The following is a 108192-nucleotide window of genomic DNA, read 5'->3' on the forward strand; positions in this document are numbered from 1 at the left end:
AAAGGATGACCTGAGACCTTTTTTTACAAAGAAAAGATGTTTGTGTGACCCAGTATCTCTCCAGCTTAATCTTTCCTATATGAAACACATCTCTAAACCAATTTTGGGTCTGGGCTTTTATACCTGTTCGTTCATCAGGCATTGCTACCCTGGTATCAGTAGGACTCACTTTCATCCTTCAGTTAACAATATCCTTCCATGTTCCTTTATCAGAAAGACCTGCTCTGGGTATTGGGCCTAAACTAGCAGTCAGAAATCCCTCTTGCAATCCAGGACAACTGGCTCCTATCTGCTCATCTGCCTGCCTGCCTGATTGCCCCTAACCATTCTGCCTGCAGGCCTGATTGCCCCTAACCCTTCTGCCTGCAGGCCTGATTGCCCCTAACTGCTCCTCTACCTGTCTGATTGCCCCTAAGTGCTCTCCCCAGCTGGCCTGATCACCCCTAAGTGCTCTCCCCTGCGAGCCTGATCGACCCCAACAGCTCTCCCATGGCAGCCTGATCGCCCCTAACAGCCTCTGCCTTGGCCCTGACCACCGTGGCTTTGTCTGGAAGGACGTCTGGAAGGATGTCCAGAAGATGTCTGGTCTATCCTTTCTAATTAGCATATTACCCTTTTATTAGTATAGATAATATGTGACAATGTGTTTGTGTAAATGGCATGAGCAAACCCTTTATCAGATGTGTACATAAAGTTAGTGAGTGACTTACAGAGACCATTTATTTTCAATACAGAGTTGCAATGATCCTAATGTATTCAGGCTCCCCCTTCCTACCTTACAGGGTTAATTAAAGACAAAATAGGTAACTTAGGAGGTTTTGGGGAGTCTTGTTTGATAAATAGTAAAATTTCATGTTTGCCTGGAAATATGGCAAGGATATTGACGGGAGCCTAATGGTGTGTATGTATATGGATGATGGGGAGGGAGATAGCATAAAGATGTTCATAGGATCACACAAGTCACATATCTGAAAAAATAGAAACACAGATGAAGTAAATATCAGTCTTGTAAAAGAAATCTCAAAATATGAGGCAAGATCATTCAACTAATTTTCATCACTATAAATTATATGCTAACAACTAAACTAATACCCACAAACACAAAAATGAATCTAAACAGGGAGTTTAAAGCACTGTGACCCTGACATCCACCTGGAAAGTAACAGTATTAAATCATATATATATATATATACACACACAAGCTGATGTGAAAAACACTACTAGAGAGATTTGCATGTTGTTGGGAAATCAAATTATTGGGACATATAAAGGGTTATCCAGCAATTGAGACTTAAATAGCTAAGGGTTGAACTAAAACCTGAGGAAGATGAAGGAAATAAGGTATATGGGAGAGAAAAAGAATATATTAGGTAAAGGAAATGACCCGTTCATTGAAGATGTACCACATTGTCTGAGATGGAAAATGCCAGTGTGGTTAGTGTGAGAAAACTGCTAGGCCTTTGGCATCACATGAGCCTGCAGTTACCTATGGCACTTAGTGAATTATGTAACGTTTAGGAACACTTTGCCAAGAGCAAAAGTAATCACCAGTGTTGGGCTGTGGAGTAATCGATGGATCCAGTAGGGAATTGGGAAGATAAGTAGAATGCACATACAGTTGCCCAGGGGAGAGATGATGATAGTTTTCAGGACAAGAAGATGAAGGACATGGAGAGCAGGTGATGAGTAAGACATAGGATGAGGTAAGAAGAAAGGATTGGAAGTTATGTTAGATTATGGAGAACAAAAGGTTAACATCAGGCCTGGGTTCTTTCTTCCTAGAAAGTTAATATTAGATAATTCTTCTAATAAGTTGTTCTTTTCTTATTCTTATCTGGAAAACTCATGAGGCTATAATAAAGTGGAAGATCAGCTTCCTTACAAGGCCAGATTGTTGATAGCAAAATTAACCTGGTGTAGAAAGTGCATTTAGATTTAGGAGGATTTCATATAGATCTCAAATGCCAGTTAATATGCTTAAATTTCACTTTTCATAAGGGGATTGTGACTTTTATAACCACCGTGTATCTTTATGGCCCATGGATGCTATGCCTATGGGCTTTCACAATCTAATTTGCACTCTGTAGCTCTAGGCTTACATAAACTTTAGTGGTTTCACACACATCTACTAAGTCTGGCTTCTTAAAAGGCTGAGATAACAGAAATAAAGTACCTTCCATAGCACTGTGAAGACCACCACTAATAGCTTCGCTAAGGCAGCCAATGTCAGCATGCCCTACCTCCTGTCCTGTATCCTCAGCTCAGCTAAGAGACCCTGACAGCATATATCTCACAGGTCACAAAGTGGTAATGACCATCCAAATTGGAGATGATGCTGGTGGTCATTCAAAGATGTGTGGACAAAAAGGATCACATGCTAACCTGACTAGCTCAGGAAAGGCCTGTGTGGTAGCCTTGCAAATTCAGAGGCCTAAAGTAACCACAGAGGATGGTCTAAAATTAAAAAAAATTTAACGAAAAAAGCAGTTTTGGTTGGTAGACATGTCCTAGGTTGATATTTTTCCCTGGCAAAGTCAATATTTACTTTAACTGAACCTGTCTATTGTCCTTTTGCATCTATAACAACATAGAGTTGGAATGCCCAGGTAATTTCCTTTTATTCTGGACCCCTCAAAGCACATGTACCACAGTACAGAGACCACAGATGCCCTCATTGTTATTGAGTCAATGGTTACTGTTAACTATCCTACACCTACCTAAGTAAAATTAGAATATTTCTATTATTTTACTTTTTATCAAACCCCAGAGTTCTGTACCCTCCCCTCTTTGCTTTCTTCTGCCTCAGCCTCATTGGTAATCTATTACCAATGGATTCCATATAACATACTTATATCTTCTCTTTTGATTCTAATCCTATATAATAAAAATCCAGCAACAAAACAGCAGAATGAACAGAACAACCGTGGCCCCTCGCCTCTGGCTGGCACCACCCCCAAGTGGCCCCCACACCTTGATCTGGGGCAGGGCCTGTCAGCAAATCACCTGTGGCCCTTTGTCCCACCTGGCCCCAACCCTGATTGGCCCCCATTGGGGAGGGCCGGCTGGACCACCAGTGCATGAATTCATGCACCAGGCCTCTAATCTACACTAATAAAAGAGAAACATGGTAATTAGCGTACGACCGCTACTCTTCCCATTGGCTAATCAGCATATCCTTATGCAAATTAACTGTCAGCCAAGATGGCGGCCGGCAGCCATGCACTGAAGCGAGCAGGGAGGCTTGCTTGCTTCAGTGACTGTGGACTCCAATGTTCCCCGCCTGAGTTGCCGGCCTTTCAGCTGCAACTCTAAGCAACTATGTACTATGTTGCAAATAAGAAGCTAAACAAAACCCCAGAAACCAGCCAGACTGAAAGCCAGCCGGACCGTGACATTGTATCAATGTTTTCAGCAGCCGAGGCCTCAGAGCTAAAGCTGGCCCAGAATAAAAAGAAAAAAGAAAACAAGGAGCGGTTGGGAGCTTCAGTTACTCGCCAGCAGGAAAACAGCCCTCAGCCCCTCACCCAGACTGGCCAGGCACCCCAGTGGGGACCCCACCCTGATCCAGGACACCCTTCAGGGCAAACCAGCCGGCCCCCACCCATGCACCAGGCCTCTATTCTATATAGTAAAAGGGTAATATGCCTCCCGGCACCGGGATCAGCTTGACAGGGGGCAGCGCCCAAACCCCCTGATCAGCCTTGCTCTGTGCCTGATAGGGGGGAGCTCCCCAATCCCCTGATTGCCCTGCGGCTCTGTGTTTGACAGGGTGCAGTGCACCAACCCCCTGATGGCCCTGCTCTGTGTGTGACAGGGTGCGGTGCCCCAACCCCTGCCCCCCCCCCCCCGCCCCACGGGCCCTACTCTGTGTGTGACAGGGTAGAGCCATAACCTCTCCATCGGCCCTGCCCCAAGTGTGACAGTGGCGGCGCCCCAACCCCCTGATTGGCCCTGCTCTGTGTGTGACAGGGTAGAGCCATAACCTCCCCATTGGCCCTGCCCTGAGTGTGACAGGGTGCAGCGCCCCAACCCCCTGATCCACCCTGCTCTGTGTGTGACAGGGGGCGGTGACCCAACTCCCCTATCGGCCCTGCTATGTGAGTGACAGGGGCAGTGCCACAACCCCCTGATTGGCCCTGCTCTGTGAGTGACAGGGGGCAGCCCCCCAACCCCCTGATCCGCCCTGTTCTGTGTGTGACAGGGGGCGGTGCCCCAACTCCCCTATCGGCCCTGCTCTCTGAGTGACAGGGGCAGTGCCATAACCCCCTGATTGGCCCTGCTCTGTGCGTGACAGGGGGTCACTCCGCAACCTCCCCATCGACCCTGCCTTGAGTGTGACAGGGGGCGGTGCCCCAACCCCCCAATCGGCCCTACCCTGAGTGTGACTGAGGGTGGCATCGCAACCTCCCAATCCGCCCTGCTCTGTGCATGACGGGGCGGCGCACCAGCTCCCCATTCGGCCCTGCTCTGAGCCTGACCAGGGGCTGCACTTAGGGATTGGGCCTGCCCTCTGTCACCCGGGAGCAGGCCTAAGCCAGAAGGTGGTTATCTCCCGAGGGGTCCCAGACTGCGAGAGGGCACAGGCCGGGCTGGGGGACCCCCCCTCCCTACCCCCCCGAGTGCACAAATTTTTGTGCATTGGGCCTCTAGTGTATAATATAAGATGCAAAACTGCCATTCTCTGGAGCATTATCTCAATCCATTGAGATTCTGCTCCCAGCCATTGTGGGCAGTTTGGCTTAAATAAATATACAAAACTTCCTCACAGGTTTGAATGTTTCTTAAGTTACCAGAGGGTATCACGGAGTGGAAACACAGTGATGCTCATTCTCCCACCTGGACTCGGTATAGACCTGTGGCTACAGTCTAGGATCAAGAGCTCTCTCAGGATCTTCAAGTAAATGGGACTATGAAGCAATAAAGAAAGAAAAGGTCTCAGTAGATATTCATGTCTTGATGGTTGCCAAAGTTTGGTGGTAAAAAAAGATCTGAGTATCAGTTAATAAATTTTCCCTTTGCTGTGTTCTCTGAAGGGAAAAATTATAAAGGCTGCATGGAGAGGAATTTAGACCCACTAACACTGTCTCCTAGTGCCATGGTCATCATACATGAAGGGAACCTGATAAGGAATGAGGCTGAAGGAGAACAGACGTGTATTCCAGCTGGTGGTCCAGATACTGAAAACAGCCCAGAGGACACATGCAGTTAAGCCCCTGGCTGTAGGAACAGGGATAGACATTGTTTCAGGGTAGCTATCATTTAATATCTATCCCTGGTTTATCATTCCAGCACTTATGATCCAAATTTGGGGTAGGAGCCTCCAATTATTTTGTGTCTCATCCATGATCCAACCCATCCTGAGATCCACCAGGAACCTGTAGAGGAGGGAGGAGCACAGCATGCATTCTGCCTTGGGGCTGCAGGATTTATTTTTATGGTGAGGCTACAGGGAGCTAAGGTCAAAGCAGCTGCTGCCACAGGACACAGAAGAGGAAAGTTCAGAGGAGCTTGAGTCCTCACACATGGAGTCTGACCCAGCACTACCTAAGCAGTGACCAGGGCTGCACAGCAGGCAGGCAGATAGATACGGGAACAGGAGTGGTGTCTGTGCTGGAAGGATATCACACATGTGAAGCCCATCCTTGAGGACTTAGGGGTTTGTGTCCTACATGAGGCTCCCTGCAGACCTGCACCAGAAACCTGAACCCACAGAGTGTCTGCCTTCAAAAACCAACAAGGCTTGTGTCCAGAAGAACCCTAGGGTTGTAGGGTACAGGATATTCCTCTTTTAAAGGGCAGGTGCACAGGACTTAAAGGTCTTTTAGGACTTGCTCCATGACCCACACAAAAGCAGACTTTTGAGAAGTGCACCTAGACCATGTGTGAAGGAGATCCCTTTCCTGGGAAGAAGTGGAAGCCTATTGGACTCACCTGAGTCAGAGACTCAGGAGTTGGAGCAATACTGATACTCCACCCCCTACCTTATGAGACCAGGGCTGCATCTCCCTCTAACACAGTGGTTCTCAACCTTCCTAATGCCGCAATCCTTTAATACAATTCCTCATGTTGTGGTGACCCCCAATTTCATTGTTACAATTTGAACATAATTAAAGCATAGTGATTAATCACAAAAACAATATGAAATTATATATGTGTTTTCCGATGGTCTTAGGGACCCCAGAAAGGGTAGTTTGACCCCCAAAGGGGTTGCGACCCACAGGTTGAGAACTACTGCAAGTCTAACAGGTCAAAGGTCCTGGGTGCACCAGCCCTATCCCCATGCCCCAGTCCCCAATGGCCAAAGCTGACTGGGGAGTGCCAGGACCCCATCCCCTCCCAGGGCTGTCACCCCTGCCTCACCTTTGTTTTTCTAACTGGAGTGGCCTCTGCCAGCCACCACGGCTCTGCCCCGGCCATTGGGCCAGGGCAGCCCTCACAGGGGAGCTCCTTGAACCCCAACATCTAGTGGCAGAGGTGGGAGGTGCTGCATTTTCCTGCCCCAAGGTCTGAAAGAGTTTTGGGTAGACTAGCACCCCCCAGGCACAGCTCAGAGAGCAGAGTGAAACTTACCCCCATTCTTCCAGGGAAAAAAGGTCTATTCACTTGTTCTGGAGTTTCAGCTATTTGAGGATCAGGATTCACTCTCCAAACCAGAGACCTGATGTTCACAAAGGGGATTTAAAGGCTCAGAGTGAAAATGAAAGTTGAATTCTTAGGGGAGGAGCAGGACAGGAGATAATCCATAGACCAATGGGAGGCCTTCATAAGGACCTCAGGGAAATACCAGCCCTTTGTGCCTTAGCTCAGAGGGGCCAGTGACTACTTTCTTAATCCTATCTCAGTTCTGCTCCCTGAAGCTGTTCTCATGGCTCTCACAGTAATTCATCCTCTGGAGAACTAGGCTGACCTGAGCTGTGACTGTCACACACACATCACCCTCCTCTTGTTCCCTTAGGGATGAGGTGACATGAGGAGGGAATGAAATACCTCCTTCACCACAGGGAGGGCCCTCCCTGAAGGCCCACCTGAGGCAGTGATCCTGGCAGCTCTCCCCTGTCCTGTCCCTACCAGCTGTGCTAAGTGACCCTGGCCAACTGTGTCCTGGCCGTCCTGTGAGAGGGAACGGCTGCCCAAATCTGAAGTTACCTCAGGTGGTCAGCCAGGGGGCTATCACAGATGGTAGCACCGTGATGCTGGCTTTCAGAACCTGGATTCAATTAGGACAAGATGTCACTTTTCCTAAATGGACTGCACAGATCAAACTATGTGATAAATCATCTGATGGGCAAAGTTTTCTAATACCATTTAACATATAATCTTTATAGTCTTGACATAATAAACATGAAACAAGAAAGTAATTGTGATGAATAATTTTATGAGTCAGTGTGACTGTCCACTGGTTGCCCAGATTAAACATTATTTCTGATTGTGTCTGTGAGGGTGTTGTTTCCAGATGAGATTAGTATTTGGATCTTTGGTCACAATAAATTAAAATAAAGTTCTAAGCAGAACAAAGAGACAGAGGAAGAAAGAAAGGTGTTCCTTTTGCTTCCTGCCTACCTGCTTGTGTGGGGATATAGGTTTTCTCCTGCCCTTGGACTAGAACTTACTCCATTGACTACCCTGGTTCTCAAGCTGTTGAACTTGGATTAAACTGCATCACCAGCTTTCCTGGGTCTCCAGTTTGTAAAAGGCAGAACCATGAACTAGTCAAACTATAATCACATGAGCCAATTATTGGTAATCAGTCACTTTCACATATATAAAGGATATATCTTTAATATTGGTTCTGTTTCTCAGGAGAACCCTGACTAATAGAGTATGAAACAATTCTAAAGTCATGTGTTAAGTGGCACAGGTGAAATGTGATAATGATAATGGTAGTGACTCTGGTGAACAGTGTAATTTCAAAACATGTGTGCCTAAAAATGGCTGAGGGTAATGATGGGTACAAGGACAATATTATAGAGGTGAAAACACACAAAGTCATCTTGAATTCAGTATGAGAAAATCATATAAGGAGAAGCCAGAGGAGAGACCGGGGGTGGGGTGGTGGGGGGGAATGACTGAGTCAGTCTGGGCGCCGCTGTCTTTAACAAGAGAGGTAGTTAAATAAATGAATGAAGAGGCACCTGTACCTTAACTCACCTTTTTCATTGGTCTTAAGATTTTGTTGTCATGACACTGTTTCTGGTATTTTTTTCAGATTATTAACACCAATCTAGCCTCTCACTATGCTGTATGAAATGTTATAAACATGTCCCTTATGGAAATACTTCCCATCTGCTCCTCCTGCTCTTGATCTCTCAGCTTTGTTCCTCAATAATCTGTAAGAAATATAAAAGTAATAACATAGTTTTAAGGTACAACATAACTAGTAAAATAGAGCATTAATAAAATATAAAGGCTGCATTGAGATGAATTTAGACCGACTGAAACTGCTCACTGGTACCATGTTCATCACACATGAAGGGAACCTGATAAGGAATGAGATTGAAGGAGAACAGAAGTGTATTCCAGCTAGTGGTCCAGATACTGAAAACAGCCCAGAGGCCACATGCAGTTAGCACTGGCTGCAGAGACTGTGGTCCAGATCAGGCTCTGATGAACAGCGCAGTCAGGATAGACATTGTATCAGCGTAGATATCATTTAATATCTACCCCTGTTTTATGTCTCCAGCATGACACAAACCTGGCGTAGGAACCTCCAATCATTTTGCTTCTCATCCCAGATCCAACCCATCCTGAGACCCACCAGGAGCCTGTAGAGGGAGGAGGAGTAGAGCATGCACTGTGTCTTGGGGCTGCGGAATTTATTTTATGGTGGGGCTACAAGGAGCTAAAGTCAAAGCAGCTGCTGCCACAGGACACAGTAGAGGAAAATACAGATGGAGGAGAGAGAGAGAGAGAGAGAGAGAGAGAGAGAGGAAAAGAGGGAGAGAGAGGGAGAAAGAGAATGATCTATCTAATAGATAGTTATCTATTCCATAACTATCTTGGAATCCCTCTCCCACCATAGGTCTTCCAGAAATGGAGAACTGAAGAATTTCTTGCGAGAGAGGGACCAGAGCAGACAACTGGCCAAGTAGCCCAGTGTTTCTATTTCTCTTGGCTGATAAGCAGGTTGGGAAGAGAGGGAAATGAAAATGCCAGACACGTGCTGCAGGAACACTCCTTCCTGTAGCATCTGCCCTGCTGTCTCACTGGAGGGGAGAAGAGGCTTTACTCACTCCAGCTCCCTGGAAAGAGCGAGGCTGGCCAGGAAAGGGAAATATTGACCTACATACCTAACTGCTGAGGAGCCATACACACCCCCTGGCCTGTCTCTATCACTGGAAGTCATAATGTGAACCAACACCTGAAGCATGGAGCTATACCTGGGCAAACAGAGGAAAGGCTTTCTAATGAAAGATAATTACCATGGGAAGAGAAAAGAAGGTCAAATCAACTTTTTAAAAAATATATATTTTATTGCTTTTTTTACAGAAAGGAAGGAACAGGGATAAAGAGTTAGAAATATTGATGAGAGAGAAACATTGATCAGCTGCCTCCTGCACACCTCCTACTGGGTATGTGCCCGCAACCAAGGTACATGCTCTTAACTGTAATCGAACCTGGGACCCTTGAGTCCCAAGGCCGATGTTCTATACACTGAGCCAAACCAGTTATGGTTCCAATCAACTTTTGTCTAGTATATTCACTTAGATTAAAAAAGCTATTCCCGTACTTAAAATAAAGGAGTAAGTAGTTACAAAGAAAGGTAACACTTACTTTTTAAAATATATTTTATTGATTTTTTTACAGAGAGGAAGGGAGAGGGATAGAGTTAGAAACATCAATGAGAGAGAAACATCAATCAGCTGCCTCCTACACACCTCCTACTAGGGATGAGCCCGCCAACAAGATACATGCCCTTGATCTGAATAAAACCTGGGACCTTTCAGTCCGCAGGCCAAAGTTCTATCCACTGAACCAAACCGGTTAGGGCAGTGGTCGGCAAACCATGGCTCGAGAGCCACATCCGCCTCTTTGGCCCCTTGAGTGTGGCTCTTCCACAAAATACCACATGAGGGTGCACACATACACTTCGATTGAAACTTCATGGCCTGTGCGCAGAAGTTGGTGTTAGGCCTAGGTGAGTCTATTTTGAAGAAGTGGTTTGGAAGTGGGGGGTGTCTGTTGGTTGGACGACAGGAGACGCAGTGCAGGCATGCAGTGGGATACCCAGCGCAAGGGAGGTGCGCGGGATTCATGCACCAGTTGTGTGAGCCATCAGTCAGCAGTCTCATTGTGCAGTGGTTAGTGCTAGTCGCGTCTGCAAATTGCGTGCAGGGGACAAAAGTACCTACTCAGAGCATAAAGTTACCTGTATTTTTCCAACCAGCTGCAAATCCTACAGGTATTTTGGTTATCAATTTAAGAATTGTAATTATTTTGTGTTGGTGGCTTTATTAATATAAAATGAAACATTTTTTCAGATGCCCTGTTTGACATGGCTACAAAGAAGAAGCAAAGAAAAACGGAAGACGAAAACCGTGAATTTAAAGTTGAATGGACCGAGACTTTCAAGTTTATTCAAAACTTAAATGGCCTCCACTCTGTCGTATTTGTCAGGAAAAATAGGCGCATAATAAGAATTCAAATTTGGAGAGACACTTTACAACTAAACACGTGTCATTTAGTACTAAATATCCTGTCGGTGATGCAAGGAAGAAAGCAGTTGAGGAACTTCTGAACAGTCAAGAAAAATCAAGTTCTGTATTTAATTACTGGATGCAATCTTCCAACAATGTTAATATTGCAAGTTTTGTGGTTAGTCAAGAGATTGCTAAGAGAGGAAAACCATATAAAGATGGCGAATACATAAAAAGTTGTTTTATAAATGCACCTGAAGAGCTATTTCGGGATTTTAAGAACAAAGCAAATATTCTAAAAAAAATTAAAGAGCTACCATTGTCTGCTAAAACAGTGAAAGATAGAACAGTCAAAATGTCTTCTAATATAACCAACCAGCAAGTCAAAGATCTTAAATTGGTTTCAGCTTCGTCAATAGCAGATGACAAGTCTTGTGACATAAATGATACAGCGCAAGTTTCACTTTTTGTACGATCTATTTCATCTACAGGTCCTAAAGAAGAACTTTTAGGATTATTGCCACTCAAAGGTCAAACATGTGGAGAGGATATAGCAAATGCTGTGATTGAGTGCATTGAAAAACATCATATTCCACTCGATAAAATTGTCTCAGTTTCAACAGATGGGTCAAAAAGTATGACCACGTAAGAAACGGGTTTGTTGCTATTTTGAAAGAAAAAATTAATCACAAGATATTTTCTTACCATTGCATCATTCATCAAGAAGCGCTTTGTGCGCAGACATTTCCAGAAGAAATTTGCAAAGTTATGGAATTGGTTATTAAGATTATCAACTCCATTATAGCTAAAGCTCTTAATCATCGCCAATTTAAAGAATTATTATTATTATTATTTTATTTTTTAAAAAATAAATTTAATGACTTTTTTACAGAGAAGAAGGGAGAGAGATAGAGAGTTAGAAACACCAATGAGAGAGAAACATCGATCAGGTGTCTCTTGCACACTCCCCACTGGGGATGTGCCTGCAACCAAGGTACATGCCCTTGACCAGAATCGAACCAGGGACCCTTGAGTCCGCAGGCAGATGCTCTATCCACTGAGCCAAACCGGTTAGGGATAAAGAATGTTCAGTTGAAATGGAGAGTGAGTACACAGATCTTCTGCTGCATAACAAGGTACATTGGTTATCAAGAGGAAACGTTTTGAAAAGTTCTCCTCCTTATTAACAGAAATGAAAGCATTTCTCCTTGAGAAGGGTGTTCACTATCCAGAACTAACGAATGATCAGTGGATCCAAAAATTTTATTTCATGGTAGATGTTCTGTCTCATCTAAATCAGCTTAATCATAAACTTCAGGGGAAAGGAAACACAGTTTTTTTCTATGTTAGAAGAAGTTATTTCATTCGAAAACAAATTATCTCTTTTTGCTCAAGATTTTGAAAGAGAAACTGTGATTCACTTTCCAAGCCTGTTGAAATGTCACCAATAAAATAATTCTGGTATTGACATTTGCTATTTCAAAACAACACTTTTAAATATGAGGGAAGCTTTTCTCAACAGGTTTCAGGAATTCAGAAACAGCAAAACAACGTTAGTCTTTCTTAAAAAACCTCTCAATGCTACTGTAACAGAATTAAATTTTTCTCCCTTTAATATTGACATGGCAACTTTGAAATGCAATTGCTGGATTTAAAAAACAAAGAACTGTGGAGCTTGAAATTTCAATGTCTTTGTGCTGGTATAGAAATATTGGAGGAAAACAAATGTGAACTTAGTTCACAGCACAAGTGGTCTGCTTTGAAAGACTTGGAGAAGGAAGATATGTTGATTTTTAACACCTGGAATAGTATTCCTGACTCATATAATCAACTGAAAAAACTAGCATTTGCTGTTCTTTCCTTATTCGGGTCTACATATTTATGTGAACAATCATTTTTAATTATGAACCTTATCAAGAGAAAATTGAGAAGTCGTCTTATTGATGTGAACCCGGAATCGTGCCTAAAATTAAAAACAACAACATATAAACCTGACTTATCCTAACTTTCCAAGGAGATGCAAGGCCATTGTTCACATTATTGTTTGTCAGTCATTGTCATGATTTAATTTTATAGATATTGTAAGGCAAATTGTAAGGAAGTTAATTTTATCAATAAATAATATTGTTATTAAGTATGATACCAAGTTTTATTCAACGTACCTATAGTTTAATTAAGACTTAAAACTTTTTTAAAAATATGTTTTATTTATTTTTTACAGAGAGGAAGGGAGAGGGATAGAGAGTCAGAAACATCGATGAGAGAGAAACATTGACCAGCTGCCTCCTGCACATCTCCTACTGGGGATGTGCCCGCAACCAACGTACGTGCCCTTGACCGGAATCGAACCCGGGACCTTTCAGTCCACAGGCTGATGTTCTATCCACTGAGCCAAACCGGTTTTGGTAAGACTTAAAACTTTAAGTAAAGTTTATTAAGTTAATTTTAGGGAACGTTGTGGAGTGAAAGAAGATGTAGTGTTGAGGATTGAGAAGGGTATGTTGAGATGGTTTGGACATTTAGAGAGGATGAACAAAAGGAGATAGACGAAACAAGTATACAAGACAAGTGTGGATGGGAGAGTTGGAAGGGGTCGACCTCAGTGAACGTACCTCAATCAGATTGAGGACATTTCTAGCAAAGGTCAGCTTAGGAGTACCCCAATTAAGTTAATAAAAATGCACCTACCTATATAGTTAAAGTTTAAAAAATTTGGCTCTCAAAAGAAATTTCAATCGTTGTACTGTTGATATTTGGCTCTGTTGACTAAAGAGTTTGCCGACCTCTGGCCTAAGCTATCCATGTGCACTCCACATAGAAACACTGCATGTGTGGAGCCCACCCCTCCCCTTCAATTGTCAGAAAATTTGTAGATCAAATATACCAAAAATAACTCTACTGTATATCTCCCCATTTACCACCAGATCCCAAATCATCCTGTTCTCTTTTATCCACTGAGAATAGAAAGTGGGACAAACACTTGAACAAAAAGTCTGGCTGTTTGTTATGGCATAAGATACATTGAACCTAAAAACCAGTAAATCTGCGTATAATACTTCCTCAAGAGCTAGAAATTTTCTGTTTCAGAAGACTGGACTGGGATCCCACCAATGTCTGCATGAACATTCACTGCTGATTGAACTCCCCTCCTTTTCACTCAGAAAGGGGAAGAAGAACAGACTTGTCTTCTGTCCTGGGGACAGCCCTAGTCTGTCAGCCCACTGGAAAGAGTGAGGCCAAAAGGGAGAAAACAATTGAAAACAAAAGTATGCCTCCCAAGTGTGTGTGTGTGTGTATGTGTGTGTGTGTGTGTGTGTGTGCGTGTGTGTGTGTGTGAGCAGTCTTGACAGTGATGATAAGGGCCTCAACACTGTTGTATCTGACCATTCAGGTCTTGTTTTCCTTGTAACTAGAGACTTCATCCTGAATTGGAAAACTGGGATTACAGTAACTTGAAAGTCTTGGAGTTGATTTGTCGATAATTGAAGAGTATTGCAAGTAAGTAATAGTCCCTGGCATCATAGCAATGGAGTGAAAGGAAGGCAGAGGTCTCACACACACACATACACACACACACACTATAATATCCACCTTACAATCCCTTGTTACATCAGAGATAATCCAAAGTGAGGAATTTAGATATCCCTGTGGCCATGCAGAGATGAGAGCAGATAATAACTGACAAGAGAGCCTATTCAGTTAATTAATTAATTAATTTTAACTTTTACTTCTTTGGGGACAGCTTTGGGAATAAAAATTCCAAAAGACAAGGGGATGGTGGGAATGTCCATTGCAGAAATCTTGCCCCTGCTATGTCTTTGGAGGAGAACTGGCCTTTCTCTTGTTCCTGCAAACTTGAACCTCACCGAAAAAGTATGGCTGAACTGGGTATCAAAACACTGTTAAGAGCCCTAACCGGTTTGGCTCAGTGGATAGAGCTTCGGCCTGCGGACTGAAAGGTCCCAGGTTAGATTCTGGCCAAGGGCATGTACCTTGGTTGCGGGCACATCCCTGGTGGGGGGTGTGCAGGAGGCAGCTGATCAATGTTTCTCTCTCATTGATATTTCTAACTCTCTGTCCCTCTCATTTCCTCTCTATGAAAAATCAATAAAATATATTTTTTAAAAAAAACACTGTTAAGAAATCACACAATTGTTCTTCTTACACTTACATCATTTTGTGAATAATAACTTATTTTATTATAAATTTTTAATGTTGACATTGTCCTTTGGCCTTCACAAGCCTATTGTCCATGCCCATGGGGTACACATATCTGTTCTTTATCCTGTCACCCCCTTACCATCTTTATCCAGTCACCCCCACTAACTGCCCCTCAGATACTGGCCAGAACGTTCCTTGTTTCTGGTTCCATTTTGTTCATCAGATTATTTTGTTCATGAGGTTTCACAATTCTTTCATCAAGTTATTTTTATTTCTTAAATCAAAGCAAGAATAGTAAAGTTGAAAGAAAACTAATATATATTCTTAAAATCATTTATTTCAGTCACAGTGAGAGGCAAATAAAAATGAGTCAACAGTATACTTGATGACTAATTATGTGCTAGTCATGAAAGAAATTATTGAAAATATTCCATGGTTTAATTTTCACAATAATACATCAGGTAAATTTCATATTATTTTAGAAATGTGAAACTGAGTATGTATAATTCAGATTACTTGATCGAGGCTAATATGCAGTAACACCAGACTTATAATAAAATTTTCAGTCACATACACACTCATACACACAGTCTTGTCTATCACTGGCAGAGCTGGAGTACTCTAGACAGGAGCATAGAGATATCTGGGATCTGAAACATGAGACTTCGGAGGCGGTGGTGGCGGGTGGCGGGTGGCGGGTGGCGGTGGGCGATGGGCGGCAGGCAGCAGCAGCAGGAAATAGCAGGAGGTGGTGGTAGGCTGCTGGAGGTGGTGGCAGGAGGATGTGGGAGGCAGCGGGAGGCGGGAGGGAGCCGAGGTGGCAGAGGCGGGAGCAAAGCCCTATTCTTGCAGGAATCTTCCTGCAATGGGCCTCTAGTCCTATATAATAAAAGGGTAATGTGCAACTCAACTGAATGGCAGAACACCCAGTTGCTATGATGCACACTGACCACCAAGGGACAGAAGCTCAAAGCAGGAGCTGCCCCCTGGTGGTCAGTGCACTCCCACACGGAGAGTGCTGCTCAGCCAGAAGCAGGGCTCACAGCTGGAGAGCACAGTGGCAGTGGGAATCTCTCCTGCCTCCACTGCAGGAGGGCGGGAAGGAGTGAGGGGTCCTGGACTGAGAGAGCCCCCGACTGCAAGCAGGATGTCTGACTGCCAGCTTAGCCAGCAGACAGATGTCCCCCCTGGGATCTGACAGAGAGAGGGTGCTGGCTGGGCTGAGGGACCCCTCCCCTCCCCAGTGCAAGAATCTCGTGCACCTGGCCACTAGTTTATGATATTTTGTTATTGCCTGACTGATGTTGCTCAGTGGTTTAACATCGACCCATGCACCAAGAGGTCGCTGGAGCAATTCCCAGTCAGAGCACATTGCCTGGATGCAGGTTCAATCCCCAGTAGGCAACATGCAGGATGCAGCCCTTTGATGTTTCCCTCTCATTAATGTTTCTATCTCTCTCTACCTCTCCCTTCCTCTCTCTCTAAGAAATCAATTAAAACCCCACATTTAATATTTTCTTCTTCACTCCTTGATGAATAACAAACATCATGGGTAAACAGACAGGTCTCTGAGGATTCACTCTGTAGTGAATGACTTCTATTCAAGTCTTCAATAAAAGTTGTTGAAAAGCTTTCCTACATCTTCTCAGTCAAGGGCAGAGGACATGGGATTGTAGAATTTAGTAGAGATGTTACCTCCATACATGTCTTTTATTTTATGAGGCATTAGTCATTTTCCTTGAGATGATAAAACTCAAGATTAGGATTGTCTATGAATCCAAATAAGATTTTGGGCCCTGGCTGGTTTGGCTGAGTGGATGGAGCGTCAGCCTGCGGACTGAGGGGTCCCGGGTTCGATTCCGGTCAAGGGCATGTACCTTGGTTGCGGGCACATCCCCGGTGTGGGACGTGCAGCAGGCAGCTGATCAATGTTTCTCTCTCATCGATGTTTCTAGCTCTCTATCTCTCTCCCTTCCTCTCTGTAGAAAATCAATAAAATATATTTTTTTAAAAAAAGATTTTTGGGAAAATATGACATGAGGCAAATTGTACACCCTATTGATGAATGAAGGGTGTTCAAATTGAAAAAAAAAAAAGAGCATGGAAAAGATGGTGAGAATGTTAAGCTCAACTCATTAGATGCACCCAAGGCAAGAGGCACACCAGAGAAGTGGGTGAAGGTGTAAGAGGTTTAAGAGCCTGGAGAACACAGTGTCATGGGAGCAGTGCATTTCATAGGATTGAAATACGGAAACATTTTCTGAGAAAAGGAACATGAAGAGAATTTATAGATGAGAGACCTATGGTTATTGACATTAAAAAATGAGACAGTGCCAGCATCATAGTCTAGGAAAACTTCAACACGACGGGGAGGAACACTCAGGAACAGGGTTAAGGTCGTGGAGTCAGAGGAGGCAGAATCCACAAAAGCCTTATATTCAGAATGGTTCTGTAGCCCTATAACCCAATAGCCATATTTAGGTTGATATTTAGAGAAAACATGCAGATGTTTTTTACCCTGTATTACAATAACATATTTTCCACCTTGTTTTTCAAAGTCCATCATATTGGAGTCAGGACATTTGTCACCATATACCCCCAAAACCCAGGCATATTTATCTGACACATCCACCTCCCAGTAATGTTTTCCTGATGTGATAGGAGGTGACCCCAGGACACCATAATCCTCATAATAGCCTTTCTGATACAAATAAAGTGTTCTCAAATAAAAAGCAGGCTTCACTTGTCTCCGATCCGCAGAAATGACAATATTTGATTTATCCGTGGGAGGATCCAGGGTCACGTGCACTGTAGAAAAATTATAGGGTTGGTGAGGAATATGATGTATTTGTGACATTGTCAGAGAGGTGTTGAGAATAAAATGAGTGGGGAATGGGGAGAATTTGGTTTGGTTCTTCAAAAGCAGTACACACTGCAGAAATATAATATGTATGTGTGTGGTGGGAGGGAAAATATGGATTTATACATGAGACCTAATAGAAAATGCCAAATACTAAAAGATGAGGACAAGGTGGCTTCATGATATTGTGATTTCTCCTTACCCCAGGAGCGTCGCACATCTGCCAGTTCTGAAATTAGAAAAAATCCATAACATTAAGTATAGGCAAAAGATTCTACATTAACATCTAATTTCTCTCCAAATCAGAGAAAGACTGGGGTCTATGTATAGTAGTACAGGGAAGAATGAGAGGTGAACAAGACAGCTGACTACGCCCCATTGAATACGTCATCAGCATATAATATCTGTCTTCCTTTGTCTCCTCTATCTACACCTAAAACCTGACCTTCAACCCCATAACAAAAATCTCACAGCCACCCATTGCTCTGGCATTCCTCAGCAGTAAAGGCTTCCAGCACCCCTCTCAGGTCAGGAGCTTGAAACACTGTCCTTTGCTTCATGGGGAGAGTTTTTGGCTTCTTCAGAGTGAAGGTCTTAATTCTAGGGATGACAAAATAGATCCACACACCTCTGAATTTTTGTCTCTCCAAAACCACTGATTTTTATCTACTCACCCCAAGGAGTGCTTGAGCCCCCATTCATGGACCCCTCAGAAAGGACAGACTAGACTTCTGACGTTTGCACCAGAAGAAATGTGCTCAATCCACTTTCCCAGTTGACTGCTGTCTGCCCTTGGAAAGGCGCTGACCTCTCAGAATAGTTTATTCCTTTCACAGTGATAAGTATCCTTTCCCTTTCTAACTCCTAAAAATCATATGAAATTATGTGCCATTGTGAATTTCTTTAAAATGTAAAATTTAGTACCGTGAAATAAATTATTATAAGGAAATGTCATGACATGGATGTAGTCTCCCAGCAATATGAAAAGAAAGTGAACATGGCTGTTTATGTCTGAGATATGTCAAGTGTGGGAATATTGCCTGGAGAGGCTGAACACCTTTAAGTTCCACTGCCCTGTAGGGAGGCCTCCAGAACTACATCTGAGATTTCAGTCTTCTGGGAAAAAGGGTAACCCTTGGAAAAGAAGACATTGTAAATATGATACTAATAGTGGTCGGAATTTCATGTACTTGGAAGAGATTAGTGCGGCCAAGTAGGTGTTCAGATTTAGATACAAAGATGATGTCCTTCCATCCTAACTTTAAAATATAGTACAAGATGGATCAATGGTTTTCCCCAAGGTCAAAATATTCCTTGATATTCAAGTCGGCTTTTGGAAAATAAAGAGAACCATATCTTATATTCCCAGAGAAGACATTTAAATATAAAGAAGTTTTCTCAAATTCTGGGTGCCTCTTAGGTAAAGAAGACATGACATTCCCACAGTGAATACATTACCTATGAAATATGGAAATCTGAGTTAGATACAGGCATGAAGAGTGCATGGAATATATGAAGTCAGATGGGCCTGATACTACAACATCTGATGTTTAATTGCTACTAATCCATACTCTGCAACTCCTCCCAAGTAAATTGCCTAAATAAAAGCTGGTTCATTCTCAATAGATGTGGAATACACAAACCATGTGTGAACAGAAATTTAAGATAAAACTACATCTAAATTTGTCTGCCCTGAGCAATATTTTATTCTAACTTTAATGGCTTTAAACTACTTTTTACAGCACAAAAAGACCATCTCTGATCTTCCACACATACCTTTCGATAGTGTCTTTCACATCCTAGGGAGGAAAGAGAAACTATAAGTCATGAAGTAATAAGCTCTTTTCACTAACAAAGCTTCAACACATCTTCCCACTCCCCAACTCCCCACCTGATCTGGTGGGAATAGATATGGTCTTAATGTGAGAGCAAAATAATAGAGACAAGACCCAGGTTAATAATTTTGGAATATTCAAATAGTTGTATGTGTCCCTAAAATATAGAAACAGCTTGACCATTGTGCCAACACAGCTTGAGCTTTCAGTACCTGGAGATGAGACATATTTATGAGAAAAATATGAGGCCCCTGGTATATTCCCATGTCCATAAGACTCCTCATGAGATGATTTCAATATTTCATGGTTTGTTCATTTATTCAACACAAATGTAAAGTGGTGTACTATTTCTTGTCAGGCATTTAGCCATAATTTGTAGAAACAAAGATGAGTAGTGATAGTTTCCTCAAAAATTCACATGGCTTCTGCTTAGTGTACAAGCAAACAAGTGTATTAATGGAGGCATTTCTCAAATGTCTCTTATTTTTCACCCACTATCTATAATTGATCTTATCCACACCCTTAAATTCAAAACACATCTATACTAATAAAAGAGAAACATGGTAATTAGCGTACTAACGCTATCCTTCCCATTGGCTAATCAGCATATCCTTATGCAAATTAACTGTCAGCCAAGATGGCGGCAGGCAGCCATGCACTGAAGCGAACAGGGAGGCTTGCTTGCTCCAGTGAAGGAGGACTCCAACATTCCCCGCCTTTCCCGCCTCTCAGTTGCAACTCTAAGCAACTATGTTGCAAATATAGAAGCTAAACAAAACCCCAGAAACCGGCTTTCAGTCAGCCTGTTTTCAGCCAGCCGAACCGCAACATTGTATCAAATAAAGAAGGTAAAGGCCAGAAACCTGCTTTCAGCAGCGAGGCCTCAGAGCTAAAGCTGGCCCAGAATAGAAAAAAAAAGAAAAGAAAGAAAGGAGCAGTTGGGAGCTTCAGTCACAAGCCAGCCTGAAAACGGCCCTCAGCCCCTCAGCCAGACTGGCCAGGCACCCCAGTGGGGACCCCCACCCTGATCCAGGACACCCTTCAGGGCAAACCAGTCGGCCCCCACCTGTGCACCAGGCCTCTATTCTATATAGTAAAAGGGTAATATGCCTCCCAGCACCAGGATCAGCGGAGCCACGAGGCCTCCCGGCACTGGGATCAGCATGACAGGGTGCAGCACCCAAACCCCCTGATCGCCCTGCGGCTCTGTGTGTGACAGGGGGCAGGGCCACAACCTCCCTATCTGCCCTGCTCTCTTCGTGACAGGGGAAGGCATCCCAACCCCCTGATCAGCCCTGCTCTGTGAGTGACAGGGGGCAGCGCCCCAACCCCCATGGGCCCTGCTCTGTGCATGACAGGGGGTGGCTCCGCAACCTCCCCATCGACCCTGCCTTGAATGTCTCAGGGGGCGGTGCCCCGACCCCCCAATCGGCCCTACCCTGAGTGTGACTGAGGGTGGCATCCCAACCTCCCGATCCGCCCTGCTCTGTGCATGACAGGGGGCGGCGCCCCAACTCCCCAATTGCCCTGTTCTGAGCCTGACCAGGGGCTGCACCTAGGGATTGGGTGTGCCCTCTGCCACCCGGGAGCAGGGCTAAGCCAGCAGGTCGTTATCTCCCGAGGGGTCCCAGACTGAGAGAGGGCACAGGCCGGGCTGGGGGACCCCCCCATCCCCCCCAAGTACACAAATTTTTGTGCACCGGGCCTCTAGTATATTTATAATTTATTTCCAAGTCTTTAATATTACTCAGTTTTGTCTTTTAAATGCAGGTTATTATAATGCTTAGTAAAGAAGCCACAGAAACCAGTAACTTAGGATATTTGCTATGTAACTTACTTTTCAACAAAGAAATTTCCTCCTCTTTTATACACCTTTGTCCATGTTACCAATATCCACTTGGTCAATATTCTAAACACTATAATATTTACTGCATTTTAGGCACTAACAAGACAGCTCATTCCATATTCTTAACTAAGTTCAGTCATCTAATCATATTTATCATCACAGGTTTCTCCCTCTCCCTTTCTTTCTTTCTAAAATCAATAAACACATATTTTTTTTTTAAAAAATCACCACAAGGCTGTTAGAAGGGGCAAAATGAAACTGGCTGGTACCACACGCACAGGTGTAGATTATGAAATGGGACCCCAACTCAGCTTGAGGGGCAGTCCCACACACTGATGTGCCAACGGCAATCAAGGCTCAACTACAAGAAAATACCCACAACCCAAACATTAGACACCCCTAGAGAGCCTGGTTCAGATGAACACAGAAACTGCACCACTGGGCCCCAAGGGAAGCCTGCTACATAAGGCCACTCTGCCAAGGTTGGGAGATGTGGCAGATATACCAAACACATAGAGATAAACATAGGAAGGCAGCCGAATGGGGAGACAAAGAAACATGTCCCAGATGAAAGATCAGGACAAAATTTCCGAAAAATAACTAAACAAAATGGAGGCAAGCAATCTACCAAATGCAGAATTCTAAACACTGGTTATAAGGATGCTCAATGTAATTAGGGAAAGAATAGATTACCTGACTAAGAACTTCAACAAACAGACAGGAAACATAAATAGGAGATACAAAGCATAAAAAACACCCTGTGAGAAATGAAAAATACCAAGAAAAAGAATCTCAAAAGTGGCATGGGAAAAGCAGTTAGTTATCTATAAGGGGGCTCCCTAAGAATCCCAACTAATTGCTCAACTGAAACTTTGCAGGCCAGAAGGAAGTGGCATGATATATTCAAAGTGATGGGAAGCAAAGACCGACAACCTATATTATTCTACCCAGCAAGGCTATTATTTAGAATTGAAGGCGACATAAAGAGCTCCTAGATAAGAAAAAGCTCAAGGAGATAATCACCACCAAATCAGTATTATAAGGAAGGTTAAAGAGACTTAAGAAAAGGAGAAAATAAAAAGCAAAAATGTAAATAAGAAAATCATTATGATGTAGAAGACATGACCAACATTGTAAACCAGCTCCACCTGACAACTAAAGACCCTTTCATCCAATCAATATACACTTCACATTCTTTTCAAATAATATTTTAGTCAATAAAGCCAATGTCAATACATCTAAAAGATTGAAATAATAAAATATATGCTTTCTGATTAGAAAGGAATTAAATTTAAGATACACAACAGAAAGAAAAGTGAAACAATCACCACATGTTTATACATTAAACAGCACCATTTCAAATATTTCAAGGGTTCAGATAAAAATAACAAAGAAAATCTGAAAAAATGTTAAATTGACTCATAATAACAAGGACCAGCAGGTGGAGGGCTAAATGCTTGAGGGCTGACCTATGAACCAGGAGGATGAGGTTCAGTTCCCAGTTAGGGCACACACAAGGGTTGCAGGATCCATCTCCAGTAGGGGGCGTGCTAGAGACAGCCAATAAATGATTGCCTCTCATCATTGATGTTTCTATCTCTCTCTCTCCCTCTCCCTTTCTCTCTGAAATCAATAAAAACAAATAAGTAAATAATCCCAAAGTATGGAATACAGCTAAACCAATGCATTTATAACATTAAAAATTATACGAGAAAAGTCAGTGAAGTCAGTGGTCAAAATTCCTACTTTAAGCCTTGGCTGGTGTAGCTCAGTGAGGAGAGTGTTGGCCCCAGGATCAAAGACTCCCACATTCAATTTCTGGTGAAGGGCATGTACCTGTGTTGCAGGTTTGATCCCTGGCCTCCTTTGGGGTGTGTGCCGGAGGCAACCAATGAATCTGTCTCCCTCACATGATGTCTCTCTTTCTCTCTCTCTCTCTCTCTCTCTCTCTCTCTCTCTCTCTCTCTCTCTCCCTCCCTCCCTCCTCCCCTCCCTCACTCCCTTTTACTCTCTCTAGGAAGTGGAAAAAATATCTTAGGGTGAGGATCAACAAAATAAAACAAGAAATTCTCACTTTAAGAAACTGGAAAAAGAACAATGAATTAAATACAATGTACACACACAAACACATACGCACTCTAATATATGAATGTGCACTTACTTACACACAAAGAAAGGAAACTATATAAGTGAGAATAGAGGGAGAAACCAAGATGGTGGCATAGGTAAACACCGGAGTTTGCTGCCTCGAACAACCACTTCAAAAATACAACTAAAAGACGGAACGGACATCAACCAGAACCACAGGAAGGCTGGCTGAGGAGAGACTCTTCAACTAGAAGGAAAAACAACAGCATTACGAGGCTTAGAGGAGGCGCAGTGTGGAAAATTTAAAGGTACGGTGGTGCGGCGGTGCGTGCGCAAAGCGGGCTGGTGGCTGAGGGCATGGTTGTCGTTTTCAATCAGGAGTGAGTCTCAGACTCTGGGCTACAGATCCGGGCGAGTCTCTAGGGACCCAGACTCAAATGGGAGAAGCGGGACTGTCTGGCTACGGTCCCTCCGAGGTTTGCAGCGGTTGTGGGGACAGAGAGGCAGAGCCCCTGGAGACAGACTGAGAGTAGCTATAGCTGCTCCCTCCCCTCGCCCTGTTGAGCCCGCCCCGCCCAGGCCCTACGCAGAGCCATTTGCCAATCGCCTCAGGCAAAGGCTGGACTAGCGCCTCCCCAGAGGACTGAAGTTTTGCACACAGCTGATTCCTACAGCCAGTCGGCCTGGTGGTCAAATCCCTCTAGTGTTAACTACAACAATTAAGGCTTGGCTAGAACAAGACTGCACACAAAGACCACAAGGGGGTGCACCAAGAAAGCATAAAAGATGCGGAGACAAAAAAACATGACAGAAATGGAGGATATGGAGCTAAGAATCGCAATTTTGAGGGCTTGCTATAAACTTGAGCAGAGCCTCACGAAAACTAATGAGACCCTCGATGCTACGATAGAGAAATTAGAAAGTAAGCATACACGGACTGAAATAAAGAATATTATACCCAATAGCAGACCAGAGGAGCACAAGAATCAAACCAAAGATTTGACAAAAAACACCCAACTGGAAAAGCAAAATGAAAAAAGAATCCGAAAGTGTGAAAATAGTGTAAGGAGCCTCTGGGACAGTTTCAAGCGGAATAATATCAGAATTATTGGGGTGCCAGAAGATGAGAGACAGCAAGATATTGAAAACCTATTTGAAGAAATAATGGCAGAAAACTTCCCCCACCTGGTGAAAGAAATGGACTTACAGGTCCAAGAAGCGCAGAGAACCCCAAACAAAACGAATGCAAAGAGGACCACACCAAGACACATCATAATTAAAATGCCAAGAGCAAAAGACAAAGAGAGAATCTTAAAAGCAGCAAGAGAAAGGGACTCAATTACCTACAAGGGAATACCCATACGACTGTCAGCTGATTTCTCAACAGAAACTTTGCAGGCCAGAAGGGAATGGCAAGAAATATTCAAAGTGCTGAATACCAAGAACCTACAACCAAGATTACTTTATCCAGCAAAGCTATCATTCAGAATTGAAGGTCAGATAAAGAGCTTCACAGACAAGGAAAAGCTAAAGGAGTTCATCACCACTAAACCAGTATTATACGAAATACTGAAAGGTATCCTTTAAGAAGAGGAAGAAGAAAAAGGTAAAGATACAAATTGTGAACAACAAACATGCATCTATCAACAAGTGAATCTAAGAATCAAGTGAATAAATAATCTGATGTACAGAATGAACTGGTGATTATAATGAATCAGGGACATAGAAAGGGAATAGACTGACTATTCTTGGGGGGGGAGGGGAATGGGAGATTCGGGAAGAGACTGGACAAAAATCGTGCACCTATGGATGAGGACAGTGGGTGGGGAGTGAGGGCGGAGGGTGGGGCGGGGAACTGGAAGGAGGGGAGTTATTGGGGGGGGGGGGGGGAACAATCTGAACAATAAAAATTTAATAAAAAAAAAAAAAAGAAAAAAAAATAAGTGAGAATAGAAACCTGTGATATAGAAAGGTTAAAAATAAATAAATAAATAAATAATAACTCAGTCAATTTTATTCTTTTTTTTCAATTAAATCTTTATTGTTCAGATTATTACATTTGTTCCTCTTTTTTCCCCCCATAACTCTCCTCCTCCCAGTTCCCACCCCACCCTTCGCCCTCACTCCCCACCCACTGTCCTCATCCATAGGTGCACAATTTTTGTCCAGTCTCTTCCCGCATCTCCCACACCCTTTTCCCCTCCAAGAATAGTCAGTCCATTCCCTTTCTATGTCCCTGATTCTATGATATTCATCAGTTTATTCTGTTCATCAGATTATTTATTCACTTGATTCTTAGATTCACTTGTTGATATATTCGTATTTGTTGTTCATAATTTGTATCTTTACCTTTTTCTTCTTCTTCCTCTTCTTAAAGGATACCTTTCAGTATTTCATATAATACTGGTTTGGTGGTGATGAACTCCTTTAGCTTTTCCTTATCTGTGAAGCTCTTTATCTGACCTTCAATTCTGAATGATAGCTTTGCTGGATAAAGTAATCTTGGTTGTAGGTTCTTGGTATTCATCACTTTGAATATTTCTTGCCACTCCCTTCTGGCCTGCAAAGTTTCTGTTGAGAAATCAGCTGACAGTCGTATGGGTATTCCCTTGTAGGTAACTGAGTTTCTTTCGCTTGCTGCTTTTAAAATTCTCTCTTTGTCTTTTGCTCTTGGCATTTTAATTATGATGTGTCTTGGTATGGTCCTCTTTGGATTCCTTTTGTTTGGGGTTTTCTGAGCTTCCTGGACTTGGAAGTCTATTTCTTTCACCAGGTAGGGGAAGTTTTCTGTCATTATTTCTTCAAATAGGTTTTCAATATCTTGCTGTCTCTCATCTTCTGGCACCCCTATAATTCTGATGTCGGTACGCTTGAAGTTGTCCCAGAGGCTCCTTACACTATCTTCGTATTTTCGGATTCTTTTTTCATTTTGCTTTTCCGGTTGGGTGTTTTTTGCTTCTTTGCATTTCAAATCTTTGACTTGATTCTTGCGCTCCTCTGGTCTGCTGTTGGGAGTCTGTATAATATTCTTTATTTCAGTCAGTGTATGCTTAGTTTCTAGTTGGTCCTTTATCACACCATCGAGGGTCTCATTAGATTTCTTTTACATCTCATCCAGTTTATCGCCAGACTCTAGAAACCTCTTGAGAGACCTCAAAATGTGGTTTTGAATTCTATATCCAGCAGCCTGCTTTCCTCCGGTTCTGTCCTTTGTGGCCTGTTTCTTTGTCTCGGCATTTTTTTTATGCTTCGCTGTGTCGATAGAGTGGCTTTCTGTGTTAAGTGTCCCAATTACCTGAGGTAGACACTCTTGGTGCACCCCCTTGTGGTCTTTGTACACAGTCTTTTTGTAGTTAAGCCTTGATTGTTGTAGGTAATTACTACTTGACCTCCAGGCCAATTGGCTGTGCGAATCAGCTGTGTCTGCAGTGGGAGAACTACTGTCCCCTAGGGAGGTGCTAATCTAGCCTTTGCCTGAGGCTATCCAGCAAATGCCTCTGTGCAGGGCTTGGGCAGGGCGGGTCCTAGGGGATCTACAGGGCGGGTGGAGCGAGCAGTTATGGCTGCTCTCGGTCCGTCCCCAGGGGCTGTGCCTCTCAGAGTCCCAGCAACCACTGCAAACCTCGAAGAGAAATCTGCCTTCGAGTTCCGACCGAAGCCAGACAGTCCCGCTTCTCCTGTTTGAGTCTGGGTCCCTAGAGACTCGCCCGGATCTGGAGCTCAGAGTCTGAGGCTCCCTCCGGATTGAAACAGACAACCGTGCCCTCAGCCACCAGCCCGCACCACGAGTACCTCCGCATCTTAGTATTTCACTTCCGCACTGCGCCTCCTCTGATTATCGTTATGCTTTCCTCTTTCCTCCTAGTTGTAGAACTTCCACTCAGCCAGACTTCCTGTGGTTCTGGATGATGACCGTTCCGTCTTTTAGTTGTATTTTTGAAGTGGTTGTTCGAGGCAGCAAGCTCCATCGTTAACCTATGCCGCCATCTTGGTTTCTCCAAATTTATTCTTAAAAAATATCAATGAGCCCTGGCTTGTATGGCTCACTAGACAGAGTGTTGCCCTGCAGACTGAAGGGTCCTGGTTTCAATTCCAGTTAAGGGTACATGCCCCAGTTGCAGGCTCGATCTCCAGTAGGGGGCATGCAGGAGGCAGCCGATCAATGATTCTCTCTTATCATTGATGTTTCTATCTCTCTCTCTTTCTGCCTTTCTCTCTAAAATCAATAAATATTTATTAAAAAGCAAACAAACAAACCAAAAAATGTCAATGACCTTGACAAATGATAACTAACTTGACCAAAATAATCACAAAATCAGGAATAAAAGGAGCCATTAGTGTTAGTATTGTAGAAATGAAAAATATTCTAAGAAATAATGACTAATTTCATGCTTATGAATCTGACAAATTAAAATGGACAAATTTCTACAATGATGTACATTACCAAGAACTGACTCAAAAAACATAAAAAATCTGAGAAAACCTAATACAAGTAAAAAAAAATATTTTAAATTTTTCCATTAACATAAAGGCCCAGAGTGAAATGGTTTCACTGGTGAATCTACTGAATAATTAAAAAATAATGCCAATCCTTCACAATTGATTATTCAGAAAGTCCAGAAGGAACAGAAAAATTTCGACTTATTCTAAAACCAAAAACAACAACTCTTGGATCATGGAGAGATACCTGAATAAAGTTCTAGGCTAGATCACAGATACAGGGGCCTACAGAGTACAAGGAATCTTCTCTTCACAGTCAATTTCATACTTTAATTGATACATTAATAAGAACCAGATTTTTCCTTGTTCATGAATTCAACAATTTCAATAACCTCTGAAACAGATGCAAGGAAGGGTCATTGCAAGACCAATGGAACCTCAGTGTCAACCCCACAAACAACATAGGCACACAGCAGAGAAGAAAACTTAGTCTTAATTTTCCTTAAGTTCAGATGCTGGGGCTTATTTCTAAGTCTTACCTGCAGCATCTCTACTGTTGACCCCTGCAACCGATGCTCCAGATCTGAGATGAGATCCCTCAACAACTGCCCTTGCTGGGCCAGCTCACTCTCAGCCTGAGCCAGGTCATCGAGATTCTCTGCCACCTCCTTCTCCAGCCTTTGCAGTTCCTTTTGCTCCTCCCTGGCCAGGATACCTCTCAGTTGTTTAAAACAATCTTGAACACTTTTCAGCTCATTTTCTATTTGATCCTTTAGGAATGAGAAAGAAAGACAGGGGCTCAGGCTATCAGGCAGACTGGGAACCAGAAAAGAAATATTTGATTTAGATGTTCTCAGAGGGAAGAGAGATGGAAGGAGAGGAGCAATTCTTGGGGATGCAGATTTTTCCCATTATTTCATCTTCATCACATTCCAAATTAATGCCATCATGTCTACATTATTGAGGCCAATCCTGAACCAAAATAGGACACTGGGTGTGGCTCAGCTCTCACAGAGCTGCCCAGGACTGTCATGCCTCCATGCATTACTCCTCACCCCACCCCACCCTCAGCCTAAGTTGAGCTCCTGGGACAGAGCCATGAACCATTGGCAATTGTCTTCCCTGGAAGAGTTAAAGGCACACACACACACACACACACACACACACACACACACAGATAAATGAATGTAAAATTCACTACCATCCTAACCAGGTAATAACTAACCTACAAATATCTGCATTATTTTTGTGACATGCTTATTTCCAGCCCTATGCCTACCAGGGAAAGGATAGAGAATGGCTGATCAATGACTCTGGAAATATCAACTGTCAGAAAACAAGAAGGAAGGTGATCCTTGTGACTAAATCCCAAAGTCCTGCCCAGATTATTGGTTAATTACCAGAAAGAGTCTCCTCCTACCTTCTTGGAAGTTCTCTCTTCTTCAAGGTCATCATTCAATTTTTTAGCTTCCTGCTGCTCTGCCCTCAGCCTGTCCAGAGCTGCCTGGAGCTTTTCCTATGGGAGAGGAATCACTTCAGGGTCAAGCTATGGGCTCTCTCCTCATCAGAAGAGAGGTTCAATGGGAATAAATCAGGTTTATCTCTAAAGAAACTGTAAAATGAGCATTAGAATCTGTGATTTGATGGAAACGTGAAGTGGTTATGTGTTCTTTAAGACTCAGATGATAGAAGTCACCATTACCATGTAAAGAGAAGACTGGTTCTCTTTGCCTAGAAGAAAACACTTGATCCTGTAGTAAGGAAAGAACCTAGGTTTCCATCCACCCAGCTGCCCAGTTAACCCTCGTGTCTAAAGGGATGATGACAGCTTTGCTTGTGCACTAAACCTCTACCTATTAGCACAAGGTCTGAAAATACCTACTCTCCTTTACAGTCTGCTCACAATTTGTAATTGTGTGGGATGTATAGAAATGTCCTTCAGGCCTTGGAAGGTGAACATAGGAAGAAAAGTGATCACAGGCCTCAGGATTGTGGTGGCAAGATAATTACAGTCAAATACAAAAGTTGAGGTTTCCCATCAAGTGCTATTTTCTGCCCTGTCTTTCTTCCACCCTGGTCTCTTACCTTGTACTCCTGGGCAATCTCCTCCATGAGGAAGGTGTGGTGACCACGGTGCTCTTGGGACCGCTCGCAAAGCCAGCAAATGATCTTCCCATGCTCCTGGCAGAAGAGCAGGAGTTTCTCTCCATGGCGCACACAGAGATCTCTCTTTTGCTCCTCCTGTGGGCTCAACTTGACCTCCCTAAGCGCCTCCACAATGTTGGCTACATGTCGATTGGGACGCATGTTCTCAGGCTGGTAACTGATCCTGCACACAGGGCAGCTGCTCTCTCCTTGGCAGATCATGGACTCCCTGTTGTTTGCAGTGATGCAGGCTTGGCAAAATGTGTGCCCACAGTCCAGGCTCATGGGTTCTGTTAGCAGCTCCAGGCAGATGGGGCATGTTACCTCCTCCTTTATGTTCATCAGGATTCCTGAAGCCATCGTAGCTGCTCCCCTGCTCCTATCTGTTCTGATCTGAGGCTTCTGTTGCTCACTGACCTCTGCCTTATTGGAAAGATTAAAAGGGGTAGAGTAAGAATGGTAGGAATAAATGTTGCTAATTGTGTAGAAATGAAGGATGGGCAAGAACAGATATAAAAGGATAAAAAAGAAAGGTAGAGACACAAGGCAAGGAGCATGGATACCTGGTAAAAAAGGCTATTTATAACAATATTAGAGGTCCGGTGGACAAAATTCGTACCCGGAGGGTGGGGTGGGGGGAGGCGGTTCCCCAACCTGGCCTTCACCCTTTCGCAATGTGGGACCCCTCTCACAATCTGGGACTGCTAGCTCCTAACTGCTCGGGCTTGCCTGCCTGATCACCCCTAACCTCTCTGCCTGCCTGGCTCATTGCCCCTAGACATTCACCTGCCCGCCTGACCACCCCTAACCACCCTGCCTGCCTGACTGATGCCTCTAACTGCTCACCTGCCTGCCTGATCACCCCTAACCACTCTACCTGCCTGTCTGAGTAACCCTAACTGCTTGCCTGCCTGGCTTATCGCCCCTAACCGCCTCTGCCTCAGTCCCTGCTGCTGCAGCTTCATCTGAAAAGATGTCCAGAAGGACGTAACTACCTCCATATTACGCTTTTATTATTATAGATAACTTATTTTATTTTTTTTGTTAATCCTCACTCGAGAATATTTTTGCCATTGATTTTTATATTTTTTGTGTGTGCACCCCCTTTTCCCCCAGGCGTGCCCCTGCACTCCTGGCCCTGTGCACCCTCTGGGAAGCTGGCGTGCAACTCCGTCTCTGATTTTTAGACAGAGTAGAAGTGAGGGAGGGGATGAGAGAGAAAGAGAGAGAGAGAGAGATGAATGTGAGAGAGACACAACAATTGTTTGTCTGATACAGGTACCCATATCTGGGTGGTGATCAAACCTGCAACCATGTAAGTGTCCTTGACCTTTCCATGCACCAGCCAACATTGTAACCACTGAGAAATTCCAGCCAGGCACATAAGAATTTTAAATACTTTTATTTACTCTGACATAACAAATTTCATTTTTATCAGTGCAATGGTTGCTATTGCCCTTTACCTTTACTAAACCAAAGGACGACCTGAGGCCTTTTTACAAAGAAAATATGTTTGTGTGACCCAGCATCTCTCCTGCTTAATCTTTCCTATGACAAACACATCCTCAAACAACATTTGGGTCTCGGCTTTTATACCTGCTCTTCTCTCATCAGACAATGCTGCCCTGGTATCAGTAGGACTCACTATCATCCTTCAGCTAACAATCTTCTTCCATGTTCCTAAATCAGAAAGACCTGCTCTGACTTGCTTATTTATAGTGTAACTACTGACATCATTTGCTGTATGTTTGAAAAAATTTCTCTCATTATTATGACACTAGAGGCCAAGTTCATGAAATTTGTGCATGGGTAGGGTCTCTAGGCCAGGCTGGCAATCAGGGCCAATCGGAGCCTTCCTGCTGCTGGCTGCCAGGCAGGGCCTTCCTTTGTTCCATGCGGCCCCCTGGTGGTCAGCGCACGTCATAGCGAACAATCGAACTCCTGGTGTCCCAGTTTAACTCCTGAGGGGACACTTTGCACATTAGGCTTTAATATATATACACTAGTAGCCCAGTGCATGAAATTCCTGCACATTAAAAGGGAATTAATTAGTGGAAATATTTTTATATTGCTATTTTCCCTTTCTCTATAATAGAAGTGTGAGAGATGAAAGGAAATTAGTAAAATGTATATGAAAATAATATATAAATTTATTAATAAATAAACAGTAACAAAAGGATATAACAACAATAGAGGCATTATATAAAAACTACAAAAACGTTATGAAAACAACAAAAACATGATATGTAAACAACAAAAACATGATATGAAAACAACAAAAACATGATATAAAAACAACAGTGATGCAAACAATGACTGATAAAGTGATTAAACTTATTCTAATATCTCCCTGTACACCACATTAAGAGTGAAAACACTTTCAGAGTGCTTGACTAATTTCCCTTATGCTGAAGTATTTAGAACTTTAACACCACATGCTCTTCCAACTCTAGAGAAAGCAACATATAGCTGACCATGTGCAAAAACGGATTCAGGTAGGAATATGCCTACTGTGTCTAGAGTTTTTCCTTGTGATTTATTAATAGCCATCACAAATGCTGGTATCACGGGACACAGTCGTTGAATCAATTAAAATGGGAGGCCAGTGTCAGATGGGGACAAATTAATTCTTGGAATCAGAACAACCTCTCCCTCTGCAGATCCTGTTAATACTTCAGCTTTGATAATGTTAGGTAGTAATCTTTTGATAATAAATCTGGTACCATTACAAAGACCCCATTTACTATTGAGATTTCTCAATAGCATTATGATTGCACTCACTTTCAATTTTAATTTATGACACGGCATTCCCGAAGGAGTAATACTATTAAGAAATTTGATGGGAAAATTATCCTTTTCAGCATCATCTGTGGAATCAATGGAATCATCACTCAAATATGTGTGAAAATCTCCATTGAGTATATCCAAAATTTCTTCATTTAATTTTTGAACATGCTCATTTTTTGGACAAAATATTGCACGTTTAGATATATTATTAATATTATCTATAGATATAGTATTTCCAAATAGTAGGTTTGGAAATAGTAGCTTCAATAATATGTACATTACAAATCATTTCACAGGAGATGTCAATAATATCCATTCCTAAATGAAAACTGCTGTCAAGTTTGCCATCTCCAAGTTTTACTAACCATCCACTATAAGCAGAATCCTCTGATGTCATATTTGTTGTAAGAGACAACTTTCTGAAACATCCCCAAACACTGCAGTACTTTAAATTCGTTTGTATTATGGCCGATCCCATAGCATGCGGCACAATACTGAGATATTGTCGAAAATCCCCTCCAAGAAGAACTTTCCCACCAAATACAACATACAAATTTCTCTTAGTAATCTGTCTATGGCGTTTATAGCATGACTGGATGCCATGGTGCATTCATCAATAATGGGAGGTTGGGCTTTTTTAATAGTTTTAGCAACTTCAATGTTTATATTGAGTCTAGAAATTTAAGTTTCATTTAGTGGAATGGGTAATTTATATTGTGAATGAAAGGTGCTTCCACTGAGAAGTAAATTTGCAGCAATTCCTGTAGACGCTGTGGGTAAAACTTTACTACCACGACCTCTAATATAATATATTAAAACTTTATGAAGATATGCCTCCACACTCTGAGGGCCGGTTCCTGCCTCAAACTTCATCCTCCTGGGAAACAACTTGGGGAGGGCAAAGCTCTGGCTAAGAGGACCCAGGACTCAGTGTGTCCATGCTCCGAGGGCAAGTTCCTGCCTGAAACCTCGCCGCCCTCACAGGAAACAGCTTGGGGAGGGTGCAGCCGTTTCCAACACAACCCCTGCAGGACTGACTTCCTCCCGGTTGGTTGAGCCTCGGTCGTGATGTTACACCCAGGGTTTTTATATAAATAGATAATATGTGACAATGTGTTTGTGTAAATGGCAAGAGCAAACCCTTTGTCAGATGTGTACATAAAGTTAGTAAGTGACTTACAAAGGCCATTTATTTTCAATACAGAGTTGCAATGATCCTAATGTATTCAGGGTCCCCCTTCCTACCTTACATGGTTCATCAAAGATGAAATAGGTAACTTAGGAGGTTCTGGGGAGTTTTGTTGGATAAATACTAAAATTTCACATTTGCCTGGAAATATGCCAAGGACATTGACAGGAGCCTAATGGTGTGTATGCATATTGATGATGGGGAGGGAGATAGCATAAAGATACTCATAGGATCACCCAAGTCACATATCTGAAAAAATAGAAACATGGATGAAGTAAATATCAGTCTTGCAAAAGAAATCTCAAAATATTAGGCAAGATCATTCAACTAATTTTTCATCACTATGAATTACATGCTAACAACTAAACTAATACCCACAAACACCGAAATGAGTTTAAACAGACAGTTTAAACCTCTGTGACCCTGACATCGACCGGGAAAGTAACAGTAAATTAAGTCATTCATATATATATATATATATATATATATATATATATATATATATATACAAGCTGATGTGAAAAACACTACTAGAGAGATGTGCATGTTGTTGGGAAATCAAATTATTGGGACATCTAAAGGGTTGTCCAAAAATTCAAACTTAAATACCTAAGGGTTGAACTGAAACCTGAGGAAGATGAAGAAAATAAGGCATATGGGAGAGAAAAAACAATTTATTAGGTAAAGGAAATGACCTGTTCATTGAAGATGCACCACATTGTCTGAGATGGAAAATGCCAGTGTGGCTCGTGTGAGAAAACTGCTAGGCCTTTGGCATCACATGAGCCTGCAGTGACCTATGGCACTTAGTGAATTAGGTAACGTTTAGGAACACTTTGCCAAGAGCAAAAGTAATCACCAGTGTTGGGCTGTGGAGTAATCGATGGATCCAGTGGGGAATTGGGAAGATGAGTAGGATGCGCTTACAGTTGCCCAGGGGAGAGATGATGATAGCTTTCAGGACAAGAAGATGAAGGACATGGAGAGCAGGTGATGAGTGAGATATAGGATGAGGTAAGAGGAAAGGATTGGAAGTTAGATTAGATTATAGAGAACAAAAGGTTAACATCAGGCCTGGGTTCTTTCTTCCTATAACGGTAATATTGGATAAGACTTCTAATAAGTTTTTTTGTTTTTCTTCTCTGGAAAACTCATGAGGCCATAATAAAGTGGAAGATCAGCTTCCTTACTAGGCAGAATTGTTGATAGCAAAATTAGCCTGATGTGGAAAGTGCATTTGGATTTAGGAGGATTTCATATAGACCTCAAATGCCAGTTAATATGCTTAGATTTCATTTTTCATAAGGGGATCGTGACTTTTATAAGCCACCTGTGTATCTTTATAGCCCTTGGATGCTATGCCTCCGGGCTTTCACAAGGTAATTTGTACTCTAGCTCTAGGCTTACATAAACTTTCGTGGTTTCACACACATCTCCTAAGTCTGTTTTCTTAAAAGGGTGAAATAACAGAAATAAAGTACCTTCCATAGCACTGTGAAGAACGCCACTAATAGCTTCCCTAAGGCAGCCAATGTCAGCATGCCCTGCCTCCTGTCCTATATCTCCAGCTCAGCAAAGTGACCCTGACAGCTTATATCTCACAGGTCACAACATGGTAATGACCATCCAAATTGGAGATGATGCTGATGGTCATTCAAAGAGGTGTGGACAAAAAGGACCACATGCTAACCTGACGAGCTCAGTGTGGTAATCTTGCAAATTCAGAGACCTAAAGTAACCACAAAGAATGGTCTGAAATTAAAAGTTTTTAAACTAAAAGAGCAGTTTAGGTGGGTAGTCATGTCCTAGGCTGGTATTTTCTGTGATAAAGTCAATATTAACTTTAACTGAGCCTTCTAGTGTCCTTTTGCATCTATGATAACATATCAAAGGTCCTCAAACTTTTTAAACAGGGGGCCAGTTCACTGTCTCTCAGACATTCCACACATGTGCACTGCGGGCCCGGGACGAGTCGGCTGCTAAGAAGGACAGGCAGCGAGGGAAAAACACCCGGCGGGCCGGAGAAATGATTTCGGCGGGCCGCATGTGGCCCGTGGGCCGTAGTTTGAGGACCTCTGCAACATATAGTTAGAATGTCCAGTTAATTTTCCTTTTTTTTTTTCTGGACCCCTCAAAGCACATGCACCACTGTATGGAGACCATAAATACCCTCATTGTTATTGAGCTAATTGTTGACTATTAATTATCCTACACCCACCTAAGTAAAAGAAGAATGTGTCTATCATTTTACTTTTTATCCAATCCCAGAGGTTCCATACCCTCCTCTCTTTGCTTTCTTCTGCCTCAGCCTCCCCAATCTATCACCAATGGATTTCATGTAACACACTTATATCTTCTCTTTTGATTCTAATGTATAATACAAGGTGCAAAACTGCCATTCTCTGGAGCATTATGTCAATCCATTGAGAATCTGCTTCCAGCCATTGTGGACAGATTGGCTTAAATAAACACACAAAACTTCCTCATAGGTTTGAATGTTCCTTAAGTTACCAGAGGGTATCACGGAGTGGAAACACAGTGATGCTCATTCTCCCACCTGGACTCGGTAAGGCCCGTGGCTACAGTCGGGGATCAGGAGCTCTCTCAGGAACTTCAGGTAAATGGGACTAGGAAGCAAAAATGAAAGAAAAGGTCTCAGTAGATATTCACGTCTTGATGGTTGCCAAAGTTTGATGGTAAAAGAAAGATCTGAAGCATCAGTTAATAAATTTTCCCTTTGCTCTGCTCTCTGAAGGGAAAAATTATAAAGGCTGCATAGAGAGGAATTTAGATCCACTAACACTGTCTCCTAGTGCCACGGTCATCATACATGAAGGGAACCTGATGAGGAATGAGGCTGAAGGTTTACAGACGTGTATTCCAGCTGGTGGTCCAGATACTGAAAACAGTCCAGAGGTCACATGCATGCAGGATCAGGGATAGACATTGTTTCAGGGTAGATATCACTTAATATCTATCCCTGGTTTATGATTCCAGCATTTATGATCCAAACTTGAGGTAGGAACCTCCAATTATTTTGCATCTCATCCATGAGCCAACCAATCCTGAGACCTACCAGGAGCCAGGAGAGGAGGGAGGAGCAGAGCATGCATTCTGCTTGGGGCTGCAGAATTTATTTTTATGGTGGGGCTACAAGGAGCTAAGGTCAAAGCAGCTGCTGCCACAGGACACAGAAGAGGAAAGTGCAGAGGAGCTTGAATTCTCACACATGGAGTCTGACCCAGCACTACCTAAGCAGTGACCAGGGCTGCACAGCAGGCAGGCAGATAGATATGGGAACAGGAGTGGTGTCTGTGCTGGAAGGATATCACATATGTGAAGCCCATCCTTGAGGACTTAGGGCTTTGTGCCCCACATGAGGCTCTCTGGGCACCTGCACCAGAAACCTGAACCCACAGAGTGTCTGCCTTCAAAAGGAATAAGGCTTGTGCCCAGAAGAACCCTAGGGGTGTAGGGTACAGGAAATTCCTCTTTGAAAGGGCAGGTGCACGGGACTTAAAAGTCTTATAGGACTTGCTCCATGACCCGCACAAAAGTAGGTTTGAGAGGTGCCTAGACCAAGTGCAAAGGAAATCCTTCTCCTGCAGGAGGAGTGGAAGCCTGTTGGACTCTCACCTGAGGCTGAGATCTGGGGAATGGAGGCGACATTGGTGCTCCACCCACTTCCTTATGAGATCAGGCTGCAAGTCTCTCTAACCAGTCAGTGCTCCTCGGTGTGCCCGCCCCATTGCTCTGCTGCAGCCCCGCCCACAGAGCTGACTGCGGAAAGCTAGGCTCCAACCCCCTCCCAGGGGCATCACCCTTGCCCCACCTTCAGGAAGCTACTGGATTGGCCTCTGACAGACACCAAGGCCCCGCCCCAGCTATTTGGCCCCAGGCTCTGGTGTGGGGTTGGGAGGGGATTCGTTTTTCGAGCCCAGAGGTCTGCAATAATGAAAGACATGGTTGTTGGAAGACTAGCAACTCCCCTCCCCCCAGTCCCCGCCCCAGACAAGGCACAGAGACCAGAGCAAAACTCACCCCCATTTTTCCAGGGAAAAAGGCCTACTCACTTGTGGAGTTTCAGCGTGAGGGGCAAACGCGTTGATAATTCACTCTCCAAACCAGCTGCAGGAGGAGCACAGTGAAAATGAAAGTTAAATTCTCAGGGGAGGGGCAGGAAAGGGAAAAAATCTATGGACCAATGAGCTGCTTTCACAAGGACCTCAGGGAAATACCAGCCCTTTGTGCCTTAGCTCAGAGGGGCCAGTGACTACATTCTTAATCCTATCTCAGTTCTGCTCCCTGAAGCTGTTCTCATGGCTCTCACAGTAATTCATCCTCTGGAGAACTAGGCTGACCTGAGCTGTGACTGTCACACACATCACCCTCATCTTGTTCCCTTAGGGATGAGGTATCATGAGGAGGGAATGAAATACCTCCTTTACCACAGGGAGGACCCTCCCTGAAGGCCCACCTGAGGCAGTGATCCTGGCAGCTCTCCCCTGTCCTGTCCCTACCAGCTAAGCCAAGTGACCCTGGCCAACTTGTGTCCTGGACGTCCTGTGAGAGGGAACAAATCTGAAGTTACCTCAGGTGGTCAGCCAGGGGGGCTATCACAGATGGTAGCACCGTGATGCTGGCTTTCAGAACCTGGATTCAATAAGGACAGGATGACGCGATCAAACTACATGAAGTGTCATTTTGGGGCAATGTTTTCTAATACCATTTAACATATAATCTTTATAGTCTTAACATAATAGAAATGAAACAGGATGATGATTTTCTCTCTCGCCGTAAGTTAAGGAAAAAAAGGGTGGTGAGAAGGGAAACGGAGAGAAGGAGCTTTTGTGGACTCTAAAAGAGTTATCACTTACAGTAGTAAGGAAAAGAAAGAGAATAAAAGTCCTCAGGAGTTGGCTGCACAGCTGCGGAAAAGTGAAAGTAAAATGGCACTAGCTGTTAATCAGGCGTTAGGTCTGAGCCTCCACCCCCCTCCTGAGGACACAAAGAGCTGCTAATGCTCAATACCCTCAAGGGTTACATATATTATTAATTATAATATTATTATATATAATTATATATTATTAATTTTTATATATTAATTAATATATAATCAATTTATGCAGGTTATAAATTAATTCCATATAACTGGAATGCAATAGCTAAGGCAGTATTAGCCCCAGGTCAATATCTGCAATTTAAGTCCTGGTGGTGGGAAGAAGCCAGGAGAGTGGCGATGATTAATGCCCAACAAAATCCACCTAGATCTAATTTTGACCAGTTAACAGGAACTGGGACACATATTAGCTTACAGCAACAGGTACTGTTAGAGGATGCTATTATTACACAGATTAGAGCTTGTTGCTTAAAGGCTTAGTCAAAAATGGAGTAGGCTGGCACCCTGGCCCAATCATTTTCTAAAGTTATACAAATAATACTAATATAATAATAATAATAATCTTATTAAAATCTTATATAAATAATTAATAATAATAATAATTTTCTTGCTGATGCATTAAAAACTGCAATTCCCATCCTGTTAAATGCTATGGATGTGGGAAAGTGGGACATATGAAAAAGGATTGTCTGAAGGTAAGGGTCCCACAAGGGAAAGCTAAACATGCTCCTGGAGTTATTAATACAGATTATAAAGGAGAAATATTAGTTATAATATCTGCTAGTATTAAGGCTGGAGAAAAAATGGCACAGTTATTATTACTTCCCTATAAACAAATAGGGCATACAGCACCAGTTAAGCGAACTGGGGGATTTAGTAGCACAGGAAAAAAAGGTTTTTTAGCATACAGTCTTAGGAGGCCAAAGACCTCAATTTTTACAGTAATGTTCCCGGAGGGAATAAAAATTATCAGCCTGGTGGATTCTGGGGCTGATGTAACTGTAATTTCTACTGTACATTAGCCTCAATTTGTCTGGTGCACAAGGTGAATGCAACCTTTACAGGTTGTAAACCTCACTGAAATTTTACAAAGCTCTAATGAGATATCCATTGGCAATTATCAGATGATTGGCAGAGAGCCTTTAGTAATTTTATGGGAAAAATTCATAATATTTATCCTATAGACAAAAGAACTCAGTTTTTAAAAAGGACTCAATGGATTTTGCCAAAAATAATTTCTGGCTGTCCTCACTACCCAAGTAAAAGGGCTGAACTATACTTATTGGGCCTACATCCCAAATCCTCCATTAATGAGAGGGGTATCTTGGACAGATGTGACTGTACCTATATATACAAATGACTCTAATTGGATGCCTGGACTTTTTGAAGATCGTGGGCCTATAAAACCAGAAGAAGAAGGAATAAGAATGAACAACTATTCGACAGGAGTTGCCGGAATGCCTATGTGTCTGGGACTGGGAAAATTCTTGTTTTAATTGTACCTTATTAACTTGTATAAATAACTCTATACCTTTTAATCACAGTAGAGAGAGCTTGTATCTATTGCAAGCCAGAACAGGAGTATAGTTACCTGTACAGATAGATCGATGATGGCAGGAAAGTTCTCTAGCTGGAGCTCTCCAAGCCATTGTAAAAGGAATATTGAAGAAGTCAAAAAGGTTTATTGGCATGCTAATCACTATAATTCTTGGATTAATTGCAATAACAGCAACTGCTGCAGAGGGCAATAATAACTTTTTAATACAGAGCAAACATAACCCAAATTCAATGTCAATGACATACATTTACTGTAGAAAAATGAGAAATATTAGACTAGGAAACTATGCAGAAATATTTATTTTACAATCAACTAAAATTTAAAGAAAGTTACAATTCTTTCATCAATTTACTTTATTTCTTAAACAAATTAGAATGATAATGGTGAGAGTAAACTAAACTAATATGTGTTCTTAAAATAATTTATTGCAGTCACAGTAAGAGGACAGCATACTTGATTACTAATTATGTACTAGCAATGATAGAGGTTATTAAAAACATTTTATTGTTTAATTTCTACAATAATACCTCAAGTAAGAGATATATGTATGTATGTATGTATATGTGTATATATATATATATATATATATACACACACACACACACACACACACACACACACTGAATGGCCAGATTATTATGACCACCTGACATTTGTAGGCAAATTAGCCGTACACAGCATCGTATGTGATATGGAAGCCGAAAACCTGTTTGAACAACTTTGCTGTCTGCAGTTACCAAGATAAAAAGTCTCCAATTCGCACAGGAACACAAGGATTGGACAGTCAAGCATTGGAAAAGAGTCATGTGGTCCGATGAATCACGTTTCCAGTTGCATCATGCAGATGGCAGAGTGAGAATTTGGCAGAAACAGCATGAAAGCACGCACCCCACATGCATGAGTACAACCTGTCAAGCTGGTGCAGACAGTGTTATGGTTTGGGGCATGTTTTCCTGGCATGATTTGGGCCCTTTAATTTGTGTGGAACAACGTCTGAATAGCACAACATACCTAAGTATCATTGCTGATCAAGTTCATCCTATCATGTTGATGGTATATCCCAACAAGACAATGCGCCATGCCATGGTGCTTGTATTGTGCAGGAGTGGTTTCAAAGGGAGACTTTACCTTGCTTAGGTGGCTCCTAAGATCACAATCACAAGATCTCAATCCAATTGAGCATTTGTGGGACGAAGTTAAAAGAGCCATCAGGCAGCTGGTTCCACAATCATCAAATCTCACAGAACTGGACAGTGCTATTCATCAGGCATGGTGTCAGATTCCTCGCCTCACCTTTCAACATCTCGTGGAGTCAATACCAAGAAGAATTGCCACAATATTAAAGGCAAAAGGTGGCCCAACAAAGTACTGATGTGGTGGTCATAATAATCTGGCCACTCAGTATATATCTCCCACGTTCAAAGGCTGTTAAATCGCATTGTTTACCCATATCTTCAGAAAAAAATCACTTCTGCTGTTGTGGTAAACAACTTGCTTCCCTATTTATAATGGTCTGGCCCTCTAGTAACTTCAGGGCGAAATTATAGCTAATTTGCCTGCAAACATCAGGTGGTCATAATAATCTGGCCACTCAGTCTATATATTTACAAATGTGAAATAGAATGTTCTAGAATTTAGTTTATTTGATCAGGACTAATATGTAGTGACAGCAGAATTATAATAAAATGCTCAATGTCACACACACACACACACACACACACACACATACACACACACAGAGACTTATCTATCACTGGCAGAGCTGGAGTAGTCCAGACAGCAGCACAGAGGTATCTGAGATCTGAATCATGAGACTTCAGTAAAAACCACCCGAGTTCCCCTTAACGCAAAAACCTGTTTAATGAGACACTGACACCATTTATATTTCTCAGTAATTAGTGGGGAAAATGTTTATTCAGTTGAGACACTTACACATTATACACTTAATGACATTTTTCTTCTCACAATGATTCTAACTATGGTGGGTTTTATTACCAGGACCATTTAAAGAAAATAAAATCATGCATTCAAGTATTTTAATGGTTCATTGTGCATATTTGGAGAGACTGGACTTGAACTCAGACACTCTGGACACAAAGCTTCCACTCTTGGTACATATTATTTATAATATTTTCTCCTTCACTCCTTAATGAATAATGAACATCACGGTGTAAACTGACACACTCCTGAGGACTCATTCTGAAGTGAATGACTCTTATACAGGATTTACAATAATGTACAAAAGTTGTTAGAAAACTTTCCATCATCTTCTGTCAGAAGCAGAGGACATGAGATTTTAGAAAAATTGGTAAAGATGTTACATACATGCATGTAATTTTTTAATGAGCCATTAGTCATTTTTCTTAGAATTGTAAAAATGATGAATTATCATTATTTATTAATGCAAATAAGATATTGGGATTGGGAGGTAGGGGAGGCCAGGGGATTGTCAAGGGTGTGGGGGAGGAGGAGACATATGTAATATACTTTGTAATACTTTAAGCAATAAAAAAAAGATATTGGGATAAATATAACATGAGGCAAATTGTATACCCTACTGATGAAGGAAGGGTATTCAAATCAGAAGAAAAAAAGCAGCAAAAATTAGATGGTGACAGTGATGCAGAAACACTCCGTTTGTTAGATGCATTCAAGGAAAGAGACTCTAGTCTACACCGAAGTGGGTGAGGGTATGTGAGGTTTAAGAGCTTGGAGAACACAGTTTCAGAGAGTCAGAACATTTCATAGTATTGAAATATGGATAAATTTCCTGATTAAAGCAACATGAAGAGAATTTATAGATAAGAAATCCATGGTTTGTGATATTCAAAAATGAGATAGTGCAAGCCTTGTAGTCTACGAAAACTCCAATACGATGGGGAGGAACGGTCAGGAACAGGGTTAAGGACGAGCGTTTGGAGAAGGCAGAATTCACAAAAGCCTTATATTTGGAGTAATTCTTTAACCCTATAACCCAGTACCCATTTTTAGGTTGATACTGAGAGCAATCAGGCTGATTTTTAACTTGTTTTCCAATATCCATCCAAGTGGAGACAGGATATTTCCCCACACATACCCCCAAAATCCAGGCATGTTTCTGTGACACATCTACCTCCCAGTAATGCTTCCCTGATGTGATAGATGGTAATCCCAGGACACCATAATCTTCATAATCTTCTTTCTCAGGTGGACAATGTGTTCTCTGAAAACAGTCACTGAAGTCACTTCTCACTTCTCTCTCATACGCAGAAATAGCACTATTTGAATTAGCCCTCCGATGATCCAGGGTCACATTTGCTGTAAAAAATTACAGTGCTGGGTGAGCAAAACAATGTGCTATTACTTGTGACATTGCAAGAGAGATCTTCAGAATAAAATGAGTAGGAACTGGGAAAAACTTATTTTGGTTTTTAAGGAGCAGTATAACATTGAAGAAATATAATATGCATGTGTGTTGGAAGGAACACATGGATCTTCACAACCTCTCACACCCTAACCCACTTCTGTGTAGAGCCTTTTTCTTTGGGTGCATCTAACAAACTGAGTGTATCTGCACCACTGTCACCATCTTATCTTTGCTGCCTTTTGTTTTTTTCTGATTTGAACACCCTTCCTTAATCAGTAGGAATATTTGCCTTGTGTTACATTTATCCTAATATCTTATTTGCATTAGTAAAGAGACCTAATAGAAATGCAATATTCTAAAAGATGAGGACAGGGTAGCTTCATGATACTGTGATTTCTACTTACCCCAGTAGCGGCGCACCTCTGTCAGTTCTGAAAGTAGAAAGAATACATAATATAAAATATAAGCAAAAGAGTCTACATTAAAATCTATTTTCTCTCCAAATCAGGGGAAAGACTGGTGCCTATGTAAGGTAGTACATGGAAGAATGAGAGGTGAACAAGGCAGTTGACCACTCCCCAGTGAATATGCCCATATAGTCAGCACATAACATCCATTTTCCTTTGTCTCCTCTACCAAGACCTAGAAACTGAACTCTTCTTCCTCTTTAACCACCATCATAACAAGAATCCACAGCCACCCATTGCTCTAGCATTCCTCACCATTAAACACTTGCAGCATTCCTCTCAGATCAGGAACTTGGAACACTCTCCTTTGTTCCTTGGAAAGAGTTTCTAGCTTCTTCAGAGTGAAGGTCTTACTCCTAGGGACGACAAAACAAGATCTCCACACCTCTGAAATTTTTGTCTCTCCCAAACCACTGATTTTTATCCATTCACCCTATTGAATACTTTTCAGCCCCCTTTCATGGACCACTGAGGAACTAGAGGGTAGGCTTCTGAGCTTAGAGCCAGAAAAATTGTGCTTGGTCCACTTTCCCTGGTGCCTTTTGTTTGATCTTGGGAAGGAGTATACCTCTCAGAAGCATAGTTTATTCTTTTCAACATGAATATCTTCTCCCTCTCTAACTTCTAAAAATCAAATGAAATTATATACAATAGTAGACTTCTTTAAAATGCAAAATTTGGTACCTTGAAATGAATTAATGTAAAGAAAATCCATGACATTGATGTAGAGTCTCAGCATTATGACAAGAAAGGAAGGTTGCAGAACCTAGCTCTGGGTGGTTTGAGACATACTGTGTGAAAATACTGTCTGGAGAGGAACAAGACCTTTAAATGTTACTCCCCAGTAGGGAGGCATCAGGAACAATATCTGAGATTTCAGTTGCTCTGGGAAAAAAATGTAACACTTGGAAAAGACATTATTGACACTGTACTTACAGTGGTCTGAATTTCATGTGCTTGGAAGAGATTGATGTTGTTAAGTAGATGTTCAAATTTAGACATAGCAGTAGCCATTTTTCCCAGTGGTTAGAGCATCTGCCGGAAGACTGAAGGGTCGCAGGTTCTATTCCTATCAAGGGCATGTGACTGGGTTGTAGGTTTGAACTTCCAGTTGGGGCATGTGTGGGAGGCAACCAGTCGATGTGTCTCTCTCATATTGATCTCTCTCTCTCTCTTTCTCTCTCTCTCTCCCTCACTACCACCCTCCCTACATTCCAATCACTATCTGATGGTCAATGGGCAAAAAGTAGTATTTTTGGGTGAGGATTAAAAAATTTTTAGACACAAAGATGGTGCCCTTCCAATGAGGTCAAAAGTATATAAGCAAGAGCCCTAGCTGGTTTGGCTCAGTGGATAGAGCATCAGCCTGTGGATTGAAGGGTCCCAGATCTAATTCCAGTCAAAAGCACATGCCTGGGTTGCAGGCTTAATCCCAAGTAAGGGGGATGACAGAGGCAGCCGATCAATGATTCTCTCCCATCATTGATGTTTCTCTCCCTCTCCCTTCCTCTCTGAAATAAATTTTTTTAAAAAGTTCGTGAGAAAGATGGATCAATTGTTTTTGCCAGGGTCAAAATATTCCTTGATATTTATGTTTGTTTTTGAAAATACAGAGAAACTATTTTGATTTCAGTATTTTATAACTATTGAGAATGAACCAGATTTTATGGTAGGATATTTAGGTGGGGAGAAGTTGCCGAGTTTGGATTAGAGGCAGGTAAACATAAGATGTTGCAATATCAGGCTCATGTGAACACATTAATTTTGTTCAATCAGCATGTCTGTATCTAACTCAGATTTCTGCAGTACATAGGTGAGGATTTATTGTTGAAATGTCATGTTTTCTTCAGCTTCTAAGCAGCTAGAATTTGTGACAACTCAGTTACATTTAAATTTCTGCTCTGGGAATAGAAGATACCAGGTCCTTTTATGTTGGGGAAGGTCAAATGAGGGGAAAAAAGAGAGAGAGAGATTGTCAAGGGTGGGGGAGAGGGGGAAGGACACATATGTAATACCCTTTGTAATACTTTAAGCAATAAAAAAAAGGAGAGAGACATATGTACTACTATTTGAAATACTTTAAACAATAAAAAAATTTAAAAAATACTTAATCCATATGTGAACAGAAATTCAAGCTAAAACTACAACCAGCTTGTTCTGCCCTGAGCAATATTTTATCCTAATTAACTACCAGATAACTTTAATGGCTTTAAACCTCTTTTTACAGGACAAAACATTCATTGTTCATCTTCCACACATACCTTTCCAGGATGCCATTCACATCCTAGGGACAAAAGAGAAAACATGAGTCAAAAAGTAGTAAGTCCTCCTCACTTACAAAGCTTCATCACATCCCTAGGTCTCCCCTGATCAGTGGGAATAGAGATGGTCCTAAAGTGAGAACAAAATAGTAAAGACCCAGGTCTATCATTTCAGAAGACTCATGAACAGTTGTCAGTTTTCCTAAAATATTGACCGTTGTGGCAGCACACCTTTAGCTTCCAGTATATGGAGATGAGACATATTTAGAGAAAAGCATGAGGCCCCTCATATTTTCCCATGTTTATAAGACTCCTTATGAGATGATTTGAATAATTCATGGTTTGCTCATTTATTCAACACAAATGTAAAGTGATTAACTATTACTTGTCAAGTTTTATGCCTTGATTGGAAGAATCAAAGATGAGTAGTTACAGTATTCCTCAAAAATTCACATGGCTTCCACTGAATGTACAAGCAAACAAATGTATTAATGTAGGCATTTCTCAAATCTCCCTTCTTGTTTCACCCACTATCCACTGTTGATCTTATCTACACCCTTAAATTCGACACACACTTATGTATAATTTTTTCCCAAAGTCTTTATTTTTACTCAGATTTGTCTCTTAAATGCAGGTTACTATAATGTCTAGTAAAGCAGCCAGAGGAACCAGTAACTTAGGCTCTTTACTATGTAACTTACTTTTCAGCAAACAAATTACTACCTCTTTTCTAGACCTTTGTCCATGTTAACAACATCTACTTGGTCACTGTTCTAAATACTACAATATTTACTGCGTTTCAGTCTCAAACACGACAGTTTAGTCCATATTATTAATTTTTTTGTCATCTGAACTTGTTTATCATCACAGATTTATTCCTTTAAACAGATATGCACAAATATATTTGGTATCACCTATCTGAGACTAACTTTTTTCATGACACTCAAAACTAGGCCAACCAGAGGATCAACATACACCAAAATAAATAAATAAATAAAATGCTTTGTTCTCTCTATTAGGGTCTTGTTGTTGTACATGACAAAAAGAAATTAAAAATAGGTACAATAGAGAAGATGAAAAGGAATTTGGGGGACAGTTGCAATTTAATCAAGCTTCATTTTGAAGCTCAAATATTGTAATCATGACCTGGTTTATGTCATTCTCTAAACTCTATTTACCTCTTTATTGAGTTTATCCTCAGTTCTTGAAGAAAAAAAAATTATTTCCTCATATAAATTTCACCTAAAAGTATATCTTCCCAGTTATATCAAATAATTATAAGACCGGCATGGCATGGGCCTGCATTGGATTAAGTCCCCATATTAAAAGTATCATTGCACTGTGGCTGAAGTAATATAAAGCAATGTTGGAGGCAAGTATCCATATTTTACTGGAATTAATTTAGTATTAATATGCAATAGATCTTGATAAAATAGGATTCATATTGTAATGAGAAGAATAACCACCACAAAAGTAAAAAAGTTTAAAATAAATTTTATACTAGAAATATTTGGTTAACTCAAAAGAAGCTATTCAATGAGAAAGAGAACAATGAAAATTGTAGGTGGCATATAAAAGCTAATAGCATAATATAAGTTAAATAGAGCTACACTGATAATTGCATTAAATGTCATTGCCTTAATTCACCATTTGAAAGACAGAGATCGCTGGTCTAGCTAAAAAGCAACTTATAGTATTGCTGCCTACAGGAGACATATTTTGGATTCAAAGATACAAATTTGGCAAAAGTAAAAAGAGAATCTTGGACAAAATGGTGGACTAGGTAAATAATGTGTTTGTTTCCTCCAAAACTCATATCAAAATTATAATTAAATTATAGAATAACCACCTTTGAGAACCACATGATGACAAGATGAACAGATTGCTATAACTAAAAATTTGAAGAAGCCACCTTGAGGCTGGTAGGAAGGGTGGAGATGAAATTGGCTGGTACCATACCCATGTGTGGAGGTTAAGAATTGGGACAGCCATTCAGCCTGAGAAGCAATTCCACTCACCAATGTGCAACAGCAATCAAGACTCAACTACAATAAGAGAGCACACACAACCCAATAGCACTTTTTTTCAGATGAATATGAAAACTGTACCACTGGTTCCCAAAGGACACCTACCATATAAGGCCATTCTGCCAAGGCTGGAGATGTAACACATATACCAAATACATAGGAATAAACATGGAAAGGCATCAAAAAAGATGAGACAAAGAAACATGTCCCAAATGAAAGATCAGGACAAAATTTCTGAAAACAACTAAACAAAATGGAGGTAAGCAATCTATCAAATGCAGAATTCTAAACCAAATTCAGGTTATAAGGATGCTCAATGAACTTAAGAAAAGAATAGATTATTTCACTGATAACTTCAACAAAGAGTCGGGAAACTTGAAAAAGAAGACAGCCAGCATATAAAGACCCAGTGAGAAATGAATAGAGAGAGAATCTTAAAAGCAGCAGGAGAAAAGCAGTCAGTTACCTATAAAGGGGCTCCTGTAAGACTATCAGTTTATTTCTCAACCAATCAGCTGATAGACTTATGCAGGCCAGAAGAGGGTGACATGAAATATTCAAAGTGATGAAAAGCAATGACCTACAAACTATATTACTCTACCCAGCAAGGCTATCATTTAGATTTAAGGAACCATAATGAGCTTCTCAGATAAGAAAAAAGCTGAAGTTCAACAACAACAAACCAGTATTACAAGAAATGTTAGAGACTCAAGAAAAGGAAAAATATATAAATAAGAAAATAATCACAATGTAGAAGACATGACCAACATTATCAACCTGCTCGATTTAATTCTAATGGCATCTATAGACCCTTTTACCAAATCAATACACAATTTTTTTCAAATTCATATAAAAATTTGGACATAAGATATTTTAGTATCAACATATTTAAAAGACTTAAATAATAAATATATGCTTTCTGATTAGAAATGAATTAATTTTAAGATACACAACAGAAGAAAAAGTAAAAATCACCAAGTGTTTGTAAATTAAACAACACAGTTTCAAATATTTCAAGGGTTAAGATGAAAATAACAAAGAAAAGTTAAAAATACATTGAGTTGAATCTAAATAACAAGTAAATAATCCAAAAGTGTGGAATATAGCTAAAACTATGCATTTATATAATTTAAAAATAACAGAAAAGATTGTTGAATCAGTGGTCAAACTTCCCATTTTAGAAAGCTAGAAAAAGAACAATAAATTAAACCAATACACACATGCACACAAACACATACACACACTCATGTGTGAATGTGCATATACATATACATATACAAAGTAAACTATATAAGTAAGAACATAAATCTATGATATTAAAAGGTTAAAAATCAATAAATCAATGAAGTTTATTCTTAAAAAACATGAATAAAATTAAGCAAATATAGCTAAACTGACAAAAAAAATCACTGAAATGAGGAATAAAAGATGGGCCAATACTGTAATACCATAGAAATGGAAGAGATTCTAAGAAATTATAATGACTAAATTCATGTTTGTAAATTTGACAACTTAGAATGGACAAATTTCTGCAAAGATGTATATTATCAAAAACTGATGTGTATTATAAACACACACACACACACACACACACACACACAAATACCGAATAAAATCTCGCACAAGTAAAAAAATACTTATATTTTAAAACTTTCCCCCAAAAAGGCCCAGAGTGAGATGGTTTCACTGGTGCATTTATTGAATAATAAAAGAATAAATAGTACCAATCCTTCTCAATTGCTTATCCAGAAAACAATTGTTTATTCAGAAAAAAGAAAAGAATCTCAACACATTCTATGAAGAAAAAGCAACTCTTGGATAATAAAGAGGTATCAGAAAAAAAGTTCTAGGCTCGGTCACAAATATAGTGCCCTGCAGAAAATAATTGGAGACAATAGATATTTTCTCCACAGTCACTTTTGCACTGTAATTAGTACATTATAAAAGTAAAAATGATATTTTCCCTTGTTATTCATCATTTGATGATTTCCATAACCTGTGAAATAGATGCAAGTAAGGGTTACTACAAGACCAAAGGAACCTCAGCGTCACCACAACAAACAGCACAGCCACACATCAGAGGTAACATAGTCTTTGTTTTCCTCAAATTCAGATGCTGATGATTCTTTCTGAGTCTTACCTGCAGCATCTCTGCTGTTGACCCCTGCAACCGACGCTGCAGATCCCAGGTGAGATCTCTCAACAACTGGCTCTGCTGAATGAGCTCACTGCCACCCTGGGCCAGGTAACTGAGAACATCTCCCTCCTCCTTCTCCAGCTTTTGCAGCTCCTTCTGCTCCTCAGAATCCAGGATACCTCTCAGTTCTTTAAAATAATTCTGGATACTTTCGCTTTCATTCTCTATTAGATCCTTCAGGAATGAAAAAGAAAGAGAGGGACTCAGCTATCAGGAAGAGACTAGAAGCCATAAAAGTATTTGGTTTGGAAGTTCTCAGAGGGAAGGGAGATGGAAGCACGGGAACAATTCTTGAGGAGGCTGATAACTCCTATTATTTCTTCTCATCACATCCAAAAATAATGGCCTCAAATCTGCACTATTGACACAAAATGGGGCACCAAGGTGTGGCTCAGCTTTCACAGAGCTGCCCAGGGCAGTCATTACCCTTGACCCTCACCCCAACCTCTACCTATGTTGAACATCAGGGACATGAGCCATTGGCAACCATTCATGGCTCAAAATAATCAGAGACATGAACACAGAATTCACTAGCCTTCCTCACCAGATAATCTATGACAATAACTAACCTACAAATATCTGTGTTAGTTTGCAACAGGTTCATTTTCTGCCCAAGCCCTACCAAGGAAAGGATGACAATGGCTAATCAATAAATCTGGACATATCAACTGCCAGGGAACAAGAAGATATGGAGCTCCTTGTGACTAGACCCAAGGTCCTGCCCAGAATCTTGTCTAGCTACCTCAGGAAGAGTCTCCTCCTACCTTCCAGGAAGTTGTTTCCTCTTCAAGGTCAGCTCTCAATTTTTCAGCTTCCTGCTGCTTTGCACTCAGACTGTCCAGAGCTTTCTGGAGCTTCTCCTGTGAGAGAGGAATCACATCAGGGTCAAGCTTTGGGCTTTCTTATCATCAGAAGAGAGGACAAATGGGGAAGAAATCAGGTTGATCTCTAAAGAGACTTGAGTTTATAGAAACTGCAAAATGACAATTTGAATCTGTGACTTGAAGGAAATCTGATGTGGTTATGTGTTCTTTAAGACTCAGATGATAGAAGTCACCATTACTATGTCAAGAGAAGATTGATTCTCTTTGCCCTAGAAGAAAAAACTTGATCCTGTGTAAGGAAAGAATTTAGGTCTTGATTCACTCTCCTGTCCAAAGGGACAATGACAGCTTTGCTTGTGCACCAAGCCTCCATCTATTAGCACAATGTATAAAAATGCCTACTTCTGATTTAAAGTCTGCTCATCATTTGTGTGGAATGCACAGAAATGTCTTTCAGGACTTGGAAGGTGAACATAGGAAGAAAAGTGAACACAGGCCTCAGGGTTATGGTGGCAATATAATTATAGTCAAATGCAAAGTTGAGATTTCCCATCAAGTGCTATTTCCTGCCTTGTCTTTCCTCCATCCCAGTCTATTACCTTGTACGCCTGGGCAATCTCCTCCATGAGGAAGGTGTGGTGACCACGGTGCTCTTGGGACCGCTCGCAAAACAAGCAAATGATTTTCCCATCCTCCTGGCAGAAGAGCAGGAGTTTCTCTCCATGGCGCACACAGAGATCTGTCTTTTGCTCCTCCTCTGGGCTCAACTTGACCTCCCTGAGCAACTCCACTATGTTAGCCAAATGCAGACTAGGCCGCAGGTTCTCAGGCTGGTAACTGATCCTGCACACAGGGCAGCTGCTCTCTCCTTGGCCATTCACGGACTCCTTGTTGTTTGCAGTGATGCAGGCTTGGCAGAAGCTGTGCCCACAGTCCAGGCTCATGGGTTCTGTTAGGATCTCCAGGCAGATGGGGCAGGTCATCACCTCCTTTATGTTCACCAGGATTCCTGAAGCCATCGTAGCTGGTCCCTGTTCCCTCCTACCTGTTCTGAACTGAGGCTCCTCGTGTTCACTGAGCTCTGCCTGATTGGAAAGGTTAAAAGGGGGCAGAGTAAGAACAGTGGGAATAAATATTGTTAATTGTATAGAAATCAAAGACAGGAAAAGAACAAATATAGGGACATAAAAGAAGAGGTAGAGAGACAAAGAAAGGATCACAGTGACCTGGCAATTTTAAATACTTCAGTTAATTTAACATGACACATTTCATTTTTTTCTGTGTAATGGTTGTTATTGATCTTTACTTTTACTGAACAAAAGGATGGTCTGAGGTCCTTTATACAAAGAAAAGATGTTTGCGTGACCCAACATCTCTCCTTCTTCTTCTTTCCTTTGCCAAACACATCCTCAATAAGAAACGCACCAAACCACTTTTGGTTCTGGGCTTTTACACCCACTCTTCTCTCAACAGGCAATGCTGCCCCTGGTATCAGTAGGATTCATTCTCATACTTCAGTCAACAATCTCCTTCCATGTTCCTTTATCAGAAAGACCTGCTCTGACTTGCTTATTTACAGTGTAACGATTGCCATCATTTTCTGTGTGTTTAAAAAGATTTCTCTTATTATTTTGACATGATATGTGACACTGTGTGTACCTGGCAAGAGCAAACCCTTTATCAGATCTGTACATAGAGATGGTAAGTGACTTACAAGGATCTTATCTTCAATACACAGAGTTGCAATGAACCTACTATGTTCAAGGTCCCTATCAGGGGTCTGTTCCTACATTATTGAGTTAATCAAAGGTGAAACAAGTAACAGGAATTCTGAGAATTCTTGTGTTGATAAATGGTAACATTTCACATCTTTCTGGAAATTTGCCAATGACATTGATAGGAGCCTCATGGTGTGTATGTATGTTGATGGTAAAGGGAGATAGGAGAAATATACGTTAGAATTATGCAAGTAACATATCTGAAAAATTAGAAATTCAGATGAAATAGATATAAGTCTTTGGAAAGAAATCTCCAAATATTAGGCAAGGTCATTTAACTAATTTTACTTTTTTTGAAAATTACACTTTATTGATTTTTTACAGAGAGGAAGGTAGAGGGATAGAGAGTTAGAAACATCGATGAGAGAGAAACATTGATCAGCTGCCTCCTGCACATCCCCCACCGGGGATGTGCCCGCAACCCAGGTACATGCCCTTGACCGGAATCGAACCTGGGACCTTTCAGTCCGCAGGCCGACTCTCTATCCACTGAGCCAAACCGGTTTCGGCAATTTTTCTTTTTTTAATATAGGTTTTTATTGATTTCAGAGAGGAAGGAAGAGGGAGAGAGAGACAGAAACATCAATGATAAGAGAGAATTATTGATAGGCTTCCTCCAGCAAGTCCCACACTGGGGATCGAACCTGCAATCTGGGCATGTGTCCTGACAGGGAATCGAACCATGACCTCCTGGTTCATAGATCAATACTCAACTACTGAGCAACACTGGCTGGGCTCAACTAATTTTTCATCACTACAAATTACATGCTAATACTAATACCCATAAACACAAAAAAATGATTCTGACCAGAGAGTTCAAACCACTATGACCCTGACATTCACTTGCAAAGTACAGCAAATTATATGCAAGCTGATGTGACAAACAATACTAGAGAAATGTGTGTGTTAGGAAATCAAATAATGAGGACAGGTAAAGAGCTATCCAGAAATTCTAATTTGAAAACATAAAGGTTAAACCGGAAGCTGAATATTATGGAAATATGGTATATGGAGGAGAAAAATAAAGTATTAGGTAAAGGAAATGACCTGTTCATTGAAGACACACCACCTTGTCTGAATTTGAAAATGCCAATGTCGCTGGTGTGAGAAAACTGCTAGGCCTTTGATATCACATGAGCCTGTAGTGATAATGACATATGGCCCTTTGACAATTCACCAATTTTCTAACATTTCAGACACTTTTCCAACAGTAAAAGGAATGATCAGTGCTGGGCTATGGAATATTAGATAGATTCAGTAGAATTGAGAGGATGAGCAGGATATAAGCACAACTTCCAAGGAGACATGATGATAGTTTTCAGGATAAGGAGGTGAGGGAATGGGGAGCAGGGGATAAGAGTGAAACATAGGACTAGGTAAGAAAGAAAGACTGGCAGTTCTATTATATACTTTGTAACAAAAGGGCAACATCAAGCCTGGGCTCTTTCTTCCCATAGAGGTAATATTGTCTAATTCTTCTAAAAATTGGCTTTTTGTTTTTGTTTCTGAAGAATTCATGAGGCTACAATAAAGTGGAGGGTCAGCTGCCTTCAAGGCTACATTGTTGATAGCAAAATTAGACTGATGTGGAAAGTCCATGGTCCTCAAGTGCCAGATAACAAGCTTAGACTCTATTTTCCATAAGTGGATTGTGACATTTTAGCCACCTGTGTCTCTTTTAGTCTCTTTTAGGCCCTTGGACATTGTGCTTACTGGCTTTCACAACATAATTTGCCCTCTATCTCTAGGCTTACATACCTTTGTTGATTTCTCACAAATCCACTAAGTCTGGCTTCTCAAAAGGCTGAGAGATAACAGGAATGAAGTACTTTCTATAGCATTGAGAAGATCATCACTAATAGCTCAGCTAAGGTAGCCAATGTCAGCATGCCCAGTCTCCTGTCCTATATCTCCAGCTCAGCTAAGTGACCCTGGCAGGTAACTATCAGGTCACATAGATGGTCATGACCATTTAAATTAGAAAGGATGCTGGTGGTCTGTTAGGGAAGGTATTATAGAGTGGTGACACAGTGTTGTTCTTTCTCTCACCTGGACTCAATATGGCCCTGTGGCTACAGTTTAGGCTCAGGATTCTCTAAGGAATGCCAAGTAAATAGGACTATGAAGCAATAAAGAAAAAAAGAAAAGATCTCAGTAGATATCCATGTCTTGATGGTTGCCAAAGTTTGAAGGTTAAAGAAAGATCTTCATTATGAGATAAGTTTTCCCTCTGCTCTGTGCTCAGAGGGAAAAGTTATAAAGGCTGCATGGAGATGAATTTAGACCCGCTAACACTGTCTACTAATGCCATGTTCATCACACATGAAGGGAACCTGATAAGGAATGAGGCTGAAGGAGAACAGAAGTGTATTCCAGCTAGTGGGCCAGATACTGAAAACAGCCCAGAGGCCATATGCAGTTAGCCCCTGGCTGCAGAGATGTTGGTACAGATCATTTTATGGCTCCAACATAATCCAAACAAGGTTTAAGAGCCTCCAAATATTTCTCATCCTATCCAAGATCCAACAAATCCTGAGACCCACCAAGAGCCTGTACAGAAGAGAGGAAAAGCATGCATTCTGCCTTGGGGCTGCAGAATTTATTTTTATGGTGAGGCTACAAGGAGCTAAGGTCAAAGCAGCTGCTGCCACAGGACACAGAAGAGGAAAGTGAAGAACTTGAGTCCTCACACAGGGAGTCTGACCCCACCACTACCTAAGCAGTGACTCCTTGGCCCCACAGCAGGCAGGGAGATAGATATGGGAACACGAGTGGTATCTATGCTGGAGGGATATAACAAATGCCCAAGTCCATCCTTGAGGACCGAGGGGTTTGTGGCCCACATCAGACTCCCTAACTCTTACCAGAGACCTGAGCTCAAAAAATGTCTGTCTTCAAAAACCAACAAGGCTTATGCCCAGGAGCACCATAGAGGTATAGGGAACAGGAGATTCCCCTCTTAAAGGGTTCCTAAAGAGGACTTGAAGGACTGGTAGTATTTGCACTAGGACCCACGCAAAAGCAGAGTTTTGAGAATTGCCTAGACCAGTGGTCAGCAAACTCATTAGTCAACAGAGCCAAATATCAACAGTACACGATTAAATTTCTTTTGAGAGCCAAAATTTTTAAACTTAAACTATATAGGTAGGTACATTGTTATTAACTTAATTAGGGTACTCTAAGGCTTAGGAAGAGCCACACTCAAGGGTCTAAAGAGCCGCATGTGGCTTGTGGGCCACTGTTTGCCAACCACAGGTAGACCACGTGTGAAGGAGATCTCTTTCCTGCTGGAGGAGTGGAAGCCTGTTGGACTCGCCTGAGGCAGAGATGTGGGGGTGGGGGTGGCATTAGAGCTCCATCCTCTATCTTGCCATTGCAGGGCTCCATTTCCCTCTAACCTGTCAGTGCTCCTGAGTGTACATGCTGCATCCCCCTGCTGCTGCTGGGGTGCCAGAGCTGACAGGAGAGGGCCCATGCCTCATTCCCCTTGCAGGGCCACCACCCCTGGGTGCTAGAACTCTTGGGGGAGTTCATTAATGTGGTGCAGATTAAAACCCTGATGGAAGGAGGTGGAGTAGAAGATAGAAATCTGAATATAGAGGAGTAGGAAGAGTTGCAATTTTCTGAGATTCCCAAGTATAAGGATGCCAAGAATAGGTAAACCTTTTTAATTATGGTTATTGACCAGGAGAGGTTTCAAGGATGTTGGCTAAACCCCTTATGGGGCTTTCACAATTTATGGAGACACTAGCTGTCTGGTCAATTTGTTTCAAAGAAGTCATTTGGGTGCATTCTATAGAAATTAATAGTTTTATACCACAGGTGAATTCATTTGTTATTGTGATTTTAATAAAAAATTTACTTTCTTCTGTTTTGAGGGACCTGGAATAGCCCCTGAGCATTCAGTTAGTATACACCAGACATGGATCTTGTCTCCAGTATAAAAAAACAGATATATCATCTGTGAGATGAGGGAGGAACAGAGAGTACACATCAAAATCTAAGTAACACAGAGATTGTTATGCCCAGATTTCAAGATCCCCCAAAGGATATTACCAGGGAGTTCCGAGTCCTATGAAAAAGCATAGAGTTTTTATTCAAGCCCAGAGCTTGGTCCCTCTGCCTCCCCTACTGATGCAGCAATAGGGTGTGAGAGAGCCCAGAGTTCCAAGAGAACAAAGAATTTATAGGGCTTGGGGTCAGGGGGTGGGGGCACACTCTGACCACTGATTTGGTCGATTCTGGTTGGTTGAGTGAGGGCCACACTTATGAATGAAGGAATCTGGACAGAAATGAGCTGTTCCTTGTGCCTGGGGACAAAGGACAGGATGCAGTTCTGATCTTAAATTCCATTACTGTTTTAATATCTGGATTCCTTATGATAACATCTGTTGCCACATACAGCTGAAAGAAGAAGTATTTTATGTGAGCTTATTGTACATTTAAGAATAAAGGTTTGTAAAAAGAAAGAAAGAAAGAAAGAAAGAAAGAAAGAAAGCAAGCAAGCTAATTTAACAGAAGAGTAAGAGGACCAGCTTCAAGAAGGTCTGATGCCTGGCAGAGCCCCTAAGAGCCCATCCCTCCCACATGCCTCCTGATAAGTACTCTCACTCCTGCTGGCCTCACCAGGAGCTTGGGCTTTATGAAAAGGGAGAACAGGGCTCCATCTCACAGGCTCCCTGGAGAACAGGTGGGAGGGATTTGCTGTCTGGGAAAGGAGTATTCTGGCTCACCTTGGAAAGGTAGAAAGTCAAGACTACAGAATAGGGAGAAGCTGAGGTAATTCAGCCTGGAGAAATAATGGCCCCTCCAAGAAATAAATAAGACTGCTCTTTTAAACAGCCCTTCTCTAAAGATCACTCTGTCCCCCTGACTCAGTGTTTCTCTTTTCTGCAGTGACACCCACAAGCAGAGCATCTTCAGAATCACAATTTAAGACACCAAACACAGTCAGTCTGCTCCCCAAAGCCTCCTGTCCTTTGTCCCCAGAAATTGCCCCCACTTACTTTCAGGAAATATACAGGAGTCTTAATTCAATGGAGGAGATCAGCTGTAAGTCTGGTCAGTCTTCATTCACCAAGCCAGCGACCAGCTCTCCACAGAGGAGTTCCCCCACAGAATCGAAGTGAGAAATGAAAGTTAAGTTCATAGGGGTAGAAATGAAACAAAGGAAGCAGAACAGAAACTTAAGAACAATAACAATGGGAGGTTACCACATAGGACACTTAGGGAAGTCAATGCTTCAGCATGTTTTCATCCATTTTGCAGATTATTCTAGCAAGAATATTCAAATAAGAAGAATGTAAAATCTAATGTAATGATACACTCTACAGCCTTCCTAAATACTGAGTAATTTCAATTTAATTCTATACCTGCTAGTTAAGCTTATCCTATATTCATGTCCTGAACTACTTACTAGGGATAAAATCATGATCCAGAAGTCTGGGTACCTGCCCTTCATAATGCAGGGTATGATGGGAAGATAACCAGTGATAGAGTTCTGATAGTTTGAGCTGAATGGTAGTATCTGTCCTTAGAATTTTAGGAAAAAATGTTCTTTTTAAATAGCAGCTACTAAGAGCTGGTATTTAGACATTTTTTTAATCTATTAAGAAATTTTTTCCACAACACCATTGAATCTAATCTAGCCCTTCAGTTAACCACCAGTTTTTATTTCTGACCTAGAAACAAAAGCCTTCCAGACATAATGTGGTACAGCTGTGGCAGTGACATGTTACCAGCCATGAAGAAGTGGGAAGAGGATGGAGGTTAACACATGGTGCTCTTCAAGAAGAGTCTTTCTCTGGGAAACACTCACACCTCCATAAGTGTTCATTTTCACCACTTCTTTGGGAAACACTTGGACCTTTTTGCACCACCAATCAAAAGCAAAACTGAAAATATATCCAAATAAAAATAAAATTTAAAGGTACAATGTATGCATTGTATAGCACTATAATAAAAATAGAATGGCAATAAAATAAAAATAAGTATAATTTTTTAAAAGCATAACTGAAACATTTATACTTCCTCTAGATATTTTTGTACCCTATTATCAATCTTTGAAAACATGTTTCAGATGCTGTAGCTGTAAGTTGGTGGAAGCTTCAGACAAGACTGCAGAGCTGGGCAATCTTCACAGGAGACATGAGGGGCATCTGAAATGTTGATGTCTTTTTAATGAAAGCACAGGAATTTTAGTATTGTTTGTAACTATAGTTGAGTAAGGTAACCTTGCCTTAAAACTCTTCTTGATTCACATATGTCTATGAGGCAGGAGCTGCAATTTATATAGGTGTACTTGGTGAGCCATATTGACAGTTCCCATTTCATGGGTATGAATGAATTCATTTCTAACAACACATAAACTCATGATGGTTTGCAAGTGCAATGATAAGTGTGTAAATTTTGCACACAATGCATTCTGAGACCTTGAAATTTTTTTCCTTTTATCATTGTTGCAGATAAGCTGCCAGGTGGCACCAGAGAATTAATCAGCTGGGCTCTCAGAGGATATTCAGAAAAGTAACCTTTAATTGCAGATGCATTAGTGCCATGACTCATGGGAGGCAGTCTCCAAATTCTAAGCGAGGAATATGGATAAAGCTTTCCCTTCATACCCCTTAGTCCCTTTATCCCCCAAATATGGATCAGGCTTCCAGACTTTTCTCAGGCTTTGTAACCCCCCATGAGTTGGGATGGGGGAAGTGAGATTATACTCAGACGCCTGTCTGCATCAGCGCTGCCAATCCCCTAAAGGGGTTGTATATGGTTCATGGTTTATGGACTCTGTAAAATGGTACTATTTCAGGAAACAGGTTCTGCAAGGCAGGACAGGCATCACAAATAAGAATGAGGTTTATCAGCAAGCAAGAGTGTGCATCAGAATGCAGGTTACTGGCACAGATTTAGATAGCTGGCCCTACCCCCCCCCCCCCCCAATGTCTTATTTTCCCCTTCATCATCACATCCTATCTAATAAAAGAGTAATATGCAAATTGGCCATCACTCCAACACACAAGATGGCTGCCCCCATGTGGTCCAAGGTGGCCCCCACAAGATGGCTGGAAAGGGAGGGAAGTTGGGGGCGATCAGGCCTGCAGGGGAGGTCACTTAGGGGTGACCAGGCCTGCAGGGGAGGGCAATTAGGGGCAATTGAGCTGGCAGGGGAGCAGTTAGGCATCAATCAGGCTGGCCGGGGGTGGTTATGGGGTGATCAGGCTGGCAGGCAGAAGCAGTTAGGGGCAATCAGGCAGGCAGGCAGGTAAGCAGTTGGGAGCCAGCAGTCCTGGATTGTGAGAGGGCAGTCGGACATCCCTCAAGAGGTCTCAGATTGGAAAGGGTGCAGGCTAGGCTGAGACACACACACACACACACACACACACACACACACACACACACACACATACACCCATGCAGGAATTTTGTGTCCTGGGCCTCTAATAATAGTATAATTGAGTATTCCTTTTCATCCAGCCTTGCATCCCAAAACAATTAGATTAATGAAGGCAGGAAGGGACCTTCTTTATGTTATTTCTTATTCTGTCAGATTTGTTACAAACTATTGGTATATAGGGAATGATATTTAAATAGAAAGACATACAGTTATATTGCTATGGATATAATTTTAATTACATTGAACATGCTGATGATAATCATGTTTCTGTTTTATTGTTGGTGTTGCTGTCAACATAACTGCTGTGTTCATAAATCAAGCCCATCTGGTGTTGCTCAGTGGTTGAGCATCAACCCAGGAACCAGGAGGTCACCAGTTTGATTCCAGGTAAGGGCCCATGCCTAGGTTGTGGGCTTAATTCCCAGTATAGGGTAAGCAGAATGCAGTGGATCACTGATGTTTCTCTCTCATTGATGCTTCTATCTCTCTATCCCTCTTCTTTCCTTTTTCTCTAAAAATTATTAAAAACATATTTAAAAATCAATAAATCAAATGGATATTGTTAGCATTTATGTGAACTCCTTTGACAAATTTTAACCAACAATTCTTACATTCTATTGTTCGTAAGATGTATTCAGATACCTACCTCAATGTCTGTTTGTTATCTACACCACCACACTCTAACCACATTACTTCCTGTGCCCTGTGCTATTTTCAGTCCAGAAACAGTTAAAAATCATAGATCTGAAGTCAGAGAACTTCTTTCCAACAGGAGATGTGAGGACTAAAGGGAACACAGAGCCCTGAGGAGATTGTATTATTCCCTGGGCCTCAGAACATAATATGCTGGGATGTGGACCACAGCACCATGCTTAGTTCTGGAGATGGACGTTAAGTGATGGGAGAAGGAGCATGGGTCATTCTGGTTTCCTATTGGCCTGGCAAGTTCTGTTTTCCTCACTGGTGTCTCTCCACATTAAATTTAATGTCTCAGAGGAAGTTCCCAGGAGACCAGCGCCACTCGCCCAGCCCTCCCAGCCCCTCTTGGGCTTATGACTTCCTCAAACATTTTCCTGATTAATATTTTTATAATCTCTTCACAGACAAGCTCAAAGACTTTAGGCCCCACTTGTAGCTGTTATCTTCAAATTGTAGATTGGTCCCAGGCTTTATAGCTCTAAGCAGCCCTCCCTCAACCTACTCATAAAATGTATACCATATGTTGTGGTTTGAGTTTTTAAAGAAAGGGATTTCTTGGGAGCTAAAAGGTGAGATCTGATAAATATCCAGCTTTCATACCCCTTATTAACAAAAAGATTTTGTTCTTCTCATTGCAAGCTCGGCACCTCAGAAAACATCTCACACAGGGTCTAAAGTGAACACAGTAGTTCTCTGGGTCTTAGGATGTGGGATCAGATCAGAGATTCAAAGGGAAGCAAGAGAAAATTAAGAATATGGGGTTGTGGGAGGCACACATCCTACCCTGTCCATGTGCACTCCACATAAAAAAACTCCATGTGGAATCCATCTCGGAGAACCAAGATGGCGGCTTAGGTAAACACCAGAGATTGTTGTGGCAAACAACCACTTCAGAAATAGAACTAAAAGACGGAATGGACATCACCCAGAACCACAGGAAGGCTGGCTGAGGAGAGTTTCTTCAACTAAAAGGAAAGAGAACAGTATACCAAGGCTCAGAGGAGGCGCAGTGTGGAAAATACAAAGGTACGGAGGTGTGCGAGGAGCCGGCTGGTGGCTGAGGGTGCGGTTGTCGTTTTCAATCAGGAGGGAGTCTCAGACTCTGAGCTCCAGATCTGGCCGAGTCTCTAGGGACTCAGACTCAACGGGAGAAGCGGGATTGTCTGGCATCAGTCGGAACGTGAGGGCAGCTTTCTCTCCGAGGTTTGCAGCAGTTGCTGGGGTTTTGAGAAGCAGAGCCTCTGGGAACGGGACTGAGAGCAGCCATAACTGCTCCCTCCGCCCGCCCTGTAGATCCCCTGCTACCCGACCCGCCCAAGCCCTGCGCAGAGCCATTTGCCAGATAGCCTCAGGCAAAGGCTAGATTAGCACCTCTCCAGAGGACAGAAGTTTTCCCACTGCAGACACAGCTGATTCTCACAGCCAGTCGGCCTGGTGGTCAAATCCCTCTAGTATTAACTACAACAATCAAGGCTTAACTAGAACAAGACTGTGCACAAAGACCACAAGGGGGTGCACCAAGAAAGCATAAAAAATGCGGAGACAAAAAAACATGACAGAAATGGAGGATATAGAGCTAAAAAACACACTTTTGAGGGCTTTCAATAATTTGCTAGAAACTGCCGATAAACTTGATGAGAGCCTCAAGAAATCTAATGAGACCCTCGATGTTGTGATAAAGAACCAACTAGAAATTAAGCATACACTGACTGAAATAAAGAATATTATACAGACACCCAACAGCAGACCAGAGGAGCGCAAGAATCAAGTCAAAGATTTGAAATGCAAAGAAGCAAAAAACACCCAACCAGAAAAGCAAAATGAAAAAAGAATCCAAAAATACGAAGATAGTGTAAGGAGCCTTTGGGACAGTTTCAAACGCACCAAGATCAGAATTATAGGGGTACCAGATGATGAGAGACAGCAAGATATTGAAAACCTATTTGAAGAAATAATGACAGAAAACTTCCCCTACCTGGTGAAAGAAATAGACTTACATGTCCAAGAAGTGCAGAGAACCCCAACCACAAGGAATACAAAGAGGACCACACCAAGACACATCATAATTAAAATGCCAAGAGCAAAAGACAAAGAGAGAATCTTAAAAGCAGCAAGAGAAAGAGACTCAATTACCTACAAGGGAATACCCATACGACTGTCAGCTGATTTCTCAACAGAAACTTTGCAGGCCAGAAGGGAATGGCAAGAAATATTCAAAGTGATAAATACCAAGAACCTACAACCAAGATTACTTTATCCAGCAAAGCTATCATTCAGAATTGAAGGTCAGATAAAGAGCTTCACAGATAAGAAAAAGCTAAAGGAGTTCATCACCACTAAACCAGTATTATATAAAATGCTGAAAGGTATCCTTTAAGAAGAGGAAGAAGAAGAAAAAGGTAAAGATACAAATTATGAACAACAAACATGCATGTATCAACAAGTGAATCTAAGAATCAAGTGAATAAATAATCTGATGTACAGAATGAACTGGTGATTATAATGAATCAGGGACATAGAAAGGGAATGGACTGACTATTCTTGGGGGGGAAAGGGGTGTGGGAGATGGGGGAAGAGACTGGACAAAAATTGTGCACCTATGGATGAGGATAGTGGGTGGGGAGTGAGGGCGGAGGGTGGGGCGGGAACTGGGAGGAGGGGAGTTATGGGGAGGGGAAGGAACAAATGTAATCTGAACAATAAAGATTTAATAAAAAAAAAAAAACTCCATGTGTGGAGTCCTCCACTCCTCTTCAACTGTCAAGAAGTTTTGTAGATAAAATATAGACCTCACCAAAAATTACTCTACTGTATATCTCTGCATTTACCACCAGACCCCAAATCATCCTGTTCTCTTTTATCCACTGTGAGAATGGAAAGAGGGACAAACACTTGAAAAAAATATCTGGCTGTTTGTTATGGCATAAGATACATTGACCTAAAAACCAGTAAATCTACATATACTACTTAATCATGAGCAAGAAATTGTCTGTATTGCAGAAGACTGGACTGGGATCCCACCAAGGCCTGCATGAACATTCACTGCAGATTCAACTCCCCGCCCTTTGCTGCGGGGAGGGGACAAAGAACAGGCTTGTCTTCAGTCCTGGGGACTGCCCTAGTCTGTCAGCCCACTGGAGAGCGAGGCCAATAAGGAGAAAACAATAAAAAAAAGTGTGCCTGGTCTCTCTCTCTCTCTTTCTTTCTCCTTCTGTGTGTGTGTGTGTGTGTGTGTGTGTGTGTGTGTGTGTGTTCACCAGAGGCAGATCTTAAGCAGTCTTGACAGTCGTGTCAAAAACCTGAAAAATGTGGTATCTAAGCATCCGGTCTTTTTTTCCTTGTAACTAGGGACTTCATTCTGAATCGGAGGACCAGAATTCCAATAACTGAAAATTCCCGGAGTTGATTTGTCAATAATTGAGAAGTATTGCTAGTAAGGCATAGCCCTAGGCATCATAGCAACGGAGAGTAAGGAAGGCAGAGGCCAAAGGGAAAATTTAGATCAATTTACACACACACACACACACACACACACACTGTAATATCCACCTTGCAATCCCTTGTTACATCAAAGATAATCCAGGGTGAGGAATTTAGATATCCCTGTGGCCATGCAGAGATGAGAGCAGATAATAATTGACAAGAGAGCCCTTTTAATTGATTAGTTAATTCATTAATGTATTTATTTTAACTTTTACTTCTTTGAGAACAGATTTGGGAATAAAAATTCCAAAGACAAGAGCATGGTGTGAATATTCATTGCCTAAATCATGCACCTGCTATCTCTTTGGAGAACTGGCTTTTCTCTTGTTCCTGAAAATTTGAACCTCACTGCAAAAGTAAGGCTGAACTGGGCAACAAAACACTGTTAAGAAATCCCACAATTGCACTTAAATCATTTCTGTGAATCATAACTTTTTTTATCAAAAATTTTAATGTTGACATTGTTGCAGATAGACATCCCCCTGTAACCTCCTTTTTCCCACATTAATCTCCCCCCACATCCCGTCCCTTGGTCTTCACAAGTCTATTGTCCATGTCCATGGGGTATGCATATGTGTTCTTTAGCTAACACCCTTACCTTCTTTATCCAGTCACCCCTCACCCACCTCTCCTCAGATACTGCCCAGTCTGTTCCTTGTTTCTGGTTCCATTTTGTTCATCGATTATCTTGTTCATTAGATTTCACAATTCTTTCATCAAGTGATTTTTATTTCTTAAATCAAAGCAAGAATAGTAAAGTTGAAAGAAAACTAATATGTATTCTTAAAATCATTTATTTCAGTCACAGTGAGGGGTAAACAAAAATGGATCAACAGTATACTTGATGACTAATTATGTGCTAGCCATGAAAGAAATTACTGAAAATATTCTATGGTTTAATTTTCACAATAATACATCAGGTAAATTTCATATTATTTTATAAATGTGAAACTGAATTATGTACAATTTAGACTATTTGATCAAGGCTAATATGCAGTAACACCAGACTTATAATAAAATTTTCACTCATACACACAGTCTTGTCTAACACTGGCAGAGCTGGAGTATTCTAGACAGCAGCACAGATATATCTGGGATCTGAAACATGAAACTTTGGTAAAAACTGCCCTTGTGCCCTTGAAAGCAAAACTTGTTTCATGACACACTGACAGTTTAGATTTCTCAGTAATTAGTGGAGAAAATATTTGTTCAGTTGAGACACTTACATGTTATATACTTAATGATATTTTTCTTCTCACAGTGATACTATGGTATGGTTTTATTACCAGGATTTTTTAAAGAAAACAAATCGGCATTCAGGTATTTTATTCAAAATTTACTGTGCATATTTGGAGAAATTGGACGTGAACTCAGAAATGAGGACACAGAACTTACACTCTTAGTACATATTATTTAAGATATTTTCTTATTGCCTGGCTGATGTTGCTCAGTGGTTGAGCATCAACCAAGAAGTCGCTGGTGCAATTCCCAGACAGGGCACATTTCCTGGACTCAAGGTCAACCCTCAGAAGGCAACATGCAGGAGACAGCCCTTTAATGTTTTTCTCTCATCAACGTTTCTATCTCTCTCTACCTCTCCCTTCCTTTCTCTCTAAGAAATCAATTTAAAAATCCATATTTAATATTTTCTTCTTCACTCCTTGATGAATAACAAACATCATGGGTAAATAGAGAGACCTCTGAGAATTCATTCTGTAGTGAATGACTTCTATTCAAGTCTTCAATAAAAGTTGTGGAAAAACTTTCCTTCATCTTCTCAGTCAGTGGAAGAGGACATGAGATTGTAGAACTTGGTAGAGATGTTACCTCCATACATGCCTTTTTGTTATGAGGCATTAGTCATTTTCCTTGAGATGATAAAACTTATGAATTAGGATTCTCTATGAATGCAAATAATATTTTGGGAAAACTATGGAACGAGGCAAATTGTACACCCTATTGATTAATGAAGGGTGTTCGAGTGGGGAAAAAAAAAAGCCCGGAAAATGTAGTAAGAACTATGCAGGTGAGCTCAGCTCATTAGATGCACCCATGGCAGAAAGCATTCCAGAGAAGCGGGTGAAGGTGTAAGAGGTTTAAGAGCCTGGAGAACACAGTGTCATGGGGGCACTGCATTTCATAGGATTGAAATATGGAAACATTTTCTGAGAAAAGAAACATGAAGAGAATTTATAGATGAGAAACCCATGGTTAGTGACGTTAAAAAAGGAGACAGTGCCAGCATCATAGTCTAGGAAAACTCCAACACGATTGGGAGGAACACTTAGGAACAAGGGTATGGTTGTGGGGTCAGAGGAGGCAGAATCCACAAAAGCCTTATATTCAGAATTGTTCTGTAGCCCTATAACCCAGTAGCCATATTTAGGTTGAAATCTGGAGCAAAGAGGCTTTTTATTTATGGATTCTCTTCGAACTTGCTTGAGAAAGAGGCTAAGGTATGTTTGTTTATATACCCCCATTATCCAGGCACGTTTCTGTGACACATCCACCTCCCAGTAATGCTTCCCTGATGTGATAGAAGGTGATCCAAGGACACCATAATCCTCATTATCACCTCTGAGAAACAAAAAATGGACAGGTCTCACTTGTCTCCGATCCTCAGAAATGACAATATTTGATTTATCCTTGGGAGGATCCAGGGTCACGTGTACTGTAGAAAAATTACAGGGTTGGGTGAGGAATCTGACATACTTTATTTGTGACATTGTAAGAGAATTTTGAGAATAAAATGAGTGGGAAATGGGAAGGATTTGATTTGGTTCTTGAGGAGTATTACTCACTGAAGAAATATAACACATATGTGGGTGTTGGGAGGGAAAACCTGGGTTGTTATACCAGAGACCTAGCAGAAAATGCAAAATTCTAAAAGAAGATGAGGACAAGGTGACTTCGTTATATTGTGATTTCTCCTTACCCCAGTAGCGTTGCACATCTGTGAGTTCTGAAATTAGAAAAAAATCCATAACATCAAATATAGGCAAAATGTTCTGCATCAACATCTATTTTCTCCCCATATCAGGGAAAGACTGGGGTTTATGTAAGTTAGTACATGGAATAGGGTTGAAGAAGACAATTGACCACTCCCCATTGAATATGCTCTTATAACCAGAATATAATATTTGTCTTTTTATTTCTCCTCCAGCTATACCTTAAACCTGAACTTTAACCCCAACCATAACAACAATTTCACAGCCACCTATTGCTCTAGCATTCCTCACCATTAAACACTTGTAGCATCCCTCCCAGGTCAGGAGCTTGGAGCACTCTCCTTTGCTTCATGGGGAGGGGTTTTGGCTTCTTCAGAGTGAAGGTCTTACTCCTAGAGACAACACAATAGATCCAAACACCTCTGAATTTTTGTCTCTCCAAAACCACTGATTATATCTACTCACCCCAAGGAGTGCTTGATCCCCCATTCATGGACCAATGAGAAAGGAGAAAGTAGACTTCTGACCTTGGCACCAGAAGAAATGTGCTCAATCCACTTTCCCCGTTGACTGCTGTCTACCCTTGGAAAGGAATAGACCTCTCAGAAGTAGATTATTCCTTTCACAATGATGACTATCCTCTCCCTTTCTAACTCCTAAAAATCATATGAATTTATGAGCCGTAGTGAATTTCTTTAAAATGCAAAATTTGGTACCTTGAAATAAATTAGTATAAGGAAAAGTCATGCCATGTATGTAGATTCCCAGCAATATGACAAGAATGTGAGGATGCAGAACATGGATCCTTATGTTTGAGATATATCAAGTGTGGGAATACTGTCTGGGAAGAACCAAGACCTTTCAATTCCACCGCCCAGTAGGAGGCCTGCAGAACTACATCTGAGATTTCAGGTTCTCTTGGAAAAAATATAACACTTGGAAAGGAAGATATTATGAATGCTATACTACTAGTGGTCTGAATTTCATGTGTTTGGAATAGATTAATGCAGTCAAGTGGGTGTTCAAATTTAGACACAAAGATGCTGCCCTTCATTCGGATTTCAAAAGTGCATGACCAAGATGGATCAACTAATTTTCCCAGGATCAAAATATTCCTTGATATTCAAGTCAGCTTTTGGAAAATAAAGAGAACCATATCTTCTATTCAGAGAGCAGAAATTTAAATATAAAGGAGTTGTCTCAAATTCTGAGTGCTTAGGAGGTAAAGAAAACATGACATTCCCACAGTCAATACATCACCTGTTACATGTGAAAATCTGATTTAGATACAGGCATGCTGAATGCATTGAATTTATGAAGTCAGATGGGTCTGATACTGCAACATCTTATGTTTAATTGCTACTAACCCAAACTTTGCAACTCGCCTCAACTAAATTGCCTACATAAAATCTGTTTCATTGTCAATAGGTATAGAATACACAAGCCATATGTGAACAGAAATTTAAGATAAAACTACATCCAAATGTTTCTGCCCTGCGCAGTATTTTATTCTTATTAATCAACAGGTATCATTAATGTTTTTAAACACTTTTTACAGCACAAAAAGACCATCTCTGGTCTTCCATACATACCTTTCCATAATGCCTTTCACATCCTAAGGAGGAAAGAGACACTATAAGTCATGAAGTAATAAGCTCTTTCACTAACAAAACTTCAACACATCTCCCCTCTCCACCCCGCCGGATCTGGTGGGAATAGAGATGGTCCTAATGTGAGAGCAGCTTAATATTATTCCTAGTAAAGAAGCCAGAGGAACCAATAACTTAAGATATTTACTATGTAAATTATTTTTCAACAAACAAATTACCTGCTCTTTTATACACCTTCGTCCATGTTACCAATATCCACTTGGTCACTATTCTAAACACTACAATATTTACTATGTTTTAGGGTCTAATAGTTTATTCCATATTGTTAACTATTTTCAGTCATCTGGCCTTGTTTCTCATCACATCCTCTTGTTACATCCTCTTTCTAAAATCAATAAACACATATTTTTTTTAAAGTCACCACAAGGCGGGTAGGAGGGAAAAATGAAACTGACTGGTACCACACCCACAGGTGTACATTATGAAATTTGACCCCAACTCAGCCTGAGAGGCAATCCCACACACTGAAGTGCCAACGGCAATCAAAGCTCAACTACAACAAGAAAGTACCCACAACCCAAACATTAGACACCCCTAGAGAACCTGGTTCAGATGAACACAGAAACTGTACCACTGGGCCCCAGGGGAAGCCTGCTACCTAAGGCCACTCTGCCAAGGTTGGGAGATGTGGCAGATATACCAAACACATAGAAATAAACACAGGAAGGCAGCCGAATGAGGAGACAAAGAAACATGTCCCAGATGAAAGATCAGGACAAAATTTCAGAAAAATAACTAAGCAAAATGGAGGCAAGCAATCTATCAAATGCAGAACTCTAAACACTGGTTATAGGGATGCTCAATGAACTTAGGGAAAGAATAGATTATCTGACTGAGAACTTCAATAAAGAGAGAGGAAACATAGCAAGGAGATAGAAAGCATAAAAAAATACCCAGCGAGAAATGAAAAATTCAAAGAAAACAAGTCTTAAAATTGTCAGGAGAAAAGCAGTTAGTTATCTATGAGGGCACTCCATAAGTATCCCAACTAATTCCTCAACTCAAAGTTTGCAGGCTAGAAGGGAGTGGCATGAAATATTCAAAGTGATGGAAAGCAAAGACCTACAACCTAGACTATCCTCCCAGCAAGGCTATTTATTATTATTCTTATTATTATTAGCAAGGCTATTATTTAAAATTGAAGGAGACATAAAGAGCTTCCTAGATAAGAAAAGGCTCAAGGAGATAATCACCACCAAATCAGTATTACAAGAAAGGTTAAAGAGACTTAAGAAAAAGAGAAAAAAAAAAGCAAAAATGTAAATAAAAAAATCGTCATGAGCCCTAACCTGTTTGGCTCAGTGGATAGAGAGTCAGCCTGTGGAATCAAGGGTCCCAGGTTCAATTCCGGTCAAGAGCATTTACCTTGGTTGTGGGGACGTCCCCAGTGGGGGGTGTGCAGGAGGCAGCGTATCGATGTTTCTCTCTCATCAATGTTTCTAACTCTCTATCCCTCTCCCTTCCTCTCTGTAAAAAATCAGTAAAATATATTTTTTTAAAATCGTCATGATGTAGAAGACATGACCAACATTGTCAACCAGCTCCACCTGACAAATAAAGACCCTTTCACCCAATCAATACACGCTTCAAATTATTTTTAAATTCACATAAAAAATATGGACCAATAATATTTTAGTAGAAAAAGCAAATCAACGCATCTATAAGACTGAAATAATAAAACATATGCTTTCTGATTATAAAGCAATTAAATTTAAAATACGCAGAAGAAAAAAAAGTAAAAAATCACCAGGTGTTTGTACATTAAACAACACCATTTCAAATATTTCAAAGGAAGGTTAAGATAAAAATAACAAAGAAAATTTGAAAAAAAGTTAAATTGATTCAAAATAACAAGGCCCAGCAGCTGGAGCTCAGTGCTTAAGGGCTGACCTATGAACCAGGAGGTCAAGGTTCAATTCCCAGTCAGAGCACACACCAAGGTTGCAGGCTCCATCTCCAGTAGGGGGCATGCAAGTGATAGCTGATGAATGATTGTCTCTCATCATTGATGTTTCTATCACTCTCTCTCCCTCTCAATTTCTCTCTGAAATCAATAAAAAACAAACAAATAAGTAAATAATCCCAAAGTATGGAATATAGCTAAAACAATGCATTTATAACATTAAAAACTATAACAGAAAAGACGGTAAAGTCAGTGGTCAAAATTCCTACTTTAAGCCTTGGGTGGTATAGCTCAGTGGTGAGAGTGTTGTCCCCTGAACCAAAGACTCCCACATTCAATTTCTGGTGAAGGGCATGTACCTGTGTTGCAGGTTTGATCCCTGGTCTCCTTTGGAGTGTGTTCCAGAGGCAACCAATGAATGTGCCTCCCTCACTTGATGTTTCTCTCTCTCTCTCTCTCTCTCTCTCTCTCTCTCTCTCTCTCTCTCCTCTCTCTCTCTCGTCCTCCTTACCTGCTTCCCTCCCTCCCTTTCACTCTCTCTAAAAATCAATGGAAAAAATATCCTAGGGTGAGGATTACCAAAATTAAATAAACAAAAAATTCTCACTCTAAGAAACTAGAAAAAGAACAACAAATTAAATACAATGCACACACACAGAAACACATGCACACTCTCATATATGAATGTGCATTTACATATACATACACAAAGGAGACTATATAAGTGAGAGCAGAAACCTGTGATATAGTAAGGTAATAAATAAATAAGTAAGTAAATAAATAAATAAATTAATAAATAAAAGTAAAATTTATTCTTAAAAAACATGAATGAGCCCTGGGTGGTTTGGCTCACTGGATAGAGGGCTGCCCTGTGGCCTGAATGGTCTTGGGTTCAATTCCGGGCAAAGTCATATGCCCAGGTTGCAGGCTCCATCCCCAGTAGGGGTGTGCCGGAGTCAGTCGATCAATGATTCTCTCTTATCATTGATGTTTCTATCTCTCTCTCCTTCTGCCTTCTTCTCTAAAATCAATAAAAATATCTTAAAAAACAAACAAACAAAAATCAATGACCTTGACCAATGATAACTAACTTGGCCAAATATAATCACAAAATAAGGAATTAAAGGAGCCATTACTGTTAGTATTATAGAAATGAAAAATATTCTAATAAAGTATAATGATTAATTTCATGCTTATGAATCTGACAACTTAAAATGGACAAATTTCTATAAAGATGTACACTATCCAGAACTGACTCAAGAAATATTAAAAAAAAAAACAACCTGAGAAAACCTAATACAAGTAAAAAAAAATATTTTAAACTTTTTCAAGAAACATAAAAGCCCAGAGTGAGATGGTTTCACTGGTGAAACTACTGAATAATTAAAAAATAAATAATGCCAATCCATCACAATTGTTTATTCAGAAAATTCAGAAAGGACAGAAAAATTCAACTTATTCTAAAAAGAAAAACAACAATTCTTGGATCATGAAGAGATACCTGAATAAAGTTCTAGGCTAGATCACAGATACAGGGGCCTACAGACTACAAGGAATCTTCTCTTCACAGTCAATTTTGTACTTTAATTGATACATTAATAAGAACCAGATTTTTCCTTGTTCATGCATTCAACAATTCGAATAACCTCTGAAACAGATGCAGGGAAGGGTCACTGCAAGACCAATGGGACCTCAGTGTCAACACCACAAACTACACAGTCACACAGCAGAGAAGGGAACTTAGTCTTAATTTTCCTTAAGTTCAGATGCTGGGGCTTATTTCTAAGTCTTACCTGCAACATCTCTACTGTTGACCCCTGCAACCGATGCTCCAGATCTGAGATAAGATCTCTCAACAACTTCCTCTGCTGGGCCAGCTCACTCTCAGCCTGAGCCAAGTCATCGAGATTCTCTGCCGCCTCCTTCTCCAGCCTTTGCAGCTCCTTTTGCTCCTCACTGGCCAGGATACCTCTCAGTTGTTTAAAATAATCCTGAACACTTTTCTGCTCTTGTTCTATTTGATCCTTCAGGAATGAGAAAGAAAGACAGGGACTCAGGTTATCAGGCAGAGTGGGAGCCAAAAAAGGAAGTATTTGATTTGGATGTTCTCAGAGTGAAGAGAGATGGAAGCAGAGGAGCAATTCTTGGGGAGGCTGATTTTCCCCATTATTTCATCTTCATCACATTCCAAAATAATGCCCTCATGTCTACATTATTGAAGCCAACCCTGAACCAAAATGGGACACCTGGGTGTGGCTCAGCTCTCACAGAGCTGCCCTGGACAGTCATGCCTCCATGCATTACTCCTCACCCCACCCCACCCTCAGCCTATGTTGAGCTCCTGGGACAGAGCCATGACCCATTGGCAACGGCCTTCCCTGGAAGAGTTTAAGGCACACAAAAAAGAAAAAAAAAAAGATAAATGTATATAAAATTCACTACCATCCTCACCAGAGAGTCTATCTATGGGAATAACTAACCTACAAATATCTGCACTATTTTGTGACATGCTTACTTCCAGCCCTATCCCTACCAGCGAAAGGATAAAGAATGGCTGATCAATGACTCTGGACATATCGACTGTCAGAAAACAAGAAGGAAGGGGGCTCCTTCTGAACTAAATCCCAAAGTCCTGCCCAGATTCTTGGATAATTACCACAAAGAGTCTCCTCCTACCTTCCTGGAAGTTCTCTCTTCTTCAAGGTCATCATTCAATTTTTCAGCTTCCTGCTGCTCTGCCCTCAGCCTGTCCAGAGCTGCCTGGAGCTTTTCCTATGGGAGAAGAATCTTCAGGGTTAAGCTATGGGCTCTCTCCTCATCAGAAGAGAGGATTAATGAGAAGAAATCAGGTTCATCTCTAAAGAAACTGTAAAATGACCATTAGAATCTGTGATTTGAAGGAAACGTGAAGTGGTTATGTGTTCTTTAAGACTCAGATGATGGAAGTCACCATTACTATGTCAAGAGAAGACTGGTTCTCTCTGCCTAGAAGAAAATATTGATCCTGTGTAAGGAAAGAACTTAGGTCTCCATCCACCCAGCTGCCCAGTTACCCCTCATGCCTAAAGGGATGATGACAGCTTTGCTTGTGCACCAAACCTCTACCTATTAGCACAAGGTCTGAAAATATCTATTTCTCCTTTACATTCTGCTCATCATTTATAATTGTGTGGATTGTATAGATATGTCCTTCAGGCCTTGGAAGGTGAACATAGGAAGAAAAGTGATCACAGGCCTCAGGATTGTGGTGGCAAGAAAATTACAGTCAAATACAGAAGTTGAGGTTTCCCATCAAGTGTTATTTTCTGGCATGTTCTTTCCTCCACCCTGGCCTCTTACCTTATTCTTCTGAGCAATCTCCTCCACGAGGAATATTTGGTGACCACGGTGCTCTGGAGACCGCTCGCAAAGCCAGCAAATGATCTTCTTATCTTTGTTGCAGTAAAGCAGAAGTTTTTCTCCATGGTTCACACAGAGATCTCTCTCTTGCTCCTCCTGTGCACTCAACTTGACCTCCCTAAGTGCCTCCACAATGTTGGCCACATGTCGATTGGGACGCATGTTCTCAGGCCGGTAACTGATCCTGCACACAGGGCAGCTGCTCTCTCCTTGGCCGATCATGAACTCTCTGCTGTTTACAGTGATGCAGGCTTGGCAAAATGTGTGCCCACAGTCCAGGCTCATGGGTTCTGTTAGCAGCTCCAGGCAGATGGGGCAGGTCACCTCCTCCTTTACATTCACCAGGATTCCTGAAGCCATTGTAGCTGCTCCCCTGCTCCTATCTGTTCTGATCTGAGGCTTCTGCTGCTCACTGACCTCTGCCTGATTGGAAAGATTAAAGGGGGGCAGAGTAAGAATGGTAGGAATAAATGTTGCTAATTGTGTAGAAATGAAGGATGGGGCAAGAACAGATATAAAAGGATAAAAAAGAAAAGGTAGAGAGACAAGGAAAGGAGGATGGTGACCTGGTAAAAAAGGCTATTTATAACAGTACTAGAGGTCCAGTGCATGAAATTCATACACGGGGAGGGTCCCTCAGCCCAACCTGCACCCTCTCGCAATTCGGGACCCCTCTCACAATCTGGGACTGCTAGCTCCTAACTGCTCACCTTCTTGTCTGCCTGATCACCCTTAACCACTCTGCCTGCCTGCCTGATCATTACCCCTAACCAATCGCCTGCCTGCCTGATTGCCCCTAACCACTCTGTCTGCCTGCCTGATCATCCCTAACCACTCACCTGCCTGCCTGATCGCCACTACCACTCTACCTGCCTGATCGCCTCTAACCACTTGACTGCCTGCCTGATCATCCCTGCTTGCCTGCCTGGCTCATTGCCCCTAACTGCCTCTGCCTCAGTCCATGCCTCTGCGGCTTCATCGGAAAGATGTCCAGAAGGAAATAACTATTGCCATATTACGCTTTTATTATTATAGATTATTTATTTCAATTTTTTTGTTAATCCTCACTCAAGAATATTTTTGCCATTGATTTTTAAACAGAGTAGAAGGGAGGGAGGGGAAGAGAGATAGATAGAGAGAGAGAGAGAGAGAGAGAGAGAGAGAGATGAATGTGAGAGAGACACATCAATTTGTTGTCTGATACAGGTACCCATATCTGGGTGGTGATCAAACCTGCAGCTCTGTAAGTGTCCTTGACCTTTCCATGCACCAGCCAACATTGTAACCACTGAGAAATTCCAGCCAGGCACATAAGAATTTTAAATACTTTTATTTACTCTGACATGACAAATTTCAGTTTTATCAGTGCAATGGTTGTTATTGCCCTTCACTTTTACTAAACCAAAGGATGACCTTATTACAAAGAAAAGATGTTTGTGTGTCCCAGCATCTCTCCTGCTTAATCTTTCCTATGCCAAACACATCCCCAAATGACATTTGGGTCTGGGCTTTTATACTTGCTCTTGTCTCATCAAATAATGTTGCCCTGGTATCAGTAGGACTCACTATCATCCTTCAGTTAACAATACCCTTCCGTGTTCCTTTATCAGAAAGACCTGCTCTGACTTGCTTATTTATAGTGTAACTATTGCCATCATTTGCTGTATGTTTGAAAAAATTTCTCATTATTATGACACTAGAGGCTCAGTTCATGAAATTCATCCATGGGTAGGGTCTCTAGGCCAGGCAGGTGATCAGGGCCAATCAGGGCTTTCTGGCTGCTGGCCAGGTCCTTCCTTCTCTAGCTGCTGGCTGCTGAACGGGGCATTCCTTTGTTCCGTGCCGCCCCCAGGTGGTCAGTGCACATCATAGTGAGCAATCGAACTCTGGGGTCCTGGTGGAACTCCTGAGGGGACACTTTGCATATTAGGCTTTTATATATATACACTAGAGGCCCGGTGCACAAAAATTTGTGCACTCAGGGGGGTGGGCCCCTAGCCCGGCCTGTGCCCTCTCACAGTCTGGGACCCCTCGGGAGGTAATGACCTGCTGGCTTAGGCCTGCTCCCGGGTGGCAGAGGGCAGGCCCAACCCCTAGGTGCAGCCCCTGGTCGGGCTCAGAGCAGGGCCGATTGGGGAGTTGGGGTGCCACCCTGTCATGCACAGAGCAGGGCGGATCGGGAGGTTGCAATGCCACCCTCAGTCACTTTCAGGGTAGACTGATTGGGGGATTGGGGCACCGCCCCCTGTTACACTCAAGGCAGGGTCAATGGGGAGGTTGCTGCGCCACCCCCTGTCACGCACAGAGCAGGGCCGATCAGGGGGTTGGGACACTGCCCCCTGTCACACACAGAGCAAGGCCCATCAGGGGGGTTGGGGCACCGCCCCCTGTCACACACAGAGTAGGGTTGATCAGGGGGTTGGTGCGCCACACCCTGTCAAACACAGAGCCGCAGGGCAATCGGGGGATTGGGGAGCTCCCCCCTATCAGGCACAGAGCAGGGCTGATCAGGGGGTTTGGGTGCTGCCCCCTGTCACACTGATCCCGGTGCAGGGAGCCTCGCTGCTCCGCTGATCCCGGTGCCGGGAGGCATATTACCCTTTTACTATATAGGATAGAGGCCTGGTGCATGGGTGGGGGCCGGCTGGTTTGCCCTGAAGGGTGTCCTGGATCAGGGTGGGGGTCCCCACTGGGGTGCCTGGCCAGGCTGGCTGAGGGGCTGAGGGCTGTTTTCCCGCTGGCAGTTGACTAAAAACTCCCAACCGCTCCTTTTCTTTTTCTTTTTTTTTATTCTGGGCCAGCTTTAGCTCTGAGGCCTCGCTGCTGAAAACATGGATACAATGTTGCGGTCCGGGGCTGACTGAAAGCTGGTTTTGTTTAGCTTCTTATTTGCAACATAGTAATAGTTGCTTAGAGTTGCAGTTGAGAGGCCTGCAAGTGAGGCGGGGAGCGTTAGAGTCTGCAGTTCCTGGAGGAAGCAAGCCTCCCTGCTCGCTTCAGTGCATGGCTGCCGGCCGCCATCTTGGCTGACAGTTAATTTGCATAAGGATAGGCTGATTAGCCAATAGGAAGGGTAGCGGTCGTACGCCAATTACCATGTTTCTCTTTTATTAGTGTAGATAATATGTGACAATGTGTTTGTGTAAATGGCAAGAGCAAACCCTTTGTCAGATGTGTACATAAAGTTAGTGAGTGAGTTACAAAGACCATTTATTTTCAAGACAGAGTTGAAATGATCCTAATGTATTCAGGGTCCCTTTCCTACTTTACAGGATTCATCAAAGATGAAATAGGTAACTTAGGAGGTTCTGGGGAGTATTGTTGGATAAATACTAAAATTTCACATGTGCCTGGAAATATGCCAAGGACATTGACAGGAGCCTAATGGTGTGTATGCATATTGATGGTGGGGCGGGAGATAGTAGCATAAAGATACTCATAGGATCACACAAGTCACATATCTGAAAAAATAGAAACACAGATGAAGTAAATATCAGTCTTGCAAAAGAAATCCCAAAATATTAGGCAAGATCATTCAACGAGTTTTCATCACTATGAATTACATGCTAACAACTAAACTAATACCGATGAACACAGAAATGAGTCTAAACAGAGAGTAACAGTAAATTAAGTCAAATATATATACAAGCTGATATGAAGGACACTACTAGAGAGATGTGCATGTTGTTGGGAAATCAAATTATTGGGGCAGATAAAGGGTTATCCAGCAATTCAAACTTAAATACCTAAAGGTTGAACTGAAACCTGAGGAAGATGAAGGAAATAAGGCATATGGGAGAAAAAAAAAATTATTAGGTAAAGGAAATGACCCGTTAATTGAAGATGCAGCACATTGTCTGAGATGCAAAATGCCAGTGTGGCTCATGTGAGAAAACTGCTAGGCCTTTGGCATACATGAGCCTGCAGTGACTTATGGCAATTAGTGAATTATGTAACATTTGGGAACACTTTGCCAAGAGCAAAAGTAATCACCAGTGTTGGGCTGTGGAGTAATCGATGGATCCAGTGGGGAATTGGGAAGATGAGTAGGGTGCACATACAGTTTCCCAGGGGAGAGATGATGATAGCTTTCAGGACAAGAAGATGAAGGACATGGAGAGCAGGTGATGAGTGAAACATAGGATGAGGTAAGAGGAAAGGATTGGAAGTTAGATTAGATTATGGAGAAAAAAGGTTAACATCATGCCGGGGTTCTTTCTTCCTATAACGGTAATATTGGATAAGTCTGCTAATAAGTTTTTGTTTTTGTTGTCTGGAAAACTCATGAGGCTATAATAAAGTGGAAGGTCAGCTTCCTTACAATGGCAGATTGTTAATATCAAAATTAGCCTTATGTGGAAAGTGCATTTGTATTTAGGAGGATTTCATATAGACCTCAAATGCCAGTTAATATGCTTAGATTTCATTTTTTATAAGGGGGTTGTGACTTTTATAACCACCTGTGTATCTTTATACCCCTCTGATGCTATGCCTATGGGCTTTCACAATCTATTTTGCTCTCTGTAGCTCTAGGCCAACAGTTCTCAACCTGTGGGTTGCGACCCCTTTGGTGGTTGAACGACCCTTTCACAGGGGTTACCTAAGACCATCCTGCATATCAGATATTTACATTATGATTCATAACAGTAGCAACATTACAGTTATAAAGTAGCAACAAAAATAATTTCATGGTTGGGTCACAACATGAGAAACTGTATTTAAAGGGCCAGAAGGTTGAGAACCACTGCTCTAGGCTTACATAAACTTTAGTGGTTTCACACACATCTACTAAGTCTGGCTTCTTAAAAGGCTGAGAAGACCATCACTAATAGCTTAGCTAAGGCAGCCAATGTCAGCATGCCCTGCCTCCTGTCCAATATCCCCAGCTCAGCTACGTGACCCTGACAGCTTATATCTCACAGGTCACAAGATGGTAATAACCATCCAAATTGGAAATGATGCTGGTGGTCAGTCAAAGAGGTGTGGACAAAAAGGACAACATGCTAACCTGACTAGCTCAGGAAAGGCCTGTGTGGTAGCCTTGAAAATTCAGAGACCTACAATAACCACAAAGAATAGTCTGAAATTAAGTTTTTAAACTAAAATAGCAGTTTTGGTGGTTAGTAGGCAGGCATTTTCCCTGTCCAAGTCAATCTTTACTTTAACTGAGCCTGTCCATTTTCCTTTTGCATCTATGATAACATATAGTTGGAATGTCTGTTGGGGTCCAGCCCCAGCAGGTCCAGAGGTTCCCAAAGGTGTGGACGGAGTCGACGAAGAATGAAGGACACCAATACAGAGTTCATATCATCAGCATAGCCAGGTTCTCTAGCCAGGTTCTGTTTTTCATTGTCTTGTTACATCTGTATTTATACCAGTTGATTTTAATCCTGTCTATTCTATTCTAAAGGTTAGGGCATTTCTTTTCTCCATTCCAAGGTTACTCTATTGTTCTATTAAGCTATAAGGAAGTAACTGAAGAAGATTATCCTAAGTAAAGATTATGAAGCTTAAGCGTGATTGTTCCTAGTTAAAGTGAATAATTACCCGCCTGGCACTTAGTTAAGGGGTTTATCCCCTCCCTAACTCCAGGGGAAAATTCCTACCTGGGGAAACAACCTTTCTCGGAGAGGTGACCTTGGTTAAAACACATAGCGCCAAGAAGGTGAGCAAACATATTAAGAACAGTATGCCATATAAGCCAGGTCCCTTAAAACATATGCTGTGCAGATGTTTCTTCCCTGCAGCGACTGTGTCAAGCAGCAAGGATGGACTGGCTTCTGGCAACAGGGGACCTGAGGCTCCAACCCCCGCTCAGTGGGGCTTGACAATGGTGGGGCCAGCCAGGCCTGGATCTAGCCCAATGTGGGTGGGGCTGGCTGGATCTGGGTCTCGCATGATTTTGAGGCACTGTGGGTGAGCAGGGACTTGACTCTGGGTCCCACAGTGTGCCCCATACTCTGACAGGAGGAAGATTTTCATATACATTTTACTAATTTTCTTTCATCTCTGACACTTCTATTATAGAGAAAAGGCAAATAGCAATATTAAAATATTTCCTCTAATTAATCCCCTTTTAATGTGCATGAATTCCGTGCACCAGGCCACTAGTCTATACTAATAAAAGGGTAATATGCTAATTAGATCGGGTCGACCGGACATCTTCTGGACGTGAACAGGTGCGGTTCCTCCACCTGGCTGGTGGTCAGGGCTGATCAGGGCCAACTCTCCCAGTCCCTGGCTAGCTGGCTGTAGAGGGACCACGGGAAGGCTCCAGGACATGTCTGGCTCCATCTTTCCCAGTCCTGATCTGCCGGAACCCAGCAGCAATTGAACCCACTGCTCAAAGCATCTGCCTCCTGGTGGTGTCAGTGCGCATCATAGTGACTTGTCAAGCAGTTGACTGATCGAAGGGTCCAAGATTGGAGAGGGTGTAGGCAGGGCTGAGGGACACCCCCCCCCCATGCACGAATTTTATGCACTGGGCCTCTAGTCTATATATATAAAAGCCTAATATGCTAAGTGTCCAACGGAGCGGTCGACAGATCAGTTGACTGCTCGATGAGTTGCTATGATGCACACTGACACCAGGAGTCAGATGCTCTGACCAGTGGGTTAAATAGCTGCTGGGGTCCGGCAGAACAGGACTGGGCAAGATGGGGCCAGACATGCCCTGGAGCCCTCCCATGGTCCTTCCCTGGCCAGCCAACCTCCCACAGGGACTGAAAGAGTTGGCCCAGATCAGCCCCAATAGCCAGCCAAGTAGAGGGACCTCACTTATTCACGAATTCATGCACTGGGCCTCTACTGTGAGTGTGTGTGTGTGTGTGTGTGTGTGTCTTACCTAATAATAGACAAAGATGTAAATTGACCATCCCTCCACTACACTGATCAGCCAATCAGGAGAGTATTCAAATTAACCCAACAAAGATGGTTGTTAATTTGCATATGTAGGTACAAAGCTGTGGAGCGAAGACTGAAGGCCCAGGCCTGAGCAAAAGGCCTGGGTCCCGGGTGCCAGAGAAAAACTGGTGCCAGCAGCCAGGGGAAGGGAAGGCCTATTGCACAAATCTCTTCATGCAACGGGCCTCTAATATGTATATATATATATATATATATATATATATATATATATATATATATCACTGTATATGTAATTTTAATTGAATTGACCTTTGGGTGATAAATTATGCTTCTATTATACTGTTCTTGCTGTGAACATGATTGCTGTGTCACATAATGAATTTAGCTATTTTCCTGGTGTTATTAACATATCTATGATTCTCCTTTGACAAACTTTAACATCTATTTTTTACGAGAGAGAGAGAGAATACAACATGAAAGCACAGAGAGTGATTAAAGCAGTCACAACCTACAGTGTAATAGACATGTGGAAGAGGGGAACCGTAGTGGAGGTTTTTTCTAGTTTTATGATTTGTTTTTGAAGGTAGACCTCAATTGATAGTGGATAGACAGTTATAACTCAGGGACATACATGCTTACGACTGGGAAACCAAGAATAATTTGAGGCTTCTATGGCAGCTGGAAAGTCAGAATAACATCTTTAAAAGAGAGATACAGAGGGAGAAATTCCAAGTTGTACATAAAAACTCAAGTCAAATCTCAGAACTAGACATATTGGAGATAGATGACAAGCAACCCATTTAGGCTAATGGACTGATCACTGATTTTAGCTCCTGCAAAATGCAAGGGAGAATTTAGAATTTGAGTTCAATCAAGTTAGCCTACTAAAAGACAATAAACAAACAAATAATAATATTCTTCAGAAAATGAAACAGAATCCTGAGTCTCTACACCTCTTTCACAATTTCCCTGAGGGAATTTTTGATGCAATCTAAAATTATTCAACATACAAAAAAGTAGAGGACATGACCCATATTCAATAGAAAAGGCGATCAATGGAGACCAACTCTGAAATAAGCCAGATGCTGTATTTAGCAAATAAGGGCTTCATAGCAGCTATTATTTCTGGGGTAAAAGATGTAGAAGAAAATATACTTATAATAATCACCAAATAGGAAATGTCAGAAATCAAATAGAAATAGATTTGTTTTTAATTGAAATATTAAAACTACAATCACTCAGAAAACAAACCCAAGTTTAGTTTATGAAAAATTTGGAATCACAACAGAAAGACTAACATTAAAAGTTGATTAATAGAAATTACTCAATGTGAAAATAATAAACATGTCCTCAATAATCTGTAAGAAATATCAAAGTAATAACATAGGCTTAAGGTATAACATAACTGGTAAAATACAGCATTAATACAATATAAAGGCTGCATGGAGACGAATTTAGACCCAATAAAACTGCTCACTGGTACCATGTTCATCACACGTGAAGGGAACCTGATAAGTAATGAGACTGAAGGAGAACAGAAGTATATTCCAGCTAGTGGTCCAGATACTGAAAACAGCCCAGAGGCCACATACAGTTTGCACTGGCTGCAGAGACTGTGGTCCAGATCAACCTCTGATGAACAGCTGGGTCAGAGGTTGCTGGAGGCCGATCCCCCCTTGCTTCTTGACCCAGTCACTGCAGGGAAGAAACATCTGCACAGCTTATGTTTCAAGGGACCTGGTGTATATGACATATGTTTGTTCCCCCTCTTAAGCGCTGTGTGTTTTAACCAGGATCACCTCCCCGAGAAAGGTTGTTTCCCCCGATTAGGGATTAACAGGACTAGGAAGAGAATAAATCAGTAAATCCCCCTAGTGTTACAGAAATACCATGTACTGCTTATGAAGAACTTGGACTAAGACTGTTGACAATAAATTTGGGACTTCTTGGGCCCACATCCCCAGGGGTCTGCCCAACAGGGAAAGCACCAAAGCCTATACCCCTGGAGACCCTCTGACAGAGGACAGTCTCAGGGAAGGCCAGCAGCGAGGCTGGAAGGACATAACCTTTACTGGGTAGGATAAACTCCTTCAGTCACTTCCTTGTAGCTTATCAGTATAGCAATAGAATAGTGACCTTGGAATAGCCCTTATAATGGAACACAGAGATTAACCTAGACAAGATTAAAATCAACAGAATTAGATAGAGACAGGATTATTATGGAAATGAAACTAGGAACTGTGGAAGGTTTCCCCGAAACATACCATGATGTAATTATAGAGGCATGCTTATGGCATCAAATAGTATTAATATAGATGTAATAGAACAATAAAGAGAGAAGCCAACCATGCCGATGAACTGAACGCTGTCCCCGTGTCATTCCTTCTTCGCCGACTCTGTCCGCACCTTTGGGAACCCCTGGACCTGCTGGGGCTGGACCCCAACAGATGGCGCCCGAACAGGATTCCCCTAGGTAAGCCCCCCTCCCCCCCCTCGGGATGGATAGGACTCCACCATAGGAAGAGGGTGTATAGTCTTCACCGACTCCGTCCACACCTTTAGGAACCCCTGGACCTGCTGGGGCTGGACCCCAACAAGAGGTAGACATTGTATCAGGGAAGATATCATTTAATATCTACCCCTGTTTTATTTCTCCAGCATGATCCAAACCTGGCGTAGGAACCTCCAATTATTTTGCATCTCATCCAAGATCCAACCCATCCTGAGACCCACCAGGAGCCTCGAGAGGAGGGAGGAGCAGAGCATGCATTCTGCCTTTGGGTTGCAGAATTTATTTTTATGGTGGGGCTACTGAAAGGTCAAAGGCTACGCCCTCCATCTTGCCCCAGGGTAAGGGCTACGCCCTCCATCTTGCCTTGGATGCTCCATTTTGGGGCCGCCATGTGCTCGGCAAGGAGCTTCTTCCCGGAAGCCTAGGCCTCTGCTAGCCACACCCAGGACTTCTTTGAACTAACCAATGACAGTCAAGGGAAGTGCGCGCCATACACATGACCACATCCTGTGTAACAAGACACCGACTTGCACCTGGCCAATTGGCAGGGCCCACAGTCCTTTCTCCTCCCCTGACTCCAAGCCCCCTATAAAACCTCTCTCCACACAGAGTTTTCTCTCTCTGCCACTTGACTTGCTGTTGTGTCAGTGAGTGTGGTCGGGGAGCCAAGCTAGCTCGAATAAAGACTGTTTGCTTTTGCATCGGACTCGGCTGGCTCCCTGGTGGGCTTTTGGGGATCTTGAAATCTGGGCATAACAGCTACAAGGAGCTAAGGTCAAAGCAGCTGCTGCCACAGGACACAGTAGAGGAAAGTCCAGATGGAGGAGAGAGAGAGAGAGAGAGAGAGAGAGAGAGAGAGAATGGATGTATCTATCTAATCGATAGTTATCTATTCCATATTTATATTGGAATCCCTCTCCCACCACAGATCTTCCAGAAATGAAGAACTGAAGAATTTCTTGTGAGACAGGGACCAGAGCAGACACTGGCCAAGTAGCCCAGTGTTTCTATTTCTCTTGGTTAATAAGCAGTTTGGGAAGAGTGGGAAATGAAAATGCTGGACACGTGCTGCAAGAACACTCCTTCCTGTAACATCTTCCCTGCTGTCTCACTGGAGGGGAGAAGAGGCTTTACTCACTCCTAAGGACAGCTACAGCCCTATACCCTGGAAAGAGTGAGCTGGCCAGGAAAGAGAAACATTGACCTACATATCTAACTGCTGAGGAGCCAGTACAGAACCCCTGACCCTGCCTCTTTCACTGGAATTCATAATGTGAACCAACACCTGAAACATGGAGCTCTAACTGGGCAAAGAGGAAAGGCTTTCTAATGAAAGAGAATTACTATGGGAACAGAAAAGATGGTCAAATCAACTTTTTAAAAATATGTATTTTATTGATTTTTTTACAGAGAGGAAGAGAGAGGGATAGAGAGTTAGAAACATTGATGAGAGAGAAACATCGATCACGTGCCTCCTGCACACTCCCTACTGGATATGTGCCCGCAACCAAGGTATATGCTCTTGACCAGAATTGAACCTGGTACCCTTGAGTCCACAGGCCGATGCTCTATACACTGAGCCAAACCAGTTAGGGCTCAAATCAACTTTTATTTAGTATATTCACTTAGATTTAAAAAGCTATTTTCATATTTAAAATAAAGGAGTAAATAGCAACAGAAAAATATATCACTTACTTTTAAAATAAAGAAATAATTACTAACTGCACAATACTGTACAGTTACCTATAGGCATGATGTTATCCAGAGATCTCTAGAATATATTCCTCTTGCATAACTGAAATTTTAAACCTGTTAAACTGCAGGGCCCTAAAAATTTAAGGCATTAGATCTTATATCAAGTGCTTTTACTCCAATAGAAAAAGACAATGAGATTGATAGCAGACTATTAAATAGCAAATTCAAAGAACATGTTTAGAAAAAAATAAATTACAACCTACAATTGTATACTAGAAAACTAAAGATCATAGAATCAAATATATTTAAAACAGAATATTTATTATGCAAGAAGATGAGATTAAAAAGAATGTGGTTCCTGCCCTGGATAGAGTGTTGACCTTCAGACTGAAGGGTTCCAGGTTTGATTCCAGTCAAGGGCACATGCCCGGGTTGCGGGCTCAATCCCCAGTAGGGAGCACGAAGGAGGCAACCAAACAATGATTCTCTCTCATCATTGATGTTTCTATCTGTCTCTCCCTCTCTCTTCCTCTCTGAAATCAATAAACATATATTTAAAAAATAATAATGTGGTTCCTTAATGAAGTTATTCTATTTCAAAGCACAACAAAGGTACTAATATTTGAAGTAGATTAGTATTCTTTCCTAACATTCACTATTTGAAATCACAGAAAATGAATCAACATGATTCTAGACCAGTGGTCGGCAAACTCATTAGTCAACAGAGCCAAATATCAACAGTACTTCTTCAAAATAGACTCACCCAAGCCGAAAACCTACTTCTGCACATGGATCATGAAGTTTCAATGGCACTGTAAGTGCGCCCGCAAGTGGTATTTTGTGGAAGAGCCTCATTCAAGGGGCCAAAAAGCCACATGTGGCTAGTGAGCTGCAGTTTGCCAAATCTTATTTTAATTATCAATTAGAGTTGACACTCAATATTATTTTCCTGTGGCTATTTTCTGACTACCAATTTGTACTTTTTAAAAATATATTTTTTTATTCATTTCACAAAGGAAAGAAACATCCCTAACACGGAACTAGATTGATACCCAATGCTACTGGGGTGCAGAAACAGAGAGAGAAAGACCATCTGGGTAGTCCTGGGAGTTTTGTGTCTGTAGATAGTGGGTCTTTACCTTGGCCTGAACATAAGGCAATGTGTCAGCAGTCACCTAAGGCTGTGTGTGTTTAAGCAGGTGGAAAAGTGTTCATATACTCTGGATGACACACATGACAGAGACCTGTGAAACACAAATTCCAATGAGGCATCTGTTATTAGGAGAGAAAAGACTCAATATTAAGGCTAGTTATACACTGGAGAGATAAAATCTATCCTGTTCCAAACACATTAAGTGCCGTTATGAGTTGAATTGTGTCTTTCTGGTAGATATTGAAATCTAACCCTCAGAATGTTTGAGAGTCACTTTATTTGGAAACTGCTGGTGGTTTCTCAGCATCTAGAAGGGTTCAGGAATCTGGAAAAGAGGCTGAATGTAAATTAATAAAGAGACTAGAAATATAAACTTGGAATACATGGGGGAGCCAGAGGAGACTTAGCTATAGTTACTAAGTTCTCTCTGAATCTCTGGACCCAGGGCTCTTTATTACCACAAATTGCCCTAAAGCAAAGCAGATATACATATCAAAAGGCAAGGTTTGGTATACAGTAGGCATTGTCAGATTGGGGGAACTGCCCTGAGCTGTCTGGAAACAGGCAATCATATGTATCTTCAGGTCTGGAGAAATGCCTACAGCTGTTCAGCTGTTTGGCCAGCAGGAGGTAATAACATGCAGATTTGCAGGTTTGGGGAAATGCTTTCAGCTATTCCAGCAGGCAGTAATATATATCTTCAGCCCTGCTGAATATAGAAGCCCATAAATCTTCTGATGAAACTTCTTGCATTTATGACATGCTGGAATTAGCTTCCAGCAGAAACAGTGTCTTTGCAGGTGATAACTTTAGAATAAAATCAATAGGGTGGGCCTTAATTCAACATGAATGTGTCCTTATGATAAGGGGAAATTTATACAGAGATAGACATACATACATGAAGAATGTCATGTGAAGATGAAAGCTGAGATCAGGATGATTCCACTACACACAAGAAATGCCAACATGCCAGCCAACGTTTGAAAGTCGTATGAGGGGTTTAGTTAACATCTTCGAAACCTTTCCTGTATCGTAGATCAGTAAGTACCAATGAGAAGGTGAACATGCTCTTGGCATCCAGACACCTAGGAAGTTATTTGGATGTGTATGTTACAGTAATAAGTTTAGTGAGTATAAGATAGTATAATCAAATTTCATTTCTTTAGAGTGAATTTTAAACTTTACTTAGAAGTGAAACTTAACTTGTGTGTGTGTGTATGTGAGACCCTGATAAGTAACTTGTAATGCCCTGCATGTTAACTCCTGACAAATAACTTGTAACTCCTGACCAACAACTCCCAGCATGTTAACTCCTGATAAGTAATTTGTAACCCCCTGGGTGTGCATCCTGATAAGCCCAGAAGGCCACCGGAGCACACTGACATAAGACACTGAAGAAGCCTGTTATAGTAATAAGTTTAGTTAGCATAAAGTAAACTCCATTTTGTATTAGCATAAGTTAGCATAAAGTAGACTCCATTTTGTATTAGCATAAGTTAGCATAAGTAGACCCCATTTTATTCTTAGACCAAAACTTGTAAACAACTCCAAAAATAAGATGTATGTATGATTGATAAGCTTTGAACATGGTCACGACTTTCCCGCCTGAGTGTATACCTAGATAACAGAGCGGCACCCGTGTATGGCACCCGATAGGAGGCACTGAAGATGCCCAGCTTCAAGGATTTAAGGAGAGCAAATCCGCTGCGGTTCAGACGCTTGTCTGCCTTCCACAGACAGGACGCTCTCCTCCCCCCTGGAAACTACCAAACTGCGAAGCTGCCATTCTTGCTCTGCCTGAGCCCAAACTGCTAGAGGCCTCTCTTCGAGTCAAGAGACCAAGCTCCTTGCCGGTGTATTTTGACGACCTCCTTGTGTCTCCTCTGTCAGCGAGTGTCTCTGGGTGGCCTGCCAAGGACTGAAACCCATCAGCTCTCTGGTAAATAAACCTGTGTGATTTCTTGCATTGTTTATCTCCTGTGTCTCTCTCTCCTTAGTTTTTGGTTAAGCTCGGCCATATTAATTAATAGTAAGTACCCTTTAACGCTTGTATTGGTATATCCAAATGAAACTAACTGGGTCACCTGTGCATACGTTCCTATAGATAATTGGAACAGTGTAAAATAGAAGCCAATACAGTTTTATACGACAGATGAATCCATTTGGCTTTGTGATTTTAATGAAACTTTTTCAATATTTATAAAATGAACTTTGTCCTGTTTTGAGGGACCTGTAATAGCCCCTGAGAATTCAGTTACTATACATCAGATATGAATCTTGTTCCGATAAAAAAACATCGATAAGTGATCTCAGAGATGAGGGAAGAAAGGAAAGCACACATTAAAATCTAAGTAACACAGAGATCAAGGTATAAATTGCTCAAAGGTGAGACTACAATGGTGTTCTTTTTGAAAAATTACTAACTTCTTTTGAAATGAAGGAATCTGGCCAGAAATGAGCTGTTCCTTGTACCTGGGGTAATGGTGATCCTAAATTCCATTCCTGTTTTAACATCTGGATTCCTTGTGATAATATCTGTTGCCACTTACAGCTAGAAAGAAGTGTCTGTGAGCTTATTGTTTACATTTAAGAATAAAGTTTTGTTAAAATAAGCACACAAATAAATAAATAATGCTAATTTAACAAAAGCATAAGAGGCCAGCTTCAAGAGGGTCTGGTCCCTGGCAGAGCTCCTAAGAGCCTGCCCCTCCCACCTGCCTCCTGATAAGGGCTCTCACTCCTACTGGCCTCACCAGGAGCTTGGGCTTTATGAAGAGGGAGAACAGGGTTCCTTCTCACAGGCTTCCTAGAGAACAGGAGGGAGGGATTTGCTGTCTGGGAAAGGAGTCTTCTGGCTCACCTTGGAAAGGTAGAAAGTCAAGACTACAGAATAGGGAGAAGATGAGGTAACGGCCTGGAGAAATAACGGTCCCTCCAAGAAATAAATAAGAATCTGCTATTTTAAACCCCCTTTCTCTAAAGATCACTCTTCCCCCTGACTCAGTGTTCCTCTTCTCTGCAACCTCAGCAGAGACACACACAAGCAGAGCAGCTTCAGAACCATCAATTAAGACAACAAACACATTCAGTCTGCTTCTCCAAAGCCTCCTGTCCTTTGTCCCCAGAAACTGCCCCACTTACTTTCAGGAAATGTGTAGGTGGAGTCTTAACTCAGTGGAGGAGATCAGCTGTAAGTCTAGTCAAGATTCACTCAGCAAGCCAGTGACCAGCTATCCCCATGGAGTTCCCCCACAGGAGTGGAGAGAAATGAAAATTAAGTTCATAGATGTGGAAAAGAAACTAAGGAAGCAAAACAGAAACTTAACAACAATAACAATGGGAAGTCACCAGTTAGGACACTAAGGGAAGTCAATGCTTCAGCATATTCTTATAATTTTATTTATCCCTCTTGTAGATTATTCTAGCAAGAATATTTGAATAAGAAGAATGTGAAATCCAATGACACACTCTACAGCTTGCCTGACTACTCAGAATTTCAATTCAATTCTATGCCTACTAGTTAAGCTTATCCTACATTCATGTCTTAGAAAACTTAATGGGTATAAAGTCATAATTCAGGAAAACTGGATGCCCCTGAGAATTCAGTTAGTATACATCAGATATGAATCTTGTTCCGGTAAAAAAAAACTGACACATGATCTCAGAGATGAGGGAAGAAAGGAAAGCACACATCAAAATCTAAGTAACGCAGAGATCAAGGTACAAATTGGTCAAAGGTGAGACTAAGATGGTTTTCTTTTTGAAAAATTACTAACTCCTTTTGAAATAAAGGAATATGGCCAGAAATGAACTGTTCCTTGTGCCTGGGGTAATGGTGATCCTAAATTCCATTCCTGTTTTAACATCGGAATCCTTGTAATAACACATGTTGCCACCTATAGCTAGAATGAAGAAGTGTTACCTGTGAGCTTAGTGTACATTTAAGAACAAAGTTTTATAAAAATAAATAAAGTTTTGTAAAAATAAATAAATAAATAATGCTAATTTAACAAAAGAGTAAGAGACCAGCTTCTAGAGGGTCTGATCCCTACAGAGCCCCTAACAGCCCATCCCTCCCACATGCCTCCTGATAAGGGCTCTCACTCCTACTGGCCTCACCAGGAGCTTGGACTTTATGAAGAGAATGATCAGGGCTCCATTGCACAGGCTTCCTGGAGAACAGGAGGGAGGGATTTGCTGTCTGGGAAAGGAGTGTTCTGGCTCACCTTGGAAAGGTAGAAAGTCAAGACTACAGAATAGGGAGAAGATGAGGTAACTCAGTCTGGAGAAATAATGGTCCCTCCAAGAAATAAATAAGAATCTGCTATTTTAAACCTCCTTTCCCTAAAGATCACTCTTCCCCCTGACATAGTGTTCCTCTTCTCTGCCACCTCAGCAGAGACACACACAAGCAGAGCAGCTTCAGAACCACAATTTAAGACACCAAACATGAGAGAAACCAAGATGGCAGCATAGGTAAACACCGGAAATTGCTGCCTCCAACAACCACTTCAAAAATACAACTAAAAGACAAAACGGACATCATCCTGAAGACAAAACAGACATCATCCTGAACCACAGGAAGGCTGGCTGAGTGGAAATTCTACAACTAGAAGAAAAGAGAAAAGCACACTGAGACTCAGAGGAGGTGCAGAAGTAAAGTGCAGAGGTACAGAGGCGGACGTGGAAGGGCTGGCAACTGAGGACACGGTTGTCTTTTTCAATCGGGAGGGAGACACAAGCTCTTGACTGCTCTGAACTCCAGTTCTGGGCAAGTCACTGGGGACCCAGACTCATACGGAGAGAAACTGGACTGCCTGGCATCTGGCAGAACTCAAGGGCGGCTTTCTCTCAGAGGTGCTTGCAGAGATTACTGGGACACTGAGATGCGGGACCTCTTAGGGTAGGACTGAGGAGCAGCCATAGCTGTTTGCTCCGCCCTGATGATCCCCTGAGACCTCGCCCCACCCAAGCTATGCGCAGAGCCTTTTGCCTATGAAATGCCTGGCCTTTTGCAATCTGAAAATCACCTAACAATCTGCAGCTGGGTCAGAGAGACCCAGAACTTCCAAAAGAAGGCCCAAGGCCCCACAGCAGCTTGCATTGCTTCACAGATGGGCCTCACCTAGGCACCTCCAAACCCCAAACAAAGAAAAGTATTCTGCAGATCTCTTCATAGCTCCTGCTGGGTAGCCTCAGGAAGAGGCTAAATTAGCACCACCTTAGAGATCCAAGAGCCAGTGTACCCAGTGGTCAGAGTGGGACCATCCAGATGACAACTCCTTGGATCCATAATGGACACACTCAGGGGGCAGACTCAGTGAGCACCAAAGCCCAAATGAAGCAAGTTTTGCCCCAGAAGGGTGTCTCCAGCACAGAAGTTCTCCCACTGCAGACACAGCTGATTCTCACAGCCAATTGGCCTGGAGGTCAATTCCTCCCAGTGATACCTACAACAATCAAGGCTTAACTACAGCAAGACTTTGCACAAAGCCCACAAAGAGGTGCACCAAGAATGTTCACCTCAGGTAATTGGTGAGGTTGAGCCACTGGGCCCTATAGGACACCTAGCACAGAAAGTGACTATCAACACAGGGAAGCATAAAAAATGCAGAGACAAAGAAACAGGTCACAAATGACAGAAATGGAGGAAAGCAAACTACAGGATATAGAGTTCAAAACCACACTTTTAAGGTTTTTCAAGAATTTTCTAGAAACCGCCAATAAACTTAGTGAGACCCTCAAGAAATCTAGTGGGACCCTCGAGGATATAAAAAAAGACCAACTAGAAATTAAGCATACACTGGCTGAAATAAAGAATCTTATACAGAGTTCCAACAGCAGACTAGAGGATCACAAGAATCAAGTCAAACATTTGAAATATGAAAAAGCAAAAAACACCCAACCGGAAAAACAAAAAGAAAAAGAATCCAAAAATATGAAGATAGTGTAAGGAGCCTAGGGGACAACTTCAAGCGCACCAACATCCAAATTATGGGAGTGCCAGAAGAAGAGAGAGAGCAAGATATTAAAAACCTATTTGAAGAAATAATGACAGAAAACATCCCCCACCTGATGAAAGAAATAGACTTACAACTCCAGGAAGCACAGAGAACCCCAAACAAAAGGAATCCAAAGAGGACCACACCAAGACACATCATAATTAAAATGCCAAGAGCAAAAGACAAAGAGAGAATCCTAAAAGCAGCGAGAGAAAAATGGTCAGTTACCTACAAGGGAGTACCCATACGACTGTCAGCTGATTTCTCAACAGAAACTATGCAGGCCAGAAGGGAGTGGCAAGAAATATTCAAAGTGATGAATAGCAAGAACCTACAACCAAGATTACTTTACCCAGCAAAGCTATCATTCAGAATCGAAGGTCAGATAAAGAGCTTCACATATAAGAAAAAGCTAAAGGAGTTCATCAACACCAAACCAGTATTATATGAAATGCTGAAAGGTATCCTTTAAGAAGAGGAAGAAGAAGAAAAAGGTAAAGATACAAATTATGAACAACAAATACATATCTATCAATAAGTGAATCTAAAAATCAAGTGAATAAATAATCTGATGAACAGAATAAACTGGTGAATATAATAGAATCAGGGGCATAGAAAGGGAATGGACTGACTATTCTCAGGGGGAGGGAAAGAGGTGTGGGTTGTGCAGGAAGAGACTGGACAAAAATCGTACACCTATGGATGAGGACAGTGGTGGGGGGGTAAGGGCAGAGGGTAGGGTGGGAACAGGGTGGAGGGGAGCTATGGGGGAAAAAAAGAGGAACAACTGTAATAATCTGAACAAAAAAGCTTTAATTTAAAAAAATGAAAGAGGAGCTTGGTCTTAAAAAAAAAAGACACCAAACACATTCAGTCTGCTCCCCAAAGCCTCCTGTCCCAGAAACTGCCTCCACTTACTTTCTGGAAGTGTACAGAAAGAATCTTAACTCAGTGGAAGAGATCAGCTGTGAGTCTAGTCAAGATTCACTCAGCAAACCAGTGACCAGCTCTCCACAGAGGAGTTCCCCTACAGGAGTGGAGTGAGAAATAAAAATTAAGTTCTAAGGAATGAAAATGAAACCAAGAAAGTAGAATTAAAACTGTGGACGAAAGTGGCCACATGCTAACTTGACAAGTTCATGAAAGGCCTACATGGCAGTTTTGCAAACTCAGAGACCTAAAGTAACCACTAAAGATGGCCTGATATTAAACTTTAAGTAAAAGCAGTTATGGTGGGTAGTTACATCCTAAGTTGGTGTCTTCATTGTCAAGGTCAACCTTCACCTTAACTGAACCTATCTGTCCTTTTGTATCTATGATAACATATCCTTGAAATGTCTGGATAACTTGTAATGTCCCTTTTTTTGGACCGCTTGGGGTACAATCTAATATGCCCGGGCACCAGAGCAGATACCACAAATTCCTTCATTGTAATTGTTATGTTAATTGTTGACTGTTAACTATCCTGCACTCACCTAAGTATGTGTCTATCATTTTTCTTTTTATCCAATCCCAGAGGTTCAACCACCTCCCGCCCCGCTTTGCTTTCTCCTGCCTCTCTAGTCTATCACCAATGGATTTCATGTAACCCACCTATGTCCCTTCCTTTGATTGCAATATATAAAAATAGATGGAAGACCACCATTCTCTGGAGCATTATTTCAATCCCTTGAGGTTCTGCTTCCTGGCAATTGTCCACAGTTTGACTCAAATAAACTCACAAAAATTCTGTACAGGTTTGAATGTTTTTACATTAACAAAACTTAAGAACAATAACAACGGGAAGGCACCAGTTAGGACACTTGGGGAAGTCAGTGCTCATGTGTTCCTATGTTTTTACCCCTTTTGAAAATTATTCTAGTAAGAATATTTGAATAAGAAGAATGTGAAATCCAACGATAAACTCTACAGCTTGCCTGACTTCTCAGAATTTCAATTCAATTCTATACCTACTACTTAAGCTTATCCTATATTAATGTCCTAAAAAATTTTCTGGGAATAAAATCATGATTCCGGAAGTCTGGATACCTGCCCTTTGTAATGGAGAGTGTGATGGGGAAGATAATCAGTTGCAGATCTCTGTTAGTTTGAGCTGAATGGTAGCAGCTATCCTTGTGAAAGGTAAAATTGAAATTTTAGGAAAGATCCTTCTTTCCAAATAGCAGCTACAAGGAGCTGGTATTTAGAAAATTTTTGAACCTATTGAGAAAATTTTTCCATAACACCATTGAATCTGAGCTGGCCCCTCAGATAACTACCAGTTTTTTGTTTCTGACATAATGTGATACAGCTGTGGCAGTGACATGTTACCAGCAACTAGGAGGCAGGAAGGGCATGGAGGTTAACACATGGTGCTCTTCAAGTGGAGTCTTTATGTGAGCAACACTCACATATCCACTCCACAAGTATCCACTTCCCCCACTTCTTTGTGAAACATTTGGACATTTTTGCACCATCAATCAAAAGCAGAATTGAAAAATATTAAAAGTAAAAATAAATTAACAAGGTTCAATATATGCATGGCATCCTAAGTAATAAAGAGGCGATATGCAAATTGACTGTCATGCCCTCACACAGATTCCACCCCCATGTGGTCACAAGATGGCTGCCACCATGTGGTCACAAGATGGCCACCTCCATGTCATTACAAGATGGCTGTGCCCATTCTGCACAGCAAAAGAAACCATCAACAAAACAACAAGAAAGCCCACTGCATGGGAGAACATATTTGCCAATGTTATCACCAATAAGGGTTTAATCTCCAACATTTATAGGGAACTCATACAACTTAACAAAAGGAAGATAAACAATCCAATAAAAAAAATGGGCAAAGGACCTAAATAGATACCTTTCAAAAGAGGACATTCAGAAAGCCAAGAGACATATGAAAACATGCTCAAAGTCACTAATCATTCGAGAAATGCAAATCAAAATAACAATGAGGTACCATCTCACACCTGTCAGAATGGCTATCATCAACAAATCAACAAATGACAAGTGCTGGAGAGGATGTGGAGAAAAAAGAACACTCGTGCACTGCTGGTGGGAATGCAGACTGGTGCAGCCACTATGGAAGACAGTATGGAGTTTCCTCAAAAAACTAAAAATGGAACTCCCATTTGACCCCGTGATCCCACTTCTAGGAATATATCCCAAGAAAACAGAAACACCAGTCAGAAAGGATATATGCACCCCTATGTTCATAGCAGCACAATTCACCATAGCTAAGATTTGGAAACAGTCCAAGTGCCCATCAGTAGATGAATGAATTAGAAAACTGTGGTACATCTACATGATGGAATACTATGCTGCTATAAAAAAGAAGGAATTCTTACCATTTGCAACAGCATGGATGGAACTGGAGAGCATTATGCTAAGTGAAATAAGCCAGTCAATGAAGGAAAAATACCACATGATCTCACTCATTTATGGATAATAAAGACCATTATAAACTTATGAACAAAAATAGATACAGAGGCAGAGCAGCCTCGAACAGACTGTCAAACTACAGTGGGAAGACTGGGGAGGGTTGGGGGGCATGAGGGGAGGGGTAATAGATCAACCAAAGGACTTGTATGCATGCATATAAGCATAACCAATGGACATAAGACACTAGGGGGTAGGGGAGTCCAGGGGATTGTCAAGGGCGGGGAAAAAAGGAGACATATGTAATACTGTTTGTAATACTTTAAGCAATAAAACAAACAAACAAAAAGATGGCTGTGCCCATGTCATCACAAGATGACCGCCCCCATATCATCACAAGATGGCCACAACAAGATGGCCAGCAGGGGAGGGCAGTTGGGTATGACTGGGCCAGCAGGGGAGGGCAGTTGGGGGGACCAGGCCTGCACAGGAGGGCAGTTAGGGGTGACCAGCTGGCAAGGGAGGGCAGTTAGGGGCAACCAGGTTGGCAGGGGACAGCAGTTTGGTGCAATCAGGCCAGCATTGGAGCAGTTAGGCATCGATTAGGCTGGCAGGGCAGTGGTTACGAAGTGATCAGGCTGCCAGGCAGGGAGCCAGCAGTCCCGGATTGTGAGAGAAATGTCCGACTGCTGGTTTAGGACAGTCGGACATCCCTTGAGGGGTCCCAGATTGGAGAGGGTGCAGGCGAGGCTGAGGGACACCCTCCCCCCCAAGTGCATGAATTTCATGCACCGGGCCTGTAGCAGTACTATAATAAAAATAGAATGGCAAAACATAAGCATAAATTTTTTTTAAAAGGAGAACTTAAACATTTCTATTTCCTCTATGTGTTTGTGACCTATTCTTGATCTTGTTCTTCTGAAAACATGTTTCTGATGCAGCAGCTACAAGTTAGTGGAAGGTTCAGACATGGGTCCCTCACTGATGAGATTGCAGAGCTGGGAAGACTTCACACATTAACTCACATGAGACATGGAGGGCATCTGAAATGTTGATGTTTTTCTAGTGAAAGCACAGGTATTTTGATATTATTTATAACCCATAGTTGAGTAACTTAAGCTTACCTTATAAGCTCTTCTTTGTTCACATATGTCTATGAGGCAAGAACTGGAATTTATATAGGTGTATTTCCTGAGCCATGTTAACAATTTCCATTTTATGGATATGAATGAATTTATTTCTAACTATAAATAAAATCTTGATGCTTTGCAAGTGCAAAGATAAGCATGTAAATTTTGCACAAAGTGCACTCTGAGAGCTGGCATTTTTTTTTTCCTTTATCATATTTATCATCACATAATACTATCTTGGAGTATCCCTCTTCATCCAGTCCCTTCACCCAACAACAGTTAGATTTATGAAGGCAGGAAGGGATCTTCTTTATATTATTCCTTATTGTGTCAGATTTGTTCCAAAATATTGGTATATGGGTAATGATATTTAAGTAGAAAGGCATACAGTTATATTGTAATGGATATAATTTTATTTACATTGAGCATGCTGATGATAATCATGTTTCTGTTCTATTATTTGTGTTGCTGTTAACATAATTACTGTCGTCATAAATAAAAATGGTACTATTAGCATTTATATAAACTTCTTTGATCAATTTTATTTAACAACTAGGGGTCCAGTGCACAAATTCATGCACCTTGAAAGGAACTGTGGGCCATGAGGCTGAGGTGGGTCTCAGCCCATCCTCCATGTCCCCGTCTGGTCCCTCCTGCTGTGGCCCTGGTCCCCTCTCTGCCAGCAGCCCTGCTCCTGCTGCCACCACTCCCATGTGTTGATGGCACCAGCCCCACTCGCACCTATTGACGGTGCGGTATGATTGGGGCTGGCACCAGCCATGGATGTGAGCTGGGCTGGTGCTGTCAGTGGGTGCGAGCAGTGACTGCTGCCCCAATTGCCCCTCAGGAGCAGAGGGAAGTGGAGAAGTCCTCAGGGGAGATCGGGGCTGGCAGCCACAGCTTGCACCCGCTGGCAGTGCCAAGCGATCGAGACTGGGTGAGACGGCAGCTCCAGCACCAGCTGTCATTGCAAGCGGGATTGGCACCAGCAGTGGGTGCAAGCAGTGGCTTCCAGCCCAGATCGCCCCTCAGGAGCAGGGGGAGGCGGAGAAGCCCTGAGGAGTGATCGGGGCTGGCAGACACCGCTTGCACCTGCTGACGGTGCCGAATGATCGGGACCAGCGCCAATTGCCAATAGCAGGTATGAGCAGCAGGTCCAGTACTGGTTATGGGTGCAAGCAAGTCCAACGCTGGCAACATGAAGAGAATTTATAGATGAGAAACCCATCGCGTGATATTCAAAAATGAAATAGAGCAAGACTTGTAGTCTAGGAAAACTCCAATATGATGGGGAACAGTCAGGAACAGAGTTAAGGACAAGGTTTGGAGGAGGCAGAATCCACAAAAGCCTCATATTTGAAATAATTCTGTAACTCTATAATCCAGTAGCCATTTTTAGGTTGATATCGATAGCAAACAGGCTGATAATTTTTAGCTTGTTTTCCAAAATCCATCTTAATGGAGACAGGATATTTCCCTACACATACTCCCAAAATCCAGGCATGTTTCTGTGACACATCTACCTCCCAGTAATGCTTCCCTGATGTAAAAGATGCTAACCCCAGGACACCATAATCCTCATAATCTTCTCTCATATAGACAATGTGCTTTCTGATAATTGTCACTGAAGTCACTTCTCACATCTCTCTCATCTGCAGAAATAGCAATATTTGAATTAACCCTCCGATGATCCAGGATCACATTTGCTGTAAAAAATTACAGTGCTGGGTGAGCAAAATGATGTACTATTACTTGTGACATTGCAAGAGGGATCTTCAGAATAAAATGAGTAGGACCTGGGAAAAATTTGTTTTGGTCTTTGAGGAGCTGATAACATTGCAGAAATATGTGTATGTGTGTTGGAAGGAAAACATGGATCTTAACAACTCCTCACACCCTCAACCACTTCTGTGTAGAGCCTCTTTCCTTGGGTGCATCTAACACACTGAGTGTATCTCCACCACTGTCACCACCTTATCTTTGCTGCCATTTGATTTTTCTGATTTGAACACCTTTCCTTCATCAGTAGTATGTACAATTTGCCTCATGTTACATTTATCCCAATATCTTATTTGCATTAGTAAAGAGACCTAATCAAAATGCAATAGTCTAAAAGAAGATGAGGACAGGGTAGCTTCATGATACTGTGATTTCTACTTACCCCAGTAGTGGAACACCTCTGTCTGTTCTGAAATTAGAAAAAATACATAATATAAAATATAAGCAAAAGAGTCTACATTAAAATCTATTTATATCCAGATCAGGGGAAAGACTGGTATCTATGTAAAGTAGTACATGGAATGAGAGGTGAACAAGGCAGTTGACCACTACCCAGTAAATTTCCCATATAGTCAGCACATAATATCCATTTTCCTTTGTCTCTACCCAGACCTAGAAACTGAACTCTTCTTCCTCTTTTGTTGGGGTCCAGCCCCAGCAGGCCCAGGGGTTCCCAAAGGTATGGACAGAGTCAGCAAAGAAGGAATGACATGGAGGCAGCGTTCAGTTGACCAGCATGGTTGGGTTCTCTCGCCTGGTTCTATCCAGGATCTCCAGCCAGGTTCTGTCTTTTATTGTCTTGTTACATCTGTATTTATACCAGTTGATTTTAATCCTATCAATTTCTATTCCAAAGGTTAGGGGGTTTCTTATCTTCATTCCAGGGAGTAAAGATTATGTAGCTTAAGCATGATTGTTCATAGTTAAAGTGATTAACTACCCACCTGGCACTTAGTTAAGGGGTTTTATTCCCTCCCTACCTTCAGGGAAAAATCCCTACCTGGGGAAACAACCTTTCTCGGAGAGGTGACCTTATTTAAAACACATATTACCAAGAAGGGGAGCAAACATATTAAGAACAGTATGCCATAAACACCAGGTCCCTTGAAACATATGCTGTGCGGATGTTTCTTCCCTGCAGCGACTATGTCAAGCAGCAAGGATGGACCAGCTTCCGGCACTCTTTAACCAGCATCATAACAAGAATCCACAGATACCCACTTGCTCTGGCATTCCTCATCATTAAACACTCTCAGCATTCCCTCAGATTAGGAACTTGGAACACTCTCCTTTCTTCCTTGGAGAGAGTTTTTAGCTCCTTAAGAGTGAAGGTCTTACTCCTGGGGATTCCATAAAAAGATCTCCACACCTCTGAAATTTTTGCCTTTCCAAAACCACTGATTTTTATCCATTCACCCTATTGAACACTTGAGCTCCCCTTCCATGGACCCGTGAGAAAGTAAAGAGTAGACTTCTGCACTTAGATCCTTTTCATGGACCCCTGAGGAAGTACAGAGTAGACTTCTGAACTTAAAGCTAGAAAAATTGTGCTTGGTCCACTTTCCCAGGTGACTTTTGTTTGATCTTGGGAAGGAGTATACCTCTCAGAAGCACAATTTATTCTGTTCTAAGTGAATAGCCTCTCCTTCTCAAACTTATAAAAATTATATGAAATTATATACAATAACAGATTTCTTTAAAATGCAAAATTTGAGCCCTAACCGGTTTGGCTCAGTGGATAGAGCATCAGCCTGCGGACTCAAGGGTCCCGGGTTCGATTCCGGTCAAGGGCACATACCTTGGTTGCAGGCACATCCCCAGTGGGGAGTGTGCAGGAGACAGCTGATCGATGTTTCTCTCTCATCAATGTTTCTAACTCTTATCCCTCTCCCTTCCTCTCTGTAAAAAATCTAAAATATATTTTTTTAAAAAAATAAATAAATAATAAATAAATAAATAAAAATGCAAAATTTGGTACCTTGAAATAAATTAATGTAAGGGAAAGCCATGACATGGATGTAGAGTCCCAGCATTATAACAAGAAAGGAAGGTTACAGAACCTAGCTCCTGGTGGTTTGAGGCATACTGTGTAGTAATACTGTCTGGAGAGGACAAAGACCTTTAAATGTTACTCCCCAGTAGGGAGGCCCCTGGAACAATATCTGAGATTTCAGTTGCTCTGGGAAAAAAAATGTAACACTTGGAAAAGACACTGTAGACCTTACTAGTGGCCCAGTGCACAAAATTTGTGCACATTAAAAGGGAATTAATTAGCGGAAATATTTTAATATTGCTATTTGCCCTTTCTTTATAATAGAAGTGTGAGAGATGAAAGGAAATTAGTAAAATGTATATGAAAATAATTTATAAACTTATTAATAAATAAACAGTAACAAAAGAATATAACAACAGAGGCATAATATAAAAACAACAAAAACATGATATAAAAACAACAATAATGCAAACAATGACTGATAAAGTGATTAAACTTATTCTAATATCTCCCTGTACACCACATTAAAAGTGAAAACACTTTCAGAGTGCTTGACTAATTTCCCTTGTGATGAAGTATTTAGAACTTTAACTTTAACATCACATGCTCTTCAAACTCGAGAGAAAGCAACATATAACTGACCATGTGTGAAAACAGGTTCAGGTAGGAATATTCCTACTCTGTCTAGAGTTTGTCATTGTAATTTCTTAATAGTCATCACAAATGCTGGCATCACGGGAAACTGTTGTCGAATTAATTTAAATGGGACCCCAGTGTCAGATGGGGACAAATCAATTCTTGGAATCAGGACAACCTCTCCCTCTGCAGATCCTGTTAATACTTCAGCTTTGATAATGTTAGGTCATAATCTTTTGATAATAAATCTGGTACCATTACAAAGACCCCACTTACTGTGAAGATTTCTCAATAGCATTATGATTGCACCCACTTTCAATTTTAATTTATGACATGGAATGCCCGAAGGAGTAATACTATTAAGAAATTCGATGGAAAAATTTTCCTTTTCAGCATCATCTGTTGAGTCCATGGAATCATCACTCAAATATGTGTGAAAATCTCCATCGAGTATATCCAAAATTTCTTCATTTAATTTTTGAACGTGCTCACTTTTTGGACAAAGAATTGCACGTTTAGGTATATTTTTAATATTATCTATAGATATACTATTTCCAAAGGTAGCTTCAATAATAGATCCATTACAAATCATTTCACAGGGGATATCAATAATATCCATTCCTAAATGAAAACTGCTGTCAAGTTTGTCATCTCCAAGTTTTACTAACCATCCACTATAAGCAAAATCCTCTGATCTCATATTTGTTGTAAGAGACAACTTTCTGAAACATCCCCAAACATTGCAGTACTTTAAACTCATTTGTACTATGACCAATCACATAGCATGTGGTACAATACTGAGACATTCTGGAAAATCCCCTCCAAGAAGGAGAACATTCCCACCAAATACAACATTCAAATTCATAATTTATCTTAGTAATCTGTCTATGCATTTATAGCATGACTGGATGTCAAGATGCATTCATCAATAATGAGAAGTTGGGCCTTTTTAATAGTTTTAGCAACTTCACTGTTTATATTGAGTCTAGAAATTGAAGTTTCATTTAATGGAATTGGTCATTTATATTGAGAATGAAAGGTCCTTCCGAGAAGTAAATTTACAGCAATTCCTGTAGACGCTGTGGGTAAAACAGTACCACAACGATCTCTAATATAATGTATTAAAACTTTATAAATATATGCCTTCATGCTCTGAGGGTGGGTTCCTGCCTCAAACCTCGCCCTAGCAGGAAACAGCTCTGGGAGGGCACAGCCATTGACAAGGTGACCCCGGCAGGACTGATTTCCTTCCAGCTGGTTGAGCCTTGGACATGACGGGCATTACACCCAGGGTTTTTATATAAATAGATACTAACCAGTGGTCTGAATTTGATGTGCTTGGAAGAGATTGATGTTGCCAAGTAGATGTTCAAATTTAGACATAGCAGTAGCTGCTTTAGCCCAGTGGTTAGAGCATCAACCTGAGGACTGAAGGGTCACAGGTTCTATTCGTATCAAGGGCATGTGACTGGGTTGCAGGTTTGAACCTCAGTCCCAGTTGGGGCATGTGTGGGAGGCAACCAGTCAATGTGTCTCTCTCACATTGATATTTCTCTCTCTCTCTCTCTCTCTCTCTCTCTCCCTCACTACCACCCTCCCTACATTCCAATCACTCTCTGATGATTAATGGACAAAAAGTAATATTTTGGGGTGAGGATTAAAAAATTTTTGACAAAAAGATGGTGCCCTTCCATTGGCATCAAAAGTACATGAGCAAGCCCTAGCCGGTTTGGCTCAGTGAATAGAGCATCGGCCTGTGGACTCATGGGTCCCAGGTTCGATTCTGGTCAAGGGCATGTACCTGGGTTGCAGGCACATCCCCAGTAGGAGATGTGCAGGAGGCAGCTGGTCGGTGTTTCTCTCTCATCGATGTTTCTAACTCTCTATCTCTCTCCCTTCCTCTCTGTGGAAAAATCAATAAAATATAAAATAAAATTTAAAAGTACATGAGAAATAGTCCTAGCTGGTTTGTCTCAGTGGATAGAGCATCAGCCTGTGGACTGAAGGGTCCCAGGTCTAATTCCAGTCATAAGCACAAGACCGTATTTCGGGCTTGATCCCCAGTAGGGTGGGGGGAGTGAAGGAGGCAGCCGATCAATGATTCTCCCTCATCATTGATGTTTCTATCTCTCTCTCCTTCTCCCTTCCTCTCTGAAATCAATTTTTTTAAAGTATGTGAGAAAAATGGATCAATTGTTTGTGCCAGGGTCAAAATATTCCTTGATATTTAAGTCTATTTTTGGAAAATACAGAGAAACATAAAAGGACCTGGAATCTTCTATTCCCAGAGCAGAAATTTAAATGTAACTGAGTTGTCTCAAATTCTGGCTGCTTGGGAACTGAAGAAAACATGATATTCCAACAATAAATCCATCACCTATGAACTGCAGAAATCTGAGTTAGATACAATCATGCTGATTGAAAAAAATTAATGCAGTCACATGGGCCTGAAACTGCAACATCTTATGTTTAACTGCTTCTAATTCAAACTCGGCAACTTCTTCCCACCTAAATTGCCTACCATAAAATCTGGTTCATTCTCAATAGTTATAAAATACTCAAACCATATGTGAACAGAAATTGAAGCTAAAACTACAACTAGCTTGTTCTGCTCTGAACAATATTTTATTCTAATGAACTACCAGAAAACTTTAATGGCTTTAAACCTCTTTTTACAGTACAAAACGTTCACTGTTCATCTTCCACACATACCTTTCCAGGATGCCATTCACATCTTAGGGACAAAAGATAAAACATGAGTCAAAAAGTAAGTCCTCCTCACTAACAAAGCTTCATTATATCCCCAGGTCCCCCCTGATCTGGTGGGAAGAGCAATGGTCCTAATGTGAGAACAAAATAGTAAAGAAAAGGTCTATCATTTCAGAAGGCTCATAAACAGTTGTCAGTTTTCCTAAAATATTGACCGTTGTGGCAGCACACCTTTAGCTTCCAGTACCTGGAGATGAGATATATTAATGAGAAAAACATGAGGTCCCTCATATTTTCCCATGTTCATAAGACTCCTCATGAGATGATTTGAATAATTCATGGGTTTCTCATTTATTCAACACAAATGTAAAGTGATTAACTATTACTTGTCAAGTTTTATGCCTTGATTGGAAGAATCAAAGATGAGTAGTTACAGTATTCCTCAAAAATTCACATGTCTTCCACTGAATGTACAAGCAAACAAATGTATTAATGAAGGCATTTCTCAAATCTCCCTTCTTTTTATTTTTTAAAGTGTGTTTTTAAATATATTTTATTGATTTTTTTTACAGAAAGGAAGGGAGAAGGATAGAGAGTTAGAAACATCGATGAGAGAGAAACATCGATCAGTTGCCTCCTGCACACTCCCTACTGAGGATGTGCCCGCAACCAAGGTACATGCCCTTAACCGTAATCGAACCCGGGACCCTTCAGTCCACAGGCCAACGCTCCATCCACTGAGCCAAACCGGTCAGGGCTCAAATCTCCCTTCTTGTTTCACCCACTATCCACAGTTGATCGTATTCACACCCTTAAATTCGACACACACTTATGTATAATTTTTTTCCAAAGTCTTTATTTTTACTCAGATTTGTCTCTTAAATGCAGGTTACTATAATGCCTAGTAAAGCAGCCAGAGGAACCAGTAACTTAGGCTGTTTACTATGTAACTTACTTTTCAGCAAACAAATTACTACCTCTTTTCTACACTTTTGTCCATGTTACCAACATCCACTTGGTCACTGTTCTAAATACTACTACAGTATTTACTGCGTTTCAGTCTCTAACAAGACAGTCTAGTCCATATGTTTAATTTTTTTTTTGGTCATCTGAACTTGTTTATCATCACAGATTTATTCCTTTTAACAGATATGCACAAATATATTTGCTATTAGCTATCTTTTTTCATGACACCCAAAAATAGGCCAACTGGTGAATCTACATACACCAAAAAAAAAAAATTGATTTGTTCTCTGTCTTAGGGTCTTGTTGTTGTACATGATGAAAAGAAATTAAAAATAGACAAAGTAAAGAAGATGAAAAGGAATTTGGGGGACAGTTGAAATTTAATAAAGCTTCATTTTGAAGCTCAAACATTGCCATCAGGATCTGGTTTATGTCATGCTCCAAACTCTATTTACCTCTTTATTGACTTTATCCTTAGTTCATGAAAAAAAAAAGTATCTCCTCATATCAATTTCCCCCCAAAAGTATATCCTCCAGTTATATCAAATAATTCTAAGGCCTGCATGGCATGGGCCTGCATTGGATTAAGTGCCCATATTAAAGGTATCATTGCACTGTTGCTGAAGTAATATAAAACAATGTTGGAGGCAAGTATCCATATTTTATTGGAATTAATTTTGTATTAAAATGCAATAGATCTTGATAAAATAGGTTGCATATTACAAAGAGAACAACCACCACAAACATAAAAGAGTTCAAAACAAATTTTATACTAGAAATATTTGATTAACTCAAAAGAAGCTATTCAATGAGAAAGAGAACAATGAAAATTGTAGGTGGCATATAATAGCATGATAGAAGTTAAATAGAGCTACATTGAAAATTGCATTAAATGTCGTTGCCTTAATTCACCATTTAAAAGACAGAGATTGCTGGGCTAGCTAAAAAGCAACTTACAGTATTGCTGTCTGCAGGAGACATATTTGGGATTCAAACATACAAATTTGGCAAAAGTAAAAAGAGAATCTTGGACAAAATGGTGAACTAGGTAAAAAATGTGCTTGTTTTCTCTAAAACTCACATCAAAATTATAATTAAATTATAGAACCACCTTTGAGAACCACCTGATGACAAGATGAACAGATTGCTATAACTAAGCATTTGAAGAAGCCACCTTGAAGCTGATAGGAAGGGTGAAGATGAAACTGGCTGGTACCATACCCATGTGTGGAGGTTAAGAAATGAGACAGCCATTCAGCCTGAGGGTCAATTCCACTCACCAATGTGCAACAGCAATCAAGACTCAACTACAATAAGAGAGCACAGGCAACCCAATAGCACCTTTTTTCAGATGAAAATGGAAACTGTACCACTGGTTCCCAGGGGACACCTACCATATAAGGCCATTCTGCCAAGGCAGAGTTTTGTAAGAATAAATAAATAAATAAATAAATAAATAAATAAATAAATAAAAGCTAATTTAACAAAAGAGTGAGAGGACCAGCTAGCTTCAAGAAGGACTGGTCCCTGGCAGAGCCCCTAAGAGCCCGTCCCTCCCACATGCCTCCTGATAAGGGCTCTCACTCCTGCTGGCCTCACCAGGAGCTTGGGCTTTATGAAGAGGGAGAACAGAGCTCCATCTCACAGGCTTCCTGGAGAACAGGAGGAAGGGATTTTTCGTCTGGGAAAGGAGTATTCTGGCTCACCTTGGAAAGGTAGAAAGTCAAGACTACAGAATAGGGAGAAGATGAGGTAACAGCCTGGAGAAATAATGGTCTCTCCAAGAAACACATAAGACTGCTCTTTTAAACAGCCCTTCTCTAAAGATCACTCTTCCCCCAGATTCGGAATTCCTCTTTTCTGCCACCTCAGCAGACACTCAGCTGACCAGCTTCAGAACCACAAATTACGACACCAAATATGCTCAGTCTGCTTCCCCAAAGCCTCCTGCCCTGCCCCACTCACTGTCAGGAAATGTATAGGAGGACCTTTAACTCAGTGAAGGAGATCAGCTCTAAGTCAGGTCAATGTTCATCAGCAAGCCAGTGACCAGCTCTCCACTAAGGAGCACCCCCACAGGAATGGAGTGAGAAATGAAAGCTAAGTTCTTAGGGGGTAGAAATGAAACAAAGGAAGCAGAACAGAAACCCAAGAACAATAACAATGAGAAGCCCCCATGTAGGACACTTAGGGAAGTCAATGCTTCCATATGTTCTTATAGTTTTACCCCTTTTGCAGATTATTCTAGCAAGAGTATTTGAATAAGAAGAATGTAAAATTCAATGATACACTCCACAGCTATCCTGAATACTCAGAATTTCAATTCACTTCTATACCTACTAGTTAAGCTTATCCTTTGGTCATGTCCTAAACTACTTACTAGAGATAAAATCATGATCCAAGAAGTCTGGGTACCTGCCCTTTGTAATGCAGAGTGTGATGGGGAAGATTATCAGTGATGGTTCGTTGTCAGGGTACAACGAACCATCAGCCAACAAGAAACCAGAATGACCCATGCCCCTTCTCCCATGGAAGTAATAGCCCCT

General features: G+C 41.5%; 3 protein-coding genes across 7 annotated transcripts; all 3 read right to left on the reverse strand.

The window, feature by feature from the left end:
* Positions 1 to 15205: 15205 nt before the first annotated feature.
* Positions 15206 to 38108, reverse strand: LOC139017266 (tripartite motif-containing protein 5-like). 3 transcript variants are annotated; one of them, XM_070425434.1, is made up of 8 exons: positions 36543 to 36601; positions 29950 to 30428; positions 29285 to 29380; positions 28404 to 28634; positions 19432 to 19454; positions 18161 to 18255; positions 17858 to 17890; positions 15206 to 17603 (listed from the first exon to the last, which is right to left on the reverse strand). In XM_070425434.1, the coding sequence occupies exons 2-8, from the start codon at positions 30367 to 30369 to the stop codon at positions 16987 to 16989; spliced, it is 1515 nt and encodes a 504-aa protein (XP_070281535.1). In that variant the 5' UTR covers positions 30370 to 30428; positions 36543 to 36601; the 3' UTR covers positions 15206 to 16986. The 3 variants fall into 3 exon arrangements, with proteins under 3 accessions (XP_070281535.1, XP_070281533.1, XP_070281534.1); XM_070425432.1 differs by lacking the exon at positions 18161 to 18255 and having other exon boundaries at positions 17479 to 17603; positions 17858 to 17884; XM_070425433.1 differs by lacking the exons at positions 15206 to 17603; positions 17858 to 17890; positions 18161 to 18255; positions 19432 to 19454 and adding an exon at positions 38059 to 38108 and having other exon boundaries at positions 28223 to 28634; positions 29950 to 30432; positions 36543 to 36612.
* A 4228-nt stretch (positions 38109 to 42336) lies between these two features.
* Positions 42337 to 58455, reverse strand: LOC139017264 (tripartite motif-containing protein 5-like). The gene is made up of 8 exons (XM_070425431.1): positions 58350 to 58455; positions 52165 to 52650; positions 51506 to 51601; positions 50685 to 50915; positions 46518 to 46540; positions 44512 to 44612; positions 44194 to 44220; positions 42337 to 43740 (listed from the first exon to the last, which is right to left on the reverse strand). Exons 2-8 carry the CDS (start codon positions 52582 to 52584, stop codon positions 43145 to 43147), a joined length of 1494 nt encoding a protein of 497 aa, XP_070281532.1. The 5' UTR covers positions 52585 to 52650; positions 58350 to 58455; the 3' UTR covers positions 42337 to 43144.
* A 6841-nt stretch (positions 58456 to 65296) lies between these two features.
* LOC139017268 (tripartite motif-containing protein 5-like) lies at positions 65297 to 90300 on the reverse strand. Of its 3 annotated transcripts, none has more exons than XM_070425438.1 (8): positions 90207 to 90300; positions 74782 to 75264; positions 74119 to 74214; positions 73236 to 73466; positions 69462 to 69484; positions 68161 to 68261; positions 67857 to 67883; positions 65297 to 65654 (listed from the first exon to the last, which is right to left on the reverse strand). In XM_070425438.1, the coding sequence occupies exons 2-8, from the start codon at positions 75199 to 75201 to the stop codon at positions 65638 to 65640; spliced, it is 915 nt and encodes a 304-aa protein (XP_070281539.1). In that variant the 5' UTR covers positions 75202 to 75264; positions 90207 to 90300; the 3' UTR covers positions 65297 to 65637. The 3 variants fall into 3 exon arrangements, with proteins under 3 accessions (XP_070281539.1, XP_070281537.1, XP_070281536.1); XM_070425436.1 differs by lacking the exon at positions 65297 to 65654 and adding an exon at positions 65729 to 67592; XM_070425435.1 differs by lacking the exon at positions 65297 to 65654 and having other exon boundaries at positions 65729 to 67883.
* Between the last annotated feature and the right edge of the window lie 17892 nt (positions 90301 to 108192).

Source organism: Myotis yumanensis, unplaced genomic scaffold (genome assembly GCF_028538775.1).
Source record: "Myotis yumanensis isolate MYYU_CA2020_CCGP unplaced genomic scaffold, mMyoYum1.0.hap1 SCAF_10, whole genome shotgun sequence".
NCBI classification, from domain to species: domain Eukaryota; kingdom Metazoa; phylum Chordata; class Mammalia; order Chiroptera; family Vespertilionidae; genus Myotis; species Myotis yumanensis.

Bases quoted from the DNA above. Each gene is read 5' to 3' on its own strand.
- LOC139017264 (XM_070425431.1), bottom strand. From the start codon at position 52,584: ATGGCTTCAGGAATCCTGGTGAACATAAAGGAGGTGATGACCTGCCCC. The intron at 46,541-50,684 runs GTAAGACTCAGA...TTTTGTCCCTAG, and splicing joins CAACAGCAGAGATGCTGCAG to GATGTGAATGGCATCCTGGA. The intron at 44,221-44,511 runs GTGAGGAATGCT...TTCTACTTTCAG, and splicing joins AATGCTGCAAGTGTTTAATG to AACTGACAGAGGTGCGCCGC.
- LOC139017266 (XM_070425434.1), bottom strand. From the start codon at position 30,369: ATGGCTTCAGGAATCCTGATGAACATAAAGGAGGAGGTAACATGCCCC. The intron at 29,381-29,949 runs GTAAGAGACCAG...CCTCTCCCATAG, and splicing joins AGATTGCCCAGGAGTACAAG to GAAAAGCTCCAGGCAGCTCT. The intron at 19,455-28,403 runs GTAAGACTTAGA...TTTCCTCCCTAG, and splicing joins CAACAGTAGAGATGCTGCAG to GATGTGAAAGACACTATCGA.
- LOC139017268 (XM_070425435.1), bottom strand. From the start codon at position 75,201: ATGGCTTCAGGAATCCTGGTGAATGTAAAGGAGGAGGTGACCTGCCCC. The intron at 73,467-74,118 runs GTAGGAGGAGAC...TCATTCCTGAAG, and splicing joins AAGAGAGAACTTCCAGGAAG to GATCAAATAGAACAAGAGCA. The intron at 68,262-69,461 runs GTATGTATGGAA...TGTTGTCTCTAG, and splicing joins GTGAAAGGCATTATGGAAAG to GAGTAAGACCTTCACTCTGA.